General features: G+C 41.6%; 2 protein-coding genes across 4 annotated transcripts; both read right to left on the reverse strand.

The window, feature by feature from the left end:
- Positions 1-1,789: 1,789 nt before the first annotated feature.
- LOC126473145 (collagen alpha-1(XVII) chain-like) lies at positions 1,790-71,633 on the reverse strand. Of its 2 annotated transcripts, none has more exons than XM_050100001.1 (4): positions 71,599-71,633; positions 33,293-33,495; positions 7,944-8,146; positions 1,790-2,157 (listed from the first exon to the last, which is right to left on the reverse strand). In XM_050100001.1, the coding sequence occupies exons 1-4, from the start codon at positions 71,613-71,615 to the stop codon at positions 1,981-1,983; spliced, it is 600 nt and encodes a 199-aa protein (XP_049955958.1). In that variant the 5' UTR covers positions 71,616-71,633; the 3' UTR covers positions 1,790-1,980. The 2 variants fall into 2 exon arrangements, with proteins under 2 accessions (XP_049955958.1, XP_049955959.1); XM_050100002.1 differs by having other exon boundaries at positions 1,797-2,157; positions 7,944-8,128.
- Positions 71,634-100,825: 29,192 nt separating this feature from the next.
- On the reverse strand, positions 100,826-132,789 carry LOC126473869 (collagen alpha-1(XXII) chain-like). Of its 2 annotated transcripts, none has more exons than XM_050101200.1 (3): positions 132,617-132,789; positions 105,958-106,130; positions 100,826-102,190 (listed from the first exon to the last, which is right to left on the reverse strand). In XM_050101200.1, the coding sequence occupies exons 1-3, from the start codon at positions 132,744-132,746 to the stop codon at positions 102,014-102,016; spliced, it is 480 nt and encodes a 159-aa protein (XP_049957157.1). In that variant the 5' UTR covers positions 132,747-132,789; the 3' UTR covers positions 100,826-102,013. The 2 variants fall into 2 exon arrangements, with proteins under 2 accessions (XP_049957157.1, XP_049957156.1); XM_050101199.1 differs by having other exon boundaries at positions 105,943-106,130; positions 132,617-132,782.
- Between the last annotated feature and the right edge of the window lie 11,390 nt (positions 132,790-144,179).

A 144,179-nucleotide genomic window follows, 5' to 3' on the forward strand; every position in this document is an offset into this window, starting at 1 on the left:
TTTTTATTTCTTCTCCTTGGATTTTAATTCCTATTCCGAATTTTTCTTTTGTTACCTTTACTGCTTGCTCAATACACAGATTGAATAACATTGGGGATAGGATACAACCCTATCTCACTCCCTTACCAACCACTGCTTCCCTTTCATGCCCCTCGACTCTTATAACTGCCATCTGGTTTCTGTACAAACACTAAATAGCGTTTCGCACCCTATATTTTACCCCTGCCACCTTCAGAATTTGAAAGAGTATTCCAGTCAACGTTGTCAAAAGCTTCCTCTAAGTCTACACGTGCTATAAATGTAGGTTTACCTTTCCTTAATCTATCTTCTAAGATAATTCGTAGGGGCATTATTGCCTCACGAGTTCCTACATTTCTACAGAATCCCAACTGATCTTTCCCGAGGTCGTCTTCTACCAGTTTTTCCATTTGTCAGTAAAGAATTCGTGTTAGTATTTTGCAGCCATGACTTATTAAACAGATAGTTCGGTAATTTTCCCATCTGTCAACACCTGCTTTCTTTGGGATTGGAATTATTATATTCTTCTTGAAGTCTCAGGGTACTTCGCCTGTCTGATACATCTTGCTCACCAGATGGTAGAGTTTTGTCATGGCTGGCTCTCCCAATCTTATTAATAGTTCTAATGGAATGTTGTCTATTCCCGGGGCCTTGTTTCGACTTAGGTCTTTTAGTGCTCTGTCAAACTCTTCCACGCAGTATCATGTCTCCCATTTCATCTTCATCTACGTCCTCTTCCATTTCCATAATATTGTCCTGAAGTACATCACCCTTATCTAGATCCTCTACATACTCCTTCCACCTTTCTGCTTTCCCTTCTTTGCTTAGAAATGAGTTTCCATCTGAGCTCTTGATATTCATACAAGTGGTTGTCTTTTCTCCAAAGGTCTCTTTAATTTATCCCTATTGATACATGCCTCTACATCCTTACATTTGTCCTCTAGCCATCCCTGCTTAGCCATTTTGCACTTCCTGTCGATCTCATTTTTGAGACGTTTGTATTCCTTTTTGCCTGTTTCGTTTGCTGCGTTTTTATATTTTCTCCCTTCATCAATTAAATTCAATATTTCTTCTGTTACCCAAGGATTTCTACTAGCCCTCGTCTTTTTACCTACTTGATCTTCTGCTACCTTGACTATTTCATCTCTCAAAGTCACCCAATCTTCTTATACTGTATTTCTTTCCCCTGTTCTTTCTCTAATGCTCTATCTGAAACTCTAAATTGTGTTATATCTTCCAAAAAACGGAAGTTTATAAATTATTAATTTGGGTCATGGGTAGTTCTAGAAGCTTCTGTAATAAAGATTAATTGGTGTACCTTGTAGCTTTGGTAGTTTACAATGAACAATTATGTATGATGTTGTGTAACAGTTTTGTGAACTTCAGTGGATGTAGAGAGATCTTGTGACTTTGTGCCTATTGAACAACAAGAAGTGGAAATAAACGGCAGATATGCGAAAATTAAACAAAACTTTAGGCTACGCTAATGAAAACTAAGAACCTTTTTTAACAAGTTTCAGCAGACGCTGCAAGTCCTGAACACTGACACTCAAGTTCAAGGTAAGTAAAACCTTTCAAATTGTCATAGAGCTCTCTCCTTAAAGTTTATGCACAGTTTACTGCATTGACAGTTTTATTCAGTAGTTCGCAATGCATTCTGGAACTGCTATATGTAAAGTTAATACATGAGAATGGAATTCTATACAGTGATGAGGGGGTGGAGCGGGTTGGGGGAGTTTGAGCCAGGATACAAAGATTTTTTGATTGAATTTTCAACATAATCTCTATTTTTCAGAAATACACTATTATATGAAAATATGCTTAACACGAAACTGTAATCAATAAGTAAGTGAGCAACACTGGATAATTAGCTAATACGCTAGATCTAAGCAACAGCAACAGCACAATGCATATCACCTTACTGCATTCAGGATATACAGCCAGCATCTTAAACAACCAGGTTCACTGTGGTGGTAACACATGTCGAAGGGTACTGCACTTGCAGCCAATGAAGGTGCTCCTCAGCTGGTGCAGCAGCTCCTCGAATGTCAGACGAAGCTGGTGAAGTGACTCCTCTTGCTGCACTTGCAGCTCGTACAGATTCTGCTCCAGTTTCTGCAAGTCTTCACTCCACTCGCACTGTGAATATATACATAGAGGCTTTATAATGAGGAAATACCATAGTCACCATGTTGATTAAGACGCCATCAGACACAGACACAAACACACTCATCTACACCCACACATAAGACAAACTGCAAGAGACACATCACAGTTTCGATGTCTTATATAATTGAGGGATACATTAAACTGAGCTGTGCTTTACTGAGAGTTAGTAAGCAGAGTTCAGAGTTACATTAGCACAGGTGAACTGACAATCTTGCATGAGCAATCTCCATCGTTTCTACAGGCCATCTGTCCCTCTCAGACGCGAAAAGAAGGTGCATCTGGGGACATATCACAGGGATAGCCCAATACTTAACCATAAAATCAGTCAGATGGAAGGATTTATAAGAACACGATGATGGCAAATGATGACGCCCAACAGAAACACCAAAATCATATTTGCTGTTACATCATATTAAAAATGCGCTGAACTTGTTTATTTATGAAGCATTAGATGTAGTTCTTTAGAGTGAGTTCAAAATGGACAAAAATGTACAAGGGGGCACTTGCATCGCTGTAGCTCACGAGAACTTTGCCTACCTGACTCAGTGTTCAGACTGACAGAAAAACTGCAGTTATACGTCATTTCCTGAACAACTGGAAAGACTATGTGTTAACAGCCAAACCCGATTTTAGGATGAACTAGTTTCGCCTAGGTCGAACTCGTTCATCCTGTTACCGATAGGATAAGACAGTTTAGCCTAGGCCGAATCGTTTTATCATAGTAAGAATTTACGTGCCTCAGGGTAAACTTGTACGTCCTAGTCTAAACTAATTTCACCTAGTTTATATCTTCTACAAGATTTTCAAAGTAAACTGAATAAAGGAATAGAAATAAAATAGTTAATTAGTTATTTTTTAACTAATCAGCAATTTCACATCTATCACTAGATTGACTTACATATATCCATCCACAGAAATCATCTTATCTGCAATTTGGTTATTTACTTATTTTTCCAAGGTTTACTTTGGAGGCACTTAGAATTGCAGAGTACTTTTTTTTCTTACAATTGCATTTGTTGTACAGTTTTTCATGCAACTACACTTCACGAAGCCTTCCCTGATCCAACAGAACGTTTTGTGGCTGCAGTCCTTAAAGATATTTCAATATCCTGGTTAACATCTCTCACATCTAAAAACTTCTGAATGCAGACGTCGAAATCAGTTCTATAAAAATAAAAAATAAGTTAAAACAAATATTTTTAATATTTTACTACAAAAATTATGGAAAATTTTAATAAAATTGTACATGCAATGATGTTTTTGAAGTATGCCATGTTTGGTGACAACTTTGTACAGGCTCTCATCAGTCTTTTGAAGTATTACCACACTTACGTTTAGAAGGTCACCTCTGCCTCTATCTACATCTGGAATAGGTATGGTTACATTGTCTTCACTGTCAGTTGGTGGATGGGATTTGTCAGAGGAAGCTTTCATTCTTTTAACTTGTTTTTTTAAATTTTCTGTCGCAATTTTTCTAGCATTTTGAATGTCGTTTGTGTCAATTTCCATGATGTTACCATCATCACCGTCTTCGTACTGTTCAGTATTGCTGTCATCTTCGATTGCCTTCTTTAGGTCATCTTCATCCTGAATATCATTTATGATTTCTTGAGGCAACGAGGAAGTGGAAAGTCTTACTCTAGGTTCGATTCCGATTAATGCTTTGTAAGGTGATTGTTTTATGCCAGAGTGGTAAGCTCGATTTTTCATGAATTGGACATACCTTAATCCTTCCTACCACTTCGTCGAATTGTTATCATATTTTCAATGTCTTGGATGGCACGTTCATCAGATCCCTGACTCTGGCTGTGCCTTGGTTTTCCACGCACAATTTCCAGTTCTGACCAAAGCTTTGCGAGTTCGCTTATAACATTATTGACAAATTCTCTGCCATTATCAGACTGAAGAATGCACGGCGCCCCTACAGTTAGGAATATATCATTCAAATCATAAGCCTCTTCTTCACCCCTCTTTGATGTTAACGTTAGAAGGAGAACAAATTTTGTGAGATGGTCTTGGTAAACTAGAATGAATTTTAAATTCCCGACTGGTTATGTTTGGAAATCAGTCAGATCTACTTGGCATCTGCTATTAATTTCCGAATGGAGAATTGGCTTTGAAACTAGCCCTCTTTTCTTTTTTGTCTTCTTTTGTTGACAAACATCACACATTGATAAATAGAGGCATACCAATTCCTTTGTGATGTTGGCATGTTTTTTTGGTGTCTCGGCTAACATCCAATCGCGACCACCATGACGCACGGCTATATGAGCAGCGCCAATCACATCATCATAAGGTTCATCAACTGGAACAAGGTATTTTATATTCACTTCATACCATGCAATGAGTTTTTTCACATCTCCAATTTTCAAAAAAAACCAACCGTTTCAGTCTCCTTTTTTGTAATGATGTTCTTTTTTCCAATTTTTCCGCATCTTCTACTTGTTCAACCAAACCCGCATATTCGTCTACTGATAAAACATTTTAATGAGAAGATATTTTGTTTTCACTCTGCAAAATTTCCTCCAGAAGCTTTTCTCTCCACAGCTTTTGATTGGTATGTCTACTACACGAAGGCTCGTCCATGATGAAAGGCCTCACAATAATTATACTAGGGTTATAATAAAATCCTTTAAACGCAACCAGCAACTTAACACGCGTACCTGTCGATTCAAAATACCGTTCAAAACAAAGAACAGTGCGAGAAGAGAGCGGTTGGTAGGCGAGAGGGGCGAGCCAGAGATGATTCGGGGATCCCTCGTTCGTACAGGCAGCGACATGCGTTCCGACTAGGCAAAATTAGTTCAGATTAGGATGTACCATATTTAAATTCTAACCAGGATAAACCGATTCGACTTAGGCTAAACTATTTTATCTTATCGGTAACAGGATGAACGAGTTTGACCTGGGCGAAACTAGTTCATCCTAAAATCGGGTTTGGCCAGTAACATATGCACTATTCTCCTGGTTCGATTAGTCGGCCGCTGTGGCCGAGCGGTTCTAGGAGCTTCAGTCGGGAACCGCTCTACCGCTGCGGTCGCAGGTTCGAATCCTGCCTCGGGCATGGATGTGTGTGATGTCCTTAGGTTAGCTAGGCTTAAGTAGTTCTAAGTTCTAGGCGACTGAAAACCTCAGATATATATATTGTGCATATTGTGCTCAGAGCCATTTGAATCTCTTGAACCAGGTTCGATTTTTATAGGCTTGCAAAGGAAAAATCTGAACGATAAATTCCGATTTTCAAATCTAACTCAAGGGTTTCTTGTGGTAATCTCATTTTATTCTGTACTCTATAATTTCACTCCACTTTATCGTTCATTTTTGTATACTGTCAGCAATATTTAGCCTTCATGTATGTCTAAAACTTAGAGTTTTTTAATTTTAGAATACGATTCACTAACAATTAAGTAATTACTCTTTCCATGACCAAGAAACTAGAAGGTATCAGATAGATTATATGATGGTAAGACAGAGATTTAGGACCCGCTTTTAAATTGTAAGACATTTCCAGGGACAGATGTGGACTCTGACCACAATCTATTGGTTATGAACTGTAGATTAAAACTGAAGAAACTGCAAAAAGGTGGAAATTTAAGGAGATGGGACCTGGATAAACTGACTAAACCAGAGGTTGTACAGAGTTACAGGGAGAGCATAAGGGAACAATTGACACGAATGGGGGAAAGAAGTACAGTAGAAGAAGAATGGGTAGCTCTGAGGGATGAAGTAGTGAAGGCAGCAGAGGATCAAGTAGGTAAAAAGACTAGGGCTAGTAGAAATCCTTGGGTAACAGAAGAAATATTGAATTTAATTGATGAAAGGAGAAAATATAAAAATGCAGTAAATGAAGCAGGCAAAAAGGAATACAAACGTTTCAAAAATGAGATCGACAGGAAGTGCAAAATGGCTAAGCAGGGATGGCTAGAGGACAAATGTAACGATGTAGAGGCTTATCTCACTAGGGGTAAGATTGATACTGCCTACAGGCAAATTAAAGAGACCTTTGGAGAAAAGAGAACCACTTGTATGAATATCAAGAGCTCAGATGGAAACCCAGTTCTAACCAAAGAAGGGAAAGCAGAAAGATGGAAGAGGTATATAGAGGGCCTATACAAGGGCGATGTACTTGAGGACAATATTATAGAAATGGAAGAGGATGTAGATGAAGATGAAATGGGAGATACGATACTGCGTGAAGAGTTCGACAGAGCGCTGAAAGACCTGAGTTGAAACAAGGCCCTGGGAGTAGACAACATTCCATTAGAACTACTGACGGCCTTTGTAGAGCCAGTCCTGACAAAACTCTACCATCTGGTGAGCAAGATGTATGAGACAGGCGAAATTCCCTGAGACTTCAAGAAGAATATAATAATTCCAATTCCAAAGAAAGCAGGCGTTGACAGATGTGAAAATTACCGAACTATCAGTTTAGTAAGTCACAGCTGCAAAATACTAACACGAATTCTTTACAGACGAATGGAAATACTGGTAGAAGCCGACCTCGGGGAAGATCAGTTTGGATTACGTAGCAATATTGGAACACGTGAGGCAATACTGACCTTACGACTTATCTTAAAAGGAAGATTAAGGAAAGGCAAACCTACGTTTGTAGCATTTGCAAACTTAGAGAAAGCTTTCGACGATGTTGACTGGAATACTCTCTTTCAAATTCTGAAGGTGGCAGGTGTCAAATACAGGGAGCGAAAGGCTATTTACAATTTGTACAGAAACCAGATGGCAGTTATAAGAGTCGATGGACATGAAAGGGAAGCAGTGGTTGGGAAGGGAGTGAGACAGTGTTGTAGCCTCTCCCCGATGTTATTCAATCTGTATATTGAGCAAGCAGTAAAGGAAACAAGAGAAAAGTTCGGAGTAGGTATTAAAATCCATGGAGAAGAAATAAAAACTTTGAGGTTCGCCGATGACATTTTAATTCTGTCAGAGACAGCAAAGGACTTCGAAAAGCAGTTGAACGGAATGGACAGGGTCTTGAAACGAGGATATAAGATGAACATCAACAAAACCAAAACGAGGATAATGGAATGTAGTCGAATTAAGTCGGGTGATGCTGAGGGAATTAGATTACGGAATGAGACACTTAAAGTAGTAAAGGAGTTTTGCTATTTGGGGAGCAAAATAACTGATGATGTTCGAAGTAGATAAGGTATAAAATGTAGGCTGGCAATGGCAAGGGAAGCGTTTCTGAAGAAGAGAAACTTATTAACATCGAATATTGATTTAAGTGTCAGGAAGTCGTTTCTGAAAGTATTTGTATGGAGTGTAGCCATGTATGGAAGTGAAACATGGACGATAAATAGTTTGGACAAGAAGAGAATAGAACCATTCGAAATGTGGTGCTACAGAAGAATGCTGAAGATTAGGTGGGTAGATCACATAACTAATGATGAAGAATTGAGCAGAATTGGGGAGAAGAGGAGTTTGTGGCACAACTTGACAAAAAGAAGGGACCGATTAGTAGGACATGTTCTGAGGCGTCAAGGGATCACAAATTTAGCATTGGAGGGCAGCGTGGAGGGTAAAAATCGTAGAGGGAGACCAAGAGATGAATACACTAAGCAGATTCAGAAGGATGTAGGTTGCAGTAAGTACTGGGAGTTGAAGAAGCTTGCACAGGATAGGGTAGCATGGAGAGCTGCATCAAACCAGTCTCAGGACTGAAGACCACAACAACAACAACATGACCAAGGAGCTAAGAAAAGTACAAACCATAAAAAATAAACCATAAAAAATTATACCGCAGCAGATGGGTCTTCCACTATCGGTCCAGCACGTCCAGGAGGTCCGGGAGGTCCAACTGGCCCAGGAATTCCAGGTGGTCCAGGTGTTCCAGGTCGGCCAGGATCGCCCTTCCTCCCAGGTGGCCCGGGGCCACCAGTATATCCACGTCTACCAGGTTCTCCAGGAGGGCCTACTCGTCTGACTGCAACAGAGCTGGCCACTGTCATGCAGTCTTACAATTAGCACTGTCTTTACACAAACTAATGCAGTCGTAACGCTAGAAACTAGTGTGACTACCTTTTGAGGGGAAAGCTCTTTGAGGTACACCGTAGAAGTTTAAAAAAGTAATATAAGTACCAAATTATAAGAAGTTAATATCTATAACTCAGACATTTACCTTGACATATGATATGCTAGAAGCAATACACAAGTAATTATTATTTTGTAGCTTGAGTAGAGTTTTAGACTCTATGAATCATGAGACACAGCAGACCCAACCGCATACTGAAACAGCGTCATACTGTTTGCATAACCAGGACTCGCCTGTAAAGACGCCATGGTGCCACTGCTGTGTTTGTAATTGCTGTTTTTCGCATCTTTGTGGCGCTACTCTCTCTGCTACCACTTCAAAGGAAGCCAGAACAGTGGTCGGCCTACTGACTGCAGTGCTGCAGACGTCAGCACACTGGGGCTGTTGATACTGGTCTTGCTGTAAACAAGCCCATTTCCTCATGGAAGGTATGTGACCTGCCTATACGGTACTACATGAACGAAAACCCACTGTCTCGACTCTCGGGCGCTAGTGGAGTGGAGTCGTTGAGAAAGAGCATGGCGTTGGATACGTCGCTCCTGTATCAATCGCTCTCATATTCGCGTGAGAGTCTTGTTATTCCGACCACCCCAAACAGCAGTATGATGGAATGATGAACAGCAGTCTCAATAGGCGACGATATCGCCGCTGCCACTGTCGAATTCTGAAATGTGCTTCTTACAAACAACATCAAATGCTATTTCTTAATGAGAACTGGCTATGTGTTTTTTCCCTTACGTACAGAATATACTCCTACCTATTTTGTGGGGTCTCACTGAAATGCTAATCATTTGCATATCCCATCATGTAGTAGAGTTATTGCTAATTTGACATTGCTTGCCTGTCACCTTCGTGGTATTCCAATTTTAATGGCCAGTAGTTTATACATGTATAGCAATAGAATCGGACCACTACCAAACTGAAATGAACAGTTATACATGTGCATTTGTTACTGAGTATTACTTTCTAACGTATGAAGTTTATTACTAATGCTGAACCACAAAATAATTTACTGAGCACAACTGAGTAAAACTGAGACACCTACCATGGCTAATGCAAGAGAGTATAGAAGCAGGTCACACCAGAGTCGACTGGATGCTGTTATATCGACAGCCTGCTGATACAAGAACTATCGCTATGACGCCAGGCAATTACCAAATCACAGACAGCTGAGGGACCAGAATTGTAACATCAGCAGAAAGGCAAAGCAACTGCTGTGTTGGTTACCTGTTTCCTTCACATCCAAGCACGATTTTTCTGTGGTTTAAATGATAGAAATTGATGCTGTAGCAAAATAAGGGTGGGTCAGGTTCGTATAAATACTCTTCGTTTTTAGTCAAAGGTATCACATTCTGCCAGCCACCAGTCCTGAGGATTTACCTAAGTCAGTCCACATGTCTATGAGTCTGTGGGTCTATGAGTCACCCTACCTGTTCTCTGTCACTGCCCTGATGCTGACGAAGTCTGATGCTGTGACCTTAGCTTACTTCAGCTTCTATCCTGGTGGCCTATAGCTTGAGCCAGTGGCTATGCGGCCATTCATCCACAATCGCTCGTGGAGGAAAACTCCTTACTGCTTGCCTCTACTTGCGTGGCCAGCCACCTCTGCTGCTGTCAGCCGTGTCACTCACCCTGGATCCAGGACATAGTTCAGAATGCACCTCTGCATGCTATGTCCTGGGCTGCCAGCAGTCTAATCTGCATTACGAGTCGCTGCTCACTGTAGTGGTCAGTGTCGTTGTAGAATCACTGCTGTAATCACCTCTGGCTGTCCAACACTGCACCCTGTCTGGCCCCCAGCTGATGGCTGCAGCTCCCTGCAGGCTACACACGGGTTACGTCGCAAGGGGGTTTGGCTTCTTAAAGTACCATCATGACAGTTGTGGCTGATGAACAAAATAGGAATGTCATAACAATAATGTTTTAATGCCAACACGTCAGACGACTACCAGGCATCCACTCACCACTCCACAACTATCCTGGCCACAGTGGTGAACTATTGGCTACCTCACTTCTGCCAGCCCATTACCACCACCGACCGTAGAGGCTTACCACAGCCACCTCTGTACTAACATGCTCCGTATCCTCACAACGCCTGTCTCAAACCACCAAAGCACTTATTAAAATTTGTACTCATAGCAATGCACTAGGTTTACACTAGAAAGATGTGAAAATTAAAGTCATGTGTCCTGGCTGTGTTATGCTAATAATTTTTAAATTTAATTAACAGGTGTACAGCTCACTTCCCACAGAACCTTTATTTACAAGACATCAGCTATTAACAGTCAAAAGTTTGATGCCTACATTAATCGAATGTACAACAGTTTGATGACTGCTACACGCACAATAGATGGTGCTGAAAGTTCATACATATTTAATACACAAATAAATAAAACAGTAAACATATTCAACATATATGGAACCCTACAAATTATGCTACAAAACCGGCTGAGAGTACCATACAAACTTTCATAAAGGATCATTATACGATGACCACTGCATCAGTTTAAGAATCATTCCATCAGTCATAATGACTACGTAACGACAAGGTATGGAACGAATGAGAGAATACATTAAGGCAAGCACCACTCCACTGTTCCAAATGTCTACCCATAAAAACTTCTATCAACAGAGGTTAACTATCAAATCTACCTCTTACGTAGTCTAAAACACATGGAGTGCTGAGGAGATGTCCTGTACAAGGTAGTTAGTGCACCATAAGTGCATTATCTATCTTAAAAATAACTTTTTTCTCACTGAAATTTCGCTCTATAACCACCAGACAAAGGTAACATCAATTTTACATTGTTATATGTTGATAAAACAGAGGACTGATCAACTGCCTTTATGAAACCTTCTTATATACTCTAAAGATCCGGGATGTAAGCGACAGATGGAAATAATGTTTGAGAAACTGACTCATCCTATTTTAAATAGCAGTTGCACTATTTATTGAATGTGGAGAGTAGGGGCGGGGTGGTTGTGCAAATCGTGAGTACCTCTGAGCCTACAGTAGCGTTCAGACGTGCATTCATCAGTGTTAGGTACAAGGTAATGTTCAAAGTTGTATCCACCTGCATTAGTTGTGGGGCAGTGGCTCCACCTGCACAACGTAGGGTGTATGCAATGCTGTTAACCCTGTGTTATCTGTATTAATTAGGAATGACTTAATTGACCTGAATGCACTGCACTGAAATAGTAACAGTCACATGCATTAGCTTATTCAAAACTTATTCCGTAATATTTTGTTAAAGCCAACGCAATGCATTCAAACTATCACACTTAACTTAATATCGAAAATCCAATGAGCTGTGGAAGAAGTTGCTACCTGCACTATAATTTTCAGCTTAATGATGAGGAGGCTGTGATGGGATGCATACCATAAATGGGATATATTAATTTGAATGACTATTCGTATCGGCATATATTGTGCCACTAAAGACCAGCCGCGGTGGCCGAGCGGTTCTAGGCGCTTCAGTCGGAACCGCGCGACTGCTACGGTCGCAGGTTCGAATCCTGCCTCGGGCATGGATGTGTGTGATGTTCTTAGGTTAGTTAGGTTTAAGCAGTTCTATGTTCTAGGGGACTGGTGACCTCCGATGTTAAGTCCCATAGTACTCTGAGCCATTTTTGAACTAAAGACCAACATATATAAAACATAATATTATACGACAGTTATATAAAAATTCACTTGAAAACAGTTAAGAGTCAACACATGTGACTTAAAAAAATGTTTTCACTGTAATTAGTTTCATCCCAGCGAATGTCCTGTATGTAATTAATTCGACTTGTTACCTGTAATGCTCACAGCTGCAATAACTTTTGTGGCACATCGTATAATTGCCACAGCAATCTGGTTTTGTTAAGATTTAATCAACGGCATGTTTTCTTTTACCTTGTACCGCATTAACGCATATGACTATGAAGTGTAAAACAGCTTTAGAACATTGAATAAAGGAATGATATTCATTCATTGTTTACAAATTGATTCACATAAAAACAAAATAGCTTTTCACATAAGTGACTACTTAAATAATTTCACACATGCGAGAGACAGCTTGATTTTACAAAACTGCAACACTGAACTTTGCATGACGGTGTTCTGGGAACAACTTCATTGTTTCACATAACACTGGATGTAAACTTATCGAATACAGTAGACACTGTATGAGCATTTTGACATCTTTATAGACGATGTTAAATAATTCCACCAGCAGCAGCGAATCAGACATTTCGCTACATCGTGTAGGTAAGATTCCATATCCATAGTCCAGTCGCGTTAATGTGCCCACTGTCCATGTCCGATGCCAACCTCTCACAGACGGCACGTGGCAGCACTACCAGTGGACAGAATATAAAGCGCGTCAGGGATGCGGAAAACAGTGCAGACATTTTTGAAATGTGTGAATGGAGTCAGTAATCTGACGTCCAAAAGGGCATGGCTATTGGCTTTTAGACCAAGGGGGAAGCATTTCCAAAACAGCTAAGTCGAGCATGAAGTTTCTTCAATGTCGTCATATATGCATCAGAATTTATGGTGGTTCCACTTGGCTTGATGTCCACAAGCAAGAGTCCTTCGGAAGTGAAAAACACCGTAGCCATAACTTTTCCAGCAGAAGGTGTGATTTTGAACTTTTTTTTCTAGGGTGAATTTGCATGATGCCACTCCATTGATTGCTTCTTCGTCTCTGGTGAAAACTGATGGAGCCATGTTTCATTACCTGTCACAATTCTTTCAAGAAATTCATCTCCACCATTGTCGTACTGTTCCAAAAGATCGCTGCATACCGTTTTTCTTGTTTCTTTGTGAGCCACTGCCAACATCCTCGGATCCCACCTGACACAAACCTTTTTTAACGCCAGCACTTTCAGTATTCTGCAAACACTTCCTTCCCCTATCCCAACGCAGAATGACAATTCGTTCACTGCGATGCGTCTGTCAGCAGTCACCAATTCGTTAACTCTCTGCACATTGTCTGGAGTGTGTGCAGTACGAGGCCTGCCGCTGCGAGGACAATCCTCAACATTGCCGTGCCCGCTTTCACCACGTAACGTGCTTGCCCACCGACTAACTGTGCTGCGATCGACAGCAGCATCTCCATACACCTTTTTCAGCCTCTTGTGGATACTTCCCACTGTCTCGATTTCACAGCACAGGATTTCTATGAGAGCACGCTGCTTCTGACGAACGTCAAGTGTAGCAGCCATCTTGCCACTCACGGGAACAGGTTGAAAATAAGTTTGAAAACAAGCGGGAAGGATTTATCTACACACTATAAAACTTTCACATGCAGAATGAAAACTGTATTTTTACAAAAATCGTGTGCATTTCTTTTGGAGTGACCCTCGTACCTCCACATCCCTATCAGTACCTTCCAGAAGTTCAGCGACGCTCTTCTTGCACGTCTCGCAGCGATTCGCACGGCAAAATGTGGTTATTAAGGCTCTTGACAGTTCGTCACATTAATGTGATTGGGCAGAGTATAACTGCAAATTAGAAGCTTTATCGATGGACTGAGTCCATGACTGCTCATTACATGATGCCATAGATAACTAAATACAAAATATGGACTAACAAGCCACTTATTGTTCTTCATTATTTACTGTAACTTACACCTCTGGTTTCCCTACAAGCGTTACTCTTTCTCTGAACCTTTTTTATTTTTTCATTTTAACAATAATGTTTGATCGTTTATTTTACACACATCAAAAAAAGTTTTGCATCACCTCGGTTCCCAGAACTCCTGAAGATAGACATTGACTGTCGATATTGTATCACAGACAGTCCCTCTGACTGTTCAGAGATGTCACTAAACCCGCCCAAGGATGTAAACAACCACGCACGAGCAGCGCCTATCAGACAGAGGGGGTCCGACAGCCGATCAGTTCCAGTCATTCCCTCAGGAAGGAGGTACACACCTCATGTTGTCTGTAGTTCTTCTATGCCTAGACTGTCAATACCGAGGTTCGATCGCCTCCGCATTGTTACTTTGTGCCAGGAAGGGCTCTCAAGAAGGGAAGTGTCCAGGCGTCTCAGAGAGAACCACAGCGACGCTGTTCGGACATGGAGGAGATACAGAGAGCCAGGAACGGTTGATAACATGCCTCGCTCAGGCCGTCCAAGGGCTACTACTTCTGCAGTGGATGACCGCTACCTACGGATTATGGCTCGGAGGAACCCGGACAGCAACGCCACCATGTTTAGTAATGCTTTTCGTGCAGCCACGGCACTTCGTGTTACGACTCAAAGTGTGCGCAATAGGCATGATGCGCAGCTTAACTTCCGACGTCCATGTCGAGGTCCATCTCTGCAACCGCGACACCATGCAGCGCAGTACAGATGGGCTCAAAAACATACCGAATGTACCGCTCAGGATTGGTATCACGTTCTCGTCACCAATGAGTGTCACATATGCTTTCAACCAGACAATCGTCAGAGACGTGTTTGGAGGCAACCCGGTCAGGATGATCGCCTTAGACACACTGTCTAGCGAGTGCAGCAAGGTGGAGGTTCCTTGCTGTTTTGGGGTGGCATTATGTGGGGTCGACGTACACCGCTCGTGGTCATGGAAGGCGCCGTAATGGCTGTACAGTACATGAATTCTATCCTCCGACCGATAGTGCAACCATATTGGCAGCAAATTGGCGAGGCAATCGTCTTCATGGACGACAATTCGCGCCCCCATCGCGCACATATTGTGAATTACTGCATTCAGGATAATGACATCGTTCGACTAGAGTGGCCAGCATGTTCCCCAGACATGAACCCTCCTGAACATGCCTGGGATTGATTGAAAAGGGCTGTTATGGACGACGTGACCCACCAACCACTCTGAGGGATCTACGCCGAATCGCCGTTGAAGCGTGGGACAATCTGGACAAACAGTGCCTTGATGAACTTGTAGATAGTATGCCACGACGAATATAGGCATATATCAATGCAAGAGGACGTGCTACTAGGTATTAGAGGTACCGGTGTGTGGAGAATCTGGACCACCACCTCTGAAGGTCTCGCTGTATGATGGTACAACATGCAACATGTGGTTTTCATGAGCAACAAAAAAGGCGGAAATGATGTTTATGTTGATCTCTACTCCAATTTTCTGTACAGGTTCAGAAACTCTCGGAACCACTGGGTGTTGTGTGATGTCCTTAGGTTAATTAGGTTTAAGTAGTTCTAAGTTCTAGGGCACTGATGACCATAGATGTTAAGTCCCATAGTGCTCAGAGCCATTTGGACCATTTGAACTCTCGGAACCAAGGTGATGCAAAATTTTTTTTTGATGTGTGTGTTTAGGTACTAAATACCTTAACCAATAATAAATAAATTTTGAAACATAATAGTCTGTATGAAGCAATATTCATTGCTACAAGTATGTAGAGAATCAAATTAACAGATAACCAATTATAACATTGTCACTTGATGGTATCTGTTTGTAATTTAACTATTATGACTACTGCTAAACGGTGTGAGCATGTACAAATCTAACATCTGCTACGACCTCTTCCAGGAGACTAAATTATCTTGCTGTTCATGAACGTTGAATAATGAAAATTAAATTTTCGGGTAATATATAGTAATAAGTGCATTGTTACAGGTATTGATCGGGGGTGCAGCCAACCACGTTAGATCTGACATAGCTTTCGGTGGCACATCCACCCATCTTCCGTTCAGGTGAGGATCGGGGCGGTTCCGCCCATGTTAGGTTTGGGATAGTACTGGCAGCATTCCACAGGGTTAACAAAATCATTTATTCCCTGCATAGTATAACTGTTAACACATTTAGGCGTGTACTACTTAATTCCTTATCATCTCTTAACAGATACTTCATAATGTAAGACCAGAACACCATTCAGAACTCAATTAATGCACATCGGAAAGAGCTAGCTTGTACACTCTGCTAACCTAATAATAACTCAAGGGTGATGTGGGAGATGTTCATGGAATATATTCGAATCCGTAACCACAAAAACCCTCCTTAATGTAACTATTATAAATTTGTTACCTACATCCATATGTCAAAATGCTTCACAATTTCCCCATTAGTAATATTACAGACACTTAAGAAAAACAGTATACTGAGGAAGTAATCAGAATTTGCAACAGATGCTGTGTGACTTTACGGCAAAACTGTATAAAAAAAGGAAGAGGACACCACATACACTATGTGATCATAAGTATCCGGACACGTGGCTGAAAATGAATTACAAGTTTGTGGCGCCCTCCATAGATAATGCTGGAATTCAATATGGTGCTGACCCACCCTTAGCCTTGATGATAGCTTCCACTCTCGTAGGCATACGTTCAATCATTTCTGCAGAACATACTAATGTACATGATCTGTGAATGTGAAAGTCCTATCTCTAGTCCTTCAAGGTGTTCTGTTCTTTCTGAACATGAGTATCTTTTTTTCTGCCACCAGTAATGGTAGACATTATCCGCCCCACGGGAGGATTGATGGTCCATGGCTTACAAGATGATGGAGGGAAAAAAATGTAGTCCTGACACGCCCTGCCATGTCCGGTGAATGAGATATGAATGAGATAACACAGCCATAAGATGCCTACCCTTGAGGGATGCCTGTCTGACCAATGACCTGTGTGCTCTCAGATGCACAATACACAACTGCTCTAGTGTTCGTCATGCAGTCAGCAATAATTAAACACTGCTCCATGCATTTCTGGGGACGTGGGGCAGTAGTTGTTAAACCTAGAACCAGGAGGCTACCATTGGAAGTTGTGTGAAATATGTTCCTGCACTTCCACAGTGGAATTGATACACAGCAAGAGTGTACTTTGTTTAAAGAAAGTTAACCCCAAAACCACCGCAGTGTAATTATTATGTGGGAGATATGTACTTTGTCTAAGAGAAATGTCTCATTTAAACAGGTGGGCTAGATCCAAGACCTTCCTTTTCCTTGTCCAAAAAAGAAAGTTTGTAATAATAATAAAAATAATAATAATAACAATAATATATAATCCTAGAGACTCCCTAGGTGTGCTAGAAGTTCCTTTCATGTGGTATTATGTGATAATAAACGATGAACTGATAATTAAATACTGCTATAGACAATTCTAGAAGCATCTGACAAATGTTCTAAGTGTTTAAATAAATATACAACTTTTTATGATTTTTGGCCATTTTACACTGCCTTTTTTTTTAAATTTGACGTTGACCATATTGGATTCCCCATATTGGGTCATAAATTATTTTGAGTAATAAATGTCAAACTACAAGGATTCTAAATAAATAACCACCGCCCACCCTAATTGGGTAAGCAATTATAGCTGGAACCTAAATAAACGCCGGTGATCATTCCAAATGGCCTAAAGTGGTGTGGGAGGGCAATGGAAAAGGGGAGTTTACGTTGAAAACAATGGAAGCCATGAGATAGCACCAATTGTAATCATCAAATGCTACAGATCCCAATGATTGGAAAAAAAGTGCAGCCCATGCCTATGCACAACCAGATAACAGAAAAGATCAAAGAAAGTACTGGCAAATCTCATCAACGTCCATCTGTTGTTAAATCCTAGATATGTTATGAGCTCAAACACAGTGAGGCATCTCAAACAGAATTACCTTGAGCATGCTAAGCTTGGATAGCGAAAAAATCGGTCAACTGGAACATAAGAAACTTCCTGACAGATTAAAACTGTGTGCCGGACCGAGACTCGAACTCGGCACCTTTGCCTTTCGCGGGAAAATGCTCTACCATCTGAGCTACCCAAGCACGACACACGACCCGTCTTCACACCTTCAATTCTGTCAGTACCTCGTCTCCTACCTTCCAAACCTTACAGAAGCTCTTCTGCGAACCTAGCAGAACTAGCACTCCTGGAAGAAAGGATATTGCGGAGACATGGCTTAGCCACAGCCTGGGGAATGTTTCCAGAATGAGATTTTCACTCCCGAGTTCGAGTCTCGGTCCGGCACACAGTTTTAATCTGTCAGGAAGTTTCTTATCAGCACAGACTCCGATGTAGAGTGAAAGTCTCATTCTTGAAACTGGAACATACCTTGCACTTTTCTCACATTACATCCTGAAAGACCGGCTGCTGTGGCCGAGCGGTTCTAGGCTCTTCAGTCCGCAACCACGTTGCTGCTACGGTCGCAGGTTCGAATCCTGCCTCGGGCATGGATGTGTGTGATGTCCTTAGATTAGTTAGGTTTAAGTAGTTCTAAGTCTAGGAGACCGATGACCTCAGATGTTAAGTTCCATAGTACTTAGAGCCATTTAGCCATCCTGAAAGCCATGAATCACGAAAATCAGATAGATGCAGAGTTTCCTAATTTCCTAAAAGCACTTAAATCTGCACCACACTAACCTTTCTTAACAAAAATACGATCTTATGGGGTATCAAACAAAACGTGTGACTCGGTTAAGGATGCTTTGGTAGGCTGATAGAGCATCCCATCAATAAAAATAGAAGTAACTTCGGATGTACCCCAGGGAAGTGTATTGGGGCACATTTTGTTCATGCTGTATATTAATCATGTGGCAAGAACATTAATAACAACCTCAGACTTTTCGCAGATGATACAGATATTTATAATTATAATACTGTCTAAAAGACCTTATACATATTCAGTCAGTTGTTAATAAGTTTTCAAAGTTGTGCAAAGACTGGCAACTTTGTTTAAATGTACAGAAATGTAAAATTAAACACCTGACAAAACGAAAAAGCTTAGTAGCCTATGTATCCCGTGGTTACAGTATCAGTGACTCATAACCAGAATCAATTCACTCAAATGCCTGGATGTCACAATTTGCAGGAGTATAAAATGGAACCATCTCATAGGCTCAATAGTACTTGAAGCAGATCGCTGACTTCGATTAATTGTCAGGATATCGAGAAAATACAGTCAGTCTACAATGGAGGCTGCGTACAAGCCATTTGTCGTCGTCGTCGGCTGATACTCGTATCCGAGTTTTCATTTCTCTCCTGAGATTTCCTTTGTCACGGTTCAGGCGTGGAAGTGTCGTTGATGGCTTAGCAATCCAATCCTAGCGTGGAACAGGCGGCCACAGACATTACAGCTGATGGAAGGTGGAGGACGTGGCTGAGCCTGGAGGAGTTTACGTCTCTGGCGTTTGTCATTCTCCATTCTTCGACGTTCCAGCTCAAAGTTTTGAAGAGCATTTGAGGTAACTGAGCGCCAGCGACTTCGGTCTTCTGCTATTGTGGACCAGTTACTCGGATCGATGTTCAAGTTTTTCAGATTTTTCTTGTACTGATCCTTATAACGTTTGAGAGGGGCACCTCGTGGCCTTTTACCTGTGCTCACTTCGCTGTACAGCATTTGGCGTGGAAGTCTGTCATTTTTCATCCGCTGGACATGTCCGACCCATCTGAGTTGATGCCCAATGATAAGAGCTTCCAATGCTATGCATTTTTGATTTCTCTAGAACAGCCGTACGTGTTACCTTAAAATATTGCTCAAATCCATGGAACATATACCAAATAGGAATAACAACAGATATTAAATGTATACAAAGAAAAGTGACACGAATGGTCACAAGTTTGCTTCACTCACTGAAGAATGCCGCAGAAACCTCAAAAACCTAAATTGGCAGACCTATCATTCCACGATAACCTACCAACACCAGGGAACTAGTATTTAGTGAAGAAACTAGAGATAGTCTTCAGCCCCATATGTATCGCTCCCACTGCTCGTAGGAACTTTGAAGAGAAAATTAGACTAATTTCAACATTTAATGAGCCATTCTTCCCGCGCTCCGTAAATAATTGGAACAGAAACAAATCATGACATGTGATACCATGGTCAGTACATTCTGTCATGCGCTTCACAGTGGCTTGCAGACTATGAATGCAGATGCAGATGTAGAGGTTGGTGAATGCTTCCTTCAGGCTTCCAGACCATTATGACAGCTTCTCTGTCTGCACTCACTCATTATTCCCGTCGTTTGCAACAATAAATAGCATTAATAAATATCACGTGAATAATTTGTTGAATACTCTGTTTGCCATCATTGATACACTCTATGAACCTCAACAAAAAATAAAAAATGAAAAGGAAAAAAGAGAATATCGAGGTCATTAGAGATCTTTAATGACGAGACAGGTCTGATTGCAATAGCGCGTTCAGCATGAGAAACAAATTATTTAACTGTGTCAAGTTTAATTTCTTACTCAACGACAGATCTGTCATTTCGAGTACGCTGTTAGTGATGTTTTTTCCTCATTGACCTACGAGTTCTCTTTCTTTTTTTCATTTTTTGAAGTGATTGCGGTTCAGACAGGGGGCAGGAGGGACCAAAATGATATATACGACTAACTTATGGATGCAAATAAAAAGAACGTTATCGCCAAGTGACCCAAATATGTTGCTGATACTCAGTGATGAATCATTCGGCCAAAGTTTACGTTTGTTTATTTAGTCCTCGTAGGCATACGTACCGTATCGCACTCCTTAGGACCTACATGGTTTTTTTGTAAAGGTGCAATGCTTTTCGACTTGTATAAAAACGAGCTATATTCCTATCGTTTATCACGAAATAAAGCTATCACGTTTTGCGTAAATTCACTATCTGTTCTGTTACGAAATCATCTCATGAGGTAATGAAACTAAGGATGAAAAAGTATTTATTGCATATAAACGAGTTATATGCTTATTATATCGTACTGATAATGCATCACGCGGAGGAGTCATCAACTAGCTCGAAATTCTAAGAGTTGACCGCTTTTAAATTTTTCTTTCGCGTTGTTTATAGAAACAATAGAAGTAAGTTACTAATGCATTGTTACATACGTTGCAAATAATTTCCATATAGATTAGTTGCTTCCATGTATGTTAATGTGGTGTACCTTCTGGTGAAAATAATTGTAAGCAGGTGTACGGATACCAGATACAGGAAATTTAAAACTAAATTAAAACTATATAATAGAATCTGTCTTTATGATCTGCAACGTTATCCTTCAATACAGACTCTTGCCCGTTGGACACTATAGACCGGCAGCACACCCGTGGATATTTTGATTATCAAATACGCCGGGAGAAACTCAAGAATCACAGACTCTTGATGTTTGTTATTTGAAAAGCATGTTCAGTTAGCAAGTTGACAAGTTTCACGTTTCTCGGTTGTGTCTAACGGTTAATATATGGAATCTAACTAAATTTAAACACTTCATGCAGTTAACTCGTGTTATTCATCTTCGCTGATGAGTTTTCTACTTTCGTTTGATGTGGACCCACATTCAAAATCTCCCTCACATGACACGTCCTGTGTTTCACCTGATTTTACAACGTGCCAAACTATAATTTAAAACTTTCATTCAGGGTACAAATATTGATACTTGCCTTTCTGATTGATTATTTTATTTACATAATAAGTATAACTGATATTTCATGCATATATTTTTATTCTCTCATTTTCCCTTTCTCTCTCTGTTTTTCGTATGTGTGTGTGTGTGTGTGTGTGTGTGTGTGTGTGTGTGTGTACACTCTGGAGCTACGCAAAAGGACACACACACACACACACACACACACACACACACACACAGGGAAAGAGAGCGACAAAAATTAGGAACGAAATTTTTTTTTCTTTTTTCTCCCCAGGATAGTAGGACCATATTGTAATTTATACAGAGAACTGACTAAAAATTACATAAATAAAATAGACAATTCCGTGTAGAGTTGCTAGTCTCCTATCGACAACTCTCCAGTTGAGGAAAGATTAGGACGGAGATCCAATTGCCTTGGGAAAGTGCATGAAGATTCAAGACAAAACAATTCAAGAAGACAACGAATAAAATTGGCAGCAGATGAGAGGAGAGAAAATGTGAACTTATGAAGGAATAAAGCTGATTGTTGCCTTATTTGGACTACAATGAAAGAAGAAGGCAAAGACAGAGAGCACAGATTGCAAAGAAGTTCTTAGAGAGCGATTATAAGATATATGTACAGTGTTTTCGCGTCGATCCACATGTGAACGGAACGTGAAGTAGCAGATGTGAGGAATATGGTAAAATTACACCGAAATGACTTAGACTCTTTCAGAACTGAAGAAGACCAGTCACAAAATGTTTGTCGCCTAAGACTTGGTTTCTGAAGATGGTCACTTATACCCGAAACCGGTGATAATTAAAAGCCTGATGCATGATTGTATCTAGAAGATATGTAATAAATCTTATAGAATTTAATACTTATTTGTTTGCCTAACAGGAACCATTTTTTTTTCTTTATAATAGCAGAACTGCCGCATTTGGTGCTATATTTGAAACTATTCTGCAACTGCTGGCACAGTTTCATGAGGTTGTCCAGAAATTTGTTTCCTACCAATCTCTTCTTCATATGTAAAAACGATAGAACATTTCAAAAGATCTGTGAATTACTTAGACAGTGGAAATGTTATATAAAACACATATGTAAGCAGCTCGTGGTCGTGCGGTAGCGTTCTCTCTTCCCACGTCCGGGTTCCCGGGTTCGATTCCCGGCGGGGTCAGGGATTTTCTCTGCCTCGTGATGACTGGGTGTTGTGTGATGTCCTTAGGTTAGTTAGGTTTAAGTAGTTCTAAGTTCTAGGGGAGTGATGATCATAGATGTTAAGTCCCATAGTGCTCAGAGCCAACATATGTAAATGAGTACCTCACAAAAAACGTGATCTGAGTAAATAGTTGTCCCTCCCTTTTTTGGTTAAATCCTCAGAACGGCAATACACAAAGATCGTGTATCTCCTCTACTTGAATATCAAGAGTGGCGTAAAAATTATGAAGATACGTCTTCGAGTCGCCGAAAGCACAGCAGATACCCATCTTTACTCAGTAATCTCTTATTAAGTCTATGAAATAGCGCTGTAACTAAATTCATTGCATCAATAACTGCCATTCTGCAGTCGCAACACAGCGATGTTTCTTTCAAAATAAATTTACTGACGTGCATCTTTCATCTTACGCAAAATCCATTCTCCTACTAAGTTGACTGACATAACAACCACTATAATTACTGAAGAGCAGCTTACATCGTTAAAACACAATAACGTCACAGGACTGACACGTTCTGGAAAAAAAAGAGGGTATGTATTAGCTTTACTTCCGACCACGATGTAGCGCAGGAGTAATATTCCTACTGATTGGAAAAGAGTACAACGAAAGAAGAAGGTAAAGACAGACAGCACAGATTGCAAAGCAGTTCTTAGAGAGCGATTAGAAGATGAATGTTCAGTATTAATTTTAATTTTAAAAACCAACAGCCCCAGATGCAAAGTTTACCTAGCTTTACCTAGGTTTCAGTCGGGATAATCCAACCTTCTTCGGAATAAAAGTAACTACCGTTTGCCCATAGTGGACATCGTCAAGCTAAAACTAAAAATCCATGAATTATCGTCATACTGTAAAAACTTAGTTGAAACTGCCTCGGCCCCACTTCGCGACCGCGATGCGGCAGCCAGGAGTGCTGCACTAGAACAGCCGGCCTAGGTGGCCGCGCGGTTCTAGGTGCTACAGTCTGGAACCGCGCGACCGATACGGTCGCAGGTTCGAATCCTCCCTCGGGCATGGATGTGTGTGATGTCCTTAGGTTAGTTAGGTTTAAATAGTTCTAAGATCTAGGGGACTTATGACCTAAGATGTTAAGTCGCATAGTGATCAAAGCCATTTTTTTTTTTTTACTGGAGCTGACCGTAGCGTCATGAGGCCCGCCTAGGCCGACACAGTACGTTGCACCTGTGCATAGACTGTGCGATGGGTACTTGTTGGGACAAGACGCGAAACTAACTCCTGACATTTAATTTACTAGTAAAGTGAAATAAAAGAAAGGTACAGCTGAGGAAAAGGGCGTATATGTTATCCTGTGCAGAACGTACTTAGATCGACTGTCTTAACATTTATGAAGTATTCGTTGGTCATGATATGAGGAAGACATCGTGTGCTTACAACGTATGCCCTGTCTAGGAAAATTTTGGGCTTAAGCACGAAGTTTAATCAAATGGTTCAAATGGCTTTGAGCACTACGGGACTGAACATCTGAGGTCATCAGTCCCCTAGAACTTAGAACTACTTAAACCTAACTAACCTAAGGACATCACACACATCCATGCCCGAGGCAGGATTCGAACCTGCTACCGTAGTGGTCGCGCGGTTCCAGACTGAAGCGCCTAGAACCCCTCGGCTTATCCGGACGGCGAAGTTTAATCATCTAAAAAGAACTTAGGAGTGGGAAGGATAATATAAAGCCAACATCGTTATTATTTGTGACAAGGTCTAAAATTTTTTTTGAGACGTTAATGTTAAGCATTTGCTTAGCTATGGTTACAACGCATGAACATCCTATTGAGTTAGCACACAAATGGTCATGAATGAACTTGTGAACAAGTTTACATCTAATCTCTAACATCCGGCAATACGGGCCATATAAAATAGATGGTCATTATTCAAGATTAGCATATTTGACCTGAAATGGTCTATCAAGTCAAAATAAACTAATGCACGTGCCTGATTGAGCTTCATGACGTAGATATGGTTATGAGTTACAGAAAACCTTAAAGTAGGGGATGATGTGGCCGCAATGGGGTACTCAATTTGTCTTCAAGGAGGCGATCCAAATACATATCGTAAAAACTGTGTGTGAAACACCGCCATCATAATTCGGGCCTGGTGACCACTGTCTTTGGACTTAGGGAATGATAGCGGAATTATTTAAAGCTAAAGTGGGACTAGGCGAACATCGCTCTGGTCAACACACTTAAAACTATTGACCGACAGAGGTCAATTACGCTCAAAGCTAAAATGTGACTTAGCGAACATCGCTCCAGTCAACACACTTAAAATAATTGACGGACAAAGGTCAATATGTACTTAAAGAACTAGTCTAAACAATGGGAGGATGACGGGAAAAATGGTTAAAATATGATGTGATTTGGCGAACAACGCTCCAAAGGACACCTTTAAACGTCATTGAGTAAGATCAGTTCAAACTGATCCAGCCGTCTGAACCAAAACTTCGTATCCAGTAGATTGTGGCAAGGTGACGTTACCCTCCCGTGATACTTATATGGATTTAATTAATTATGTTAATAAAAAGTTGTGTATGACTAGATGATGGCATCACTGTTATCATATACACATAATATTGTCCACAGTCGGTCATATTGAAGGATTATGTGGTAGCACCTATATTCTATAATGGGGTAGTGACTTGGTGATCGTCATTCCGGTTACTCCACGTATATGCTATTGACCGACGAAGTTATTATCCACTAATTAAATCAAGTGTTGAAACCGTTCTTAACTCTAGAACGTGCATACCGAAATCGGTTGACCATCTGTGTGCATGTTCAACGTGTTAAATACGCCAAATATTAACCATTTACGCTCCTACCCTATAATGGTATGATGGAAATCGGGACCTCTCTGGCAAGCCCATGGTTTACCAGTCGTTTAGGCTCAAACCGGTGTGGTCACGAGTCCACGAGAGGCGCGGCAGGCTATATCGTGCTGTTAGCAAAGGCACTCGCGTCGGCCGTCTGCTGCCATAGCCCATCAACGCTAAATTTCGCTGCACTGCCCTAACTGATACGTTCGTCGTGTATCCCACGTTGATTTCTGTGGTTATTTCAGACAGCGCTGCTTTCCTCTTACCACCGACAACCATACGCAAACGCTGCTGCTCTCGGTCGTTAAGTGAAGGCCGTCGACCACAGCTATGTTCATGGCGAAATGTGAAGCCTGAAATGTGGTATTCTCGTCACACTCTTCACACTGTGGATCTCGACGTATTGAATTCCCTAAATATTTTCGAAATGGAAAGTCCCATGCATCTAGTTCCAACTACTATTTCGCGTTCAAAGACTGTGAATTCCCGTCGTGCAGCCACATTCAGGTCGGAAACCTTTTCACATGAATCACCAGAGTACAAGCTGTAACACCATAGCCTAGACACTACATACCTTTAGTTGATTCATTTAGTTTTCTATTTTGTTCAACATCCCATCGTTGAACTTCTGTAATTAGTGTACGATTAATTCTATACTGTAATGAAGTGTAATCTCTGTAATATGCACAACTGGGCAAATGATCTTTGTCTTATTCATATAATCTCTTTGGTTATCTTTAAAATTAAATAATTTTGTTTAGAACTACCTATATGTGCAAATGATATGTTTTGTTTAAAATGATTGTTTGCTGTTATGTAAACTGCTGATTTTCACTTAGGATTCTTAGTTATTTTGTATGTAAAACGTGTTGTGGTTCCCCTCGGGAATGGAACTGTGTAGCGCGCGCAAATGGTGGTTGGCCTAGGTAGAAAAGGTGGAACCAAGAGTCAGTCGGGACGAGCTACCAAACTGTGAACTGCCCATGTAAAAGTTGTATATTGTGCTGGTTCCGAGAGACGCTTTTCCTGACGCTTTCCAATGCCTCCAAGAAATGACAGAATCCAGCAATTCTGCCTGCAAATCCACCTACCAATATGCAACTGCCACCACATTGCGCAGTCAGTGTAATGGAACACTGTAGTAATGTACAGTGAAGGATCAGCTTATTGGATTTGTTAGTGTGCTCAAATATAAGGTAATTTATAACTGAACTCTTGTACCAACCGTGATTTATCCTCAGGCACTTATCCACTTAGGGTCCCTCCCACGCTAGAGTGCTTACCGAGTGTCCTTTATTGAAAAAAAGTTAAAGTTAATGTGGCAAGAGAGTGAGCTAAAGTACATGATGCTTGCTGAAAATAATTTTTCTATTAAAACTGCTTATTAATATGTTGTTGCCAATTTCAAAATTAAAAGTTCTTAAAACTGAGGATGGTAAAGTTTTGCTTAGTAAATGATCACATTGCTGCTTGTTGCAAATCGCAAAAGGTGAGTCAGTTTCTGTCAGATATGTCAAGTTGTGTTTTACTGCAGTAAGAGTTGAGAACTAATATCTTGTTTCTTTAGTGTATTGAAAGTGTGTTTAGGTTGCTCTGCTACAGTGGCTAAGATTAAGGGGCCCCCGTCCATTGAAAGTAGTTCAAATGCACAAAGTTACTTAATTATGGAAAGTTTTAATTACTCTTCCTATTCAAGCCAAATTCTGTACAGTATTGGGTTCCTCTTGTGTTTTGAAAGTGCATGTTAATAATGTAATATGATCCACAGTTTATACTTTATGCTGATGATAAATAACAATTAATAGAAAGACAACTATCTATGAAAACAGTAACTTCTTTATTCAAAAGACAGTGAGGAGTATTTTTTAGTGAAATACATTTAACTTTCATTCTAAATAGAAAAGTATTTAGTTGAGAGAGACTTAACCTATGACCAGTTCATAATTTTGCAGTAAACTACATTTACAATTTTTTTGTCCGGAAAATGTTTCAAAGGTAATACTGAACCTATGTTCAATTTATGATTATACAGTGAATATTAATAGTAATGTTATAAAGACCATTCAGTTTGAATAAGCCCTGAAAGTAATAGTGTGTATTGTCATCAGTTATATTTATGCAAATAGTTCGTTCTGATCTGTCAGCTCCGATCTTACCGTGAACATATGCAAGTGTCAGAGTTCATTGCACTCGCATGTGGCAAAGTATAGGTTGTGTTTGTCCGTTAAAGTTACTCATACTTATTTTCTTTAACAAGAATGTCAATCATTCTCTTGCCTAGCGACCGTTTTCCTTATTCTTTGAACACTGTAGATTGGTAAAATGTTGTTTGTTACTGTTTAAATATTTACGTAATTCTGACTTTCACTTCCGATAAGCCACCTCTGTTGTGTACAACACGGTCAACATAACAAAATTCCTCTCAGAGGGTAACACTGCTCTGTTGCTTTATACCATATTTGCTTTAACAAGGTAGTTTTATTTCATGACCTGTCTCCAACTTTGAGGTTACGGTACAGCAGTAGCGGACGGGGGTGTTATAAAGCGACAGCTTCGCCAAGGCACAGGCCTTTTGTACCTTGTGTACGCGATACTACCGCCATCTGTATACGTGCATACCGCAATCCCATGCCACTCACTGTAAGTACCTGGGAGTCGTAAAGTATTGATTATCACATTGAAAAATAAAATACGTAATTAATATTGTGTTTCAATTGTTTACAGATAAATGTCTACAGCCCATGTACACACAAAAACCCACGCAAGACAGTACCACAGCACGCCGATAGAGAAGTCAGAAGCAAATGGCGCAGATCATCCCCTCTTTATGAATGGGCTGTAGAATTTTGTGTTTGTTTCCTGTAGCGGCGTGCCACGAGGTTGTGACGTGGGGATTTCGTTGTGTACAGACATGTGCCTGTAAACAAGTAATAAAATCGTTAATTTCGGGAATTCATTTCTTTGGAGGTGGTAGCTGAAAGTCTGTGTCCACCCCTCGTAACAATTGTGTAGAGGTATGAAATAGTTTTACGACACGGGCTCAGTCGAAAGGAAAACAAATGGGATTGCGATAGGTCACTGGGGAATTGCACTTCATCTACAAAGGAGATTGCACACAGAACGCTTGTACAGTTCATACTAGATACTGCTCAAGCGTGTGGAATCCACATCATATCGGACTCATGGAGGACGACCTGAGAATACAAAGAAGTTTGGTGCGAATGGTCCAGGGTGGAGACTGATCCAAACTCGTAAGTGGCAGACGCCTGAAGACCGTCGCATTACACCTCCTGAGGACCTACTTAGAAAACATGAACAGCAGCAGCCTTTGATGGCAGAAACTACATCTACATCTACATGGATACTCTGCAACTCACATTTAAGTGCCTGGCAGAGGGTTCATCGAACTACCTTCACAATTCTCTATTATTCCAAACTCGTATAGCGCGCGGAAAGACTGAACACCTATATCTTTCCGCACGAGATCTGATTTCCCTTATTTTATCTTGGTGATCGTTCCTCCCTATGTAAGTCGGTGTCAACAACATATTTTCGCATTCGGAGGAGAAAGTTGGTGATTGGAATTTCGTGGGAAGATTCCGTCGCAACGAAAAACGCCTTTCTTTAAATGATGTCCATACCAAATCCTGTATCATTTCTGTGCCACTCTCTCCCAATTTTCGCGTTAACACAAAACTTGCTGCCTTTCTTTGAACTTTTTCGGTGTATTCCGTCAGTCCTATCTGGTAAGGATCCCACAGCGCAAAGCAGTATTCTAAAAGACGTCGGACAAGCGTAGTGTCTCCTTAGTAGGTCTGTTCTAAGTGTCCTGCCAATAAAACGCAGTCTTTGGTTAGCCTTCCCCACAACATTTTCTATGTGTTCCTTCCAATTTAAGTTGTTTGGAATTGTAATACCTAGGTATTTAGTTGAATTTACGGCTTTTAGATTACATTGATTTATCGCGTAACCGAAGTTTAACGAGTTTCTTTTAGTACTCATGTGGATGACCTCACACTTTTCGTTATTTAAGTTCAACTGCCACTTTTCGCACCACTCCGATGTTTCTTCTAAATCGTTTTGAAGTTTGTTTTGATCTTCTGATGACTTTATTAGTCGATAAACGACAGCGTAATCTGCAAACAACCGAAGACGGCTGCTCAGATTGTCTCCCAAATCGTTTATATAGATAAGGAACAGCAAAGGGCCTATAACACTACCTTGGAGAACACCAGAAATAACTTCTTTTTACTCGATGACTTTCCGTCAGTTACTACGAACTGTGACCTCTCTGACAGGAAATCACATGAAACTTCCTGCCAGATTAAAACTGTGTGCCCGACCGAGACTCGAACTCGGGACCTTCGCCTTTCCCTGAAAGAAAGAATATTGCGGAGACATGGCTTAGCCACAGCCTGGGGGATGTTTCCAGAATGAGATTTTCACTCTGCAGCGGAGTGTGCGCTGATATGAAACTTCCTGGCAGATTAAAACTGTGTGCCCGACCGAGACTCGAACTCGGGACCTTTGCCTTTCGCGGGCAAGTGCTCTACCAACTGAGCTACCCAAGCACGACTCACGCCCGGTACTCACAGGTACTCGCAGGAGAGCTTCTGTAAAGTTTGGAAGGTAGGAGACGAGGTACTGGCAGAAGTAAAGCTGTGAGTACCGGGCGTGAGTCGTGCTTCGGTGGCTCAGTTGGTAGAGCACTTGCCCGCGAAAGGCAAAGGTCCCGAGTTCGAGCTCGGTCGGGCACACAGTTTTAATCTGCCAGGAAGTTTCATATCAGCGCACACTCCGCTGCAGAGTGAAAATCTCATTCAGAAAATCACATATCCAGTCAAATAATTGAGACGATATGCAATAAGCACGCAATTTCACTACGAGCCGCTCGTGTGGAACAGTGTCAAAAGCCTTCCGGAAATCCAGAAATACGGAATCGATTTGAAATCGTTTGTCAATAGCACTCAGCACTTGATGTGAATAAAGAGCTAGTTGTGCCTCACAAGAACGATGCTTTCTGAACCCATGTTGACTGTGTGTCAATAGACCGTTTTCTTCTGGGTAATTCATTATGTTCGAACACAATACATGTTCTAAAATCCTGCTGCACATCGACTTTAACGATATGGCCTGTAATTTAGTGGATTACTCCTACTACCTTTCTTGAATATTGGTGTGACCTGTGCAACTTTCCAGTCTTTGGGTACGGATCTTTCGTCAAGTGAACGGTTTATATGATTGTTAAGTGTGGAGCTAATGCATGAGCATACTCTGAAATGAACCTAAAACTAAAATTATTCCTCTGACTACGTGCTTGTCCCGACATGTGTAACTAGTGAAGATAAAACTAGGCAAGTAACAGCTCCCACGGAAGGGTACGACGCGTGTTTCAAAAAAAATGTTCAAATGTCTGTGAAATCTTAAGGGACTTAACTGCTAAGGTCATCAGTCCCTAAGCTTACACACCACTTAACCTAAATTATCCTAAGGACAAACACGCACACACCCATGCCAGAGGGAGGACTCTAACCTCCGCCGGGACCAGCCGCACAGTCCGTGACTGCAGCGCCCTAGACCGCTTTTTAAAAAAAAAAAAAAAAAAAAAAAAAAATCCTTAAGGGCCGATAATTTCAAACCAGTCGTAATTTTATTTACGTTTATAGTGGTGACAGAATAAGATTGCGTCATTGTGCTGTCACTATGTAGTTGTTTCGATGAACTAATTTAGTTTCCTGTGGTTCAGGGTTCAGCTGTAACAGTTTTCTCGGAAGGCTGAACATGGAATAACACTTCAATCAGTTTATTAGTTACTGTCCCGTTTTTTTTCTACTTCTGATGTTTTCTCTTGTACCGCAAGCAGACTGATTTCCTGGTGAACTTCCTGGTTTTTCCTCCAGTGATTCGTATAAGACCGTTTCGGACCGAATATTCTTTGGGCTTGGGTCGCCCCTACCGGATTTTCCCTTCCCTTGGTTACGAGCTACATTCTCATTTGGTTGCGCCGGTATTTTACTTCGCGGCTTATCTGGAGCAGCAGCAGACGCTTTCGCAATTTCGGTTACCGGCGCCTGCCCTGAGGTGTTGACCGTGATTTCAGTTTGGCCACTATTTGCTCGTTCTTTATTAATTTCACTCACTTTCTAATCGAGGGAAACAAATGGAGACTGCAGTTTTGTAACCTCTCCCTGAATTTGTTTATTAACAGATAGCTGCTGATCTTTGGAATCGCCTACTGCACCTGTTGTTTCTTGCAAATTAATGATGATTACACCCCCTTCATTTTCTGGTACCGTATGTGTATTATCTTTCTGTTCATCAGTTTCTATTCGCATTTTGCCTTCAGGTTCCTCTGCCTCCTCATCGCACTGTTTTTGCTTGCGAAGTGAGGGAGTGGGACAAGACAGCTCATCCTCTGAACAACTATCAGTTATTTCCAGAGGTCGTTTTTTCGGTTGCGTTTCAGTTTCATGGGTAGTGGTAACAGGGTTTCCCTTTGTTGTTAACAGGGGAAATTGACTGTTATCGTGAACGGAGACATGAGCTTGGCCCGCTCCGTTAACGTCCTCAACCAGTTGATCCGGACTATTCTTTGGTAACAGATCATTTAAGGTAAGCTTCTGAAGCTGTATCAAATTACTTTTAAGAACAACAGTTCGCAGCGGACATTCCTGTCTGAAGTGGCCGGTTTCGTTACATATATGACATGTAGCTTCCTGACCTGTATAAACAATTTGTGCCTTATACCAACAAACAGTTATGTGAGACGGAACATTCGTCTTAACGTCCATCTCTACACAGCGGACCCCTTTGAAACACTGCAGTTTAAAGCGAGGCGACCATCTTTCATTTGCAATTGATTTAACGTCTCCGTCGTTTGAAAGAGCTTCCTTAATCTTATCATTTTCAATTTCAATGGGAAGATTCAATACACGAACGGTTTTGTAATGAATGTCCGCTCTATAGATGGAAACCTTACTTTTATAACCATTTCTATGCACAAAATCTACTTCATAGCCCCACTTCCGTAACACTTTATCAACAGTCGAAGCACTGATTAACTTGACAAAAACACAGTATTTTTCCTGATCCAGTTGCCAGGTATGGACGGTTTCAGAATTGAGACCAATTACCTGTGTAATCCAGTCATCTATTTCCAGGGATGTCGGCTGAACAGGACGGGATTCCTTGTCAAAATCAAATACCAGAGTATTCTTCCTGAGGTTTGTAGCCATGGTTAATCCAGCGACGCAATTGCGGTTAAACAACCGGAATTCCCGTTAGCAGCAGCAAGACCATAAAGAGCGATCAGATCACAAGGAATAGGAACGAACACGGAGATTAACGGACGGACAGCACTCGGTGAAGCAGAAGTACAGCGATGTAAACACTGAAGTGCAGGGCAGCAGTCAACAGCGGCCACTCGCGAGCGCGGCTGAAACGGAACTGCTCGGCTAATCGCGCGTGGCGACGCGTCTTTCTTCGTATGCTGCATAAGCGAATGGAACATTGCGAAACCTTAACATGTGGCACAGTCAAAAATGCCCTCTTCCACGAAGTTCACAGCAGTTTATAGAATGTGGATGTAGAGTACATTCTTTCCAGCAACTTTCATCTGTGACATTTTTCTCTCTCACTGGCAGTGACTACGTTAATGAGGTCTGTGATGGGACTAATTTAGCACACTGGCTCAGACAAGAATAGAGACGCAGCTACTGTACCTTCGTTGTCCTCCGGAGGTTGCGGAGGAGGAGCTCCGCCCACCACCATCGACACCGACAGTAAAATCAGCACCGCCAGGGTGCGGAACGGTGTGCTCTCGGCAGACATGGCGGCTTGTCTGGCTGTCCCCGCGCTCGGCCAACTACGGCTCTGTCCGTGACTCAGCAGCGCAGCCAGCGCGACCCGTGACGCCAACAACTGGCTGCAGATAACACGACGGTCAACACGGCGCCGTCAGATCGGTTCGGGTCTCCCTAAAAGTTCACGTTGTACCGGGTGATCAAAAAGTCAGTACAAATTTGAAAACTTAATAAACCACGGAATAATGTAGATAGAGAGGTAAAAATTGACACACATGCTTGGAATGACGTGGGGTTTTATTAGAACCACCCCATATTGCTAGATGCGTGAAAGATCTCTTGCACGCGTCGTTTGGTGATGATCGTGTGCTCAGCCGCCACTTTCGTCATGCTTGGCCTCCCAGGTCCCCAGACCTCAGTCCGTGCGATTATTGGCTTTGGGGTTACCTGAAGTCGCAAGTGTATCGTGATCGACCGACATCTCTAGGGATCCTGAAAGACAACATCCGACGCCAATGCCTCACCATAACTCCGGACATGCTTTACAGTGATGCTCACAACGTTATTCCTCGACTACAGCTATTGTTGAAGAATGATGGTGGATATATTGAGCATTTCCTATAAAGAACGTCATCTTTGCTTTGTCATACTTTGTTATGCTAATTGTTGCTGTTCTGATCAGATGAAGCGCCATCTGTCGGACATTTTTTGCACTTTTGTATTTTTTTGGTTCCAATGAACCCCCATGTCTTTCCAAGTATGTGTGTCAATTTGTACCTCTCTATCTACATTATTCCGTGATTAATTCAGTTTACAAATTTATACTGACTTTTTGATCACCCGGTAGATGCTGGACATTATTCGTCTGTATCTGTATCTAAGCCCTAGTAGTATTCTTCTTTGTGTCGTACAATACAAAAACCAACACAAATACCCAGTCAAATCCTGATAACAGTTCGAAATCGTGTAAAGACTGACAATTCGTTTTAAATATTCAGAAATTCAAAACTGCGCACTTCACAAAACGCGAAAGAATGCTATGACTACATTATCAATGAGCCATTACCGGAATCAGTAAATTTACACAAGTTCTTGGATGTAACAATTTGTATGCATATGAACTGGAACGATCACGAAGGGTCAGGTATAGGTGAAGCAGGTGGCAGACTTCAGTTCATTGAGAAAACTCTCTCACGGTAAACTGTCACAGCCGGCCGCTGTGGCCGAGCGGTTCTAGGCGCTTCAGTCTGAAACCGCGTGACCGCCACGGTCGCAGGTTCGAATCCTGCCTCGGGCATGGATGTGTGTGATGTCCTTAGTTTAGTTAGGTTTCAGTAGTTCTAAGTTCTAGGGGACTGATGACCACAGATGTTAAGTCCCATATTGCTCAGAGCCAAACTGTCACGGTCATTTTGAAAAATCTGAATCGATATACGTTTCAAGATAGACGCCAATAGATGCTAAAGCCTATTTACAAACTTAACAATAAACAGGATAAGTGATGAGTCTAGAAAAACAGGGTGAGTCACTAACTACATCCTCCAAGAATAACACCGAAAGTTTGAAAGGTGGCTACACTGAGTCACAGTGCCAGAGATTGCGCCAAAGATTATTATTCCGCCGCCTCCACTGGCAGTAGTAGTTCAGAGGATATCGAGGGCAGTCGTTCTGTTGGGCGAGAGAGTAGACGATCTGAGTGTTGACTGAAATGTTGTACTGTTCGCTTGGTGTAATGTATAGATGGAAGAAGATGCAATTGTCAGAATATATTTGAGAAAGGAGATGGGCTTTTGATTTATGATGCTGGTGTAATGGAATATTTTCGTCAATGTGAAATGAGGTAAAAAGGTATTACAGTTTTCTTTAATAACAATCCCTCTTGCTCACAGGTACAGTCAACAAAGCATCTGGCTCGTGTTCATTTACTAGACTTGTAATTATGGTTTCTATTTGCAATTATAGTATTTGTGGTTTTTCAATTAGTTCATTGTAAATGGTGTTTAAAATATTTTGTCGTATTGAGAAAGAACCGAGCCCGATACATGTACGTTGAGTCACTACCACACACAGAGCAGTTACACTTGTGCTTTGTTGTTTCGTAGCTTTTATAGTTGCAGGGGACTTAATTAATCAATTGTGTTAGTGGAAATTCCTTGTCATTCTTTATTTTTATTTTATGCAGTCAGATTTCGTGCTAATACTAGTCAGGCCAACCAGTTACGAGACATCGTAACTGGTCACACAGCTAGTAAAATTATTGCATTTATTCATTAATATTAGTCTTTTCTTTTTAATTAAGCCCCCTTGCAAGTTTGATAGGAGCTGAAAAGTTTGTGGGACAAAAGTTGCGTGGGACAAGAGGGGCCATAATGTGACGTTGGTTCTTTGTTGCTGGGTGGGGTCGCTTCAGAGATATGAAGGTCAACTTTGTTTCTTTAAATGGGATGCTATAGTTTGGTGCTTATTTTCTGATAGCGACTATCGAGACGAATCCAATTATGTGTAACAGTAAGGTCTTTGAAGGTCAGTGAAGGTCACAAAGGTGGCATCAACATCCATTTACAGAAGATGTTTGAAGTGAGCACCATTGGTATCAATGTAGTATTGCAATCTTCTTATAATAGCTTGAGTGGTATTCCTTATCACATTGGCACTTACCGAAGCACATGCTGTGACAATTCTCTCGCGCATATCTTCAGCTGTAGTTGGAACGTATTTATAAACAATGTCTTTTATGAATCCCTACAAGAAAAAATCCAGAAGCGTCAAGTGTGGCGAACGAGCCGCCCACGGCACGTCTCCTCCGCGTCCAATCCAACAATTTGGGAATTGTCTCTGCAACTCATTTCTAGCCATTAGCGAAAAATGTGCCGAACACCCATCGTGTTGATACCACATTCTGTGCCTTGTTCCTAAAGATATTTCATCCAATAACAGGCCTAATTTCTCTTGCAGGAATGTGGTATACTTCCTAACATTAAGATTTCCTTCGATGAAGTAGGGGCCTATAATTCTGCCTTCCAGAATCCCACACCATATATTCAGCGACCACGGCTTTTGGTGTGCAACTTGCCGCAGCCAACATGGATTTTCAAATGGTTCAAATGGCTCTGAGGACTATGGATTTTCAGTTGCCTAATAATGTATGTTATGCAAATTAACATTTCGATGGTTCATGAATGTAGCCTCGTCTGTAAATAAAATCAAATTAGTAAATGTCTCATCCCTCTGAATCTGAAGTTGAGCCCATCGCCAGTATTCAATGCGACGCATATAAACCGACCAGTTAATTCTTGGAGGAGACTGTTATGGTAAGGATGATATTTATGGCGATGCAGAACAAGAACAACACTACTCTGGCTCATGCCAGATTCCCTTGCGATTTGACGCGAACTAACACAAGGATCTCGAACCACAGTAGCAAGAGTACCAATTTCCGTTTCCTTGTTAGTAAATTTCCTTTGGCGGATATGTTTCGATGCGTTAAAGATCCAGTTGTTCTCAATTTACCATACACATATAATATTTACGACGTGTAGGATGAATCGTTGAGGATATCTTTCAGCGTATAAGTCTCTTTGTAGCTCTCACTGAATTTCGTTGGAATTCTCTGTAAATGAGAAGCATATCGACTTGTTCTTCGAAAGAATACATGATTCACATTCGCTTGATTCGACGATACTAGTCTTACCGTTCCTATTTGTGTCGTATTACGAAACCGTCGAATGGTATTTACATGTCAATGGCAAGTTAGATGGATACGCCGCATTTGGCGAATATTTACTATTTGCCCGATATACGGGAGAGAATTGTCAGAGAATGTGCTTCTGTAAGTGCCGAAGTGTTAAGGAAGACCACTCAATTTATGATAAGAAGATTGCAGCACTGAATTGATACCGATGGTCATCACTTCGAACACCTTCTGTGAATGGACGTTCATGCCATCTTTGTGATCTTCAAAGACTTACTGTTGCACATCGTTGGATTCGCCTCGACAGCCGCTATCAGAAAGTAATTACCAAACTGTAGCATCCCATTAAAAAAAAAAAAACAACGTTGACCTTCATATTTCTGACGTGACGCCACCTGGCAACAAAAAACCAACGTCATATTACGGCCCCCGCTGTCCCATGCAACATTCGTCCCACAAACTTTTCTGCTACTACCATACTTTCGGAGTTATTCTAGGTGGCAATAGTTAGTGACTCACCCTGTATTCTACAGCCACCTCCGTATCGATCCCACACGAACAGCGAAGACATGATTAGACTCATTGACTCAGCTTGCATTCATCGCGAACCTCTCTCCCAAAGCAAAGTCCCAAGCGACTGGAAATAAGCGCTGGTGGCTCCCGTATATTAGAAGGGTAAAAGAACGGACCTACAAAATTACAGACCAATATCTTGAACATCGGTTAGCTGCAGAATCCTTGAACATATTCTCAGTTCGAATATAATAAATTTACTTGAGAAGTAAAAGCTTCTGTCCACAAATGAGTACAGTTTTAGAAAGCATCGCTAGTGCGAAACTCAGATTCCCCTTTTCTCACATGAGATCCTGTGAACCACGGATGAAGGGCAACAAGCGGATTCGTTATTCCTAGATTTCCGTCAAGCATTTGATATGGTGTTACAGTGCCGACTATTAACGAAGGCACATGCATACGGAATAAGTTCCCAGGTATGCGACTGGCTCGAGGACTTGATGCATAACAGAATTAGTATGTTCTCGACGGTGAATGTTCATCAGAGACAAGGGTATCGTAGGAGTGCCACGGGAAAGTGTGATAGGACCGCTGTTATTTTCTGTATACAAAAATAATCTGGCGTACATGTTAAGCAGCAGTATGCAGCTGTTTGCTGATGGTACTGTGGTATGTGGGAAGTTGCCGTTTAGTGACTGTAGGAGGATATAAGATGACTTGGACAAATTTTATAGTAGGTGTGATAATTGTGATTTAGCTCTTGTGAGCGTGGGGTTGATCTGCTGTTATTCTGCTCAACGGATTAATCTGAGATGTACCCTTTACCCTGTGGCTCCTGCAAGATGAAATTTCCACCCCCACACTACTACAGAAGACAGACATACACTCCTAACGTTCTAAACAGAAATGCCTGAAAAACTTTCAGCAATAAATATTTTCAGGAGTCGTCCACTTAAGGAAACGACACAAAAATTCACAAAATGTCTTACGTAACTAGTGGGATACTTGGGTATTGGAGTAGTGCTAGTTAGTGTAAGAATAACATGAAACTAACGAAAATTATTATTTATTTTGCAAAAATCCTGAGAAATCACAATGGCACTTTTAGCTATGAATTGAACAAGTTATATCCTGGTTCTTTGCGGAATGTGAAGTTACCTCTCAAGGATAGGATTTGCTAATGAAATTTCTATACAAAGTTTAAGATTGTTATTGACTTGGCAGAATGGCTGAGAGGCGCGCCTACTCAACTTGAATAATTATCCTTTAGAATATTGCTAGGTACGGTCGAGGCTGTCGCGTGTGAAATGCAGTGAACTGTACTGTTGTGGAGGAAATAGGGGGCTCGCAATAGTTGTAGCGCACAATACCGTAAGCTACGATGACTGCTGTCTGCGCCGCTCGCTGCTGACAAATAAGATAACTCTCGTTCTATCTGGATTGACCTTCGCTAATCAAACTTTCCCTATGCCTTGATGAAGTCAAGGATTCCTATTCGCCGGCAGCAGTGGCCGTGTGGTTCTGGCGCTACAGTCCGGGACCGCGGGACTGCTACGGTCGCAGTTTCGAATCCCGCCTCGGGCATGGGTATGTGTGTTGTCCTTAGGTTAGTTAGGTTTAAGTAGTTCTAAGTTCTAGGGGACTTATGATCTAAGATGTTGAGTCCCATAGTGCTCAGAGCCATTTGAACCATTTTTTGATTCCTATTCGCCCCTAGTCTAACTATTGGCATGGTACACCGGTCAGATAACCAGTCCACCGCGAGGCCACTCAAAAATTCGCTCGCAGGCGTTTAACTATAACTATAACTCTTATCTGTTCACACCGCACAGTAAGTGTGTCAGACAACACAGGGAACAACCCTTAATCGCAAAGACTCAATATAGAGTCGCACTTCGATTCGCTCTCGACAGAGGTGCTCTCCCAGTGAAGCACTGAAGAGAGACCTGCTCCCCGCTCCAAGAGCGACAACGGAACGGCGCCTCTCCACGCCAGACGTGAAGGGGTATATCCTTCGGTCTCTTCCATTACACACAACAGACAACACAGGGAACAACCCTTAATCGCAAAGACTCAATATAGAGTCGCACCTCGATTCGCTCTCGACAGAGGTGCTCTCCCAGTGAAGCTCTGAAGAGAGACTTGTTCCCCGCTCCAAGAGCGACAACGGAACGGCGCCTCTCCACGCCAGACGTGAAGGGGTATATCTTTCGGTCTCCTCCATTACTCCTTCAGCTCAAGGCGTCAGAAATATCGTCTGCCAATCAGCATTGCTCCTCTAAAATGGGAGAATGACATTTCGTTTAAGGCGACCAATCCGGAAATCTGTAGTATCGTCGTTTGGCGTTTGCTGTCTCCCTGTGAAAATCTCTGAAACTGCGTGCTATGTGTAAAGAATGCGTGGGTTGGACTCTCCCACACAATGTAGTGGAATTTGCTTTTAAGCTGAACACGGGATCGTTCCCCCCTTCACTTGGGCACACACTGTCTGCTGCACGGGCGGCCGAGGTTGACTCGTCCTCTGAAGGGACCGGCCTCCCGGTGTGTGGTCTGCCTCTCTCGAACTAAAAGCCCCTGTGACCGTCGTGTCTGGAATGTATGTTTGTACCCCAGCCTCAAGTATTTCAACCCCGGTGGGCACTTGTCATTTGTATATTGTTTACATGAATTCATACAACATTGGCTTTATCTTATTGAGTTCAGGTTCGAATGAAGCGTCTTGATGTGCGGAATATGATATTGAGGGCGGAATATGTAAGCAATAAAGGTCAGGAGACCACGACATCTTACACTCTAAATGTAGAAATCTGTACGTTAATGCGTATGAGTAGGAAAAACATACCCATAATGTTCGAATACAGTATTGGTAGAGTGCAACTTGGCAGTCATATCGATTAAATATTTAGGCATAACGTTGAAAGCAATGTGAAATGCAATGGGCGCATAACAACTGTAGTAGGTAAGGCGAATGATCGACTTCAGTCTTCTGGGAGAATTTTAGGAAAGTGTGGGTCGTCTGCAAGGGAGACAGCACATAGGACACTAGTGCGACCCAGTGTTGAGTACTGTTTTAGTGTTTGGGATCCGCACCATACCGGATTAATGCTGGGCCAGCAACAGCGCGCCAGACTTCAAGCATGCAGTGTATGCGGGCCCGTCCTCCGAAGTACATGGGGCAGCGCGACATTTCATTTAGCATTATGGTGCGGCATTTTGATGTCAGCACAACTCCCTGACTTCGGCAGGGTGGTAACGTCAGCACTGTTTACCCTTCGCTATTTGGTCGTGGTATGAAGGACGTTCACAGGTCCAGTGGCTGTTTGTACAAAACAGACAGTCTAGCAATCTGTCATCACAATCCTTTAAAATGAATGCGAATGCCGGAAGAGAGGGATGAGAATTACCAATTCGCACGCACGATGGGTGCTGCTTATTTGCTAGGAAGCGACATTGTAGTACCACGCAGAAAGAATTTAAACTTCTTGATGGCAATGAAAGAGCAAAACATTACAACGCTCGACAGAGAGGATTTGTTGTTCTTAGTGCTAAATTACGGAATGGACAGTGTCTTGAAAGGAGGGTATAAGATGAACATCAACAAAAGCAAAACGAGGATAATGGAATGTAGTCGAATTAAATCGGGTGATGTTGAGGGAATTAGATTAGGAAATGAGACACTTAAAGTAGTAAAGGAGTTTTGCTATTTGGGCAGCAAAATAACTGATGATGGTCGAAGTAGAGAGGATATAAAATGTAGGCTGGCAATGGCAAGGAAAGCGTTTCTGAAGAAGAGAAATATGTTAGCATCGAGTATTGATTTAAGTGTCAGGAAGTCGTTTCTGAAAGTATTTGTATGGAGTGTAGCCATGTATGGAAGTGAAACATGGACGATAAATAGTTTGGACAAGAAGAGAATAGAAGCTTTCGAAATGTGGTGCTACAGAAGAATGCTGAAGATTAGATGGGTAGATCACATAACTGATGAGGAGGTATTGAACAGAATTGGGTAGAAGAGGAGTTTGTGGCACAACTTGACTAGAAGGGAGCGGTTGGTAGGACATGTTTTGAGGCATCAAGGGATCACCAATTTGGTACTGGGGGGCAGCGTGGAGGGTAAAAATCGTAGAGGGAGACTAAGAGATGAATACACTAAGCAGATTCAGAAGGATGTAGGCTGCAGTAGGTACTGGGAGATGAAGAAGCTTGCACAGGATAGAGTAGCATGGAGAGCTGCATCAAACCAGTCTCAGGACTGAAGACCACAACAACAACAATAACAGTGCTAAATTTGCAGGCACGAAGCACTTGATGAAATTGGTGGAACGAACAGCAAAATTTCTGAAGTCGCACTCATTATTCCATTTTCAGTTGCAACAGTTTTCAATGGAAATTAACGAAGAGTATGGAAACTTCATATATTACTGCAAGTACGTTGGTTAAGTCAAGAGGCATGCCCTGAATCATTTTTCTGTTTAAATGTCGCTGTTGTTGAATTTATGAAGGAAAAAGGAGTGCAGGAACGAAAATTAGAGCATCCGGAAATCGATTGCATACTTTACATTTTAAGTGGACTTGACTGCACGCTGCAGGTAACTTCTTCTGGTTTGATGGGGGTGCATTTAAAAAGAAAATCGCGCTGTAAAAGGGACAGATTCTGACACAATCCAGTTCCCTAAACTGATAGGCGTTAGAGAAAGTGCGAGGTTTGAAGAATTCATTGTGGTCTTGCAAGAATTAAAACGATATTTTTATAACGGTTTTGAGAACACTGTCAGTCTTACATCTGTTTTCGAACTGTTTTTGGAGACCGTTTGCCGTTCCAGTTGAAAGCGCCCTGTGATGAGAAGATGTAGCTGATTGACCTGCAAGGTAATTACAGTTTTAATTACAAATCTTTTTACGTTAAAACTGTCTGGGTCGTCTACATTGCTTTTCTCAGGTAGATTTTCGAAGGCTCCATAATGATGTTCCAAAAGTATTACAATATTTTGATCGACATATTTGTGTGAAAGACCCTTTTTCGATTATGAAACTAGGTAAGTCACAGTACGACGCAACTTGAGTGCGAAACTCTGTGAAATTGTCTGCGTCTGTCCGTATGGCGACAATTTGCACCAAATAAAAATTATGTCTTCAGCACTCCAAAAATAATTAATACTGAAAATTTACTTTTCTTCAGATCTATGTTGTTGAGAAACATAATGTGGTGTCACCGCCAGACACCACACTTGCTAGGTGGTAGCCTTTAAATCGGCCGCGGTCCTTTAGTATACGTCGGACCCGCGTGTCGCCACTATCAGTGATTGCAGACCTAGAGAGACTCCCTAGCACTCGCCCCAATTGTACACCCGACTTTGCTAGCGATGGTTCACTGCATACATACGCTCTCATTTGCAGAGACGACACTTTAGCATAGCCTTCAGCTACGTCATTTGCTACGACCTAGCAAGGCGCCATATTCAGTTACTATAAGTCATATCTTCAAGAATGTCTTCTGAACAGACAATATTGTGACTCATGTACCGTCAAGAGCGACGTTCATCATTAATGGATTAAAGTTAAGTATCAAACCAATTACGTCCGCTTTCTAAATTCTCATTCCTTGTCATGTTCCAGACCTCCCGTCAGTATAGTTCTTCCCTCCACACGAAAGCCTGCGTGAGCTAAAACGCGTTCATTTCGGCCTCCACTCGCAACATGGTGTTGGCTCTTCTGCCAACACAAAACATAAAATATAAAACCATGTCATTTGTTGTATGACTGTACTGCCATTTAAATGCGGCACGTTCGCTGTTTTCGTTTCTTCTCCTTCCAGGCGCTCAGACAGCCCACCGTGGGAGTGGGAGAAAAGATAAGCGAGGCTGAGCGCTTTGGCCCTCGGGTGCGGGCATGGTCCGCGAGCCGAAATCTTGGCCACCCCTGGATTAAAGGACATCGAAGCATTTCAAAGGCGGGCTGCTAGATTTGTTACCGGTAGGTTCGAACAAATTGCAAGTATTATAGAAATGTATCTGGAATCAAATGGAAATCTCTGAAGGGAGGGCGACATTCTTTTTTAGGAGCACTGTTGAGAAAATTTAGACAACTGGCGTTTGAGGCTGACTGCAGAACGATTCTACTGTCGCCAACGCACATTTAATGTTAGGAACATAAAGATAAGATCAGAGAGAGTACGGTTCATAATCAGGCATACGGACAGTACTTTTTAGTTCGCTTTCTTTGCGAATGGTACAGCAAAGGAATTGATTAATGGAGGTACAGGATACCATCCAACACGCACCACGCGGTGGCTTGAGTAGTATGTACTGTCATACGAAAAAGTATCCAAACGAACTGAATTGCTTTTAGCCTGATTTGCATGGAGCCCAAATAATGTAGCTGTCTTGCAGGTCCTCTGCTCTCTTTACAGTGCAGTCGTTTGACGACACAAAATGGATATCGCAAGAGATCACTAGACGACACTGTTCTTTAAGGTAATCAGGCCCAATGTAAATCAGTTCCACTGTGTTATAGATACTAGGAAACGCGTCATTAGAGATGCGATAGTCCTTAAACTCAGTTTCATTACAGTAAGTGACATTTCAAAATCACTACCACCTTCATTAGAATTTGAGTTAACTAATGCCGTCACGTAAGTCATTCCAGCAATCTTTAGGCAAAATTAAACATTTTCATTAAAAAGATGTTTTGGGACAATATCTGGACTCATAAAGTTCTGATAATTCGAAGTATTTTTGCTCTTAAAAAGGTTTCCCCACTCCTGTGAAACGTCGTTTCTGATACGAGTGTTTTGTCATAAACTGGATGTTGAACTAATCCGTTGAAAGTAACGCGATTAACAGCGGCAAGCGGATTAACGTCGCGTCACCAGTAATTTCTCTGTACTCATGATTGAGCAATTATTTGTGCACATGTCAGAACTTTAAACGACATGACGAACTTTTTTGTCCTGATTCTGGATTGAAACCAAGCACCTAGCCACTGTAACTAAGCAAAGCTTTCGTGCCTGCGGATCTCAGCAACGTTCGTCATTGGTGAGTAGGCATAAAGAGTCGTGAAATATCGAAGTTTTCGCGATTATAAGTTAGCAAACCCGAACTTGAAAAATGTTGTGCTCTCCCTAGAATTCGGTCAAGGCCTTTATCTTCCTGTTGACTAACCACAAAGAACATTTAAATTAATTTCAAGTATCAAACTGTGCACATGTTTAAAACGAAGTGCCACGGTGCAAAGTTTTGTGATGTGGACTTGAACCCAGCACGTAGTCAGATTGATAACTAAGTAAAATCAGATGTTAGGTATCGACTTTTTTTTACCAGAATCTGATGAGGATGTAATTTTTGTGCCCCACCGAGAATCAAACTCGGCACCTACCGCCGTTGTTTTGTGTCCACCGATTGTTTACTCACGAGCACTGAGACGTGTGCATCTTTGACTAGATATAACAGTACCTATCGTTATAGTTGACGACACATGAAGAACATTAAAAATGATAATTACTTATCACTAGTAGTTCGGTGTGCATATAATATGGCTTGAAATGAAACCATGAATATTTTTGTGCTGGACCATTCGAACCCACATACATGCCTTTCGTGGAGACCTAGAGGATTTTGCATTCTTACGGAAAACAACGAAATGAACGAACTATACGACGTTGCGTACGGGTCAGATACCACGAAAGAGAAGATAGGAATTCGTATCTCAGTCCAGTACCTAATTTTTCAACGTCTCGAGTTCAAATAAAATAGGAAACCTGTGACCTTAAGTGACCACTGGCTCATTAAATCAAATAAAGTTTGCAGTGTAAGGCAGCTCACTGGCGACAGAGTTTCCGATTGCCGGGACTTCGGCATCTTAACATGACTCAACCTCAACATGCTCTGCCCCAGTAGGTAGCGTTATGACAACAACGCGGATTCTAAACTATGATGGAACCCGACGTTCTTCACTTTGAATTATTAGACGTGGAGGAGATATGTTCATGTTTGTTTAAAATGCATAACAGAAGGGGGAATCGAACCGATACCCAGGAACTAAGATATTAGAATTAATTCACGAGACCACTGAAGCCCACATTTTCTACCTTCATGATTGTGTTGTAACGTATGATGCGCTGCTTACAAATTACAGACGGAGAAAAATATTCAGTTCTCTGTTAACCGATTAATTACTAGCACGGTCTGACACGGAGATTATGCTGATATCATTTCAGTGGGATGTAAAGACAGTTTTAGCCACCATAGCCTCGATTCGATACGAATTGCAGAATTTGATAGTGCCGTGGCTTCCAGTTCCTAATATTCGTGACGTAAGGTGGCTGTGTATCATTTCAGGCCCCAGGTACTGCAACGCCATACTGACACTAACAGTGTGCTCGTACTGCCAACTTCGTTGTTCGTTTCATTCGATTTTGTAATCACTGAAATAAAAGTCACATGACCTCCAGACATGAGAGGTTTCATTTCGTTCCTCCTTTCCTTCTGGGAGGTTAGTTTTCTGGCCAGTAAGCCTTTTCTCTTCTAACCAGCGAAGTACGGCTTCACAAGCCGTTATTTACTGCTGCTAGTTTAATCATAAACATCTTAGGCAGCAACGTTTATATTGTTGTTGTTGTTGTTGTTGTCTTCAGTCCTGAGACTGGTTTGATACAGCTCTCCATACTACTCTATCGCAACGTTTATAAAATTACAGAATAAAAAAAGTTTATTGATCAGCTAGGATAAGGTCTAAAAAAAGGTATGCACAATCTGGGTCATGTCGATCTTTTCTTCTGACAGCACTGCATTAGAGTTTGACGAAGAGGCATCACACTTTGTGTTTCTGTAGCCGTGGAAATCATTTGTTGAAATCGAGTTTCAAATCCAAGGGTACTGCTAAAAATACACAATTAACAATCGAAGGCTGAGTTTATCCTCAAGGTGTCGTGTATTTATAATAACGAAACCGTTTGTCCTCCTCTTCCTTCAATGAGCATTCGAAGCCACATACACAAATGTTTACAACACTACTATATAGTTCAAATGGCTCTGAGAACTATGGCACTTAACATCTGAGGTCATCAGTCCCCTAGAACTTAGAACTACTTAAACCTAACTAACCTAAGGACGTCACACACATCCATACCCGAGGCAGGATTCGAATCAGCGAGCGTAGCAGTCGCGCGGTTCCGCACCGAAGCGCCTAGAACCGCTCGGCCACAATACTACTATTTTGAACGTTACAACTGACGTTGTCCTCCTAAAAACAATTCTTTGTTTACAATGAATAAAAAATTTGTGGAAGCGGCAGAATTCGAATCCTATAACAAGAGATTACAATCTCACCGTTTTACCTACTCCACTGTACTCCCACTGAAGCGCTGTTCCAGATTTCTGTGGTGTAATGTGTGAGATAACACAGTTGACTAAAATACGATGGCCGGAGGAACATTACCTGCATCACAACGTGAATCCAAATTTTACGTTTAATATCTGAAAATAGTGTCATTATTCTTACTACGTATGACGTTTAGAGACAAAATACATTAACATGATTCTCTAAAAAGTAGTCACAACGAACTAAATTATTAAATCTTTTTATCAGAGCATGTAATCGGGAATTCATTTTACTTCTGAGGCGAAAGAAGTATTCTCCACCTTATATCGCACTTCGTTTCCTCCTGTCTTGTCAGTAGGTTCTTACTTGAGAAATATCACAGTTCAAGGAATTTGATAAAGGTCGCATGCCCGCCCGGTTGGCCGTGCGGTCTAACGCACGGCTTTCCGGGCGGGAAGGAGCGCCTGGTCCCCGACACGAATCCGCCCGGCGGATTTGTGTCGAGGTCCGGTGAACCGGCCAGTCTGTGGATGGTTTTTAGGCGGTTTTCCATCTGCCTCGGCGAATGCGGGCTGGTTCCCCTTATTCCGCCTCAGTTACACTATGTCGGCGATTGCTGCGCAAACAAGTTCTTCACGTACGTGTACACCACCATTACTCTACCACGCAAACGTAGGGGTTACACTCGTCTGGTGTGAGACGTTCCCTGGGGGTCCCACCGGGGGCCGAAGCGCACAATAACCCTGGGTTCGGTGAGCGGCGATGGAGGGGTGAAGTGGACTGCGGTAGTCGTCGTGGGGTTGTGGACCACTGCGGCTGAGGCGGGGACGGAGCCTCTCCGTCGTTTCTAGGTCCCTGGTTAACATACAATACAATACAAGTTCTCATTCTTGCGCTTTATAAATATGTGTATTGTATAAGCGCCCTGTCCCGTGCCCTAGGATACAGAAAATCTACATCACTAGATGAGGAAGATGGCGCAGGAAGACCACATCAACCATCGTCTTCGTGCAGGACGTCGACGGATTACTATGGAGGATCAAGACAATGGTATACGACACCGCAGTGATGGGGACCCTTTCAGGACTAGCTCAGAAATTAGGAAGATCCTCCAGATAAGCGTGAGCAGGTCAACCATTTGTTGTCGTCTCAACGAGAAAGGAAGGTAGGGACGAAAATCCGAATACTGAAGGAACAACATAAGGCTGCCAGATTAAACAAGGCACTAGCGTACTGAAGGAAATTGCTTTCGTACTGGGAGCAAGTCATATGTACGGTGGAGAAGGTATTTTTTACTACACCAAATACTTTAACGAATTTATATCGGCCAAGTGGAGCGAGACTCGACTGCAAATACGTTCATCAGAGGTAAATTTGTGGCCGAACTGCTGTCTCAGTTTGAGGATGGATATCAGCAAGGGGATGTGGCGTTTTGTTGCAAATGGACCGTCCGTGTTCTAGTCATTACTACTGCAAAACACTGGAGAACGTAATGCTTCCCTCTGTTCGTCTGAGATTTTCGGGAGGCAGAGTAATCTTCCAAAATGAACATTCTCCTGTCCACACGGTGAACTGTGTAGAACACTGGTTTCAAGTGAACGGAGACGTTGAGCTGTTGGACTGGCCTCCCACTGGTGCTGACTTCTGTCCCATAGAGCACGTGTGGGCAGAGGCGGAGAAAATTATTAGGTGTAGAAGACCAGCACCGACAACCAAGCCAGCGCTGTTCGAAGCATTTCATGACGCATGGGAAGAGACGTCACAGAATAAGAGATTCATCCGCAAATCTGTTGCTTATATTCCCCAGCGGCGGGGTGCTGGGATGCAATCGTAGAGCAGGACGGAAACTGGACACGTTACTGAACTATTGTGGCATTAAGAAAAAATTTTATTTGTGACAAACGAACCTCTTGTTATTCCTCGAAAAAGAGGAAAATTCGTTTAGCTTATCGCTTCTTTTTTTAAAAAAGAACAAAAGGGGATCAGGTTACATATAAAAACCTAGGCTCTCTATTTCGTCTTTACAGTCATTAAATAGATTCTTGATTTTAAATTATTTTAAGACTATTGATCAAAAAGACTGTGACAAAAATAAAACCATTTTTTTTTGTCGCACGGCGCTTGATGTCAATGTCGATAAAAACTTCAAATAGAAAGTACTTATTTTTCTTACGTTGAGAAAAAGCATTATGTTAATTTGTAATCTCTTTATTTACATGCAAGCAGAACGCCAATACCGACGAAAGAACAAAGGCGATGCCATTTTCTTTTAATGGAAAGCAGAAACCACAATACATTACATGTGCAAATAACATCTACTAATGTGGAATTATGATAAATTTAAAAAAACGGCTGTTCGTAAACTATTAATTTGAGTCATGGATTGTTCTAGAAGCTTCGGGAGCAAAGCGCAACTCATATACCTTGTAGCTTTGGTGCCAAAATTGTCACTTCATTCACTTCATCACTTGTATTCCGACAGAGCTGATGAGCAGGGCATGAAGCTCTTTGCTAGTTATTACTGAACAAATATGCATTATGTCGTATAACAGGTTAGTGAACTTCAGTGGATGTAAAGAGATCTTGTGACGTCGTGCCTATTTAGCAACAAGAAGAGGAAATAAATGGCTGGTATGTGAAAATTAAAAAAAAACTTCAGCCTATTCTAATGAAACTCAAGGATCTATGCTATTTAACAAGATTAAGCAGACATTGGAACTCCTGAACACTAACGCCAACTACAAGTCGAGTAAAACCTTCCAATTGATCATAGAGTTCCATCCTTAAAAATCTATGCATAATTATTGCACCGGTAGTGGTGTTCGGTAATACGCAATATATTCTGGAAGTATTATTTGTAAAGTTAATAGATAAGAGCGAAAATTTACACAGGGGTGATGGGTGGACGTTCGTACCAGGGTACAAAGATTTTTTGAATGAAGTTTTAACATAAGCTATTTTTCAGAAATGTATTATGATAAGGAAATATGCTTAACATGAGAGTGACATCAATAAGCAAGCGAGCAACACTGGATAATCAATCATCTAATACGTGAGATGTAAGTAACAGTTACAGGACAATTCACGTCACATTACTTCATTCAGGATGTGCAGGCAGCAACTCAAACCACCAGCTTCAGTGAGGTGGGAACACATGTCGGAGGACACCGTACTTGCAGCCAATGAAGACGCCCCTAGCCAGCGGAGCACCTCCTCATACACCAGAGGAGCTGGTGAAGTGATCTCTCTTGCTCCACTCGCAACTCGTACAGAACCTGCTCCAGGCTCTGCAAGTCTTCATTCCAGTCGCACTGTGAATGCACACAGAGGCTTCACAATAATGAAATAGCATAGTCACAATGTTGGTTAAGACGCCGTCAGGTACAGACACCAGACACACACAGAAGCACTAACAACTCACGCACACACACACGCAAACACACACACATACACACGACAAACTGAATGAGACACATCATGCTTTTGATTTTTGTATGCTGGGGGCATAAATTAAACTGTGCTAGCCAGTCAGGGGCTGGCTGGATGTCTCCGTTACACAAATCAATGAGCGGGATGGATAATAGCAGCTTGTTGTCCTGCTCCAACATGTTGGTCAGGTGCACTATAGAATCCCATGATGCTGCTGCCGATCCCACAGACCAGAGGCCGCTGCAGGTTTCAATGATCTGGCAGTGGCTGCTGCTGGCCTCGACACGCCAGAGGTCGCTTCAGGTCTGGATGGAGATTGCTTCTGGTCTGGACATGCGGGAGGAACAATAATCATCCGCAGACAAAGACATGGTGCTGAATAAAGGCATAAAACTAAACCACATGTACTTATTTTTAGACTTCTTCAGCACGCCTCAGCGATACAGATGGCCGTACCATAGGTGGAACCACAACGGAGGGGTATCTGTTGAGAGGACAGACAAACGCGTGGTTCCTGAAGAGGGGCAGCACCCTTTTCAGTAGTTGCAAGGGCAACAGTCTGGATGATTGACTGATCTGGCCTTGTAACACTAACCAAAGCGGCCTTGCTGTGCTGGAACTGCTGAAAGCAAGGGAAACTACAGCCGTAATTTTTCCCGAGGACATGCAGCTTTACTGTATGGTTAAATGATAATGGTGTCCTCTTGGTTAAAATATTCCAGAGGTAAAATAATCCCCCATTCGGATCTCTGGGCGGGGTCTACTCAAGAGGACGTCGTTATCAGGAGAAAGAAAACCGGCGTTCTACGGATCGGAGTGTGGAATATCAGATCCCTTAATCAGACAGGTAGATCAGAAAATTTAAAAAGGGAAATGGATAGGTTAAAGTTAGATGTAGTGGGAATTAGTGAAGTTCGGTGGCAGGAGGAACAAGACTTTTGGTCAGGCGAATACAGGGTTATAAATACAAAATCAAATAGGGGTAATGCAGGAGTAGGTTTAATAATGAATAAAAAAATAGGAGTGCGGGTAAGCTACTACAAACAGCATAGTAAACGCATTATTGTGGCCAAGATAGACACGAAGCCCATGCCTGCTACAGTAGTACAAGTTTATATGCCAACTAGCTCTGCAGATGATGAAGAAATTGATGAAATGTATGATGAGATAAAAGAAATTATTCAGGTAGTGAAGGGAGACGAAAATTTAATAGTCCTGGGGAATTTAAGTGTTTGGGACCTGGATAAACGGACTAAACCAAAGGTTGTACAGAGTTTCAGGGAGAGCATAAGGGAACAATTGTTAGGAATGGGGGAAAGAAATACAGTAGAAAGCGAACGGGTAGCTCTGAGGGATGAAGTAGTGAAAGCAGCAGAGGATCAAGTAGGTAAAAAGACGAGAGCTAGTATAAATCCTTGGGTAACAGAATAAATATTGAATTTAACTGACGAAAGGAGAAAATACAAAAACGCAGTAAATGAGGCTGGCAAAAAGAAATACAAATGTCTCAGAAATGAGATCGACAGGAAGTGAAAAATGGCTAAGCAGGGATGGCTGGAGGACAAATGTAAGGATGTAGAGGCTTATCTCAAAGGAAAATTAAAGAGACCTTTGAAGAAAAGAGAACCACTTGTATGAATATCAAGAGCTCAGATGGAAACCCAGATCTAAGCAAAGAAGGGAAATCAGAAAGGTGGAAGGAGTATATAGAGGGTCTATACAAGGTCTGTGGTGGCGGGTGGTTGCTATTCTGTCGTTCTGTGCAACGGATTAATCTGAGATGTACCCTTTACCCTGTGGCTCCTGCAAGATGCAATTTCCATCCCCACACTACTACAGAAGTCAGTCAGACGCTCTTGACGTTCTAAAGACAAATGCCTGAAAAACTTTCAGCAATAAATATCTTCTGGGGTCGTCTGCTGTAAGGAAATGACACAAAAATTCACAAAATTTCTTACGTAACTAGTGGGATACTTGGGTACTGGAGTAGTGCTAGTTAGTGTAAGAAAAACATGAAACTAATGAAAATTATTATTTATTTTGCTAAAATTCTGAGAAATCACAATGGCACCTTTAGTTATGAACTGAACAAGTTATTTCCGGGTTCTTTTCAGAATTTGAAGTTACCTCTCAAGGATAGGATTTGCTAATGAAATTTCTATACAAAGCTTAAGATTGTTGTTGACTTGGCAGAATGGCTGAAGGCCGCACCTACTCAACTTGAATAATTATCCATTAGAATGTTGCTAGGTACGGTCAAGGCTGTCGCGGTTGAAATGCAGTGAACTGTACTGTTGTGGAGGAAACATGGGGCTCGCAGTAGTTGTAGCGTACAATACCATAAGCTGTGATGACTGCTGTCTGCGCCACTCGCTGCTGACAAATAAGATAGCTCTCGTTCTATCTGGATTGACCTTCGCCAATCAAACTCTCCCTACGCCTTGATGAAGTCAAGGACTCCTGTTCGCCCCTTGTCTAACTATTGGCGTGGTACACCAGTCAGATAACCAGTCCACCGCGATGCCACTCAAAAATTCGCTCGCAGGCGTTTAACTATAACTCTGTCCATTCACACTGCACAATAAGTCTGGCAGCCAACACAGTGAACAATGCTTAATCGCAAGGACTCAATATAGAGTCACACTTCGATTCGCTCTCGACAGAGGTGCTCTCCCAGTGAAGTACTGAGGAGAGACTTGCTCCTCACTCTTTGAGTACACGTACGAGCGCGCACGCTCTCATTACGTGTTCTCGCTCCAAGAGCGGCAATGGAATGGCCCCTCTCCAAACCAGACATGAAGGTGTATATCTTTCGATCTCTTACATTACTCCTTCAGCTCAAGGCATCAGGAATCTCTTCTGCCAATCAGCATTGCTCTTCTAAAATGGGAGAATGATGTTTCGTTTAAGGCGACCAATCCAGATATCTGTAGCATCGGCGTTTGGCGTTTGGTGTCTCCCTGTGAAAATCTCTGAAACTGCGTGCTATGTTGTAAAGAATGCGTAGGCTGGGCGCTGCCACACAATGTAGCGGAATTTGCTTTTAAGCCAAACACGGGGTCGTTGTTCCTTTCACTCGGGCAAACGCTGTCCGCTCCACGGGCGGTGAGGTTGACTCGTCCTCTGAAGGAACCAGCGTCCCGTTGTGTGGTTTGCGTCTCCCGAACTAAAAGCTACTGTGATCGTCGTGTCTGGAATGTATGTGTGTACGCCAACATAGAGTATTTCAACCACGGTGCGCTTACTTGTTATTTGCATATCGTTTACATTAATTCATACAACACTGACTTTATCTTATCGAGTTTTGGTTCGAATGAAGCGACTTGATGTGCGGAATATGATTGTGAGGGCGGAATATGTAAGCAATGAAGGTCAGGAGACCACGACGTTTTACATACCTCCCTCCTTCTGACAAAAGTTTTCTCTGGGGTTTGTCAATGCCGAGGAAAATATTGACAAAGTCAGGCAAAAATTGTTCTTTTAGATTTTCCAATAAACTTTTCTCAGCCATCCTTAACAATTTTTTCTAATGATTTCTTTATAGCTATTGTTTCTATTTTTTTAATTCTACAATTAATGGTTTGTTGTTAGGCAAATATAGACATTACAAAGGTTGCTATTCTTTGTCGTTGCCAGTACATGTCTCTGTTTTTCTTTTTCATTTCCAAAAATTGTTTTCACAATATTAATTTTTCTAAACTTGTTAGTGTACAGTGTATCATGTTTTAGTGTGGTTATATCTTTCCTTTAGTTAAACTTCCCGTGAATGTTGCTAAAGCTCTGTTGTGTGACTTTGTGTTATTTATTTAGGCATTATTTGTGTCACTGTTTTAAGTGTCAAGAAGTGTTTTTTCTTTATTCTATCCTCTTTGAACCTATTATTAATCAAAACCCAAAACCTTTTTTATATAAAAAACTAACTAGGCTTTACAGGGAATTTTGAGATTATCTACTTATACTAATAAATTTTCTTTACATAATATTTTAAGGTCTCTATCACATAATGGGCTTTACATATATGATAAAATTGTAAGACGTGTATATTTCTATTTTTTATTGTCAAATCACAATTTATGAAAGACGTTTATATTTTATGAATGGGATTAAGTAGGAATAGTTAATATTTGTCATGTTCGAAATAATTGTGGTAGCAGGGAATGTCTCCACCAAAGTATTGTTGACAAGAGAAACCGAAAATTGATATAATTTTACAAAACGGCAGGAGAGACCGCGTATAGATACAATTTAAGAAAAGAGCTGGAAAGACGGCGCATTGATACATTTTATAATTGTGGTAGCAGGGAATGTCTGCACCAAAGTATTGTTGACAAGAGAGACCGCAAATTGATATAATTTTACAAAACGGCGGAAGAGACCGCGTATGGATACATTTTAAAAAAAGAGCGGGAAAGACCGCGCAGATACATTTTGTAATGGTAGCAGGGATTGTCTGCACCAGAAAGCATTGTTGGCAGGAGAAACGGCACTTAAGCGTTCGTAGGAAGTCAATAGTAAGCGAGATGTGAAACGAGTTGGTAGCAGGTCTGAAGCGAGAGGTAGAGAGGAGCGGTGTGCCTGCCAGCCACTAGCTATGATTTACAAGAGATTATAAACGGATGTTCAGAGACATCAGCTAACTATTATAATAAGAGGAACTAATATTATTGAATTAATTTTTTTGAGAAACTCAAGACAACTGAAGTTATGTTTGCGCATTCCTAGTTGTAAGATTTTTGTAAAAAGTAAGGCCCATTTGAACGTTTGTAAAATCATTTCATTCAGAATATAATTAACTTTTGCCAGCAATATTGCATTTCTAATTATAATCCATCCCAAAAACCATCAACGTAAAACTTTGCAAAATTTTATTGTTGTCAAGAAAAAGTTTAACTATGAATTACGTAATTTCAGTCAAATTAATTGTAGAATAACGTCAGGTTTGGTAATAAATACAGCCACTTATTATGAAAGTCCACCAGCAGCTAATAGAGTATAGTAAAACAGAGTACGTATATTCATGTCGCAGTTCGATGTAGCAGTCAGATGGCGATAGTAACAGTAAAAAAGGTAAGGAACAATTTTAGGTATTGCAGATAACGACTGAGGGCCACGACGACGACACATTCTATGTTTCGTCGAAATAATCAGAAAATCATTTTTAATAAGCAGCAATTAAATTTGTATGCGAAGATAGAGAAAGAGAATAAATTACAAAGGGAAGATTTCATTTGTTATTATAAAGCAAGAGATAGAAATCCTAAGAAACGGTTTTATAGTTTATTGTAACAGGGAAGGTTATCATTAACAAAAGAGGTATAGAGGAGATGGGAAGGTTTCACTTGGCGACATCCAATCGGTAAGACTCTTTAGTGAATCTACTGTGAAAATGAATATACTGACTCTGACAGTTGTATGAATAAGCTAGTGTTAAGTGGCGCAACGCTTATACTAAACTGTATACCTTTAATTCATAGCCCATCGGCAATTCTGTTTGCTCTACTGATTCTGCGTTGATAAGTATTTGTTCAGTGTTAAATCCGCTTTGAACAGTGATATATTTTGTTGCGTGTGTTAATTATAGACAATGTCCCGCAGAATAATTGCTCGTTCTCAAAGCGATAAAAGTGTAGAAAATAGTGACAAGAAATTCTTTTCAGGAATAGACAGAAATAATACGTGTGAGAAACTCGGTAGTGAAGCATTAGGTGAACAGACATTCGAGAGCAAAATGGAATCTTTTGACGAACAATCAGCTTCAGAGATGCCAACTGATAATGAGACATTGGTGCAAAATAATTTGTTTTTAAAGGCAACAGACGCTCCACAGCCACAAATTACGCGTAGCAGACATAATAGTTTCAGTAACGAATCCACTATAATGCAGTCAAACAGTGTGACCCCATTACGTGCCGAAACAGATTCAAACGGTACACAGATACACAATCTGCGTAGCAGATATCACAGTTTTATTGACAAAAATTCCGAATCCACGGAAGAGGTGACACGATTACAATCGTCTGAGGATGTTCAAATAAACACAGATGTACAACACTTAACAACGAATACAAATACACACAGAAGTCAATCCGAAACGGATCCAATAATGGCATTTTTGCTACAAATGAACACGAAATCAAAGTAGAAATTCAAGCAGTCGCTGAAAAATAAAACCAAGAATTACACGCCAAGATTCAAGAAATAACTGATTAACAAGAAGCATTCGCGGTTAACATACGAGAAACAATGACAGAGAACTTTTGTAAACAAAACGCTCACATTGATGAACGTTTTAACAATCATACTGAAAACTGTTTGATACGTCACCGCAAACTGGTGCGATCACAGGATAAAGAACGAAAAGAACTATTAGAAACAATTAATAAACAGCGACACGACGACAAAAAGAAAGTGTTTGCTCAGGGAAAAACTTACATACACTCGATTTCGGAAGAAATCGAAACGGTTAAGGAGACAAATATTCAAATACAAGAGAGGCTCACGGAAATCCAATCACACACAATTGAGGCGAAAATTTCTACAGACACTGAAATCCAGAATATTTGGAACAAATTAACAGAAGAAGTTCTGACACTAACTGACAGAATGGAACACACAGAAATCAATCAAAACTCAGAAAATTTGGAAGCAGATTTTAAGAAAGTAACCAAAAGTAATCGTAAATTACGAAATGAATTGACAGAAAAGGTCAACGAACTCACTACAAGAACAGACCTGTTAGATACTACCAATGACAGTAAATCAGATGACACTACACCAGTCTCAGTTCAACAGATTTCTAATAGTAAAGATACGCAAATTACAAATGTGCAACAAACAATCGCAGGCCTAGAATCACGTAATAATTTGTTACATCTAAAAATCAATTCTTTACAGCAAAGGATAGCTGACACACAAGAAACAACTGCAAACAATCAATTCCAACAGAACACACACCATTACGACATGCCTCAGATGCACCATACATATAATGTCGGTAGACTTCAGAGAGTAAGAGATCTTAACCAGGCAGGAAGACATACAAATTCATATTCACAACATTACGAAAATAATTACACACAAAGACATGATGGTTTCGACCACAAGCATTTCCTTTCAGTGAGAAAGTTTAAGACATTTAAAAACGACAGGACGCAAATACATCCATTGGAATGGATCCAACAATTCAATGCGGCACTCCCACCATCATTGCCAGCTCAACATTAAGCTAGAATTTATTATTAGTCTTCTTGAAGGGGAACCAGCGAGAAGAATGCGACGAATTACTAGACAGTGTTTTTCAGTAGAAGCATTCCAGGAAGCATTTCTAGCAGCATATTGGTTAGATACCACACAGAGTAGCATTAAAGATCTGCTAATTAGTCTACCAAATTTCGAGAATTCTACTTTCCCAACAATCACACAATTTTTCGAGTATATGGTTGAACAAAACCAATACCTCAACGAGCCATACAGTCAATCCGCATTAATACAGTTGTGTATTTCAAAACACCCCAGAGCATTGAAAGTGTCATTATTAACAGGCCAGCAAAAGGACAGCGTGTACGCATTTAGAGACATCCTCCAATTGCTAGAGGTACGCCAGGCAGATTATGCCTTTGTTAATAAGAACTTTTCACGACATAACGCAAACCAGACAAACAATAATAATTTTGAGCAAACACGATTTGGCAATAACAATCATAATAAACGCTTTCGCAGTGAAAATGAAAACTTTAGTCGAGAATACACACAGGGATTCAATGAATAGCAGTATAATAACAATGTACGTAACAATTCAAGACAACAACAAAGCCATCCGAATAACACGACACATATACGACAGGAAATGCCGAACCGGTCAAACTTTCACATGACTCATCGCCAAGAAAAGGCGACAGGCGCAAACAATTACATGGGTCAGCCGCGAAATACACAAAACGAACAAAGACAGCCTTTTCAGAGAAACACGCGTGCCTCGCCGCATATCCACAGTTATGACGACAGAAGGAGAGAAAACGAACACCGACATTCTACAATGATAATTTTCATAGAAATTCAAACAGTGCACAACAACCAAGTTATCGTATGAATGTACCAGACACAAGATTTCATCCGCCACCTACCGCTAATAATCAAAACGGTAGAACAGTGCAGCTCATAGAAAACACACAGCACTCCCCAACAGAAAATTAAATGTCAGAACATTTATGACTAGAGATAGCCTGTGACGAGTCTCTAAATGACGACACTATGGATAAGAACAGAGAAAAGATAACGATAGAGAATGCCATTACATTCGGCGACGTGCGAGACACATTGTTACAAGAAAAACCGATCATGCAAAAAACTATATGCCACCCAATAATCCAGATAAATTTAAAGTCACAAAATATTTTAGCAATAATTGATTCAGGCTCACCAATGTGCGTAATTAACGAAGACACACTTAACAGATGCAATAGCGATAATGATTATCCAGTATTCCCGTTACACAAAACTAAAGTTAAGGGAGCATTTCCAGGAAAAATAATTGAAGTCAAAAGACAGACACAATTAACGTTTGTTTTTTCAGGGCAAACTTTCCACAGCAATTGTTGGATAGTTCCACATTTAACAACTGATATAATATTAGGAATGAATTTTCTCGTACAGTACGACGTACAGAAGGAAGACAGTGAAGTGGTAGTGAGATTTCAAAACACAGTATCCTCAGAAGAACAAAATATGCACAGGATCGAGATTATTGCAGATTCTAAAGATAACGATTGTTATCTCACACTATACACGAATACACATAATAACGACATGGCAGAGGAACAGGAGTATAATGTATTAGAGACAATTACACGCAAGGCTGGAGACAGTATAGCAGAAGTCGACACAGAATGCACAGAATTAGGAAATATTCTTGTGCAACGTAAAACAGTTTTTAGCAATGTTCCAGGAACGATGACAGGATTTATGTACAATTTTAGGTGAAACCACACGAGACTTTCAAAGCAAAACACTATCGAATCCCGCATATATACACAGAAGCAGTTACGAGCAATGATTGATCAGGGTATAATTGAACCAGCAGCAAGCCAATATACACTCCTGGAAATGGAAAAAAGAACACATTGACACCGGTGTGTCAGACCCACCATACTTGCTCCGGACACTGCGAGAGGGCTGTACAAGCAATGATCACACGCACGGCACAGCGGACACACCAGGAACCGCGGTGTTGGCCGTCGAATGGCGCTAGCTGCGCAGCATTTGTGCGCCGCCGCCGTCAGTGTCAGCCAGTTTGCCGTGGCATACGGAGCTCCATCGCAGTCTTTAACACTGGTAGCATGCCGCGACAGCGTGGACGTGAACCGTATGTGCAGTTGACGGACTTTGAGCGAGGGCGTATAGTGGGCATGCGGGAGGCCGGGTGGACGTACCGCCGAATTGCTCAACACGTGGGGCGTGAGGTCTCCACAGTACATCGATGTTGTCGCCAGTGGTCGGCGGAAGGTGCACGTGCCCGTCGACCTGGGACCGGACCGCAGCGACGCACGGATGCACGCCAAGACCGTAGGATCCTACGCAGTGCCGTAGGGGACCGCACCGCCACTTCCCAGCAAATTAGGGACACTGTTGCTCCTGGGGTATCGGCGAGGACCATTCGCAACCGTCTCCATGAAGCTGGGCTACGGTCCCGCACACCGTTAGGCCGTCTTCCGCTCACGCCCCAACATCGTGCAGCCCGCCTCCAGTGGTGTCGCGACAGGCGTGAATGGAGGGACGAATGGAGACGTGTCGTCTTCAGCGATGAGAGTCGCTTCTGCCTTGGTGCCAATGATGGTCGTATGCGTGTTTGGCGCCGTGCAGGTGAGCGCCACAATCAGGACTGCATACGACCGAGGCACACAGGGGCAACACCCGGCATCATGGTGTGGGGAGCGATCTCCTACACTGGCCGTACACCAATGGTGATCATCGAGGGGACACTGAATAGTGCACGGTACATCCAAACCGTCATCGAACCCATCGTTCTACCATTTCTAGACCGGCAAGGGAACGTGCTGTTCCAACAGGACAATGCACGTCCGCATGTATCCCGTGCCACCCAACGTGCTCTAGAAGGTGTAAGTCAACTACCCTGGCCAGCAAGATCTCCGGATCTGTCCCCCATTGAGCATGTTTGGGACTGGATGAAGCGTCGTCTCACGCGGTCTGCACGTCCAGCACGAACGCTGGTCCAACTGAGGCGCCAGGTAGAAATGGCATGGCAAGCCGTTCCACAGGACTACATCCAGCATCTCTACGATCGTCTCCATGGGAGAATAGCAGCCTGCATTGCTGCGAAAGGTGGATATACACTGTACTAGTGCCGACATTGTGCATGCTCTGTTGCCTGTGTCTATGTGCCTGTGGTTCTGTCAGTGTGATCATGTGATGTATCTGACCCCAGGAATGTGTCAATAAAGTTTCCCCTTCCTGGGACAATGAATTCACGGTGTTCTTATTTCAATTTCCAGGAGTGTATAAATCCATTATACATCGTTGAAAAGAAGGATGGATCACTCCGTTTAGTTTTAGAAGAGTTACTGCAAAAGTTTCATGGCACCTCTATATATACCACCCTCGATCTCAAATCAGGATTTTGGCAAATCCAGTTGCATCCAAATTGCCGAAAGTGTACGGCATTCCTTTGCTTTGGTGAATGTTACCAATTTTGTAAACTTCCGTTTGGACTAACGATTTCGTCTGCAACCTTTATACGAGGCATGAATACAATTCTCCCACAGGATCTTAAAAACAAAATTACTACATATGTAGATGACATTCTAATCGCAGCAGAAAACTGGGAACAGCACAACCACACCCTTCAACAATTACTGAATACATTCGAGCAAAATGGTATAACTATAAACCTCCGTAAATCTGAATTTGGAAAAGCCTCAATAAAATTTCTAGGTCATGTCATTTCACAAACAGGTATTGCACCAGACTCCGACAAATTGCAAGCATTGAAAAATATCGACGTGCCAACAAATAAGAAGGAGCTTTTTAGGCCTTATTAATTATTTTAGAAAATTCATTCATTATAAAGCATTAGACACACCCTTGCTATACCAGCTCACAAGTAAAAACACAATTTGGTCATTGAATGAAGACGCTGAAACTGAATTCGAGAATTTGAGAGAAGCTCTACTAAGGGCACCTTTGTTATAGCATCCTGACCCAACACAAAACTTTTCCATTGCAACAGATAGTTCAACTACAGCACTAGGAGTACATATTTTTCAGGAAGTAGAGGAGGATGGTAAGACAATCGTTAAACATATTGCGTTTGCAAGCAGGATACTTTCTCCATCAGAGCGCAATTACTCTGTAACAGAATTAGAGACGCTATGTGTAGCATGGGCATTTAAGAGATTCCGTCATTATCTATATGGAAGACACACCACAGTATATACCAATCACCGAGCAATCCAGTTTTTATTATCAGCAAAACTTAAGCATGATAGATTAAGCCGTTGGAAATTATATACACAAGAGTTCGACTTTACTATTGTACACATTCCAGGCACGCAGAATATTGTTGCCGACGCACTATCGAGATCTATTCAGCATAAACGACTATAGAAAGAAAATACCTTCTGCTACAACAACCATAGTATTATGCATATCAAACAAGTAGCTTTCGAAAACTTTATATCATCAGCATTACAGGACATAGAGAGAGAACAGCAGAAAGATGAAACACTAAAAGAAATTGTAACGCTTTGGCGAGACAAGAGCAACGCAAAAATCAGACATAATTACACTGTACGTCAAAATATTCTGTTTATTCGCTCGTACCCAGACGGCAACAATTGGTTTATATGCATTCTAGAAGGGATCAGAAACAAATTGATATGGTATACGCACCTAAGCTATGCACATTACGGAGCTAGGAAATGCTTTCTAATTCTTCGACAAAATTGTCACTTCAACAATATGGAAAAACACATTCGCAAAGTTATAGCATCCTGCAAGATATGTCAGAAAGCTAAATCATCTAAAGTATCACATATTCCACCACTGTATCCCATCATACCGGGTAAGTTAAGACACATGGCAGCAGTAGATCTTTTCGGTCAAATCCGCAGAACAAGTAAAGGTTATAGTTATATTCTAGCAGCCGTAGAATTGACATCCAAATTTGTAACATTTTCTCCACTAAGGAAAGCAACAGCTAGATCAGTATCAAGAGCATTTGTAAGAGATTTTCTATCAATAGTAGGACATGTACAGAAGGTTATTTCAGATAACGGACCGCAGTTTAGGTCAGACATATGGAAACAAATGTTAGAGAGTAAGAACATAACACCAATTTACATATGAAGATATCACAGTTCTTCTAACCCGGCAGAAAGAATAATGAAAGAGATCGGGAAACTTTGTAGAATTTATTGCCACAGAAAGCATACAATATGGGACGAATACATTTCACAGTTTCAGGAAGTAATAAATGCAATACCTAATGAGTCAACGATGCTCTCACCAACTGTAATACTGACGAATAAAGACCCACCGAATAAACTTACTGAAATGATTACTTTTCCAGAGAAGCGTAGACTTCGTCATTGTGAGATAATGGACATGGCATTAGCGAACATTAAACGAGCTGCAGATCGTCGGAAGAGACAGCAGAAGCAGGTAAGTAGATTACGCAAGTACGAGATTGGCGATAAGGTACTAATTCGTACCCATTATCTGTCACACAAAGGGAAGAAACGATGCAAAAAACTTGAACTTCTATACGAAGGACCGTACAGAATTCGAAATATTCCGCACGCTAATGTAGTACACATTGAGACACTCAGAACAAAAAAATCGAGAAGAAACCATCCTATGTCAAACATAAAGAAATTCTTAAAATAGAAAAACCTTCTTACAGGGAAACATGTAGACAGAGTATAACAATGAGCTTTTTTGACACATTCCAGCAAGCCCGAATACAGTGAGCTACTAATGGTTTATGTACGTGCACAACAGGTCACCTCGATTCGACCGCAGATAAATACACTGAACATTGTCTTAGAAGCGTTCTCGCAGGACATTTATTTCACATTATGTAAGGTAAGTGAAGCAATTAACAGGACTACTTTAAAAGTAAATGTATAACACGTACAAAAAATTTTCATACAGTAGTAGCAATTAGATGTATTCTTTAATCCGTGCATGCAGCATTGTTGTCATAGTTCACCAAAATAAATGTAGATTTAATTATAATATAAGTATTGAGTATGGAGAAATGTGGATAAATGCTTTACAGGTCATGCCGAGAGCTGACGCGATTTTCCAGCTGCAGAGAGATGTTGAAGTCATGCCGTGCGCTGACGATTATTAACCATGAATATTTTGCAGAGAGATATTGAAGTCATGCCGTGCGCTGATGATTATTAACAATGAATGTTTTATTATTGGCTATGCAGAGAGATGACACGAGGTACAAAGGAGAGAGGAGAATGAAGATGTTAGTATGTAAGGAATATAACAGGTGACAGCGCAGCACTACGGATGGAGAAACCACATTAAATTGCTTACTATATGTACTTTGCTATTCGAAAAATTTTTTCTGCATTGAACATGATATCTTTTACATCAGATACATACATAGGAAAAACAGATCACACTAAATGTCACCATACCGATTCGCACTCTACGTAAAATACAAATGTTTTCTCTTAAATAACAATGACAATGTGTACTACACAACTCAAACATAATATACAGTTGACTGACAATATGACTCGTAACTGACGAACACATTACCGAACATACTGAAGTCACAGAAAGTGACATAGTTTGTCAACATGTACTTTCATATTTCAAAAACTGTGAATTCACATCCTGTGAAGTAATATAACAGTGTCTTTATGTAATTATGAATTTGAACACCAGATTATGATTTATTTAGAGTCACAGAAAGTGACATAGTTTGTAGAAAAGGTACTTGTCTATTTTATTTAAAATGTTGATGCCTAAATGTACTACTAAATTCCACTTACAGAAATATTTTTTTTTGTTATTGACTGTCACGTAATGTAATATGTATTGTAGGCTAAATTCACTACAGATGGAAAATGCGTTTTTTATGTAATTGTTTAAAACTATAAACTTTTTCTACACTCACACAAGGTGACATATTTTGTCCTTTTAACCGTAAAATAAGAATACGGTAAAGATAATTTTTATGAGCACAGAGGAAAGAGATGATGTAAAATTTGGTAATAACGGTATCAACCATATCCGTGAACCTTTTGACAAAATGATTATATCTGTACCTTAATTCCTGTACATCCCCATGGTTATGGAGCACAAACAAAGTGAACAGTGACCCACGTTACTTCAATCTACGACGTTTTCTATGAGGTGTCGGCATACCAAGATGCACACCACAGTCATGATGTACGTCAACAGGTGCTTGCATACCAAGATGCACACCATCGCTACTAATGGACAATTGGAGTTGGAACTTGTACCTGATGTAGCTGCAGCAACTCGGGCAATTCGATGGTTAACTTAGTGTTTGGGTACACTAAAACTATGGATCAAAGAGACGACGGAATCACATGGTGAATCCTTGGTTTGTGCTATGTGAGGGAAAGAAACGGACTTTTGAGTGCATTCACAGACAGTTGCCATTGCTTTGACCATGCTATCCAAATCCTTTTTTTCCCCTTCCTTGAATATGGTACTAATAGATGTCAATTTATAATGAAACATAAACTATGTTCTCATTTTTGCCATCCATTACTATTAGAAATGTAAATAACTTTTACTACCTGATGTACACTTCCAACTGACTGACTCATATTATTTGTATATTTTGATGTATACTCTTTTGAATATTCTCTTTGTTAGACTTAGGAAAACAAATTCTTATGACAGTATATGTATGAGCTTTGTTGAAAGAAATATTCTATCATTAACTTACTTATTACTACACATATTTCTATAATCAAATTTCCTCCTTACGTCAAGTCCAAATGACTTAACGACGTAGGAAAATTTCAAGGAAACCCAGTGGAGGGTTATGTAAGACGTGTATATTTCTATTGTTTACTGTCAAATCACAATTTATGAAAGACGTTTATATTTTATTAATAGGATGAAGTAGGAATAATTAATATTTGTCATGTTGGAAATAATTGTGGTAGCAGGGAATGTCTGCACCAAAGTATTGTTGACAAGAGAGACCGCAAATTGATATAATTTTATTACAAAACGGCGGAAGAGACCGCGTATGGATACATTTTAAAAAAAGAGCGGGAAACACCGCGCATTGATACATTTTGTAATGGTAGCAGGGATTGTCTGCACCAGAAAGCACTGTTGGCAGGAGAAACGGCACTTTAGCGTTCGTAGGAAGTCAGTAGTAAGCGAGATGTGAAGCGAGTTGGTAGCAGGTCTGAAGCGAGAGGTTGAGAGGAACGGTGTGCCTGCCAGCCACTAGCTATGATTTACAAGAGATTATAAACGGATGTACAGAGACATCAGCTAACTATTATAATAAGAGGAACTAATATTATTGAATTAATTTTATTGTGAAACTCAAGACTACTGAAGGTATGTTTGCGCATTCCTAGTTGTAAGATTATTGTAAAAAGTATGTCCCATTTGAACGTTTGTAAAATCATTTCATTCAGAATATAATTAACTTTTGCCAGCAATATTGCATTTCTAATTATAATCCATCCCAAAAACCATCAACGTAAAACTTTGCAAAATTTTATTGTTGTCAAGAAAAAGTTTAACTATGAATTACGTAATTTCAGTCAAATTAATTATAGAATAACGTCAGCTTTGCTATTAAAGAATAACGTCAGCTTTGGTAATAAATACAGCCACATATTATGAAAGCCCACCAGCAGCTAATAGAGTATAGTAAAACAGAGTAAGTATATTCATGTCGCAGTTCGATATAGCAGTCAGATGGGGATCCAGTAACAGTAAAAAAGGTAAGGAACAGTTTTGGGTATTGCAGATAACGACTGAGGGCCACGGCGACGACACATTCTATGTTTCGTCGAAATAATCAGAAAATCACTTTTAATAAGCAGCAATTAAATTTGTAAGTGAAGATAGAGAAAGAGAATAAATTTCAAAGGGAAGATTTCATTTGTTATTATAAAGCAAGAGATAGAAATCCTAAGGAACGGTTTCATAGTTTATTGTAACAGGGAAGGTTATCATTAACAAAAGAGGTATAGAAGAGACGGGAAGGTTTCAAAATAATTACTTTTACAAAAAAGGAAAAAAAATATTTTTACAAATATATCATTTTCTTAACCCTACATTCGTGTTTTATCAGTCTTTTCGTTTTGTGCTGCGTCAATATTTGTACTCGACGATCCCCACTGAAATACTGGAAGGCTTCGATTCATTTGTATGGGTGTCACAAATCATGAGAGAAGCACTCTAGGATGCGATACCGGGTCTTACTTGTTGACATTGTCATCACTGAGTGGTACTTTTAACCGGTGATGATGACTGTGGCTTACTGCATAAACAGTGATGTCTTGGTACTCCTTTGCTGTCACATCTGGGACGGTATGGCAGTTTGATGATTATAGTTGACTACCGACGATCATCACCCAGTATTGTGCTGTGACGTCTTGGTTCTTCACACCTGGTTCGGTATGGCAATTTGATGATGTGGTAGGGAGAATACTGTTCATTTTGCTGAATTTATTTCTAGATAATATTGGTTGGTACTACTTAATATTCCGTTTGCCATTCGCTTGTATTCGTTTGACGATTCAAGGTTTATTTTTTTGGAGAGGTGGTTGTAATAGTTGCCATGCCTCAAAGTTCATGGAAAGACGTTTGTAGTAATTTGCTTTGTAGGATAGGAGAGAAAGGTATCTTGCTGTCTTCTGCCCTTCTTCATCTTGCATCTTCTGTTCTTCTCTTCTTTCTTGCATTCTTCTGTTCTTCTTGGGCTAGGAATTCGTGAATTTTAGTGTAGGAGTGATATAGGATTTGTAGGATCTGACTGTCTTTCCAACTGTTACTTTGTTTGTAGATCTTAGTAATTTTTTGTACCTTCATTGTCATCTCATCGTATTAAGATTCTCCCCACGCTCTTCTGTTGTGTAGCAGTGTCGTGACATATGAAATTTCCGTGCTGTGTGTTGTCCTCCTGAAGTCCAACCTGGTTGAAACCTGCATTTTCAGTGTGGCGTTGGTTTTCATGTTGTTGTTATTGCCCTAAGTGCTTCCTCAACATGTCAGTACCCTCTCCGTCGCTGTCTTGAAGCATCTGGTGTTAAGGGAGCTGGTGATTGGTGTTGGTGGCAATGTCCCTCTGACATATAGAAGTATTTACAATTTTTGTTTTACCTATATTTGTTATTTACAAAAGAATTCTGATTTTATATAATGTAAAAATTTTCTGATAGTAGCAAAAATTATTGTATATATATGATTTCTTTTCTTTATTCTAATTATATCCTACCACTACTTCATTCTTTTAATTGTTGTTGTGTACCATTTATTGTTTGTGTGCATGCTGTAGTGTACTTGATACTACAAGAGATTGTTAGTGTGTATTGTGTCTCTTTTTTTAAATTAATGTGTTATTTTGTTGATGTATTAATTTAAGTTTTATTTTGTGGTTAGTATAAGATAGGGTGGACGTTAGTTTGTCTAACCTCTTTCGCATTTTTCAATTCAATCTTTACGTTTTGCAGTATTCGGTGGCCTAACTTCTACATCTGGTTTCTCTTTGTTGTGTTGTTCTTGTCTCTGTGGACCATAATTTTCTCTGTAATTATTCGTACCCTGGTCTCGCCAGTTGCTGTTTCTAACATCGTGACCTCTTTCAAAGTACCCTTGACCGTTGGCATTTTGATTCCTGAACCCATATCCGCCACTGTATGAGTGTTCATTACCGTTCCTATTTCGGTACCAATTATTCTGGTTATCGTTTCTATGCCAATTGTCTCCATTGTGCCACTGTCCTTGTCTGTTAAATTGCCTGAAATTATTGGTGTTAGGATTGCGATTATTATTATTGGAATATTCGTTCCTAGTCCTCTCCTTTTGCTGTTCCCTTTCCTTTCTTTTTTCTTTCACCTCGTCTGCTTTAAACATAAATTCAAGTTCCCTTAAAACCCCTTTGAATTCTTCGGTATTTTCATTTTTTCCTACTGTCACCTGTTGATACTTTACCGGTAATTTCATTCTACATAGACGTATCAGCTCTCCGTTACTGTATGGTTTGTCTAGGCATTGATTCTTTTTGTCCATTTATCAAAGAATTTTACCACGCTTTTCTCTCCTGAGTTTTCATATGGTGTCATCTAAAGTAACTCGTATTTAATTTTGTTTTGCGCCACCTTAGACCAATATCTTTTGAGAAATGCTGTTCTGAACTGTAGGTAAGATGTACAGGTAGCCGCAATCTTTTGCATCACCCCTGTTACTGTCCCTGACATGTGTGCACAAAGGAAATCAAGTTTGTGAGCTACACTCCAGTGGTTTGGTAAGCCTACTTGAAACTGATCGATGAATGTGCGTGCATGCAAACTACCGCCTTCGTCCTTGAAATGTTGAAATTTTCTAACTGTAATGAAGCGGTCTGTATCATATCTACTCATAAATCCGGTTTGTGGCTGATTCATGGACTCAAATAATGTGCCACTGCTTGTGTCGTCGTGTTTATTCTCTGGTAATTTACTGCCTGTCTTCCTATTCTCAATTTCCTGACTCATATACGCGTCATATCCTATCATTAGTGAACAAAAGTGTTGTTCATGTGTTTCTACTCTCGTAGTTCGCGCTATAGTACCTGTGCTGCTATTATGTTGTGTCATTGGATTTACTGGTTCAGTTGCCTGTCTTTCGATTGGTATCGGCTGAATGTATGTGTTCCGTGTTTCTAGATACTGTGCCTGGTCCTGTGGCATGTCATGTATTACTTTAATCGGGGTTTTCTGTTTCGATTTCTGCACGAGTGTTACGTCTAGCCTTGGTTATACTTGAACTTTTTTAGATAGCTCGTGATCGTGTACTGCATTAACGCTTGACGTGTCAGTTGTTTCGCTACAGGTGTAATCGGTCTCAATCTTTCCTTCAATAGTTTGCATCAACTCTGTTCGAAGCTTTTCAAATGACGTTTCGTTTAAGGCGACCAATCCGGAAATTTGTAGCATCGATGTTTGGCGTTTGCTGTCTCCCTGTGAAAATCTCTGAAACTGCGTGCTATGTTGTAAAGAATGCGTAGGCTGGGCGCTCCCACACAATGTAGCGGAATTTGCTTTTAAGCCGAACACGGGGCCGTTGTTCCTTTCACTCAGGCAAATGCTGTCCACTCCACGGGCGGTCGAGGTTGACTCATCCTCTGAACGGACCAGCGTCCCGTTGTGCGGTTTGCGTCTCCCAAATTAAAAGCTACTGTGACCGTCGTGTCTAGAATGTATGTGTGTACGCCAGCCTCGAGTATTTCAACCACGGTGCAATTACTTGTTATTTGCATATCGTTTACATGAATTCATACAACATTGACTTTATCTTATCGAGTTTGGGTTCGAATGAAGCGTCTTGTTATGCGGAATATGATTGTGAGGGCGGAATATGTAAGCAATGAAGGTCAGGAGTCCACGACGTTTTACAAAGGGCGATGTACTTGAGGACAATATTATGGAAATGGAAGAGGATGCAGATGAAGATGAAACGGGAGATACGATACTATGTGAAGAGTTCGACAGAGCATGGAAAGGCCCAAGTCATAACAAGGCCCCGGGAGTAGACAACATTCCATTGGAACTACTGACGGCCTTGGGAGAGCCAGTCATGACAAAACTCTACCATTTGATGAGCAAAATGTATGAGACAGGCGAAATACCTTCAGACTTCAAGAAGAATATAATAATTCCTATTCCAAAGAAAGCAGGTGTTGACAGATGTGAAAATTACCGAACTATCAGTTTAATAAGTCACAGCTGCAAAATACTAACGTCAGTTCTTTACAGACGAATGGAAAAACTGGTAGAAGCCGACCTCGGAGAAGATCAGTTTGGATTCCATAGAAATGTTGGAACACGTGACTTATGTTAAAAAATAGATTAAGGAAAGGTAAACCTACGTTTATAGCATTTGTAGACTTAGAGAAAGCTTTTGACGATGTTAACTGGAACACTCTCTTTCTAATTCTAAAGGTGGCAGGGGTAAAATACAGGGAGCGAAAGGCTATTTACAATTTGTACAGAAACCAGATGGCAGTTATAAGCATCAAGGGGCATGAAAGGGAAGCAGCGGTTGGGAAGGGAGTGAGACAGGGTTGTAGCCTGTCGCCGATGTTATTCAATCTGTGTATTGAGCAGGCAGTAAAGGAAACAAAAGAAAAATTCGGAGTAGGTATTAAAATCCATGGAGAAGGAATAAAAACTTTGAGGTTCGCCGATGACATTGTAATTCTGCCAGTGACAGCAAAGGACTTGGAAGAGCAGTTGAACGGAATGGAGAGTGTCTTGAAAGGAGGATATAAGATGAACATCAACAAAAGCAAAACGAGGATAATGGAATGTAGTCGAATTAAGTCGGGTGATGCCGAGGGAACTAGATTAGGAAATGAGACACTTAAAGTAGTAAAGGAGTTTGGCTATTTGGGCAGCAAAATAACTGATGATGTCGAAGTAGAGAGGATATAAAATGTAGACTGGCAATGAGAAGGAAAGCGTTTCTAAAGAAGAGAAATTTGTTAGAAAATCGAGTATTGATTTAAGTGTCAGGAAGTCGTTTCTGAAAGTATTTGTATGGGGTGTAGCCATGTATGGAAGTGAAACATGGACAATAAATAGTTTGGACAAGAAGAGAATAGAAGATTTCGAAATGTGGTGCTACAGAAGAATGCTGAAGATTAGATGGGTAGTTCACATAACTAATGAGGAGGTATGGAAGAGAATTGGGGAGAAGAGGAGCTTGTGGCACAACTTGACTAGAAGAAGGAAAGGGTTGGTAGGACATGTTCTAAGGCATCAAGGGATCTGTAATTAAGCATTGGAGGGCAGCGTGGAGGGTAAAAATTGTAGAGGGAGACCAAGAGATGAATACACTAAGCAGATTTAGAAGGATGTAGGTTGCAGTAAGTACTGGGAGATGAAGAAGCTTGCACAGGATAGAGTAGCAGGGAGAGCTGCATCAAACCAGTCTCAGGACTGAAGACCATAACAACACAAACAGCACAGCAGTGATGGATGAGGATCTCGATTGCTGTTGACGCTTCATGGTTTTTCCACTGACTTACTACAACTGTGACTGCATCTGCCTTATATCCCCTGACGTGACGATCAGATGTAGTATTCCTGCATTTCTATTAGCCCCCACCAGTCTTCAGGTGTTCCTCCCAATTTTTCTCCCATGACCTCACACTTTTGAGCATGCTCTGGTGATGGAGTTGTCAACTAGGCCAGTCGGTCTTGCGCTGCTGAAGAGGACAGCTCGCTGCAGATCTATCTGTTTGGCTGCAATGAGAACCATTACTAGTTCAGCATATACCTGTTATCAGCGTGCGGCCCACCGCAAAAATGTAGCACATGGGAATAACATTACTTACCTGCTGGACTGGTGGCAATCGCCTCTTGTGTGGTTGAAGAGGCAGGCTGACTAGCGATCTCATAGGAGGAAGTCGACAGTTCAATCCAGCAACCGGCTGTATAGTTGTAAAATGCGGTTTCACCCCATCTTGCTGCATCATCATTATTTGACGACAAGTATTCTTTTTTTGCTCCTCCATTATCTTATCTTTCAACCATCAAGAAGGACACTATGGGATGCAGTCCTCGACTGTAAGTTTACAGATAATATGGTTATTAAACTCCGCTCTGCTCAACGCCCTACACCTCATCAATTGTATGCATTGAACGCACAAACACAGTACCTTTCTCGCCGGAAGCTCAACGCAGAAGTTTTCCCAGCAATTCACAAGTGTGGAAGGGGAGGCAGCTCTAGGACCATCCACATATGAATAAATAAAAGCAGTACTTTATGCCCTCCCTCTGTAGCAGCTCACCACAGACTATTTCTTTTTCCGACCAGTTTCGAATGAGGGAATGGAGGGGAGTGGGGGAGGGGGGTGGAATGGTGGAGGAGAGACGAAGTAGGGGGAGGAATGAGAGTGGTGAAGTCATGTGATATTGCCACATCTATCCTCTAGGGAGAGGAGTTAGGGGAACCCCCTGGGAGATGTGATGATCTGGAAGAGCAACTACGCTAGCAGTAATGGTTATGTACCATCGTAAGTCCATTGTCTTGAGTAAATTGTAATAGTGAAAATACTGTGTTATATGACAATAGGGGTGGATCCTCAACTCTGAAATTTCAGCTAATGAACTAAGTGGCTAAAATTTTTAAAATGAATTAAAATAAATTAAAAAGGAAGACCAGGACGTTACGTCTAAATAAAATCACTTAACCATCAAAGGTCATCCTTCTTCCAGTGTTGTTGTGGAACCAAAGGTTCCGTGTCAAAAAGATGAAAGTGACCTAGGAAAATCCGAAAAAAACGAAAGTCACGTCCGGAAACCAAAGGTCAGCAGAATCTAGAAACTTAACTGTCTTACACATTGCACAAAAAGGTCGGATACTCAGTGTCCTGGAAGAAATCGAAATCTTAAGAAGTCTTCAATCCCATCTTCTCGGTACAATTAATGAATGCACTGACCTGTACCACAGAAAGGTTTAGTTAACTATATTATCAAATGTACGGTCTTCTTCCCTCGTAAGGTTTTGATGTTTCCGACTCATTTCTGTTGTTCCCGCTTTTTTCAGTGTAAACAGTTCACTAATTATACATGTTTCATACTGGGCCTATGCTATTGATCGTGTGCAGCTTTAGTACTCATGACTAGTATTTACTATCAAATAGTTTACTTGTTTGTGTTCCCAATCACACAGAACAGGCGAACGGTTTTTATGGAATTTATGTAAATAATCCCACGAAATATGCGATTTCTTTCCCCCTCCTTTATACTACATTTTACATGTTTCTAGAGTCTGGTGCTCAGGAAGTGATTTCAGTTTTTTTAGGATTTTTCTAGATCGCTTTATCTTTTTGGCACCGAACCTTTGGTTACATGACAACATTCGGGTGCGGATGACCTCAGATACTTAAGTGATATTGTTTGTAAGTAACGTCCTATTCTATCTTTTAATTTATTTCACTTAATTTTAGAAATTTTCCCACAGTTCCTTATCTGACATTTCAGATTTGAGGATCCCCTCCCACTGTCGTGTATCGCAATTTTTTCGCTATTAGAGCTTTCACCAAAAGATGGAACTTAAAGTGTTCCGAAACGGGTCGTGTACACAATGAAAGATTGTGAATTAAGCAACTGTTGTGCAATTTGTTCATTTTACAAAATATTCTTGCGCTCATTTAAATATCGTGCATAGTATGCAGATCTGAAACATCGGAGTGTGACCAGCATCAAAAGACACGTCTCTTGAGGTATATTACTTGTTTGATCTGTCTGTTAAATTTAATTGTTGTCCTAAAATTATGTATTTGTGAAAAACCAGGAACTTCGTGCGTTTATAAGGCACAGGAAATTGGTGCAGGAGGTCATTCTTTCTTGGTCGGTCAATATCAGTAGGTCAGTCCCTGGGTCACTCTGTGCAGCTGTGCAGGAGCGGCCAGCAGTGGTCAGTCTGTGAGACACCTAAGAGGCGCGCTACGAACCCGCCCAGTTTGAAGTGACAGAAATATTCTCAAGTTTTTCAAACTTTGTTTAATTTACTGCTAGATTCAGTGACAGAAATCCTCGCGTGTCAGGCTCTAGCTCTGGATGACTTTTTTTGTGTCATCAGTCTTCCGACTGGTTTGATGCGGCCCTCCACGAACTTCCGCGCCAATCTCTTCTACATCTACACCTACATCTACATCCATGCTCCGCAAGCCACCTGACGGTGTGTGGCAGAGGCTACCTTGAGCACCTCTATCGGTTCTCCCTTCTATTCCAGTCTCGTATTGTTCGTGGAAAGAAAGATTCTCGGTATGCCTCTGAGTGGGCTCTAATCTCTCTGATTTTATCCTCATGGTCTCTTCGCGAGATATACGTAGGAGGGAGCAATATACTGCTTGACTCCTCGGTGAAGGTATGTTCTCGAAACTTCAACAAAAGCCCGTACCGAGCTACTCACCGTCTCTCTTGCAGAGTCTTCCACTGGAGTTTATCCATCGTCTCCGTGACGCTTTCACGATTACTAAATGATCCTGAAACGAAGCGCGCTGCTCTCCGTTGGATCTTCTATCTCTTCTATCAACCCTATCTGGTAAGGATCCCACACTGGTGAGCAGTATTCAACCGGTGGGCGAACAAGTGTACTGTAACCTACTTCCTTTGTTTTGGGACTGCATTTCCTTAGGATTCTTCCAATGAATCACAGTCTAGCATCTGCTTTACCGACTGTTAATTTTATATGGTCATTCCATTTTAAATCACTCCTAATGCCTACTCCCAGATAATTTATGGAATTAACTGCTTCCAGTTGATGACCTGCTATATTGTAGCTAAATGATATAGAATCTTTCTTTTTATGTATTCGCAGCACGTTACACTTGTCTACATAGAGATTCTATTGCCATTCCCTGCATCATGCGTCAATTCGTTGCAGATCATCCTGCATTTCAGTACAATTTTCCATTGTTGCAACCTCTCGATATACTACAGCATCATCCGCAAAAAGCCTCAGTGAACTTCCGATGTTATCCACAAGGTCATTTATGTATATTGTGAATAGCAACGGTCCTACGACACTCCCCTGCGGCACACCTGAAATCACTCTTGCTTCGGAAGACTTTTCTCCATTGATAATGACATGCTGTGTCCTGTTATCTAGGAAGTCTTCAATCCAATCACACAATTTGTCTGATAGTCCATATGCTCTTACTTTGTTCATTAAACGGCTGTGGGGAACTGTATCAAATGCCTTGCGGAAGTCAAGAAACACGACATCTACCTGGAAACCCGTGTCTATGGCCCTCTGAATCTCGTGGACGAATAGCGCGAGCTGTGTTTCACACGATCGTCTTTTTCGAAACCCATGCTGATTCCTACAGAGTAGACTTCTAGCCTCCAGAAAAGTCATTATACTCGAACATAATACGTGTTTCAAAATTCTACAACCGATTGACGTTAGAGACATAGGTCTATAGTTCTGCACATCTGTTCGACGTCCCTTCTTGAAAACGGCGATGACCCGTGTCCTTTTCAAATCTTTTGGAACCATACGCTCTTCTAGAGACCTACGGTACACCGCTGCAAGAATGGGGGCAAGTGCCTTCGAGTACTCTGTGTAAAATCGAACTGGTATCCCATCAGGTCCAGTGGCCTTTCCTCTTTTGAGTGATTTTAATTGTTTTTCATCTCAGAGTAGCACTTGCAACTTACGTCCTCAGTTATCTGCTAGATGTTTTCCAATCTCTGTCTTCCTCTATAGTTTTTGCCCTCTACAGCTCCCTCTAGTACCATGGAAGTCACTCCCTCATGTCTTAGCAGATGTCCTATCATTCTGTCCCGTCTCCTTGTCAGTGTTTTCAACATATTCCTTTCCTCTCCGATTCTACGCAGAACCTCCTCATTCCTTACCCTATCAGTCCACTTAATTTTCAACATTCGTCTGTAGCATTACATCTCAAACGTTTCGAATCTCTTCTGTTCCGGTTTCCTCACAGTTCATGTTTCACTACCATACAATGCTGTGCTTCAAATGGATATTCTCAGAAATTTCTTCATCAAATTAAGGCCTATGTTCGACACTTGAAGACTTCCCTTGGCCAGGAATGCCGATTTTGCCATTGCTAGTGTGCTTTTGATGTCCGCCTTGCTCCGTCCGTCATTGGTTATTTTGCTGCCTAGGTAGCAGAACTCCTTAACTTCATCTACTTCATGACCATCAATCCTGATGTTAAGTTTCTCCTTGTTCTCATTTCGACTACTTGTCATTACTTTCGTCTTTTTTCGATTTTCTCTCAGTCCGTATTCTGTACTCATTAGACTGTCCACATCATTCAGCAGATCACGTAATTCTTCTTCACTTTCACCTAGAATAGCAATGTCATCAGAAAATCGCGCCATTGATATCCTTTCGCCTTGAATTTTAATTCCACTCGAGAACCTTTCTTTTATTTCCATAATTGCTTCTTTGATTTTCCATACTCATACATTCTACACACCAACGTGAATAATCCTTTTATTGCCATTTCCTCTAATTTTAGAAATTCTGATGGAATGTTATCGATCCCTTCTGCCTTATTTGATCTCCTTCAAAGCTTGCTTAAATTCAGCTCTTATACTAGATTTCCAGTCTCTTCTAAATGGACTCCTGTTTCTTCTTCTATCACATCAGGCAAATCTTCCCCATCATAGAGGCCTTCAATGTACTCTTTCCACATATCCGCTCTCTCCTCTGCATTTAACAAGGAAATTCCGATGGAACTCTTAATGTTACGAACCTTGCTTTTAATTTCATCGAAGGCTCTTTTGACTTTCCTTTATGCTGAGTGAGTCCCTCCGACTATCATCTCTTCTTCGAATTCTTCACAGTTTTATGCAGCCATTTCGTCTTAGCTTCCTTGCATTTCCTATTTATTTCATTTCTCGGCGTCTTGTATTTCTGTATTCCTGAATTTCCCTGAACATTTTTGTACTTCCTCCGTTCATTGATCAGCTGAAGTGTTTTTTCTGTTACCCATGGTTTCTTTGCAGTTACCTTCTCCGTACCTATGTTTTTCCAGCTTCTGTGATTGCTCTTTATATAGATGTCAATTCCTGTTCAACTGTACTGCCTACTGAGCTATTCCTTATTGCTGTATCTGCAGCGTTAGAGAACTTCAAGTGCATCTCGTCATTACTTAGTACTTCCGTATCCCACTTCTTTGTGTATAGATTCCTCCTGACTAATCTTTTAAACTTCAGCCTACTCCTCGTCTCTACTACATTCTGATCTGAGTATATCTGCTCCTGGGTACGCCTTACAATCCAGCATCTGATTTCTGAACCTCTGTCTGATTAAGATGTAATATAACTGAAATCTTCCGATATCACCGAGCCTTTTCCAAGTATGACTCCTCCTCTTGTGTTTCTTGAACAGAGTATTCACTATTACTAGCTGAAAATTGTCACAGAGCTCAATTATCTTTCTCCTCTCTCATTCCTTGTCCCGAGCCCATATTCTTCCGTAACCATTCCTTCTACTCCTTCCTCTACAACTGCATTCCAGTCCCTCATGACTACTAGATTTTCATCTCCTTTTGCGTGTTGTGTTACCGTTTCAATATCCTCATATACTTTCTCTGTCTCTTCATCTTCAGCTTGCGACGTCGAAATGTACACCTCAACTATCGTTGTCGGTGTTGGTTTGCTGCCGATTCTGATGAGAGTAACCCTATCACTGAACACTGAACTGTTCACAGTAACACGCTGCCCTACCTTCCTATTCATAACGAATCCTACTCCCGTTATATCATTTTCTGTTGCTGTTGTTATTAAGATATACTCATCTGATTAGAAATCCCTGTTGTCTTTCCATTTCACTTCACTGACCCCTACTATATCTAGATTGAGCCTTTGCACTGCTTCTGACATTCCACCCCCCCCCCCCCCCCCGATTAGCAGAATGTTATCCTTTCGTTGACTTCTGTTTCTCATGGTCACCGCCCCCTTGGCAGTTCCCTCCCGCCTCCCGGAGATCCGAATCGCGGACTTTCCGGAATCTTTTGCCAATTGAGAGAAGATCATGACACTTTTCAATTATAGGCCACATGTCCTGTGGTTACACGTTATGTGTCTTTAATGAAATGATTTCCTTTGACTTTTGCATCCTTATACAGTTGATCATTGCTGATTCTTCCGCCTTTAGGGGCCGTCTCCCACCACAAGGGTAAGAGAGTGCCCTGAATCTCTGTCCGCACCTCCGCTCTCTTTGATAAGGCCGTTGGCAGAATGAGGGTGACTTCTTATATCGGAAGTCTTCGGCCGGCACTGCTGATTATTAATCAAAATGTAAGCGGTGGCAGGTTTCGAACCCGGGATTGAGGTCGTTTTGATTATAAATCGAAAGGACTACCGATAGACCACGGACGGCCGTTTTAAAGTCTCCTGATTATTGAATAATTCCCGAAACTTTGAAACTTGAACTTAAGGGATGCAGAGGAAAACCTGCAGTGGTAGACTGTACACGTAAAGGACAGGCGAGCTCGTCAGCTATTCATGCCCAGACCCGGTCCAGACTGGCACCCTGAAGTTTTCGGAAATCGGCCAACAGCTGCCCCCCTCCTCCCGGCCTCCCCCTCCCCCCCCCCCCCCCCCCCACGCTGGGATACACCTGTTCGTCTCCTGGCGGCATCAGGCCTGGACGCAGCCAGTAGTTCTGTAGCTAGAAACGGTGCCGCCTACTAACAGCAGCTACATCACACATTTCAGATCAGCGACTAGCGAGGAGTAACTCTCGCGGCTGGCTGCAGCTGGTGACACACACTGCATAGCTGAAAAAGCAAATCGCTGTTCTGATAAACAATCACACCTCGTCATGTTGACCAAGGAACTGACACAGAATTGGGCACGGATATGTGGTAATCCGTCTTGTCGTCGTTACTACAATCTACTTGCATACTTCTGTGTTGTCAGTGAGCCGTGGTGCGCCTTTTCTGGCACACCAGCTCTTTGGCACGACTATCGATTACCCAGCTGTACTACAATCTTTGCCCCTGTTGTGATCTGGCGGCGGGTATTTGCGGTCGGGGAGTTGGTCGTCGGACTGGGGGGCGCTAGGACGTGATTGAGGGGACGAAGGAGCAAAACACGCGGCCTCGGCCAGCAGCGGCGCGGCCGGTCTACCTTGCAGGACGGTCGCGAGTTTGTGGTGCACCTGCCTGATGTCAACTGCGGGCGCTGCTCGTCGCATTGCTTTGGCGCCTGTTTTCTCGGACAGACCATTTCCTCGAGACCATCTCGAATAACGCTCTCCATCGGAGGTGTAAGTCGTTTTGGCGCCATCGTTTTGTGGAACCATCTGCGTTGTAGCGACTGTCACTCGTTGGTTGATTGGTTGCCCTAATGTATGTGTTGTTGAAGTAAGAGCAGCCGGCAAGAGGTGTGATCGCATGGAGACCAGCAGTCACTGCTTCCTTTAAGGAAATCAGCGTCCCCAAAAGATGTAGTAACTGTAAGGTATAGAAGATATTAGGTCATAGTCGAGTTGTATGTAATTTTCTGCATACCAAGCTTACACAATTGGCGGTTACACTGCAGACCTATGCAAGGAAATTAAAGTGCACAAAACCTAGTTTGTGGTGGTGATGTGCATTTGAATTACGCAACATTATCTTGAAATTATTTCCATTTCATCTTTGTACACATTGTCGGCCTTATAGTCTGATACTATTCTATAAAATTGCATTTGTGTACAAGTCTTAGTTTAAATGTTTTACAGCATTGATATTGCTGCAAAATTAAAGGCGTTTTATTGAAAGCACTTATCGATTTCTTTAAATTATATTATTATTTATTGGTTCTCACTTATATTAATTGTTGTTTGCTTGTTGTTTGCCATGTTTTCTGCGGTCTGTCTCTGTTCCAGTTTTCTGCGAGTTGGGGTGTGTGGGAGCGGCGCCACGTTCTGCTTCGGTGCACAGAAGCTGTGACGTGCCGTCTAATGGGAAGTGACTCCCAGTTGGGCCCCGGGGTTTAGGTGTTGTTTTGGACGGCTGGTCTGCTGCTTCCAGCATTTTAAGTCAAGTCACCTTTTTCTCAGGGCAGCCTGGCGTCACTGCCCGTTTGGTAGTTATTGAACCTATTTTTTATATATGTAAGAAAAGGGGTTTTTAATTGTTTGGGAATCAATTGCATTAATTAACTTCTTGTGCTCCTTGTGTTATTTGGGTTCGTAACGAACTGGTGTGCCTTGTAAATCACTTTCATATTATTGATTATTGCCTTTAAAAGAGGAGAACATTATATGTGACACCTTTTAAAATCACCTTCAGATTGTAAGTTATTTATTAACTATTGAAATCTCCAGTAAGCTGTTTTAATTATACATTTTGATATTGTCTTAAGAAGTGCCTCGTGTTGATTGCCTCTGATTTGTTTATAAAAGCTTGTTTTGAATAAATTGTTAATAATTGATTTGCTAGTTGTTGTGTTGAGGAGTGACATAGTAGGGGCCTTGTCCTTCCATGCTGAGTGCACCCCTCACCCCGACTTCCCAAGTTACAGTCAGTGATGGTACAGCCTCGACAGCAGTCATTGAAGCTGGATGTGTGGTAACTGGTCCCCCATCCTGGAAGCGACTCCAGATGCGGCAGCAGATTTTGCTTGAAGCTACCTGGGAAATTACGCTCAGCTGGCTACTGGGTACTCCGTCTCTCTAAGGCTTCTTGCGTCAGCCAGTGGTTACATTTCCCTTGAGTTCAATGACCAAGTAAGAGAAGCTATGGATCAACAACCCACTGGAATTCCTCATACACTCTGTCGCCACCTAGTTTGGAACCAATTCTGTCTTTCTTTCTGATATGAAATTTTTCACCCGAATTACATCCACACTACCCTTTCCAACCATTAATCGAATAAAATTTCCATCCCCATAGGTTTATCACCTAAATAAGAATTTCGATGGTCAGCCCATTCTCTCTCCTACTGTGTCATTTCCTTGCTCCCCAGAATATCTGTGCAGTCTCTCCTGCATGATCGTACACAATTATATCACCCACACAATGTATTATTTTTGTCGTTTTATTACCCCATATTTGTAGCTGAAAAGGGGCACATCTTAATTTTCCGGATAATTATTATGATTCTGTGGACCAACTGCTATGTTGAAAACTGTCATTGCTATTACCCTGTTGAAAATTATTATTTTTATTATTTCGCTGTAAATCATTATTATTCTGGTTACGATTTTGACGCATATTCTAGTTTCCATTTCTGTGCTTATCATGAAAATATGATGTTTTGTTTCTTAGCACCTACTATAGTTTCTTAATAAGTTCTAAAGATCAGTTCAATGAGTTTTTTGGACTATGCACAACATCACACTGTAAATTATTTGGCAATCTTCTTTTGAACATTGTAATTACATCAACACACCAAACAGCTTCTTTATATGCATCAATTTTCCCAGTTTTCACGAACAAACTTCCCTTATTCATAAACTGCTTTTCCTGTAACTTGTTATGTTTAAAAATTCACCTTGAAGCCATGTTTACTTCATCCCCTCCCGAAATTTGTTCATAAAATATCTCTCAAATTCCTCATAACTGGGATAACCAATTAATTGGTGATTAGATGTGCATGGTATTGTGCATCTCCTACCAAATGCTCCTTTGTGAACTTAATTTTTGGTATGACATCACTGGCACAAATCTCTACAAGCAACGAGAAAATTAACTTGGTAGTACTTCCTGTGATTCGTGAAACATTTTACATTTGAAGACCCCGAACCAAAGTATAAGATGTGACAATAAAGTAATGAGACTGATTTTCTTTGCAAGATGTGGCAACACTGCTGGCTTGCGTAGGCACAATATCTTCGACCTTGGTCTATAATCTGCTTCTAGTCCAAGCAGCACATCGATGCAACCCCTCAGTCGTGAGTTGTGCTGTAATACGTTAACACATGTTTGTGTCTCTCGTCACGGAAATGGAACCGCGTAATATTGCACAACGGTATGCCATTTCTTTTTGCGTTAAATTGGGTGGAAACGCGATGACAACTTAGAGTAAGCTTCAGAAGGCTTTTGGAGAGGAGGTTATGTCAAGAGCTAAAGTTTTTCGTTAGCATAAAATGTTTAGTGATGGCAGAACGAATGTTGAAGATGAAGACCGCAGTGGACGACCATCAGCCTCACGGACGGATGTCATCTTGGCCAGAGTGCGTGAACTCGTACGATCTGATCGAAGATTATCTGTGAAAATGATTGCAGACGAACTGAACATCAATTGAGAAACAGGTCATCTAATAAGTACTGAACATCTTGGTATGAGAAAGATTTGTGCAAGAATGGTCCCCAAAAACCTCACACCACAACAGCGAGAAACACGGAAAAATGTGGCAGCCGATCTGTTAGAGCAAACAGAAATCAATCCAGAATTGTTGAGCCGTGTTATCACTGGTGATGAAAGTTGGTTTTTTCAGTACGATCCAGAGACAAAACGCCAATGTTCGCAATGGTGCTCAAAGGGATCACCCAGACCAAAAAAAAAATGCCAAAGTCAAAAGTGAAATGCATGCTTGTGTGCTTCTTATATTCCAAGGGAATTGTTCATAAAGAGTGGGTGCCTCCTGGACAAACAGTTAACCAATATTACTACAAAGAAATTTTAGAAAGACTTCGTAAAAGAGTTCTCTTGTCCGTGCCAGCATTGCTGATAATTGGATTCTGCATCACGATAATGCGCCATCCCATACTGCTCTGTCAGTACAGCAATTTTTAACCTCAAAACAAATTTCAGCTCCACCACAGCCACCTTATTCACCAGATATCGCTCCGTGCGACTTTTTTCTATTTCCAAGAGTCAAAACGGCGGTCCAGGGACACCATTTTCAAACAACACAAGATGTCCAAAATGCTGTGACGATGGTCTTGGAGGATATTACAGAAGATGAGTTCCAGAAATATTACCATCAATGGCAGAAGCGCTGGATAAAAAGTGTGTGCAGTCCTACTTTGAAGGAGACAACAGTAAACTTCACTAAAACAGTAAGCACCATTTTTTTTCACATCAGTCTCACTACTTTATTGTCGCACCTCGTATACCTACTACAGTAGTGACCTGATCTGCTGCTACAGAATTCACCTTGTAACTCTCATCATTAATTTGTTGTTCATACTTTTTGGTTTTCTATTGCTTCCCACTTCTAAACACTTCCTGCTATTTACAATTTCATCCTGGAGTTCTACAATTTTCCCGGCAACCTGCTGATCACCTTTTTCATTTTCTCTTCATGTGTAGTTTGCTCACATCCATGCTGTTACTTAAATTGTTTTGTACCACATCGATTTTATCCCCAAGTTACTTATCTAGCAGACTGACTCTTTTACTAATATGGCCAGAAACTACCAAAAGTATTCCCATTTGTGCTTTTAAACTTTTCAGTTCTTTCTCTAACATTACCTAAGTATCAGATTTAATTTTCCCGGTGTTAGATTTTTGCTTTCATTATTTTTATTAACCTGAGATTTTGTCCTTTCAGTATTTGAATTAAGTGCAGATCTTACACTCTGCATATTAGCTGCTAAATTAGAAATAGCATGCAATACCAGTGCATTCCGATCTAATGTAATAATGTCACCTAACTACCATGCTATTTTCTGCCGCTGTCCTCTTCCCGTTCTGTAAATTAGACTATGAGTTCCATCTGACGTACCCACAGCTAACTTTCGCTACCGCACTTGTTCACAGGCAGCTGCTGCAAAATCTTTAGCTCAGGAGCCCCAACGGAAAACTGCCTAATTAGTTGCAGGATCTGTTTCACGTTATGAGATACTAGCAGTGCTATTTGTGAGTTTCAGGGTGAATTAGCTAACTTGTGAATTCAATTCCGTAGAACCCTCATTGCAACGGGATGTTTTTAAGCACAGTCGTCTATCCCAGAAGAGAAAACCAATTGAGTCCCACCGTCAGGCAAACGTACAATCCAATTTTAAAGAGTTTGTTGCTAATGTTATAGGATTGTGTCATACGCTGTCTACTTTAGGCCCAGCAGCTAAATTCACTCCAAAATATTGGTTTCGTAAGTGATTCTCTAGTCAGAATGACGTTTTGCGAATGAAATCAAAATAAAAGTTCGAAATTAATAAGCAAACAAATATGATAAATGATTGTATTCCGTTGGATAAATAATAGTAGGCTACAATGAAAGGGTGATTTATTCATTTAATCAGTTACACGATAAACTGAAATGGTGGCCCTACAGAAGTAGGCAAATAAAGCATAAAATAATTAACAACAATAGAACGAATGCGGATAAGAATGTTTAAGTTCGAAAGAAAGTGCTAACAAATTCCCACAATGCAACAAATCATCATGGAAGCACATAGCAGAAAGTCTCATGCCGCTTAACTGTTCATAAATCAATTTCTAACTCACTGTTATTCAGAGTCTGGTAGCGCAATTAACAAATATAAATTTCTGCTAATCTACAACTGTTTTTACCAAATTTGCCGTTCATCATAATCAAAGTCCATTAAGTTGATAAACCCAGCTAATCTAAATTAACGTCTGTCGAGAAATGAAAGTACGAATATTAATCAAGTTAACGTCAGTGACAGTCATAACGAACCATTAAACATTCCATGAATTTCTTCTTCTGGAGGATTGCTTGAATGAGTAGTTGAGAGTCCTGCTGAATGCGTGTTGAGCGAAGCCTTGCAGATCAGTGGCGAAAAGGGCAATACCAAGCACAAGTGAGACCTATACATAACGACATTGACATCGCCAGAATAATACGGAATGCCGATGACTGGCATACAGTAAATAGAGTAACCGATATTGTAGCGAACACACTGTATCAAGAGCACAAGCTTCAAAACCCGTATGGAAAGAGGCGTAAACAAACACAAACAATACAACAAACCACATGGGAGGATACAAGCACGACCACAGATTCCGAAACGGCACCAGCACACTAAGTGAATATGACTCAGAAGGGATCAGCACATAAGGGACCCAAACCAATAACACATGACACTGCATGCCATAACACTGCACAACAAGCAGTAACAATCATAAAACAAACAACCGGTACCATGTACTAACACTCTAGTAATAAGGTAACATCTCTTGAGAGGAGAAAGCGTGAAGAACTTTTACCCTAGGCTGCTCCTCCCCAATGACACATTGCATAGTGTTTAAGGTACTCTGCACACAACCAGTAATGTATTATTCGTCTTATTATGTGTAGACAGAAGTGTATTCTCTTTTTCATGTAAAGCAACAATCAATGAATTTTATACAGGGTGTTACAAAAAGGTACGGCCAAACTTTCAGGAAACATTCCTCACACACAAAGAAAGAAAATATGTTATGTGGACATGTGTCCGGAAACGCTTACTTTCCTTGTTAGAGCTCATTTTATTACTTCTCTTCAAATCACATTAATCATAGAATGGAAACACACAGCAACAGAACGTACTAGCGTGACTTCAAACACTTTGTTACAGGGAAAGTTCAAAATGTCCTCCGTTAGCGGGGATAAATGCATCCACCCTCCGTCGCATGGAATCCCTGATTCGCTGATGCAGCCCTGGAGAATGGCGTATTGTATCACAGCGGTCCACAATGTGAGCACGAAGAGTCTCTACATTTGGTACCGGGGTTGCGTAGACAAGAGCTTTCAAATGCTCCCATAAATGAAAGTCAACAGGGTTGAGGTCAGGAGAGCGTGGAGGCCATGGAATTGGTCCGCCTCTACCAATCCATCGGTCACCGAATCTCTTGTTGAGAAGCGCACGAACACTTCAACTGAAATGTGCAGGAGCTCCATCGTGCATGAACCACATGTTGTGCCGTACTTGTAAAGGCACATGTTCTAACAGCACAGGTAGAGTATCCGGTATGAAATCATGATAACGTGCTCCATTGAGCGTAGGTGGAAGAACATGGGGCCCAATCAAGGCATCACCAACAATTTCTGCCCAAACGTTCACAGAAAATCTGTGTTGATGACGTGATTGCACAATTGCGTGCGGATTCTCGTCAGCCCACACATGCTGATTGTGAAAATTTGCAATTTGATCACGTTGGCATGAAGCCTCATCCGTAAAGAGAACATTTGCACTGAAATGAGGATTGATACATTGTTGGATGAACCATTCGCAGAAGTGTACCCGTGGAGGCCAATCAGCTGCTGATAGCGCCTGCACACGCTTTACATAGTACGGAAACAACTGGTTCTCCCGTAGCACTCTCCATACAGTGACGTGGTCAACATTACCTTGTACAGCAGCAACTTCTCTGACGCTGACATTAGGGTTATCGTCAACTGCACGAAGAATTGCCTCGTCCATTGCAGGTGTCCTCGTCGTTCTAGGTCTTCCCCAGTCGCGAGTCATAGGCTGGAATGTTCCGTGCTCCCTAAGACGCCGATCAATTGCTTCTTCCGGTCGGGACACCTTCGTTCTGGAAATCTGTCTCGATACAAACGTACCGCGCCATGGCCATTGCCCCGTGCTAATCCATAAATCAAATGGGCATCTGCCAACTCCGCATTTGTAAACATTGCACTGACTGCAAATCCTCGTTCGTGATGAACACTAACCTGTTGATGCTACGTACTGATGTGCTTGACGCTAGTACTGTAGAGCAATGAGTCGCATGTCAACACAAGTACCGAAGTCAACATTACCTTCCTTCAATTGGGCCAACTGGCGGTGAATCGAAGACGTACAGTACATACTGACGAAACTAAAATGAGCTCTAACATGGAAATTATGCGTTTCCGGACACATGTCCACACATAACATCTTTTCTTTATTTGTGTGTGAGGAATGTTTCCTGAAAGTTTGGCCGTACCTTTTTGTAACACCCTGTATATCAAATGATATTTTGTATAAAGTGTGTATAAAACTAAAAATGTAATGCATTAAGTTATTCAAGGAATACTGCACTCAGGTAGCAACGAACTCCATTCTATTTCTGCTGAAAAATTTACGAGTAAATGTGTTCTTCATGTGAAGTTAAAATTCATGTATTCCACGTATCAAATTCTCAGTTAGTATGTAATCTACATAATACCAGGTGTATGTATCTAAGGTATTACACGGAATATACCGCAACTACTAACGACAAGACAAACTGACAACTACTGAATATCATGTAGTGTCCTGACATGCAACACTCCAAGTACTGTATCAATACACACAAATACAATAAACATTCATAAACACAAATCATTTCGTATAAGAGTAACTTTCTCACCTGAAACAAGTAGAAATAGGCTATAATCAACCATACTTAGACTATATCACAAATCCAAATACAGTATACCACTTCCTTCTGCATACTGCAACTTATTTTCACCACACATATTCTATTACATTTCTTTTATTTTTCTTTAACATTTGCATTACATAGATTATATTCTCATCAACTGGGCAGAAAAAACTGCATAGAACCACTTTAACAATTGTTAGGCATTTACTTCTCAGTACACTTGAGAAATTTTTATATATTATGTTCTTTATATTATTTAAAAAAGCATTAACAACTGTATACCAATAAGATAGTAATAATAATAAGTCTTTACAGTTAGATTTAGAAGCATCCGACCCAACTTACATTTCGACGTGGTGGGTTACTCTATTCTGTCAATGAAATAAATAAATAAATAAATCTCCCCGAATCAAGAGAGACCTGAAAGGAAAGCGATTCGGAGACCAATCGTGAAAGTTTGTGAATGCACGATATACACTCCTGGAAATGGAAAAAAGAACACATTGACACCGGTGTGTCAGACCCACCATACTTGCTCCGGACACTGCGAGAGGGCTGTACAAACAATGATCACACGCACGGCACAGCGGACACACCAGGAACCGCGGTGTTGGCCGTCGAATGGCGCTAGCTGCGCAGCATTTGTGCACCGCCGCCGTCAGTGTCAGCCAGTTTGCCGTGGCATACAGAGCTCCATCGCAGTCTTTAACACTGGTAGCATGCCGCGACAGCGTGGACGTGAACCGTATGTGCAGTTGACGGACTTTGAGCGAGGGCGTATAGTGGGCATGCGGGAGGCCGGGTGGCCGTACCGCCGAATTGCTCAACACGTGGGGCGTGAGGTCTCCACAGTAAATCGATGTTGTCGCCAGTGGTCGGCGGAAGGTGCACGTGCCCGTCGACCTGGGACCGGACCGCAGCGACGCACGGATGCACGCCAAGACCGTAGGATCCTACGCAGTGCCGTAGGGGACCGCACCGCCACTTCCCAGCAAATTAGGGACACTGTTGCTCCTGGGGTATCGGCGAGGACCATTCGCAACCGTCTCCATGAAGCTGGGCTACGGTCTCGCACACCGTTACGCCGTCTTCCGCTCACGCCCCAACATCGTGCAGCCCGCCTCCAGTGGTGTCGCGACAGGCGTGAATGGAGGGACGAATGGAGACGTGTCGTCTTCAGCGATGGGAGTCGCTTCTGCCTTGGTGCCAATGATGGTCGTATGCGTGTTTGGCGCCGTGCAGGTGAGCGCCACAATCAGGACTGCATACGACCGAGGCACACAGGGCCAACACCCGGCATCATGGTGTGGGGAGCGATCTCCTACACTGGCCGTACACCACTGGTGATCGTCGAGGGGACACTGAATAGTGCACGGTACATCCAAACCGTCATCGAACCCATCGTTCTACCATTCCTAGACCGGCAAGGGAACTTGCTGTTCCAACAGGACAATGCACGTCCGCATGTATCCCGTGCCACCCAACGTGCTCTAGAAGGTGTAAGTCAACTACCCTGGCCAGCAAGATCTCCGGATCTGTCCCCCATTGAGCATGTTTGGGACTGGATGAAGCGTCGTCTCACGCGGTCTGCACGTCCAGCACGAACGCTGGTCCAACTGAGGCGCCAGGTGGAAATGGCATGGCAAGCCGTTCCACAGGACTACATCCAGCATCTCTACGATCGTCTCCATGGGAGAATAGCAGCCTGCATTGCTGCGAAAGGTGGATATACACTGTACTAGTGCCGACATTGTGCATGCTCTGTTGCCTGTGTCTATGTGCCTGTGGTTCTGTCAGTGTGATCATGTGATGTATCTGACCCCAGGAATGTGTCAATAAAGTTTCCCCTTCCTGGGACAATGAATTCACGGTGTTCTTATTTCAATTTCCAGGAGTGTATTTACTGTAGGTATATCACGAAATTCTGTCAAGACATATCGATATTACTATTATATCTGTGATATCTGTTGTTTCGGACATGTCTGAAAGAACAGACAGAACACATGTTACAGTAATATCTATAAGCTTTGTTGGCATTTCATGATATATCTTCGGTTGTGGATGCAGCCTAGGTCCGCAATGTTGCGGGAATCCTACTAAATGCTACGAGATGGTAGACAGAAGGGCGCTTTGGGAGTAGTGTACGAACTGATATTTTTTGTTGGACATGAAGCGTGTTCAGACAGCCGGATTCCAGTCCCGATCCAGCACAGATTTTCATTTGTCGCCTCTGAACTACTCTGACGCAAAAAAATCGACATAAGCGATAGTTGGCAGGCGTATTTCTACATCTAAAACACGACATCTTTTCAGATTTAGTGCCAGTCGAGTAACAGTTGCGCTAGGAGCGCCACTACAAGGATACAAATCATGTTTGCTTTAAATACACGCTGTGACGGTCGTGACCATTAGTTACCTTTGAGATTGGACGTGGTGAGTTGATGTTAGTCAAGAATGTTTTTAAGGCGACAAAAACTCTATCAAAAAATGGTTCAAATGGCTCTGAGCACTATGGGACTTAACATCTGAGGACATCAGTCCCCTAGAACTTGGAACTACTTAAACCTAACTAACCTAAGGACATCACACACATCCATGCCCGAGGCAGGATTCGAACCTGCGACCGTAGCGGTCGCGCGGTTCCAGACTGAAGTGCCTAGAACCGCTCGGCCACACCCGCTGGCACTCCATTATCTACACCTCATTAAGTTTTAATGAGATCGTGTAACAGGGTTACGACAAGCAGGATGTTACTTGTGGGATACTGCAGAAAGATTCGGCAGGAATGTAGCCAGCGTACATGACTGCTAGCAGCCGTGGTCACGGGAATATACGTTCGCAAGAAGACCAGGCTCCAGAGAGGGAAGACCATAGCGTTTGGCCAATGTCTCTGGCACACCGTACTGCATCTGCAGAAGTAATCTGAGCAGCAGTCGGCACCACAGCGACGCAACGAACTGTTACAAAACGATTACTTCAAGGACAGCTCCAAGCCACACGCCCTATATGCATTCCATCGACAACCGGCCACCGCTGTTTGCGACTTCAATGGTGTCAAGTGACAGATCATTGGAGGGCAGGGTGGAGATCTGTTAGGTTTTCCGATGAAAGCTGGTTCTGCCAGTGATGGTCATTTGTTGGTCAGAAAGAGGCCAGATGAATGCCTGCAACCAATTCGTCTGCGTGCTAGACGCAGTGGACCTACACCTGGAATTCTGGTCTGGGCTGCAATTTCGTGTGACAGCAGGAAGTTATCGCGTGCACTCTGACTGCAAAATTGTACTCATTCTAGTGATCCGACCTGTTGTGCCGCCATTCATCAGCAACTTTCCAATGGGTGTTTTCCAACAGGACAACGTCACCCGCATGATGCTGTTGTAACCCAGCATGCTCTACAGAGTGTAGACATATTGTCTTGGCTTGCTCGATCACCAGATCTGTCTACAATCGAGCTCTTACGGGATATCACTCGACGACAACTCCAGCGTCATCCACAAACAGCATTAACCATCCCTCTGTTGATTGACCAAGTGTAACAGGCCTGGAACTCCATCCCATAAACTGACATCTGGCGCCTGTACAACACAATAGATGGAAGTCTGCATGCTCGCAATCGACATCCTGGCAGTTGCTCCGGTTACTAATGTACCAGAATTTAACTTTTGCGATAGCTTATCTCTCACTTACATTAACCTGTGTTCTTGGAATGTTAAACACTGTAATACACTACTGGTCATTAAAGTTGCTACACCACGAAGATGACGTGCTACAGACACGAAATTTAACCAACAGGACGAAGATGCTGTCAAATGCAAATGATTAGCTTTTCAGAGCGTTCACACAAGGTTGGCGCCGGTGGCGACACCTACAACGTGCTGACATGAGGAAAGTTTCCAACCGATTTCTCATACATAAACAGCAGTTGACAGGCGTTGCCTGGTGAAACGTTGTTGTGATGCCTCGTGTAAGGAGGAGAAATGCGTACCATAACGTTTCCGACTATGATAAAGGTCGGATTGTAGCCTATCGCGATTGCGGTTTATCATATCGCGACATTGCTGATCGCGTTGGTCGAGATCCAATGATTGTTATCAGAATATGGAATCGGTGGGTTCAGGATGGTAATACGGAACGCCGTGCTGGATCCCAATGGCCTCGTATCACTAGCAGTCGAGATGCCAGGCATCTTATCCGCATGGCTGTAACGGATCGTGCAACCACGTCTCGATCCCTGAGTCAACAGATGGAAACGTTTGCATGACAACAGCCATCTGAACGAACAGTTCGACGACGTTTGCAGCAGCACGGACTATCAGCTTGGAGACCTAGGTTGCGGTTACCCTTGACGCTGCATCACAGACAGGAGCGCCTGCGATGGTGTACTCAACGACGAACCTGGGTGCACGAATGGCAAAACGTCATTTTTTCGGATGAATCCAGGTTCTGTTTACAGCATCATGATGGTCGCATCCGTGTTTGGCGACTTCGCGGTGAACGCACATTGCAAGCGTGTATTCGTCATCGCCATACTGGCGTATCACCCGACGTGATGGTATGGGGTGCCATTGGTTACACGTCTCGGTCACCTCTTGTTCGCATTGACGGCACTTTGAACAGTGGACGTTACATTTCAGAAGTGTTACGACCCGTGGCTCTACCCTTCATTCGATCCTTCTGAAACCCTACATCTCAGCAGGATAATGTACGACCGCATGTTGCAGGTCCTGTACGGGCGTTTCTGGATACAGAAAATGTTCGACTGCTGCCCTGGCCAGCACATTCTCCAGATCTCTCACCAATTGAAAACGTCTGCTCAATGGTGGCCGAGCAACTGGCTCGTCACAATACGCCAGTCACTACTTTTGATGAACTGAGGTATCGTGTTGAAGCTGCATGGGCAGCTGTTCCTGTACACGCTATCCGAGCTCTGTTTGACTCAATGCCCAGGCGTATCAAGGTCGCTATTACGGCCAGAGGTAGTTGTTCTGGGTACTGATTTTTCAGGATCTATGCACCCAAATTGCGTGAAAATGTAATTACATGTCAGTTCTAGTATAATATATTTGTCCAATCAATACCCGTTTATCATCTGCATTTCGTCTTGGTGTAGCAATTTTAATGGCCAGTAGTGTAGTACCCTCATGCGCCTGAAGCCGGTATTTCTCGTTCATCACAATAAAATATTGTGTCTAACGTGACGTGCCTGCCGGCGCCAGTTTTCTCACAGGCCGACAGCGACTGGGTATGCAGAACTCCAAAGAACTGAACCCTGCAGGAATCCCATATACCGGGGAAAGCTTGCAATAAAATCTAAGAGGAGGAATGAGAAGAGGCCATCCAGCACCTTTGTGTTTGGGAGCGTGGCCCTAGCATTCATCAGGCTGGCGCCTAGCTAACTGGGGACGTTGATTTTTGCTGAGAAACTGTAAGATCAGCTACCATTGGTTAACTTATATGAATTCTGGAATGGGAGAAAGCAGCTCACCTCTGTATACGTAGTGAAGGATGTGTTGTTTGGAACACGAAACAGGACAGATAGTGGGAGTCAGATACTGTATGGTTCTGAGCGCCAAAGCTATAGCTCCTCACTATTGGTTAATCATATTAAAACTATGGACAGTAGACTGCTACATTTTTCTTTTTTTTTCATCAGTCCTCTGACTGGTTTGATGTGGCTTACCACGAATTACTCTCCTGTGCATATCTTTCCATCTCAGAGTAACATTTGCAACCTACGTCGTCAATTATTTGCTGGATGTATTCCAGTTTCTGTCTGTCTCTGCTCATTTTACTCTGTACAGCTCCTCCTGAGTGCCAGGGAAGTTATTCCACGATGCCTTAACAGATGTCCTATCATCCAATTCCTTCTTCTTGTCAGTGTTTTCCATATATTCCTTCTCTCGCCGATTCTACAGAGAACCTCCTCATTCCTTACCGTATCAGTCCACCTAATTTTCAATATTATTCTGTAGCACCATATCTAAAATGCTTCTATTCTCCTTTGCTCTGATTTCCCACTGTCCATGTCTCATACAGTGCTCTGCTCGAAACGCATATTCTCAGAAATTTCTATCGAAAAGTAAGGGCTGTGTTTGATGCTAGTAGTCTTCTCTTGGCCAGGAATGCCCTTTTAGCCAGTAGTAGTCTGCTTTTAATGTCCTCCTTTCTCGGTCCGTCTCGGGTTATTTTGTTGCCTGGGTAGCAGAATTCCTTAACTTCGTCTACGTGGTGATAACCAAATCGGATCTTAAGTTTCTCGCTGTTCTCATTTCTGCTGCTTCTCATTGCTTTTGTCTTTCTTAGATTCACTCTCAATCCATATTCTATACTCATTAGACTGTTCATTCCATTCAACAGATCTTGTAAATCCTCTACACTTAATGAGGGTAGCAATGTCATCAGCGTATCTTGTCACTGATATCCTTTCACCTTGAATTTTAAACCCACTCTTGAACCTTTCTGCTTGGAAAAACCCCTGACATTGGGGATCAGAATCATGCACAATTCACACTCAAAATGTAAAACTTCACTTCTTGCTTGGAGCACGGGGGAAACTTCAACCGAGAGAGGGACATGGACTGCAGGGTCTGAGGGAGAGCAGTTTTCGACGCAGGACAGATGACTTACCACAGCAGTCAGTCACGGACACAGGTTACTAAGTATGGTGAGCAATATCTTTGCTCGCAAACCAAGTTGTAGGAGGCAAACGAAGACTTTAAACTAACGTTAGAATTTTCACACTTCTATTTCAAGCATACCGATTAGCAATCGCAAGCTCAACATGAGGTCAATCAAGGCAGTATATACATGCGTAAATCTTTCTGTTGGTCTTTTCTTGATTAACAATGGGCAATCGCAATGCAGCTTCTGCACACTTGGTTGCTACCCAAAGTGCTTGCTGATTCTAAAATGTTCACTCCACATCCATCATTCTACTATTGCCAAGGTGTTGATGTTAATTCAATTGTAATCTGTGTTGAACCTCATGAACGTAACTGTCCTCTATTATCTGTGTGGTTTTTTGTTAACTTGAAGTCTATAGCGACTTCTAATAAATAGGGTTTTATAGGGACCATAGTTTCATTCAGCAGTTAGATGAATTCCCTACCTTTATCATCTTTGTAAGTGGCTGCACCTATGCTTCATATGTCTCAGGACCATCCCTGTTTAATTATTTCAGTACACTAAGTTATCCGTTAAGTGGTACCTGCAATTACATTCATACGATCCTACGGACAGGATCACCTACATCTACATATATACTCCGCTAGCCACCAAGCGGTGTGTGGCGGAGGGCACAATTCGCGCCAAAGTCATATTCCCTCCCCCGCCCCCCCCCCCCCCCTACATCCTCGGTGAAGGTCGGATTTCGGAATTTAGTGAGCAGCCCCTTCTGTTTAGCGCGCCGTCTATCTGCAAGTGTGTCCCACTTGAAACTTTCTATGAGATTTGTAACGCTCTCACGATGGCTAAATGTACCCGTCTCGAATCTTGCTACCCTGCTTTGGGCCTTCTCAGTCTCTTGAATCAGACCGATCTGGTAAGGGTCCCATACAGACGAACAATACTCCAAGACTGGACGAACTAACGTATTGTAAGCTATTTCCTTTGTTGAAGGACTGCATCGCTTCAGGGTTCTACCAATAAACCGCAATCTAGAGTTCGCTTTACCCGTTACTGGTGTAATCTGATCATTCCATTTGAGATCATTTCGAATAGTTACACCCAGATACAGATCGTTCTGACATACATGGTGGTATGTCAATTGCTCAGTCCTCAGCCATAACCTCACACTGCAAGCTTTCATATTGTCTATCCCGCTGATCTGCAGCAAATCTCGAAGCAGCTGAAGTAAACAAAATGGACCATCATTGAAAATATAAGCAATTTGCATCTGCTATATACATGCTGAAAAGAGCTCCTCTATCTCTCGGACGTCCTCAGACCACAATGTTCTAGGTCTAACACTTTAGTCATAAATAATTTAAACACAAATTTTGCACACACATACATAAATTAACAACAAGGAAAACGTCATAACTAACAGGCAACAATAAAGATGGGCAGCTCAATAGAAGAGTCTGCTTGAGCTGTATCCAATGGTAACAAATACAGGGTGACCCAAAATTCAGTCAACATTTGAAAATCCACTAATTTATGGAATAATGTAGGTAGAGAAGCAAAAATGGATACATATGCCTAAAATGACGTGGGGGTTTCATTGAAACTTAAAATGAATGCAAAAATTGGCCAAAAGGTTGTGCTATACAGCAACATGTCAGTAACGCCTCATGAGAATCTTTATAAAATGAGCTGCAGTGAGAGGTGGAGTCAGCAACCGTAGCATGTCGACTTTACCTGAAAAGGCACTGTCAGTGAAGCTTTACTATCACAATGGAGGAAAACCTGTTGCACTTTATCCTATCGCCATAAGAAAGATATTCGAATGGGGAAAGGTCCTGTGACAAGCGTCGCTGTGAGGAAAATAAGCACGAAGTTCAAAGCTATGGGTTGTTTAGACGATCGGCCCAGTGGTGGGCGACCAGAAACAAGTGGACAGTTCATGAAGAAATGGAGACTTTAGCGGTTTCATCTCCGCATGGTGAAGTCAGCGCTCGTCAAGCGGTACGTCACACTGGCATTCCACTCAGTACTGTTTGGAGAGCACTTGCAAACTTCCACCACCTTATGTAATCTGGACTTTAATAAAAATGGCAAGGTAATGTTAATCAAAAAACAAGGAGGAGTTTTGATCTAAATAACAATAGATTTATTCATTCCTAACAACACAAGACAAAAAATGGCTAAAGAAACGTTACACAAACATTTTTATTTGACAAACGCTTTCACTAATATGGGGTCTATGGTGGACAAAGTGATCAGTTGGGGATCGACACACGACACTAACCAGAACACTAATCGCTTTATCTGACTTCATACACGTGAATCTGGGGTATGGCACTAAAACTACGCCACAATCAAGCATCCATACTCCACTATTCCATAAAGGAAAATATGGTTTCAAAGAACAGGGTGTAGAGAAGCATATATTGAAGGCCTACCCCGTAGCAGCAAATACTTTACCCTCCTGCTAGTCTGGGCGGCACACCATGATGCGTTCGGCGACTGAAGTCATGGATGGCAGCAACCTGTTATTAATGGCGCACGCCCAAAAAATGCAAGTACGCGGTCTCGCGTTCGGCTAATTTGGAACACAGGCACTTCCCTATGAGCCTCTGAAACACCGGTGGATTCCAGTGTGCAGGTGAACCCGTTTGCTGGTCTACCAAACCAATCTGACTCTGTCCCACGACTATGTGTGACGGAATATGTCGAATGTTACGACATCCGACTCAAAAAAAAAAAAAAATAAGTACACCCAAGCATCAATTTTTGTGTGCGTGATGCTAGAAGCAGTACCTCTGACGGTTCAGAAAGTGACTGGCACAGGCTCTAAGTGGCACACTAGCAAAGGACACAAGTCTCACCGTTTAGCAAAACACCTGAACTTCTTTACTAGCGAACGACAGTACAAGTGTGTCCTTGCTATGAGCTACCTTGCAGAAGTGTCTCTGGAAGGTTCCAGATACTGCTATCAAGACTGTACGCCTGTGTAAGTGGAACTGTGCCCTTTCCCGGCATCAATGGTTTTTACTCATGATGATTATAGGAGAAAGTCATTGTAAGCTCGATGTTTTATTCAAAGTAAGGCAGGTTGTAAACTGGTATGCTACCGAAAATTACTCCAAAGTCACATTTGAGTAAGTTGCTAATCCTAGTTCACAGCGTTAACTTATACTTATTAATGGCAACCCTTCACTCACAGAAATAAGTGATGGGTACTTTCACACTGACATTCTTATATTGATTCGTTGATTTTGTACATTTCTCATCTTTCTCAAGAATTTGATTTAAGAATTTCGTAGGTTTCACCCTCAAGTTGTTGTATCCACTGTTTTCAAAAAAAAAAAAAAAAAACGATGTTATTTTACTATTTCTTTTTCATTAAAGCTTGTAACTTTATACGCTTATGATCGTAACAAATGATGTGAAATGCTTACATATTATTGTCACTAACTGTAAATACTCTCTTTACTATTTGGCAGAGGGTTAACAAGTAGGACTTGTTACTTAAATTTGTGATGGTAGTAGTAATGGCCTTGGTATAGTGATTGTTACCGATGATGTTGGTGATAGTCTTAGCATTGTTTCTTGTATTTTATGCAAAAATTGTGTTATGCTAAACTTTAAATGTGTTATACGGTCGCAAATGGTGAATGCCTCCAGCTTTTACCCAAGGTGCCCTGTCTGGGGTTAAGTTTATATTGTATGGGAGTAGGTTGCCTTTAGCTTCTCACACACATGGAATCCATCTCGTCACTTACACTACCTTCTGATATGTCATATGCTTTGCCCACGCAGAGGCATATATCGCCTTCAGGGGATTGAAAAAGACCTTGCCATTATTTGTTGTACTGTTTCCTTAATTCTTGTAACTTCGTATATTTATAGCTATAACAAGAGATGTGTTATGCCTACTTTTTCTTGTTATTGTTCGTTATATCTTGTACTTGATATCTGACTTAGGGATAGTTGTGAAAATTATATCACCTACTTTTTGTGTAAAATGCTGTGAGATTGTGCTTATACTTGAGATATTAATTGTCATATACTATGTATATTGTATAGTGATTATTGCTGGTGGAGCATACTACGGCCTCAGCATGCAGTCTTAGGTCTAACGAAGAACTTGAATGTGCCATAATATACTTTTTTGTCATGTGATTGCCTTTGTTAAAACCTCCAGTCTCTGTGAAGGATTTTGACAGATGAATGGTATTTTCTGTATCAGTAGGTCACAAATTTTAGCTCTTTATTTTTACTTACTCATCTTTAAGAAATTTTTGATATGGTCCTTTGCAATTATTTCTTTTTTCCAGAATTATTTCTTTGTTTATTATCTTTTTCATTGATCTTACATAGTTTTTATCCCATCAATAGATTTGTAAGAAAATTTTAAAAGTTTTGTCTATGTATACATGGTTTTCATGGCTTTTAAATAACCCATTACGTTATTTTAGAGTTTTGTTTCCTTAGTTTCATATAACTTTGTATGGCTAAGATCATAATATATGATGCTACATGATTACTTATTCTTGTACTATATAGTTGCAGTAAAGGTCTATCTATTTGACCTAGAACTACCTGTTGTAGCCACATTTTGTAGTTACATAATATATCTAACCTTCCATAAGATAAAGTTTATTTTTTAGAAGTAACTTCTATATTTGAGCATTGTGTTATTGGTTTTATGGTGTCATATTGTGCTTCTTCTGTGTTACATAAACATTTCTTGTTCTATGATGACAATTTTTGTAATGGCAATTAATTTGATATCAATATTTATAATACGATATTGAGATAAGCAGTGCTTGTACATACAATGAACTTGTACACAGCTATAGCCTGACTTAGTATCTCTGCTTTATTAATTTCTTGTATTACCCATCTTTGGTACTTCCTTTATAATGTGTATACTACATGATGACCAGTTATCTGCTGTTCTCATGGGTCACGCTCTGTTCTGTGTTAAAGTTATTATTGCCTTTCTGTATGTAAGTAATTGAAGATGATTTTTCATGTCAGTATTTGACATGACGTCTTAAGAATATTAATCTTTTGGTACTTGTTATTTCTTGTAGAACCTGTATGCAAAAGATTTTCGCCTTTTATATAGTTTTTTGGGCTTAGTTTTGGTTTTTAGAGGAACGGAGATGGTTGTACTTGACCAAAATTGGTTCTAATAAAATTATTAATACAGCTCTCTGTCATATAATACAAAAAAATACGTTACACAGTTGGAAATCGCCTACAAGAATGTTAGATTTCAAGAACATTATCTCCACAGAAAAGTTATTTTTCAATTCACAAACAAGATTCTACGATATTTAAATGAAAAAAAATTGCCAACCAGTATTTTGTGTGACTTAGCAAAAGTATTCCATAGTTCATTTCGTAGTGTTCTTCTACAGAAGCTCACATATAATGATATCAGAGATCTCATTAGCATTTGGTTTTGGTCATATCTAACTAAATTGCGAGTGCTTGCTAAAGAAAGCCATGGAATGTGTTAAATGGATCAGGATCTTCAGAAAGGGGAATAATTATTAGGTGTAACACAGAGATCGATATTTGATCTGCTCTTGGTATTGTTATCTATAAATGGCCTTCCATCATACGTGCTAAAAACCGAAATAAATCTCTTTGCTGATGATGCAAGTATTATAATCAAATCTAATGGGGTAACGTTAACACTTGAAAAAGTAAATATTTTCTTGAAAATAAGTTATTGGTTCTCTGCAAACCGAGTGTCACCGAATTTAGAGAAAACACTATACATGCAGTTTAATATTACACAAGGCCTGACCACGGCATTATCAATAATGCTGGATGGTAAATCAATAAATTAAATGGAATATATTAAATTATTATGTTTTATATTGGCAAGAACTAATCTCGAAGTCACATGTTGAAAATCTTCATAAATGTCTAAGATCTAGAACTATTGCATTACGCAAAATATCAGATTCTGGGAATGAGAACGTCAAAAAGTTGACTTCCTTTTAAATGAAATGATCGTATGGCATTGAGAGCCGGCAGTCCCCACCTGAGGAAGTTCAGCCATCGTGTTGTAAGTCTTTTTATTTTTAGTTGACGCCACGTTGGGAGAGTTGCGCGTCAAGGATGATGACAGGATGGTGAACGGAGAAAATCTTCGGCCCGGCCAGGAATCGAACCTGGGACCTCTGTATGGTAGTTAGATGAGCTGGTCACTCGGCTAAGGAGGAGTATACTTCGTTTTCCTGCTTCCTTTCGGTAATGTCTTACGGCATCATATCCAAGTGTAAGGAGGAGGGAGCGAAATTGGTCAATTTATGGGCTAGGGAGTTTGTTATTAAGTTTCAAAACAGCAAAGAGATAGGGCAGTTGAAAGCACAGCACTGAGAAGGCAGAAATTCAGTAAGTAGTAGAGATGATGAATAAGACCAAAGGAATGAATCAAAGTCTGATTTGTTAGACGAAATAGTACAATCAGAGGAGAAACTGTCTAATATCCGATTTTCATACAATGGGATTGATTAGATACAAGGAGTAACAGAGCAAAAGAAAATAGATCTCTTTAGAATGTTAGCACGAAGTAAAAGATATTTTCAGAGAAAACTAATACAGTAAAAAATTATGAAGTAACAGACTATGAACCTTTGAATGTGACATCAAATTCAATGCCTATGTAACAGTAAGCGGCAGTAAAAAACGAAACCCAAACAATTTTAGAGCAAGGGGAAGAGAGGTGGGGGAGGAGGGGGGGGGGCAGTTGATTGAAATCCGTCAGAATCCGTTACAAATGGTTGGTAAGCCACATAACAAGACAAACTGTTTGCTGTTGGTTTTGATCTTCTGCATGAAGACCGGTTTGACGCGGCATTCCATGCTAGTCGATACTGTACAAAACTCTTCATTTAATAATAACAACATGGGTGTTATCAAACAGAAATAAAATTGTTTATTAGCTTGTGACAAAATGATTTATACCACTATTAAATATCAAATTACAAATAAAACCCACAGGAAGCAAAGTTATTGTCAGAACAGGCAAAAATTAACTTAAGTATGATTTAGTTTTACGACAAATAGGATGTGAAATTTTATTAAATCAATAATTACATTATTACAGAGCATCCATTGAAATCTTCAGTTTAAAAGTCGGAACACATCTGGGAAATTAAACACCAATTCTACCGCAAGAAAAGGAGTTTTATTTATATAACAAATGTGACTTTACATTATGAACTGATTTTACTCCTCTTCTTTTTAATACAAGACTGGGGTCAATAAGTAAGCGAAAAAAATTGGGTATTTAGCTAGTGTTATAGATACAAACGAAAGGCGCAAGTAAAGGGTAGTAAAATACGCAAATAGTCAAAGTAAACATAGGTCTGGAAATCAACCAGTTCCCTATAAGACGTATTACAACTGAGTACTTGAACCAGAGCCAAACTACAAATTTGCAAATAATAACCTCCACTTTACAACAAATTCTCCTCGTGGCCACCGTCCTTTTGAAGGCAGGCCTCAACAAGTCTCCCCATCACAGCCTGTACGCATCCAAAGATCCCAGTCGTTTTCCGAATGCACTGACAACCAACCACAAGACGCTCCGGCAATACATCACCACCGTCTACAGGGCTGCAAAAAACCGAAGCTTATAAATATTCCCCCAGAAAAATATTCAACCGATTCAAGTCAGGGGACCATGAAGGTCAAATATGTTGGCAAACCACTACCGATACATTTGTCGTTGAAACGCTATTTACCAGTTCTTCGGTATCTGGACTGATGATAAAATCAAACGAGGGCAGATAATAACTTTGTAATTTACGCCGCATTTGCGGTGTTTCGTAATAAACGTAGCCTTGAATGTTAACAGTGCTGTAACATTAGCATGACAGCCTGTACATACATTGTACTGAGAAACCCATTGGTATCTCGATCTTTATTTATTATGATTATTTCCTTGTTCCATTGTTGTCTACTCGTCCCTTTCTATTGTACCTATAATAGTCAAATACTCTATATATATAATGGACATGCAAAGAAAGGCTACAGGACAGTGCACATCGAGTTGCTGCATCCAGGATGTGCAGGCAGCAATCCAAACTACCAAGTTCACTGTGGTGGGAGCACATGCCGTTGGGAACTGCACCTGCAGCCTATGAAGGCGCCCCTCACCTGGTGCAGTACCTTCTCATATGCTAGACGAAGCTGGTGGAGTGACTTCTCTTGTTGCACTCGCAGCTCGTAAAGAATCTGTTCCAGATTCTGCAAGTCTTCACTCTGGTTGCACTGCCAACAAACATAAACAGGCTTTACAATGACGAAACACCACAGTCAAGATTGGTTAATGGTTAAGACAACTTCAGGTACAAACAACGCTCCTCCATCCCCCCCTCCCCCCCCCCCCCCCACACACACACACACAAGGGATAATGGGTGTAGGAGAGAAAAACTTGGTGATTGGGAAGATATCAGCAAGGGAATTCTACAGGGTCTTATATAAACTGCCCAACAAAAGTTTTGCACCACCTTCTGCATATCTGCGAATGCATGTGTGCTAGGATTCAAAGAGTGCGGTGGAACAAACAATAGACCTTATATAACAGGAAAAATGTAACTTTATTGGTACATCAAAACAAACTAATAGCTAAAATAAAGGCAGTGTATTCAAAAGTGAACAGCTCAGCACACCTGTGCACTCAAAATCTATTGATGGGTGACGTTTGATATCGCGTAGCTCCACTCCAAGAATTGTCATATGCTAGACCCACCTTGATGGGTCGTTCACCATGTGACAGAGATGTAATTAAATGTTTCCTTGGGACATTTTAGTCTCTTCTTTATCTACGATAGTGATCGAAGTAGAAGATATGAATTAAAATTTGTGCTGTAGCCCTACCAGGGCAGCAGTGTTAATGTAAGGGAAAATAAGCTGAAGAAATGAATTGAAGTTTGTGTTGGGAAGGGCATTCAGCTTGGGTAGTTCGTGTAGCAATGTTGACCATCGTGCAGTGGTGGTGTAATAGAAGACCCGGGTTCGAGTCCTGGCCGCAGCACAAATTTTAATTCATTTCTTCTGTTTCGATGATTATGTGATAGAGATGTTACTGCTTAAACCTGTCCATCTCATCGATGGCGGGCATCCTGAAGTTATCTGCTATCAGAGGAAGGTTTCAGCTGGTCTCAGACAAATACAGCACGTCATTTCGTTCGGTTGATTAATGCCTCCTGAAGAAAGGCGTTCACGAGATTGGCGAAGTGGGCTCGTACATTATTGTCTGAAAGACAAACCCATAACAGAACATTTGTCTGTAGTTGTGGAGGGTTCTGTTCCGGTGCTGCACTAGCCTCAAATCAGTCTTTATAGCAGAAAGCACGTCTCACATCCATACATGATGGACTGCTTGCCTTAGATGCTTATTGTTAGCTCGTCAGCTAAAAGCCCTTTTATGACGCTCGTTAGGCGTCAGTTACTTCCTTCACTCATTGGAGAATGGAATCTTGGTTCGTTTCCAGACGTTCGCTTGCTAGTCTTCTTCACGTACCATGATGCTGAGAATTTTTTATTGTTGCTCGCACTGGCTGCCTAGAGAGTACCTTGATCTTGTCGAAATGATCATAGGTTGTACGGATCGGCGCAATCTTTCAAGTTGCCTCCGAAAAAGGTAGCACACAGCCTATGGCATTCTGTTCCGAATAGCTAAGAGCCATAGTTTGTAGGCACCCGTCACGAGCAGCGATTTTGGCCGCAGACGATCCTTACGAGGCAGATCTTTGGTGTTTTGTGTCTCACGAGAGAGGCTGAGTGTTTCCAAGCGACTTCCAGTGCTGAAGACTAAGCTTGTGCTCAAAGTCTAAGGTTGAAATGATCCTTCGAGGCATCTTCGTAGACTCAACAGTACACACAAGCCACGTTGTCCCGCTCATAACTGGAAACACGTAGGGCTACAGTCATCTGCACTGAAAATGCAGGTTAAATTTTACCGTCTTTACACAAGAATCTGTATAAAGCTATTTCCCGTGATCAAAAGAACGTCTAGATAGAGGCTTGCTATCAAAAATCATAAACTATGCAATGCATGAGGATGGTGCAAACCCTTTTTTGAGCAATTTTGTGAATGCAGAATTGTACTTTTGCAGGCAACAATAGCATTAGAATTAAACATGTTTTGGGGAAATTAAAGGGGGGGACGTTTCTCACAATATTTTTGAAATAATCATTAAGTGTCTCTCTGAAAATTGACACAATCTTAGTTTTGAAAAGAAAGTACGCAGCAGTCCAGCAAATAGAACACAATCAACAACAATTATTGTAGCATATAAGCAGGAGTTGTAACAATGGGAAAATGTTACAGTTCGTTTAGTGTAAATCTTGGTGAAAAAAAAAAACATGTTACTCATTTGCTCAAACGACGAAATTCAGCAAAATTTGCGCATCCTATAACAACTTGTTTTGGAAACAAGCAAATCAACGTCTTAAAATATTTACACATTTCTTCTCATTGATGTCTCTTAGCTTAGTTATTGGGTGACACATCACTTAGAAATAACTATTGATTCCACATAAGCAGACGATGAGTATTAAATGTAGAGTTCAACAAAAAACAGCTTGTAGACACGTCTTCCCAAGAGTTATTCATTTTAAGTGCTCCTTCACAAGATGTATGTGCGCTAAGTAAATTCGTCGTAAATAGTCCCTTGCAATTTTAGAAGAATAGTAATGTTCAGGGTTAGAACACTAGATGAAAAAAATTGCTTTATTACTCATCCCAAAAGTTGTGAGTAGCTCAGAAAGGAGTACTACATTCAGCCTCAAAAATTTTCGCTCATATGCCTAGCAGCATAAAATGTCTGTTCAATGGCAAAGAAATTTTGATTTAATTCTAAAGTCATTACTTCTGCACAATTTCTTCTATTTCGTAGACGAATACGTAATTAAAACCTGATGGAATATCTAGCATAGGAAAGGAAAAGTAACTACCTTTAAATGTATCAGTACCAAAACAAATAGTATCAAAGATTAAAACGTACATTTTCATTAAACTGAAGCTAGTGCACTATTTAGTAACTTGTTAATGGATAGAATATAGCCATATTCACAAAAAAATTATATGTATGGACTCCTTCAACACCAAGCCGATGCAAATCGTGTAAATTATCTGTGGAATGTACAACTAATTTACTAAACCACACACACACACACATGTAGAACTGAATGAAACACATCGGGGTTGGTGCGCAAAATGTTTTATATGCTTGAGGAATAAGTTAAACTGTGTGAGAGTTAGTAAGCACAGTCACATTAGCGCAGCCGATAAGGCACCGTTATACCAGCAAGCTCCGTCATCTGGGCAAACCATTTATTCCAGAAGGTAGGATGGATGGCTCTGAGGCATGCCTACATCTGAGGACGTACCACAGGTACGACCCAATGCTTAACCATGAAATCCGCAAGATATAATAAGGATTTATATACAAATGATGATGACAAATGACAAGGACCGAGGAGAACAACTAACTCATGATTAATTTCGTTACATCTTCTTACTAATGTAGTGCACTTGCTAATTTATGAAGCAACTGATGTTGCTGTTCAGTTCTGAAAATCTAAGAGGATGCAGTTGCCTCGCAGCAGTTTGCCAGAACATTCATCACTAGTTCATTATTCACCCAGCAAAACATTCGCCAAAAAATTCCTTGAAAGACCGGAAAGAACGTATGCTCTGTTCTTCAGTTTAAATTTTCTGTAAGTTTATAAATGAAAAATTTGGCCTATAGACCTTGATTTTCAAGTCGATATTAAAAGGCTTTCCCGTGGCAAGCAAATGTTATTCTGTACTGGAGTTCTCACAGAATTTTAGATCCTTCCACTCTACTTTATTACTCATATTTACATACTGTGCCAACCTTTAACTTCTTGTTTCTCTAATTCTTTGTAGAGGTTTTTAATTTTGAAATATTTTGTAACTGTTCTGTGAATTGTCTAAGACTCTTTCGATGACCAACTAGCTGGGACAAGTATAGACAATAAGAAAACCAACCGCCGCAGATTTCACCGCTGAAGCAGCATCCAGTGCCGGTCCAGGACTGCCGCGTGGTCCGGGAGGTCCAATTGGGCCAGGAATTCCAGGTCGGCCAGGCAGCCCAGGATCCCCCTTCCTCCCCGGCAGCCCGAAATACCCAGGACCTCCAGGTGGACCAGGTTTACCGGGCGGGCCGGGAGCGCAGTCTATTTTAGTAATAACAATAGAAACAAGTGAAACTGTCATAGAGAAGAAACAACCTTCAGGTACAGCACAGAAGTTGGAAAATATGAATGCCTAAGTATTAAAACACGTTATCTGTAACTTATATATTTACCTTGACAAGTGATATGCTGGAAGGAATAAATTAGTGATTATTATCATTGGGAATATTTTGCGACTTGGGTAAAACTTTTGGATGAAACATCACTTCCTCATGCAGACAATGCATGTTCAACAGCACATGGATACGTCAGGACTCGCCTGTGAAGACGACATGGTACCACTCCTGTGTTTGGTGCTTTCACTGAGCGCATCACTTTTGGGCGTGATTCTCCCTGCTACCGCTTCAAGGAAAGCCGTTATACTGATAGCTCTGCTGACAGTGGTGCTGTAGGCGTCGTCAAACGGTGCGTGTAGATATTATTCTTGCAGTAAACTAGCCTATTTCTTGACTAAAGGTATGTTACATGACAATACGATCCTTCACGACTAAGAGAACACTGTCTCTCCTCTCAGGCGCTAGTCTCGTGGGGTTGTTGAGTCAGTGCATGACGTTGAATATACCCCTCCTGAACCCATACTCCCATATATGCTTGCGAGTCGGGGTATCTCGACCCTGTGAGCAGCAGTATCATGGAATGATTGAGTCAGATGCTGGTAGACATTTCCCTTCTTACAAGGGGTACAACACCAACTTCTCACAAACAAACAACATCCAATGCGATCTCTGAATGAGAACTAGCTGTATAATTTTTCGTTACATACAGAATATACTCCTACCTATTTTGTGGGGGTCTCACTGAAAAGCTAATAGTTTGTCTAGCCAAGCAGGTAGTACATATCTCGCCAGTTTGACTTTGGCTGTATGTCACCTTCATGCTATTGCGGTTTTAATAGCCTATAGCGCATACAGAGCTAAAAAAAGGCAGCAATTGGAGGTCGGCATGCGATTCCACATCCAGATTCAAGTCAAAAGCTTCTCTAGTAAAATCAGTTCAGGTGCTTTGTGAAAACGAGGAGCTGGCAACACTGTCACATCGTGCAGCGCATCGTAATGTTCAGAGAACCATGAGATCTCCCCATACTACCATACCAGCAGTTGCAGCTAGTGAAGTATACTACTGGGACATCAGACCAACATCCAGCATGGAAAATTGTTGAGGCTTTCGTGGCCACTTGTTGACAAACTTCCTACTGGCTTCTGTCTCGGGTTCTTCGGCCGACGTTCATCTAATGATTTTTCTGACGTTTCGCCAGCACGAGTGGCTGACATTGTCAAAGCTTCAGCCTCCATTGCCGGTGGTGAACTGGAGCCGAGCTCGCGGGCGCAGACTATATGTACCTGGCGCGCCAACGTCCGAGGGCTTCTCCGCGGTCATTTCCGGTGCGGTTCTCCTCTTGCTACCTGCGACGGTCGTTCGCTGCAGTACGGGAAGCCAGGATCCGTTTACCTTAAGGCTTTCTTGTTCAAACTATTCGCGTGTTTTTGTATTTCCACAGCTTCTCTGAACAAGCGCGTGATACTGCTTCTCTACAGCCAGAACTTCCGTGTCGGCGAATTTTATTACGTGGTCGGTCTCATTCAGTGCGTGCTCTGCCACCGCCGATTTCTCCACCTGCCCCAACCTGCAATGTCGTTTATGCTCAGGATCAAAGAGCGAACAGCGCCCGAAGAACCCGAGACAGAAGCCAGTAGGCAGTTTGTCATCCACCATGGAGCTATAATTCGAATCCTCGTCAGGTTCTATAACGTTTCCTTATAAAACAAGCTTTATAGCTATGCAATTACAATTTTATTTATATATACATAGGCACTGATTACGTCTGTGGACTCTGAATAATAATAGATTATAGACAATTAGGTTATATTTTGTATTTTAAAGGATTAAGTACTCGATTTGTGAAATAATATCTGTGTCGGCGAGTTCTGAAACCGCCACAGAAAAGAATTAGTGAAGAAAAACTCAAGAGATTTCATGACAATCAGCCATTGTATATAAGTAGTGTAAGAATAATAATGTCGTGGTCGTCTTCTTGGAGTCACGTAGAGAGGAGGAACCTGTGACGCTATGTTTAACACATAGGTAGCTTTCTTTTGTCAAGATTGTAAGCAAGACGCCATTAGTCGCTGATTATAAAGAGAGGTGTGTGAACTTGTTATTATTCTAGTTTAAAATATAATTATTTAATGAGAACTCGTATGGTATTATTAGAAAGCTTGCCTGGTATTTTAGCCATTTATCTAAGACATTTTCAGCTTTTTAAGTAGTGTTCGTGGTGAAAAGCTGCGACATGGCGGAACGAGCCGCCGCCGCGGCAGATTCAACTCTGATAATAAAGGCAATCATACGGCAATAAGCGGTCAGGCAAAAAGTGCATTTAAAATTATTTCTTACAGCAGTTCGAGATCGAAGTACAAAGCAGCAGATTTGACGTTGCGTTTCACAGGCGGACGTGGGCTGCTAATATTGTAAACTTTAACAGTGCCAAAGTTAAAATACTTTCATGTTTCAAAAGGAAACCTTGCTAAGCAAAAATTATGGACTCGTAAAAGTTATAGAAAAATCATTTTCTGGTTAATAATGATAGTCTCATGCTCTAGTGGTAGCCGTGGCACTGATTAATAATTAATGTTGACGAAAAATCCACTGCAAGGTTTGAGGTTCTTTAAGCATTGCGTATGGTAACTTCATTATTTTTTGTAACAGAAATAATTTCAGAAAGTTCTTATGATAGTTGTAGCAGAGATGGATATTGTGGTGTGCGTACTGTAAGACCTTCGGTACACAAACCGTCAGATTATTTGACTTGTCGCTCTAACGAAGTAGGCGAGTGTCAGCAATATGTCTCATGGTCTTATCGTGGCGTATTTATCTTCTGCCGCTAGGTCAGACAATAGAAATGCCACTTGCACGCTTAGAGTAGCAGATTGACGGTGACCAACTTTAAACAGAACTTGATTAATTTTCACACACATTTATTAAAATAATAAAAAGCATAGAAATTACTTAACTTGATTCTGGATGCTGTTTACAATTGACAATCTGAAGTTCCTTTGGTCTTGGTACGTTAATCTTATTCTCACATATCTCTGATACTTGACAAAGTGTCTATACATTGCTCTTCATGGCTATGTACAGGAATATGATAATCTTATTAGGCGCAGACTGAAACTTGACTGCAGACAAATGCAGACTAATGCAGACTAATGCAGACTGATGCAGACTAATGCAGGTTGATGCAGACTAATGCAGACTGACTAATCGGAGGTCTGTACACTCGTTACAATACCTCGAGCGTTCAGGTATCACTGCGCGAGTGTGATCTGCGAGGAGAAAAGGTTCTACGTTAGCAGCAATCTCATTGGCTGCCTTACATATTAATACGCGGATCGGCGGAAGCAGAATTTGGTCCATCTCTAAGGCAGCGCCATCTCGTAGTGCAGAGACGGACGAGCGCTGTGCCTGCGCTGTTGTGCTTAGCGGGGGCGCGCTCTAGTGGGAAAGTTGTGTACGCGCTGACTACGCGGAACTATGTACACAACAGATATGTTGTGCATTCTATTGAGTTTCAGTAACAAAACTGTTCATTTAATAAGAAGCCAGTTCCAGTATAATAATAATTAATCTCACTTGTTCACAACATACAAGTAACCAAAGTAAAACAGTGTACAGAAAAAATATTGGAGCGTGAAAGTTCCCTTTTCTTATTTTTTTGACGTCCATTCGCTACTTGTCGTCGTTTGTAAGCAGGACATCATTTTGTCACATGACAGGAGCCTATCACGTAACTGTGGGATCCATTAAACTGCATGCATCTGTCTACTAACCGCGCAGTACACAACTATAACTGATCATATTCATGTAGGGTGGAGTACACAAACTATGAATACGTGGTTTCGGTGCTGGGTGCATCCGATAACCAAGCTGTTGCTCCTGCTGCTCGGCGTATGCTGCTCGGCACCCTCAAAGGCGCCATCCCGATAGGAATGTTTCTCGTCGCTTGGTGCAACGCCCTCGGGAGACCGATAATCTTCGTCTGCAAGTAATGTACAGAGGCCGTCCAAGAACTAGACGTACTCCACAAAGTGAGCACGTGATTCTTGAAACACTTCACCAGTCACCTCGGCCAGGTACCAGTGATATTCTAAGACAGTTCCAGATATCACAAAGACTGGTCGTTGAAGTGTTGCACGATGAAGAACTACATCCATATCATTACACGTTAACTCAACACTAGTAGCCTTTCGACGTATACACTTTTATGGATGGCTTTTACACTAAGTGGAAGATAAAGAACATTTTATAAATAACATGATATGGATTGACGAATCTAGGTTCACTCGTGAAGGTATTTTCAACCTCCACGACAGCTATTATTGGTCGAAATACAACACACGTGTCATCCGTGAACGCAGCTTTCGGCATGATTTGGCATAAACCTGTGAGCTGGAATAGTGAGAGGAGTGGTTTGAGGCCTTGCTTATAGCCGGACAAGTTGAATGCGCCAATATATCGTGCGTTTCTTTGCAATACTTTGTTTGACCCTATAGGAAACGATCTGCTTGTTGTTTGGCAGCAGCTATGGCTTCAGCATAATTGTGCACAGCCACACTTCGGAATAAATGTACATAACTATTTGAATGAGGCGTTTCCAGGGAAATAGATTGGTCACGGAGGTCCAATGTGCTGACCTCCACATTTCGCGGACATTAATCCATTAGAATTTTATTTGTGGGGACACGTAAAGGAATAAGTTCATAGGGCCCCACCCATAGATGTATACGACCTAATAGCTCGCGTACATGCCGCTTCGCCATTGTTGGATGCAGCTCAAAAATGTTCAAATGTGTGTGAAATCTTATGGAACTTAACTGCTAAGGTCAGCAGTCCCTAAGCTTACACACTACTTAACCTAAATTATCCTAAGAACAAACACACAACCCATGCCCGAGGGAGGACTCGAACCACCGCCGGGACCAGCCGCACAGTCCATGACTGCAGCGCCTTAGACCGCTCGGCTAATCACCCGCGGCTGGATGCAGCTGTCTTGCGCAGACTTCAGCAAAGTTTGATCCAGCGCGTGACGAAGTGTTTGCGAATGCAGGGTGATCGCTTTGAGCATCTTTTCTACAGTGAACGTTACTCGTACGTGTACGTACTGGCACTGTGGTGTTAAGCCTGGACGTCAAACGTACAGAACGGAATTATTGTGCCTAGCGTAATGAGCAACCTAGTTTAGCCTACCTATTGTGTGTTTTGTACTTCACTGGATGCAGACGATGTTACTGTACTCTCTATTATTTTATACTGCCTTTATTTGTGTTACGGACGAAACAAGGCGTCCACTTACACCTGCAAAAAACTCATGTTAAATCTTGACGTTTCAATAAAGTAGCAGAAATAGAAATAAATACGCAAAATACCGCATTGCGAGGTGAAAACTGGATACAATTTGATTCACTCACTGAAAAATAGTTTTGGCGCGAACGCCGTTCGAACATAGGCGAGTCTTCCTATGTGTTTCTCACGGCATGGCCTCCTCTCACTGGGCTAGTTGGACAGCTCCGGCACAACGCAGAGATCTCGCATTTATAGCGTTGCCAAAGCCTCATTTTTTAAATGGCATTTCTGTTAATCCTATTGGCGGGACTATGTTTTGCTATACACACTTTTGTCTTGGATCGGGATGCCGACCGCCAAGTGTTCATAACTCTTAGATCTCTACCAGGTAGGACTGATAGAAGAGATAGAGAAGATCCAACAAAGCCTGGCACGTTTCTTCACGGGATCGTTTAGCCGGCGCTAGAGCGTTACGGAAATGGCAGGCGTTACAAGAGAGGCGTTGTGCAATACGGAGAGGTTTACTTTGAAATTTCGAGAGAGCACTTTCCGGGAAGAGTGGGACAACATATTACTCCCCTTCCCCACACACAGGTCTCGCGTAATGACCGAGAAGAGGACATTGGAGTAATTAGAGCCAATAAATAGGCTTTCCGACAATAATTCCTCCCACGCGCTATTCGCGAGTGAAACAGGGTTGGAGGGCACAGTCACTGGTACAAAATTAAGCCTCCGCCACACACCATTACGTGGCTTGCGCAGTATGATGTAGATGTAGATGAAGTCCGGCGTATTTTCTTCAAATGGTTCAAATGGCTCTGAGCAGTATGGGACTTAACATCTGAGGTCATCGGTCACCTAGAACTTAGAACTATCTAAACCTAACTAACCTAAGGTCGTCACACACATCCATGCCCGAGGCAGGACTCGAACCTGTGACAGTAGCAACAGCGCGGTTCCTGACCGAAGCGCCTAAAACCGCTCGGGCACAGCGGCCGGCTATTTTCTTCACCCCATAGATATATCGCAGTACAGTCAGTTGCGTAAGTCAGACTGTTACTAGGCTGACTGTGAGATTGACAGTTACACATGTGTATATGTTAAATAAATAAGTGTTTGTGACAAATGAATTTAATTACCTACAGGGTCTGTGCCCATAAAAAAAGTGTCTCCAACAACCAAAGCAAAAAGTTCCTAGATCTAACTCAAAAGTAACTGTGCACCTATTTTCCTTATTAAAATTTGTATTCATACGTAATAATGGCAATCATATGCGTAACTGATACAGTAGAAGCCTGATTGTTTTTCTCCTCACTTCCTGCAGATTCACCATGCTATAGCGTGCTTGACCACAAAGGAAATCTGAGTGGTTGGGCATCGGGAAAGCCCGAGGATTGTCAAAATGAAAGTCTTGGGCCCTGACCTTCATTTGTTTACATATTTTAAATTTAACTAACATCTTTTCAACCCGCTTCGCACATAAACTTGATTTACAAGGCGTCTGGTACCAGCAGCCGACAGTTTAAGGCTGATGTCAATCGAATGAACAGTTTGTTTGCTTGTTTTCGGGATCTCCTACTTGTATATCGCCACCCACCTGCAACGTCGCACCGTTTCAGTTCCGCAGGAGCACCGGGCGAAGTCAGCTGGCAGGAAGAAAGCAGGCTAGTTCCGAGGGCGCACACGGGAGCAATAGATGCCGCTACATATATGGAACTTTTGGTGCATCCGCTACGTCATTTTTCCTCAGCCAATCCGAGCCCACATCGCTAGACCAATAGTTGTCTAGCAGTCATCCGCCATGTTGGTATAACTGCTCTCGCCCGGCAAGCAGCAGGCACTTCCATCTCTGTCAGCAGAAGCAGAAGTTCGCCAGCACCACGCCGCCGCCCACACTCGATGTCGCCTCGCCCCTGCCATCCACACCACCGGCGACCCGCTACTCCGACTATGGGCTCTGAGGGTGGAACTCCTTGTATTGCTCGTGAGATGGGACTTTAATTTTCTGCCTCGCGCGCATATCTAAGAAGATAGTCGTTCTCGTTTGCAATAGAACTTTTCAGAGGATAGTCTCACACAAAGATTTGTTTGTCTTGTTTTCTAAGAACTTTTAGTTGCCAAAGAAGTTATTAATTTATTTTCAAAAAGGATTTTTTATTCAATATTTTAAACATAGCTGCACAACAGCAACGGTTTCACGTAATAAAATTATAAACAGCCGACCAGTTGCAATGGATAAAGAAATTCTTTACCTAAGTTTCGACAAATATAAATTTGTCTTCTTCAGAAGGTAACCTAAGGGCAATGAACATCATAGCTTACATTAGAAAAGTATGAAACTTATATTTGTCGAAACCTAGGTAAAGAATTTCTTTATCCATTGCAACTGGTCGGCTGTTTATAATTTTATTACGTGAAACCGTTGCTGTTGTGCAGCTATGTTTAAAACATTGAAGTTCCTGCCTGCCGAGGTATCAAAAGCTGCATCCAGGTACATGGACATCAAATTAAAAATTGTGAAACCAGGTACGGCTATTGATTTTAATCAACAGTGCCTAGATACAGACATCACCCCTGATTATGTGAAGGCGTACTTAAATTTGAAACAGTGTAATAAAGTGCCTTCTGTTAAAAAGAAATTGGTACATTTAGTCATTTCTGACAGCACAGTAAATTTGTACAAGAAAAAAGATGATCTTAACAGTGAAGCTTACTATATACACCTATTTTTAACAAAAGCCTTTAAAGATCTTTTTAATTTCCAAATTGACCGCCTGTGGAATAGTATTAATGAATGGCTTTATAATCGCAAAGAAGAAATTAGGGCCAGACATGAAAGAAAGTTGTTGAAGTTCCGTAATAGGGCCACAAGCAAAAATGTTAATATAGCAGACAATAGTGTCAAACATCAGTTTTACGAAAGAATATTGAATAAAACTAACATTACTTTTACGCAGGTTGAAAATGACTTGTTATGTAAAGGCCTTAAATATAATTTGCCTACTCAACTCGATAAAGATCCAATTATCTGTAATCTTATTGTAGATCTTAAAATCGGTTTAGAATCCCTTACATTAGAGGAAACCAAGCAAGTCAAATGTGTCTACGCATGTAATAACGTAATAGACAAAGAAATTAAACTATATTCTAATGTTCAGTCGGGTGAATATAGAATAGTAAAAAACATTTATCGTAAACTGAGAGAACAAGACGCCTTAGTCACTAAGAGTGACAAAGGGAACACTGCTGTCGTGGCTTATAAAAATGAATATATTGAAAAGACGGTAAATTTTTTTGAGGACAATGACATCGCTGGGTTACCGTAGATCCAACCGCGTAATTGCAAAAAGAAATCCGGCGTACTTTAGCTAGTTCTGTCAGCTTGTTCAATAACTTCCAAAAGAAATGGCTTATAAATATGAACCCGAAACCAGAAGTCAGTTTAAAACTGCACAAACAAAATCACCCGATTCGCCCTTTAGTGAATGGAATAGGTAGCCCACATCACACACTCGCTAAGCGCCTCCATTTCAAAATTAAAGATGCTTTCATATTTGAAAATAATTTGTCGGTGAAAAACAGCAAGGAATTGATCAACAATATTCAAACTGTAAGATGTACACCTGACACTAGACTGGTTTCCTTTGACATCGTCAGTCTTTATACAAATGTCCCTATCGATGTAACCATAGCCCTTGTAAAAAAGAATTTACTAAAACATAAAAAACTAAATGAAATTCAGATTGCAGAACTGATTAGTTCAGTTACAGTCGTTTTGAAATACAATTACTTCACGTTCAATGGGAAAATGTATATACAACCAGATGGTTTAGCAATGGGTAGTCCCCTCGCTGGTATTTTGGCAGATGTTTTCATCAAGGTTTGGAAATAACGTTCTTCAATTCAAGTTCAGAATTACGCCACAAAATCCGTTATTATGCACGTTATGTTGACGACATTATCATTGCTTTTGACGGTACTGATCATGAGTTAGAGCTTCTCTTCAATACTTTCAATGATTTACATGAAAAAATTTCCTTCACAAAAGAACTTCAGAACCAAAACGGTGAACTTAACGTTCTTGATTTAACAATTTCTATACAGAATAGTTCCTTCAATTTCAACATTTTCCGTAAGGAAACGTATTCAGATAATGTCATCCCTGCTGACTCAACTCATCCAAAAGCTCATAAACTGGCGTTTTTTCATTCTGCCATTCACAGTATAGTAACTACTCCTTTATCACCTGCCGATCAACAAAAATAATTGAATGTCATCAAAGCGATTGCGGTTAACAATGGGTACAATCAGAATATGATCGATTACATGTTCAGTAAGAAAACTTCCCAAAAAAAACTGTTCGACTTTGAGCAACACCCCCTCTCACACCCCCGCCCCCCCTCCGCCCCCCCCCCCCCCCCCACTGATAGCAAAGAAGCTAAAAAATTTCTTTCTATTCCTTTCTTAGGCAATATATAGGATAAAACGTCTTCTAATGAAAAAATATAACTGTAACGTCTCCTTCTCTACAGATAACAGTTTAAGGAGAAATCTTGCGCATTCAGTACAGATCGCTGGCGATTGGTTTTCCAATTCAGGGATTTACAAACTAACCTGTAACAACTGTCCTTGATATTATATTGGTGAAACAGGCAGAGCTGTGAAAACAAGATATAAAGAACACCTATTAGGTAAAAAAGGAGCGAATATACACAATTCTACTTTTGCTGAACATCTCCTGATAGCCAGTCATACGCCAAAACATTTAGAAGACACTGTTGTCCTACACAGAAAAGACAAAGGGCGTAGATTAGATCTCTGAGAACAGTTACAAATTTTCAAACATCTTGAGCTCAAGTACGGTAATATACTGAACGACCAGTTGAACCTAGCTTGTAGACAATTTTTCGAAGGCTTTAAACCTGTACTGTTCATGGTATAACATTAATGCTGGTAACCTTAGTGGTTTATTTCATCAGGAAGCTATGATGCACCTACAGTGCTTTAAGATCACTACCCCTTATGTAATGGTGGTTTTGTCACGATGTATGTTTGCTACTACATCGGCCCTTATGAGATTTTGCCTGGTTCTAAATTTTTGTTTTTCCTGTGAATGTATATTAACAGGATCGTGTACCAGTGTTCGTAATTATTTCTTGACAAGAGCCATTATTGTCAATTTTAAAGTTCTGACATGTATACCGTTTGTGGGCTTCACTAATATAGTAATGTAATTTTTTATATTTTAGCTGTATATGCCACTGGGCGAAAGTTTCTCGCGTAAGCGCCACCTGCCTTTTTTGATGTATAACTACATTATTTGTACCAATGTTCCCATACTGTTGTAACGGGAGTGTTAATTTCCTTCCTTTTTTATTGTTACTCTACCCAAGGACGTTATTAATACTGATAATTTACACGTTGCCTTTGTACGCCAACTGGCACATATTTCTCGGCACGAGCGCCACCTACCCTGTTTTCAGAGTAACTATGCTCGCCGATTACACTCAGTCGGTTGTGAGCTCTGTAAGATCAAAAAAAAAATGGTTCAAATGGCTCTGAGCACTATGAGACTTAACATCTATGGTCATCAGTCCCCTAGAACTTAGAACTACTTAAACCTAACTAACCTAAGGACATCACACAACAGCCAGTCATCACAAGGCAGAGGAAATCTGCAAGATCCATGAGCTATTTTATATTAACGTGACAAACCCTAATTCTAGGGCTATATTTTAGTTTTGACACATGGATCTATGCCGACAATTGTAAAAACGGCAATGGTACATTAGTCCATACTAATGTAAAATTGTAGGTACCAGTCGTCGCTATCATACTTCTGTAATGCAAGAGTTCTCTAATTTTTTTAAAATTTATTTTCGGCTTACAAGTTTCATACGTTTCTAATGTAAGCTATGATGTTCATTGCCCTTAGGTTACCTTCTGAAGAAGACAAATTTATATTTGTCGAAACCTAGGTAAAGAATTTCTTTAGGATTTTTTTTTTTGTTTTTAACTGCCAACAGAGCACAGATTGTGAACATAAACTGATTGTGTCAGTAAACTGATTTGCAAGTGTAGTCACAGACTTACTGTAAAAGAGCCCCACGCTGGAACGCTTCAGTTCGCGAAGAGATGTTTCAAGAATTTTACGTGACTGTTCCAGATAGGGCGCCTGTGTTTGAGTCACCATGGCTTCGGCAGACGTGCTTATGGACCTTACTCATCTGATCCTCCTTCTTCTACAACAGACACAGTGGGCAACGAGGCTCTTCTGGCGAAACTCGCGGATCTAGCGCACCAGACCCCTGAGGTTTCGGAGCACGGGGACACAATCCCCACCCCCAGATGGGGCTTCCAGCAGCCACCGGCTCCCTCCCGTGCGTTCGACCAGAAAGTTGAGACGTGGTCGTGCTACATAGCGCAGATGAACATTTCCTGGTGCACAAGTTGACAGGTGACACCCAGTGGCTCACTTATCTTTTGGCCAATGCCGGCCCCATTGTGTAGCATCTCATCCAACACCTGCATCCTGAGGCTGATCAAGACTGTTTCCTGTGAACTTCTGAAGCCTGGCCTCTCTGACTACTTTGATTCCAGCGATCATGTCGCCGTAGACCGCCTCTGTTTCTTCATTTGTCACAAACTTTCTCATAAATCTTATGACTCTCTCAGGACGGTTGTTTCCAGTATGCTAAGGACCAGTGCAAACGCCCATATGCCTCCTTCCTGGTGTGGGTGACATGGTTCAAGTGCATCCCCAGATGAGGCCCTCCATCACGATTTGCTCATGCTTAAGGATCCCTCCCTTGAGTCTTGCCTTCCCATTATTTGGGTGTACGATCAATCTCAGCGCTCTTCGGTGTCCCTGCAGAATCTGACGTTGGTCTTTGCCTCTAAGCCGCCTCGGAAGCCTTCTGCCTCTTCCAAACCTCCCCAAGACACAGGCCAGCAGGGTGAACATTGGCTGCATCCTCTTCCCCAGTGCAGTCAATATTTTATTAGCCATCATGGGCAGCAATGTCATTTTTGCCATGCCAAATGTTCAGCATGTGGAACGCCCAGCTACCATTCCGAAGTTTGGTATTCCTTGGTGATGTCTGTCGATTGACTGTCTCCTTCCCCTCCCGACACTGACGACTCCAGGGACAGCGATGCTCTGCCGTACGTTCTTTTGATCACAAGGTGCTCCCTTCCTCCCACGAATCAATGTCTCTCCCTGTCCTGCATAAGATTGTCCCAGTTTCTCTCGAAATTGATACCGGGTCCTCTACCGCTGTCATCGACCAGCCAACTTATAAGGCCCTGGGATCCCCCACCCTGCAGCCCATCCACACCCAGCTACACAATTTTAGCGACAACCTCATTTCTGTCAAGTGTGCCCTCTCAGTCTGCATACAATACGAGAACACACCTCTCATGGGACGCATTCTGGTGGTTGAAGTTCCTCTCGCCTCTAACCTTCTCGGCTTGGAACTTTTCACCACTCTGGGGCTGCAGATTCTTGATGCCAGTCCTCATGTCAGTTGGGTGGAGGCCGGTTCCTACGCCTCCTAAGCACCTTCTTCTGGCCTCAAGGACTTTGAGGCCCATGTCACACTTCTTCCATCAATGGTTCCTAAGTTTTACAAAGCCCAGACAATTCCCTTTGCACTCTAAGACTGACCCTGACAGGAACTCTGTCGTTTACAGGACGCTAGTATCCTCACTCCCTTCTCCAACAGTAGCTCGGATATCCCAGTTCTTGTCAACAAGGCTAATGATGTCTTATGCATCTGCAGCGATTTCAGTGTTACAGTCAACTCCCAGTCAGTGGTGAACTCTTACCTTATTCCCAAAGTTGAAGAGATTTCCTCTAAATGGGTGCCAGCAAGACTTTTGCAAAAATTGATCTTCGTGACATCTAGCTCCAACTTCCTTTGGACGCAGTATCCAGGGACATTTTGGTTATCAGTACCCCATTTGGCCTTTTTCAATTCAATTTGCTCCCTTTCAGGTATCGCCAGTGCACCAGCGATTTTCCAGCGTTATGTTGAACAATTTTTGCGGGGTGTTCCCCACGCTGCCAGCTACTTGGACGATATCTCGGTCCCCAGTGACCTCGCCCACAATCTGGACGTTTGGTTTGCAGTGTTTGATCGTGTGGGTCTCTGTTGTAACATGGACAAGTGTGACTTGTTTGTGAAACAAGTGGAATATTTTGGCCACGACCTTAGTGCTTCTAACATCCGCCCAGTCCCATAGTTCGTTGAGGCCATCCAAAAGCTCCTTGTGCCTTGCAATAAGGCTAAACTTAAATCTGTCTTAGATCAGTTGAACTGCTATCACCATTTCACTCCCCGTGCACCTGCCGTTGCGTTGCCCCTCCATATTTCGTCTCCCCGAAGTGAAGGGTGTTCCACCTATTAAAACAGGCGCTCCTCAAGCCTACCTACTTGATGACCTATGATCCCTCCCAGCCGCTCACACTCGTCGCAGAAGCCTCCGATTATGGTATGAGAGCTGTTCTTGAAAGCTGTTCTGTCCCACATGCAGTGGAGCAGCCAATTGCATTTGTCTCTAAAGCTCTTAATTCCGCTCAGGTTAAATACAGCCAAGTCGGAAAGAAGCATTTGGCATTATTTTTGGGCTCCAAAAGTTCCATGAATATCTCTATGGGCATCCATCTGCCCTCTATACATACCGCAAGCTCCTGCTGCCCCTGCTCTGGGCTTTCGCATCTATCCCCACCTACACAGCCTGCCACCTCCAGCACTAGGCCCTCCCTTGATGAGGCTCTTCACCTTTTTTCTTACGTCATACAGAGCCACTCCAATGGAGGGCTTCTCTCTAGCAGAACAGCTCCATGGTCGGCCTCTCCTTCCCTCTCTGTCCATTCTCCATCCACCAAACTGTTCCACTTTTCCCCCCTTCTTCCCTCCAGCATCGTTTTTATCCTGGGCTATGAATTTTGTCAGTGGCCCATCTCCTGGGCCGAGCTGTGCTTCTCATCACACTCCTCATTGGCTCCAAATCCTGCAAGCATAACTACCATCTCCAGCCCCATCGTGGTTCCCCATCTGAGGTGGACTCCGCAACTCAGCTCCAGACACACAGGACTGCAAATGTCTCGCTGCATGCCCAACCGATGCGTTGCTTCTGCTTGTCGACCCCTCCACCCACCAATTCAATGGACATCGACCCACCAGCATCCCCTGCCTGGCCCTGAGGCGATGCTTCCGGCAGCGACGCCGCCCTTGACTCCTACTCCTGCCTCCACCTCTCTTCGGTCTTTCTCGGGGAAGGGAGGTAAGATATGGCGTGTTTCCGTGTTCTCCAGCAACGCCACCAACCAGCAACATTGCACCGCTATGCGGGTTATCATTCCAGATCCGCAGGCGCACTGGTTGAATTCTTTTTATGCAGCCAATCCGAGGCCACATCACTAGACCAATAACTGTCCAGTAGTCATCTGACACCCCTCACCCAGCGAGCTGCAGGCAGTTCCATCTCCACCAGCAGAAGCAGAAGTTCGCCAGCACTACACCGACACCCAGACTCGATGTCGCCCTTGCCACCTGGGATCGCCGCACATGGCAACCTATTGTTTCGGCTGTGGACTCTGAGACTGGAACTCCTTGTATTGCTCCTGAGATGAGACTTTAGCTTTCTACCTATTGTGCTTGTCTGAGAAGATAGTCATTTTCGTTTGCAAGAGAACTTTTCAGAGAATAGCCTCACACAAAGAATTATTTACTTTCTAAGATCTTTTAGTTGTCAAAGAAGTCATTTCTTTATTTTTCCAAGAAGGATTTTTCTTATTTGTTTTGAACTGCTAACAGAGCACAGAATTTAGGTTTGTGAACATAGACTGATTGTGTCAATAAATTAATTTGTAAGTGTAAGCAATGACTTACTGTAAAAGTTCCCCAAGCCGGGACACTTCAACTGTCATAAGGATAACAGAGGAAGCTAAATGCTCACACATATTTAATACGCAAGTTAAAAAAAAAAAAAAACAGGAAACATTATATACAAAGGGTGCTCCATAACCAATACTAGGGAACATACTAAAAACATTGCATGGACTTCAACATCAAATTGGGCTACTCGCGTAATTTCGGGACGATGCTGCTTTCTACATTTTTTTGTAATAGCAAAACTTGAATATTATATGCATTCACCTTGTTTTGTATAGGTTTCTGTGAGGTTTACTAACAGCTATTGTGCGGTACTCTTGCTATGGACGTAAAGATCAGTGTGTGAAAGGAGGACCAGTTATGTTTCATAGGTACGTACAACAAATGGATAATTGTAAATGTCACATTGATATGAGGCACTTTATATGTTAAAAAATATCGAGACACGTTATTATAAAGTAGAATTTCTGCGATTTTATGGCCATTTGTTTACGAGACAAGTACTAGATAAATTCGCAAATTTATTTAAGTAAACTCTTAGTCAATGTATGCACACTGGTGCTGTGTTCTATGCAGATTAAATTTTACTTGACAATCATATTAATTTCCCTCAATTTATGGAGGTTATCAAACAGTTGTGTGTATCTTACTGTTTCCAAATGAGGCAGTTTCCTATAGTGTCTTTAGAGCTTAATTAATTAGAATAGATTCGACAATATGAATCAGCGCCATAGGAAACCTAATAAAATATTGTTGGCTGTCATTTACTTTATTACTCCAAAATTCGAGCATCGATGTGTGCCAGTGTACGGTTTTACTTTTCTGATGAAATGGCAAAAAAATGTTGTAGATATTTTGCTTGTCTCTCAAAAGCAGAAGGGCAAATACAGAAAAATTGAAAATAATAATGGATAAGAAGGTGGTGCAAATCGCTTACCATATTCAACTGCAACAGTTTCATAGTGTCAAATGTGTTGCTTCTCGTGACACTTTGGTACCGTCTACAGTGTCACTGTAACGTAAATAATTAGAACAGAGATCCGACAATACGAATAAGAGCAATACAAAACGTAAAATATTGTTGGCTGTCACTCCTTATCCCGTTACGAAATAAACGTAAGTAAAGTGGAATCTAAACTATGATTCTGTGGCAAAGAAGTACAATACCATTGCTCTTCACATCTTAAGGCCTACTTAAGTTCCTCGTCTCAAACTGTTAAGATGTCTGTAAAACGATTATACATAGTTTCACGGTACATCTAAAGGTGACCTATTTGTAGCAGTAAAGCAATAACGCTCAAAATGTTCTGAGGGCTACACGAGCTAAAATGCACCGTCACAATATCACGTGACTTAAGCTGCAGGCGATGTTGCGGACAGAATTCCCGTTCTGCGCATCTGAATCTCACTCCATACACAATTATACTCTATGAGTGGACAAAGGTTCATTATACACTGCCCACGACATCCATTTCAGGATCATTCCATCACTCAAAAAACCTGTGTAATGACAAGAAACGAAACAAGCGAGAGAACACGGCGAGGCAGGCACACTGCATTGATATTCGGAACAGCGTTGACGCTGCAGATAGGGCCAAAACGAATCACAACTGATATTACAGTGGCATGCCACACATGAACTGATGAACGCTAGAGTTAAGTTTAAGCATATCTCTCGTCTGGGTTTGAAATATAAAATATTCCCAGCGACACCATGCAATGATGTTGCACTTAATCGTCATTCATATCGCTCATAATACATGGCAACAGATTTAACTGCGGTAACTGTTCAACTGTGTGTGAAATTTTATGGGACTTAACTGCTAAGGTCATCAGTCCCTAAGCTTACACACTACTTAACCTAAATTATCCTAAGGACAAACACACACACCCAAGCCCGAGGGAGGACTCGAACCTCCGCCGGGACCAGCCGCACAGCCCATGACTGCAGCGCCTTAGACCGCTCGGCCAATCCCTCGCGGCTAACTGCGGTAACATCGCTTGTATAGTGTGACTTAAGTTTAACACACCGTTAACTGCTTTATTTGATTGCAGCTAAACTTGGAAATGGATTACCAAAGCTCCAGTTCCATGCCACCGTCCCCAGTCGATGCTAGCTGAGTCGGACACGTTCAAGCATTCAAAGACACATGTTATTCTTTCCACTGCATCGAAATGTGGGTAAAGCGAGGCAGAAGTGCTCATGACGTCATGCCGTATGACTCTAATGAGTTTAAATTTCTTAGGGTGGCTGTACGGCCGCCATGTCTGAAGCAAATTTAATACCCGTCCGCCATTTCTTCTGTATTAAAGAGCGTCTTCTGCTTTATTAAGCCCCCTTGAAATTACGGCAGCATCAAGTAAAGTTATAATCGACATATGGATAAACTTTTCGATTCATCTAAGACTGCAACATGACTCAAAACACACTCGTCTATCCACGATAACTTCTTGTTGCTCGCAAACTGAATATAACTCAATGTAATTTCAGTAGGTACTCTGAATATTATGCAGTAAGCTTCGAAACGAATTGTAGTGAGCTGGCGCAGAAATTTTGTATTTTCAGCACAGTCAAAGCCTCAAAAATCAGAATACTATGGACGAGAATATTTTTAAAAAAAATTGTAGTTAACACAAGTATTCAATAACAATAATAATGACTTACAATATAATAAAATGATTTACTGCCGCTACATGTTTATAGTGTTCTATCGTCATTTCATTTCTACAATGTTTTCATTAGCATTTCATTGTTGCAGTGCCTTCACTCACATGCTGTTTCTGTAATGTTGTCATTGAGCTTTAAATAAAATAAGCTTAGTATCCAGTTGTCCTGCAACTTTACCTGTCAGCTCACAAGACTTATGTCAGTGATTTATTCTGAAGATAAAATAATGCTTGAGGGGAAGTTTTTTTTACACATAATGCGCTTTCCTCCCAAATTAAATTGTTGTAAAAATATGGTCGAAGTTTATAAATAAGTACCTTCTCGTCAGTTGCAGCGAAGTGTTCTTGGGTCTTCACAAACTGTATGACTTAGCAGAATAAAAATGTATGGTCAAAGTCTATTTCCTTATTTTCTGAGAATGTTGTAATACATTATAACTAGCTTGAAGTTCCAAAAGCTCCTTCAACAGGTCCGTTACGTTATCATTAATTAACGTATAAGAAACTGAAATACATAGACTTTTTTCAAACTGGCAAGTCAAGATACTAACTGCAATATTGTTCTTTTGTGTCGTACACTAAGTTGCTTTATATGTTTCTTTAGTAACACATTATCTGCTTGTAGTCTGTCACATTGCGTTTTCAGCTTTCTTATGACTTGGAAGACCCGTAACTGTCATTGTCATAAACAGGTGTACTAGGAACCATAAACAATGAAATTCCATCATTTGTGTGTGTGTGTGTGTGTGTGTGTGTGTGTGTGTGTGTGTGTGTGCGTGTGTGAAGAGATCCGACAGAATATAAATTAAATGCGTAAATAAAACTGATAAACACATATGGTGTCTCTCCACGTGGGAAATAAGAAAACGTTAATTCTTTCAAAGAAGTTACTGTTTATAATGAACTTTATTTACGTAAATAACGCTATTAACGTAAGTGATGCTATTTACGTAAATAAATACCATTAGCAATAGTGACTGTTGCTGTTTCCTTCCTTGACAGAATCAACCTATATGTTGTGCACAGCCACGCTCTCAAAATGGAGTTTTCGATAAAATAGCGTAGTACGAGAAATCGGCATAAACAATCAAGAAACTGAAGACAAAACAAAACACAGAAATAAAGTTAAAAGGTGATATGGTTCCCAAGACAAAATAGTTGAAGAAGGGAGCGAAAGAAGCGGGGCAGCAGAAGGGAGGAGAAAAAAAGTGAACAGATGACAGTGTATCGGCGAAAGCGTAAACCTAGCTAAATTTTTGTCCTTACCTGGCCTCTAACGAAGCAAGAAGAAGGAGAAGGGAGAGAGCGCAGGTTACATATCATTTATTGAGAGAGATTGGTAAATATACATGCAGTATTTTTTCATCACTGTACATGCGAATGGGACATGATGTAGCATATTGTGGGGTAAGCGGTATAGGAAAAAGAAAGGAATACTGATGTTTAACGTCCCGTCGACAGGGAATTCATTGGAGGCAGAGCACAAGCCCGAATTGTTACAAGATTAGGAAATGAAATCGGCAGTGTCCTTGCAAAGGATTCGTCTCAGCAACTGCCTGGAGGGATTTAGCGGTATGACGGAAAACGTAAATCAGGATGGGGTCGGACGCTGACTGGAACCGGTGTCCGCCCGAATTTGAGTCCAATGTGCTAACTATTGTATCACCTCGCTCGCTTTATACAATAAAAGTGACTAGCATGCTTTCAGAACTGAACAAGACAAAGCACACAACCAATGTCTTGACACTTATTTACAATATGTTGCCTAAGACTTACGTTTCTGAAGTCGGTCAATTACGGCCGAAACCTGTCATGGTTAAAAACCAGTTCTATGATTGTATCTAGAAGCAATATAACTGACAGAATAAAGGTTAATATTCATTTGTTCGACTGACACAAACCTCTTTTCACTCTTACAGCAAGAACTACTAAATTTGGTGCAACGTTTGAAACAATTCTACCGCCCCTAGTGCAGTTTCTTGATTTTGTCTACATATTTATTTCCTGTCACTCAGTTCTTCATTTGTAAAAACACTAGTAAATTATAAAAGACTCGTGATTTAATTCGATAGCGGAAATCATCTGCAAAAAACGCACTATAAATGTATACCTTCCAACAAACGTTATCTGGTATTTTTGTTCGGTCATCTCTTACTAGACGTATGAAACAGTGCTATCACGAAATTCATTGCATCAATAACCGCCACTGTGGAGCCTAAACAAATCAAAGTTCACTTGCAAATAAATTTACTGGTTTGTATCTTCCGTCGGTACAATTACGCAACAACCCTACCGTTACTGAGATGAGTGAGCAGCTTACATCGCTGAAAACTCAGTAAGATGCTCTCTGCCAAAGCTTTCAAGTGTGTTAGCCCTACTCCTCACCACGATGTACCATAGATATTTTGACAGGAGAAATATTCCCACTGATTGGAGAAGAATACAGGTCGCAGGCATCTACAAAAACATAAAATGAACTCATGGAAGTACATTCTGTCTTTGCAACTAAATGAAAGGCAGTTTGTTTTTTGCCATATGTATTTCTGTTCTTTATTTATGAAGCATTTTCAGTGTCTGTGTTACATGTTTGTTTCTACATATATAATATACGCATTATGTAGCAGCTACAAGTACTTTTTACCCGTAGTTTCACTCGGTCATCTCTTATTAGACCTATGAAACAGTGCTATCATTAAATTAGTTCCATCAATTACTGCAAGAACTTGTAACTGCTACATACAGCACTTATTATAGGTATAAAAACAAATATGTAATACAGGCCACTGAAAATGCTTCATAAATAAAAGAAACCCGTCTGGCAAAAACAAACTGTCTTTCATTTAACCGCTAAGAATGGGCATACCTCAGTGAATTTTGAAGCAGCTAAGGAACAACGCAAAACGGAAATAATGATGCGAGAAAGAATTTATCCACAGAACTACTGCTGTGTTTAGTAACATTCGTATCTAGCAAAAACATTGTGTTCTCACTTCAAACATTATGACGTACCACGCCCAAAATAGCCTGCTCCACTGAAATCAGTACAAGAACCGTAAACATTGACAATGAGAGCCGGCCGCTGTGGCCGAGAGGTTCTAGGCGCTTCAGTCTGGAACCGCGCGACCGCTACGGTCGCAGGTTCGAATCCTGCCTCGGGCATGGATGTGTGTGATGTCCTTAGGTTAAGAAACTTCCTGGCAGATTAAAACGTGTGCCCGACCTAGACTCGAACTCGGGACCTTTGGCTTTCGCGGGCAAGTGCTCTACCATCTGAGCTACCGAAGCACGACTCACGCCCGGTACTCACAGCTTTACTTCTGCCAGTACCTCGTCTCCTACCTTCCAAACTTTACAGAAGATCTCCTGTAAAGTTTGGAAGGTAGGAGACGAGGTACTGGCAGAAGTAAAGCTGTGAGTACCGGGCGTGAGTCGTGCTTCGGTAGCTCAGATGGTAGAGTACTTGCCCGCGAAAGCCAAAGGTCCCGAGTTCGAGTCTCGGTCGGGCACACAGTTTTAAGCTGCCAGGAAGTTTCATATCAGCGCACACTCCGATGCAGAGTGAAAATCTCATTCTGGGTCCTTAGGTTAGTTCGGTTTAAGTAGTTCTAAGTTCTAGGGGACTGATGACCTCAGATGTTAAGACCCATACTGCTCAGAGCCATTTGAACCGTTTTGACAATGAGCAACTCGAATTATCTACATCTGATCTACGTTCCTACGGGATATTTAAGTGGGCATTGCAACCGGACAGAAATTTTCCTCCTGTGATGGTCGCTGCATGCTGTCCTGGATGGAGAGTCATCCACACACATTGAAGAAATACCTGATTTGAACCACGGGAGTGCAGTAGAACTATTGCTGTTTATGTTTTACATTAATGACTTAGCAGATAGTATAAGTTAAAATGTCAGACATTTTACAGTTGGAGCAATTGTCTATGAGGAAATTTTATCCCGTAAAAAAGCAGCAATATGCAGTTAGACATCGACAAAATATCAACCTTTCACAAATACTGGCAACTTGCTCTTAATGCAGGGAAATGAAAAGTACACTTCACACGAAACGCGAGAGCCTCATAGCCTTTGATCGCACGATTAATGGGTCTCCATTGGGGCAAGCCATGTCAGGTAAGTATAAGAGAGTGCGAGATGGTAGTCATTAAGTTTAAATTATCACATCGAAAAATGTAGTACATAACTAATGTTTTGTTTCAGTTGGTGGCAGATAGATGTCTGCAGTCCTTGTAAACACTGAAACCCAAGCAACCCAGTAGCACAGCAGGCCTTTAGAGGAGTCAAGCAAAATGGCGCAGACCATCTCCTCCACTTTATCAGTGGGTTGCAGAAATTTGTTTTAACTCCTCCATCAGCGTGCCATGATATTGTGACATGTACCTGCAAAGAAGTAAACAAAACATTAACCTCGCATTGTTTTTCAGGTGATAATTGAAACTCTATGATTACCTGTAGTAAAAACGTGGAATGTTCGGAAAGTAAAGATCGATTAGGTGCGAAGTGGAAACCACAGTGAAAATACTATGAAGCTTTGCACAGATGTGTTGGGTAGTGTCTCTAGTAAGCCCCTCGATCACGTCACATCGTTCTTTTCAGTTCTGAGCGCACAGTAAGCCCTTAAAGGCGCCTAGAAAATAGTCTCAAGCCAGGTGTGAGGGCTTGGTGAGAGATTTCGCCTGCTGTCACGCAGGCCACATAACACAACTGTCACGCGTTTCCTTCTTCATAACATTTCTCGACCGCAATCTGCAGGGGCGTTTTCGATGGGAAGTGCATGATCACCCACAACACTCCCCGAAATTAAAGTGCGTGTCATTTATGTTGGCGGCAGAGTTTAGGTTCGTTCTGCGCATGTGACGTCACAAAACACAGTCAGCCAATGAACAGAGAACGACGTTGCCAGATCTCGACTGCAGTGCAGAGCATGGACGAGTGTCTTCAGTTTTAGAAACGTTCAGTCATAAATAAAGTAATAGAACAAAAGCTATGTCTTGATAGCAGACTTTCTTTTATACTGCTATTTCGCAATAAAGAACAGCGGTACTTGTTTATTTCCTATTGTACTTTGACGAAGCGTGAGTAATTCATAGTTATACCAGCAGTGTTTGTCAGTATTTTGCGTGACGTGTTAAAGAGTCCTCATGGATGTTATAGGGGGATGAGCTGTGATAGTGTAACGGTTAAGGTGTTAGGCTTCTATGTGAGAGGTTCTGAGTTCAAACCTTGTGTGGTGCTTAATATTTTCATTACTTAAAAACAATATCGAAGTGTCTTACTTCACGAATTACATTCGTTTGAATGCAGTTTTTTGAAATTTCTAGTGCTTTGTCTCTTCATTAACCCTTTCGCTGCTGCAGACACGTGCTCCCCATATTCCGCGCTGTGGGCGATTTTGTCATCACTGCACTGCTCGCCTGTGCAGACACATGGTGTTCCCACTGCCTTGACACGCTTATCATTCGATTTCACAAAAACTATTTGGCCCGAAAATTTGATTTTTACACGTCTTCTTGACTGATACCTTCCCCCCATAAATGACTTAATTTTGTTTTGGTGTTCAACACAGTTATTATGCAGCATTAAATGTAGTAAACCATTGCACGAAATTTTGAATAGTTTGTAGAGGTAGAAGTCCATAGCGTATACTTCCCGTGTGGTCGATTTTAGTTGCCACAATGTTGAGAATGAAATGTGGACAAGATACCTAAATTTCATATAAAATTTACTGTATAACAATATCTCATTTAATTTAAGTACCACATAGGTGTCGTAGGTAATATTGAGAAATATTCCGTCTTTCGCGACTGTAATAAAAGTTTTATTTACACCGGACGCGTTTGGCTTTATTTTAAAGCACTTCAATCAATGAAAGGTATGGCACATACACAATGGTACTCATGTTCTCCTTCTTGTTTTTGTTCCACAGTCGCAGTTATACCAATGGTACTGAAATATATTCCTCTTCTGCAACTGTAATAAGCGACTTATTTAGACCAGACGCGTTTTTCTCTTTTGAAGCATCTTCAGTGAACAGTATTTTGTCTCCTCCATTGCCAAGTCACCTTTCGTAGTTTTGTGCTGCGGTAATACAATATACAACGTTTGTGTTGGCTGATCAGTGTTTTAGCAAATAAATGATGTTTGTGTGTGCCACACACAAAAATTATATTTGACATAGCTCAGAGCACTTCACTGATAGACGGTATATTCAAGTCCTAATGTTTTTGTAAGTCCACAGTTTTGTTTAACGTATTTTGTCTGCTTCCTTTTGATTGATTGAAGTGCTTTAAAATAAAGCCAAACGTGCTCAGTGTAAATAAAACTTTTGTTACAGTCGCGAAAGACAGAATATTTCTCAATATTACATACGAAACCTATGTGGTACTTAAATTAAATGAGATAATGTTATACAGTAAATTTTATATGAAATTTAGGTATCTTGTCTACATTTCATTCTCAACATTGTGGCAACTAAAATCGACCATACGGAAAGTATACTCTATGGATTTTTACCTATGCAAACTCTTCAAAATTTCGTGCAATGGTTTACTATATTTAATGCTGCATAATAACTGCGTTGAACATCGAAACAAAATTAAGTCATTTATGGGGGGAAGGTATTAGTCAAGAAGATGTGTAAAAGTCTAATTTTTGGGCCAAATAATTTTTGTGGAATCGAATGATAAGAGTGTCAAAGCAGTCGGAACACGATGTGTCTGCACAGGCGAGCAGTGCAGTGACAAAATCGCGCACAGCGCGGAATGCAGGGAGCACGTCTTTGTAGCAGCGAAAGGGTTAATGCGGCCGTGGTGGCTTTACTTCATGAACTGCGCGCTTCCCCCTAAACGTAAGCTTGCGAACTATGCTATACTATGGCGCTGCTTCTATTGGCGCGTGTGTCGTGTGCAACTGGCAACCCAGCAATCTCCCGCGTCTGGGCGGGCATGCGCGAGCCGCCAAGATAAAAGAATTGAACTATAGTTCCCCCGTGAGCTCCATCTTTGCTCACATGAACCGCTTGCTGTGAAGAGCACATTTTCGCACAGACAACAAGCTGTAGACAAGTGTAGAGAAATCGCGGAAAGCAGAGGCGGGTGCCTTCTATGACGAGTATATTGGTATGTTGGAACAACGCTACGACAAATGGGAAATTGTAGTAGATACCTATGGGACAAAACTGCTAAGGTCATCTGACCCTACGCTTACACGCTACTTAATCTAACTTAAGCTAACTTACGCTAAGGGCAACATGCACACCCAAGCCAGAGGGAGGACACGAACCTCCGACGGGGGGAGCCGCGGAAACGGTGGCAAGGCTCTATAGACCTCGCGGATACCTCTTGCGGCTGACGACTGTGGAGAGAAGTAGCTGAAAGTTGCAGCTAACTGTTGCCTATCCCATATCTAACTCATAGATAAAATTAGCCAAGTAAGAGGTCCCACAGAAGGGTACGATTTCTGTTTCTTCATTAGCCGAGTAAGTGGGAAACCTGAATATATGAGGCGTGTGAGAAAAGTAATGAGACTGGTTCTTTAACTACCAAACTTTTTATTTTCTTTCCAAACTACAACATTGTCCCCTTCAAAGTAGTTCCCTTCAGCAGCTATACATTGGTGGACTCGTTATCCCCAGTGTTGGTAGCAGCGCAGAATGCCTTCACCTGGTAGGGCCTTTAACATGTCGGTCACATTCTTTTCCACGTTCTCCAGAGTCCCAAAATGAGGTCCTTTTAAGACATTTTTCAATTTCTGGAAAAGAAATGCCTCAGATCAGGTGAATAGAGGGGCCGCGGAAAAAAAACAGATATGCCTTTTGAGGTAAAAAATTCCGTGATGAAAGTGGCCGTGTGGTAACGTTTTTCGGCACCTTTTAGGCATAAACCTTCCGCATGTGCAAAATTCCAGTCATAATTTTACGTACCGTGAAAGTGTTTAACAAGTCACCCATCACCCTTGTTGTTAAACGCCAGTCTGGTCTCACCTGATTTTGAAGTTGAATGTCTCTCTGCGCGAGGTTCATCTTCAATGTTTTGGCCTCCCAAAAGGATTTGTGTCAGCAAAAAACTCGTGCTCTGGATAAGCAATGTACCCCATAGACCTGTTTCAACTTTTGAGAGGTCACACTCGCGGATTCTCCAAGTTTAACAAAAAAACTTGAAGGAATAACGTTGCTCTAAACTCCACTATCTCATTTTCGTAACACGCAACAAAATCACAACTTTTCAGATGGCGCTCTCAAATATCACTTGATGGCCGTACGGAGATGAAACTCGGACTGAACATCTGGAAGGGATAAGCTCACCAGTCTACACGAGTAGAACAACACAGCTTCACCAGACCGCTCGCAACGTTGTCAGTCCCATTGCTGTTTTCACACACCTGCTACGGTACCGTCAAAAGTGCTTTCTTCCACGTACAGTGTAGATGTAGAGTCTATTCAAACAATGTTATTTAAGACTTTCACTTCCAGCTCCTTACCTCTGTGATGTTCTTATGTCTCACTATTAGTGACTACGTGCGATTCGTGGTGGGAACAATGAGATCATACCTTCGTTGTAGATGTCCAGTCCCTCGGTGGTCGTTCCTGGTTGCGGAGTAGAAGTTGCACCCTCCAGCACAGACACCGAGATCAACATCAGCACCGCTAGGGTGCAGAACGGTCTGGTCGCCGAATGCATGGCGCCTCATCTGGCTCTCTTCGTGCCTGGCCAGCAGAGCGCAGAGCTCTGCCGGTGACTCACCAGTGAAGACAGCGCGATCCGTGACGTCACAGCTGGCCGCAGATAACACCCTGATAGACACTGCTCCGTCTGATCTATTCGTCTCTACTTAAAAGTTTGGCGTTGCAGTTGTACACATTATTCGTATCTCCTTTAAGGATTGCCAATATCTTATTTCTCCATGCATCGTCGAAAGTAAAATAGCAATGCAAATATCAGGTGTCAGAGTTTCCTTAATTGAAAGGATACTGTCACGGAAGAAGGTCATGGATATGATTTTAAAAAATTTGCATCAATATACACTAAGGTGACAAAATTCATGGAATACATCTTAATATCAATAAATGATAATTAATTGAAACCCTCATCTGCCGACATGTGTTGTTGTGTACCACGATGGGGACAGCTGAACATGTGTGCACTGACCAGGACTCGAACCCGTGATCTCCTGCTTACATGGCAGACGCTCTACCCATCTTCGATATAGTTCGTTGCGTTTGGCCAGGGAGGACGTCACATAACATCCGTTAAAATTGATCGTTGATTCCTTGACTCAGTTTTTTTTATTACAGAGAGCACGCAGCCCTCTGACCGAACACGCTGAGCTACCGTGCCGGCATCCAACTGAGCCACCGAGGACACAGATGAATAGCGCGACTACAGGGACTTATCCCTTGCACGCTTCCCGTGAGACCCACATTCCCAACTGTCCACAATCTACATACGTAATGTTCCTAATGGATATAGGTATATCAACAACACCTGTCGGCAGCTGAGGGTTTCAATTAATTATTATTTATTCTAGAGAAGCTGCACCGTCATCAATGGTATCTGTTCTTTCGAGAACAGTTACTATCTTCATATATACTATCTTCATACATCTTAAAATCGTGTGGGAACTCCTTTTGTCCGGCGTAGCGCAGCAACTCGAAGGCATGGACTCAACATGTCGTTAGATACCTCTTGCAGGAATATTGAGCCATGCTGCCTCCATAGCCGTCAATTGCGAAAGTGTTGCCGGTGCAGGATTTTGTGCACGAACTGACCTCTCGATTATGTCCCATAAATGTTCGATGGGATTCACGTCGGGCTATGTGGTTAGGCAAATCATTCGCTCGAATTGTCCAGAACGTTCTTCAAACAAATTTCGAACAACTGTGGTCTGATGACAAGCCGAATAATCATCTATAAAAACTTCACTCTTGTTTGGGAACATCAAGTCCGTGAATGGCTGCAAATGGCCTCCAAATAACCAACATAAGTTTCCAATCAATGAGCGGTTCAGTCGGACCAGACGACTCAGTCCATTCCACGTAAACACAGCCGACACCATTATGAGGCCACCACTGCCTTGCAGAGGACCCAGTCCATTCCATGTAAAGACAGCCCACAGCGTTATGAAGCCACTACCAGCTTGCACAGTGCCTTGTTGACAACTTGGGTCCATGGTTTCGCTGTGTCTGTGCCACTTACGAGCCCTACCAGCAGCTCTTACCAACTTAAACCGGGATTTATTTGACCAGGCCACGTTTTCCAGTCGTCTAGTGTCCAACCGACATGATCACGAGCCCAGGAGGAACGCTGCTGGCGATGTCGTGCTGTTAGCAAACGCACTAGCATCGGTCGCCTGCTGCCATAGCTCTTTAACGCCAAATTTCGCCGTATTGTCCTAACGGATTGTCCTACGTACCACATTGATTTCTGCGGTTATTTCACGCAGTGTTGCTTGTCTATTAGCACTGTCAACTCTACGCAAACGCCGTTGCTCTCGGTCGTTAAGTGAAGGCTGACGGCCACTGCGTTATCTGTGCTGGTGAGAGGTAATGCCTGAAATTTGGTATTCTCAGCACTCTCTTGACACTGTGGATCTCGGAATATTAAATCCCCTAATGATTTCCAAAATGGAACGTCCCATGTGTCTAGCTCCAAGTCTGTTAATTCACGTTAATTCGCGTAGCCTGAGTACAAATGATAGCCCCGCCAACGCACTGCCCTTTCGTACTTTGTGTACGCGATATTATCGCTATGTATATGTGCATATCGCTATCCCCTGACTTCTGTCACCTCAGTATATATTAGATTAGATCGGGAATAAACCTTAACATGTGGTACGATGTTAGGTGACTTCTTCCGTGCACTTCACAGTGGTTTCCAGAGTGTGTATGTATGCGTAGTTATAAATGAAGATCCGTAATTCTTTATTTGGGTCCACAAATGCTAGCAAGATATCGTTATTTTACTTTAGCACCCTTCCATTTCTAAGAGCGATGTCGGAACTTCTTCACTTGTACGATTCCCCTTCGCTAAACCATGCTGAACTTCATACAGAAAGTCTTTGATTTATTTTTCTTCTCTTCCGAACATCATTACAATCAGCAATGTATAAACATGCCTTCAACACCTACAAAACCCAAGCGGGAGAGACAAGAAATTAATGCAAAAAATGAGATTAATGATAAAGGTAGGTACACTACTTGTCACCATTGTTGTACAATTTTAACGCTGAAGAACCAAGGAAGTGGAAGGAAATTTCAGAAGAGAAACAATAATTCCAATGCTGGTGATCGCAGGTGACGCATCTTTCTAAGCGAATGTAAAGAAGAAGTAGAAGATCTGTGGAAAGGAATGAACACCATACTTGGCATACGACATGACTTTAGGATAAACGAAGCGAAGACGACGGTGATCAGTGACAGAAAGAAGAATAACGGCTTGCATAACTTTAGTACTGACAACTGATTTACACTGCTGTGGGAGAAGTGAGAGAATTCTCCTACCTAGCATATACGAATGCTGTTACACAACTGGCTGAAGCCAGAGAAACATCACACGAGGATTGATTCAGGGGCATGGAAATGAGGGAGGAGTACCTAAAAGTGTTCGCCTTGAGCACAGCATAGAATGGAAGTGGACGTGGACCATTGGTAATATGGAGAAGAAGAAACTTGAAGCTTATGAGATGTGGTGCTATCAAAGAACGTTAAAAATTAAGCAGGCAGATAAAATGCAGAATCAAGCACTACTAAAAAAATTGGTGATGACAGGGCTTACGGAAGAAGGAGTAGTTAGTGGGGCATCTGCTGCGGCATCCATAATAGCTAAGCTGGCGCTAGCCGGCCGTTGTGGCCGGGCGGTTCTAGGCGCTTCAGTCTGGAACCGCGTGACCGCTACGGTCGCAGGTTCGAATCCTGCCTCGGGCATGGATGTGTGTGATGTCCTTAGGTTAGTTAGGTTTAAGTAGTTCTAAGTTCTAGGGGACTGATGACCACAGATGTTAAGTCCCATAGTGCTCAGAGCCATTTTTTTAAGCTGGCGCTAAGTGGAACAGTAGAGGGGGAAAATAAAACGGTACACGAAGATTAGAATATACGAAACAAACTGTAGGCAGTTTTGTGTGCAAAATTTCCACAGAGATGAAAAGATTAGCACGAGATAGAAAACGATATAAAAAGTTACCAAACCACTCCAAAAATGCAAGTTTGAATAAACAAATGCATTCACATTTCAATAAGTGATTTAGGAACTATGCCATAATAATTACAACAAAATACTGAAAATTTTCCCAGGTCATCTTGAACGAATATCAAAATGGTTTCCATAAATGTCGTTCCTGTGTCAGTGCAGCACTCAGCATGCAACAGATAATCGAGAAGCATTGAGAATACGAATTGAAACACACACACATTGTTGACTGGGATTACAAACTAGAACTAGAACTAGACCGTTACAGCTCCAAGAAAAAAGATGTGGGAAATCCTTACTGACAAAGACTTTCCAAGCCTTATCTTTTTCTTAACGTCAATCTTCCAACTGGTTTGATGCGTCCCATCATGATTTGATTTCTATACCAATTTCTTCATGTCAGAGTAGCACTTACAGTCACGTCCTTCACTGTTTTGTTCTTCATATTTCAGTGTCCGTGTTCCGCTACAGGAGCAATTTTCGCTTTCTACGACTCCCTGCAGTAGCATGGGAGCTATTTTTGGACTGTAACCACATGTCCTCAATCCTCTCCCTGTTGACCTTTTGTGGTAAGCTCCTATGGGACCAAACTGCTGAGGTCATCGGTCCCTAGGCATACGTACTACTTAAAATAACTTAAACTAACCCACGCTCAGTATCTTTTTGTGAAATCACACCTGAAAGGCTTCTGTTCTCTTCCTGTAACGTTACGCCCATTTGGCCGGTTGTCAGTCGCTGCTTCATGTTGCCCGTTAAGCTGTCCACGGAGCCAGCTGGAGTGAGACGAAGGCTGTGGAAACTTGTAAAGACGTGTCAAGTTTTTTGCAGGTGTACTCTAAAAGTAGAGCTGGTTCCATGGGCTTGGGATTAGCTGCCAACTGTCTCGCTGGGACCTCCCACCAACTGTGTGCAGGGTGCAAACGCTTCATACTTGCGAAATGAATTCATTGCTTCAAATTCGATAGCACGACCAATATTGTGAAACGTAGACTATGATTCTTGAAACTATGCAACGAAAACTGAAGCATTGCTGTGCACATATATCTACAGCTACGAACAAGACCTAAACAGCGTTTGGTAGCAGACAGTTGCAGCAGTGGCTGGAAAAAATCGCATCCTTGTATCATGTCTGTTTTCGACGTGAAACCCATTTCAATTAACACAGGATCAATGATACAGCTAGAAAACACTTGTAGAGTGATTAACACGTATTATGAAGCAAAGTTGTAATGACCTATGCCTAATCTTCATCCTCACATATCGATACACACTGAGGTGACAGAAGTCATGGGATAGCTTCTAATACCGAGTCGGACCTCCTTTTGGCAGGCGTAGTACAGGAGTTCGACGTGGCATGGACTCAAGTCGTTGCAAGTCCCTTGTACCAATATTGAGCTATGCTGCCTCTATAGCGAAGCATAAATGCGAAAATGTTGCCGGTGCAGAGTTTTGTGCACGAACTGACTTCATGTTATCTCCCATAAATGTTCGACGGGATTCATGTCGATATGGGTGGCCAAATCATTTGCTCGAATTGTCCAGAATGTTCTTCAAATCAACTGCAAACAGTTCCATCGTTCTTTGGGAACAGAAGTCCATGAATGGTTGCAAATGGTCTACAAGTAGACCAACATAACCATTTCGAGTCAATGTTCAATCCAGTTGGACTAGAGGACCCAGTGCATTCCATGGAAGCACAGCTTACACCACAATGGTGCTAACACCAGTTTGCACAGTGTCTTGTTGACAACCTGGGACCTTAGCTTTGTGCGGTCTGCACTAAACTCGAACCCTACCATCAGCTCTTACCAACTGAAACCGGGACTCATCTCACCAGGCCAGGTTCTTCAGTCGACTAGCGTCCAACCGATGTGGTCACGAGCCCAGGAAAGGCACCGCAGGCGATGTCGTGCTGCTAGCAAAGGCACTCATGTCGTTCGTGTGCCGCTGTAGACCATTAACGCTAAATTGCGCCGCACTGTCCTAATGGATACGTTCGTCGTTCATTCCACACTGATTTCTGCAGTTATTGCATGCAGTGTTGCTCGTCTGTTGGCAGTGGCAACTCTACGCAAATGCCACTGCTCTAGGTTGTTAAGTGAAGGCCGTCGGCCACTGCGTTGTCCGTGGTGAGAGGTGATGCCTGAAACTTGGTATTCTCAGCTCTCTCTTGACACTGTGGGTCTCGGAATACTGAATCACCTAAACATTTCCGAAATGGAATGTCCCATGCGTCTAGCTCCAACTAACATTCCGCGTTCAGAGAATGTTAATTCCTATGGTGCGGCCATAATCACGTCTGAAAGCTTTTCGCATGAAACACCTGACGACAAATGAGAGTTCCGCCAATGCACTGACCTTTTATATCTTCTGTACGCGATACTACCGCCATCTGTATATGTGCATACCGCTATCCCATGACTTTCGTTATCTCAGTGTAGTACCTCTGTAGGTTAATAAGCTTTATGAAATGAACGCTCAAGTAATTGGCCAATAATAAAATGGCCTAGTGTTAAAATTTGATGCCACTTACAAAATAACTGATAACAAGAATTGGTGCGGCTTAGAGAGACATACAAGCTGAGGTGGCTATACACATTGCCTGACAAAAAAAGTGAAGCACCCAGCAGGAGAGGAGAAAATGAAACTTCGCGGATTGAGAGAGTAGTAAAATTGAAACTTCCTGGCAGATTAAAACTGTGTGCCCGACCGAGACTCGAACTCGGGACCTTTGCCTTTCGCGGGCAAGTGCTCTACCAACTGAGCTACCGAAGCACGACTCACGCCCGGTACTCACAGCTTTACTTCTGCCAGTACCTCGTCTCCTACCTTCCAAACTTTACAGAAGCTCTCCTGCGAAACTTGCAGAACTCAGAGCTCAGTTGGTAGAGCACTTGCCTGCGAAAGGCAAAGGTCCCGAGTTCGAGTCTCGGTCGGGCACACAGTTTTAATCTGCCAGGAAGTTTCATATCAGCGCACACTCCGCTGCAGAGTGAAAATCTCATTCTGGAGTAGTAAAATTATTTCAGTGGTTACAAAATCGAGCTAAATTTACTAATAACTTGGCAGTTAACTTACCATTATGATGTCCCTCCCCGTCTGGCCTGAATGTATACACCGATTCGGTTGGGAAGGGTGTCCTGAAACCGTCGTTACCTCTGCTGCGGCAAGCTGGTCCACAACTATGGTAAACGGTGTTTGATATCTGGGATACTGATACTGGACGCAGTTGACGTCAAGGTGGTCCCACACACGTTCACACATGCTGGGGTCGTGGGAGTACCTCAATATCAAGCAGACAAGTTCACCGTATACACACACGCGTTATGTGTGGACGAGCATTGTGCTGTTAAAAAATGGCACCAGGATGCTGTCGTAAGAGAGGTAGCACATGAGAACTCGGGATGCTCGTAACTTAATGTCTTGCTGTCAGAATTCCCTCGACCACTACTAGCCGTGACACAGAGTCGTACCCAATGGCTCCGCACACCATGACGCCAGGACAATCACTGCTACGCGTCTCCAAAACTTTGTAAGAATGGCACTTCTCCCCAGGTCGCCGCCATATTCACCAACGATAGTCATCCAGAATAGTCCAGAACTGCGATTAATCGCAGTACAGAATGCGACGCTTTTCATCAGCAGTCAATGCTTTCCGGTCTCGTCTCCATTCCAGACTCAGCTTTTGTGAGGTTTTAAGTGCAGCCCACACATGGGACGGAAACACTCTAGTCTGACCGCTACTAGTCTCCGATCAATGGAGTGCGATGGGTATTACGTGTGTAACCTCCCCCTCACTTACCGACCTTAATGACAGTGAAAAATGAAACCGCGTGTACCTAATGGGAGTTTTGGAAAAGCAATCGTCACCGAAGTTAACCAGTCGGTAAAGAGGGAGGAAAGGGTTACATCTAAATGAAAGGAAATGTGCTAATGAAACTGGTGGAAATTAATTTTGAAAAAGGGTAAAGTTAATAAAGAAAGTAAATGTGCGGCCGTTACGTTAACAATTAACTAGCGGTAATTAGATATTTGAGATTTGGGGGAAATCACGGTCGCCAGTCCTAAGGACAATTACTATAGCAACTGAAAAAGAAAGGTTATTACACATATAATTAACACTAGAAGCGTGGCAACTGAAGGTTGACACGTGTAGTGTGAAAACTGAAAGTTTGTCAGAAGTAATAAATTTCGCTACACTCTGACTTAATTTAGCAAAAGAATTAATAAAACCGGAAAATCGAAAGTTAATTTAGTGACTGAAGTTAATAGTGAGCTTTCTTTCTGAAGCACATCGAAATCCAGTAAAATACGGTTAGTCTTGGACTACCTCAACAATCATTTCAACAGCAACTTGACTCTACGCAATTTAGAAACAAGAGATTTAACTTTGAACTGGAATTAAATGATTCTGAACTATTAACAATAGTAAAATTTAGTACGTACCAAGCTGAGCTGCAGTCACAGGTAAGCTAAAATATGCTAACAAAACTCGCACTCTAAATTTGTGCTCGTGTAACCTAAATATTGTAGCCAGCTACTGAACTTTGAAATTAAAGCAGTGAAATCTAATTATATTATTTTAATGCAGGCGTTTGAATTTCAACGACACTCGGGTTCATTTCGGAAAAGGAAGGGACCCTGCTTGGCAATGTAATTGGGACAATGAGCAACAAAGGTTCATGCTAAGTTGCTGTACTTTTGCGAGGCAAATGGAACAATTTGAAAAGCTGTGGTCTGCCATACAGTTCTGAAACTTTACGTGCTTTTAGTCTTCCTTGTTGGTTGATTGAAGGTTTGAAGCCGTCGATCGAGGAGGTGGCGACAGTCACTCATTGTCGGCCGTCGCTGTTGCAGAAGCTGGATGTTGGCGCGCCTTCTTCTCGACACGGTCACCAGGCGAAACGGGCTCTTGATGTGCGCCAGCTAATGCTTCCCGTCCGCGACACCATGTCAGAAACTATCATCGCGAGTCGAGCGCAATTACATGCTGCCAAACCCCGAAAGCGCGGCAACTCGCGGGAGCGTCACACAACACCTGCTCCACTCGCTACTCCCGCCAGACTCTCACTGTTCTGCCCGCGCTTCACGCGGCAGAGTTAACACTACCAAAGATCCTACAAACTTTGATTCTTCACACGACCTATCGACGTAATCGTTCGATAGCAGTTTTCCCTAGGCAAGACCCAGCGTAAAAATACAAATAATATTTACGAAACAAACCAATTATACATCGACATAAGTGCATAAATATATATATATCCAAACAGTAAAGCAATTACAATATATAAAGAGACAAATGTCATATCTTGCGGTAACAAAACAAGGAAAAAATAATAGTACAATAGATGGAAATAGGAGGATATGCATTTCCGGCGTTACACGTGCCCCACATTGTCTGAGGATGTTCGTGTAACGTAAACAGACTCAGAAAATGTCCCAAAAAAGAAACAGCGGAAATGCATATGCTCAAAACATCAACAAAATTTAGCATTCGTCTAATTAAGCATAAATCAATTTTTAGACCATAATAATTGAGTGGAGACACTCCTAATCTTATTCCACTCTGTCATCTTGCACAAAATAAAACAGGTTGACAACATATTAAAATTCATAGAAAACATAGAAAATGGTTTAGCCATTCTAAAATTGTCAAAATTCCCAACAGTATCAAGAAATGGAATACTATTTACAAAATTAATCAGAGTACATGGTCATAAAAACAGGTAGATCAAAATACGCAAATTAATAATTAATTACATAGAATACACATTTTTACATAACCCCTTCATAATTAATATTCTCGTCATGGGAGTCCATTAAACGCTAAACAAGAAAATAACACACATCAGATCGAAAAAAAACATAAATATTGACAGTAGAATTCTTTCAGCTGTCCAGGAAGAAAAACAATTCCGCCTTCCGTACTCGCAAGTACAAAGAATGCCGACAGCGGCCCAAGAGCCAACAGCGGCACAAGAGCCGACAGCGGCTCGCCTCGCCAGTATTGTTGCGCCCGCGTGTGCGGCACGCTTGATCTCACTCGCCCTTGTGACGGCGTTTCCAGAACGTCCGTTCCACTGAATTCTTTCGGAAAAACTCACTCCCGAGTAATCTCAAGGAGTCCATAAACACTATCACAGTGGATAACTCAACACTGTCCATCATCACACATGTACAAGCCTGAAACTTAAAACAGCGTCTAAGTACATCGGCAATGACTAGTAAAACACATATTCATGAAATCTTACAGCTAGTTACAAAATCATATTTACATTCCTTAATCTACTGTGACTCAGCTGAAAACTTAAACTAGCAGCTTGGATTTTTCAGTTGATTAGATCATGATTAAATTGATTGAAATTAAATTGATTAATCAAAATTAATTACTTATTAACTACAACTTCTTTAATGACCTTGGTCAGTCAAAAGCATGGCAGTCTAGCAAATCGTTAAATCTTACACTCTATTTTACATACTTTATAAATTACCCATTGTGTGGTATTAATCGATCCTAGGTTGGTACAATTTCAGGTCTAATAGCTTTCCAGAGCTTGGATACTCTAAGCAATAAGCATTTGTGTGAGGTATACCAATGACTTTATATGGTCCATTATAAACAAACTTAAATTTAGAGATTTCATTGTCGATTTCTCATGAGCTTTTACAAGTACTAAGTCTCCGATCGCAAACTTAGCAAAACGCGCTTTAGCGTCATGACGACGTATGCGAGCATCGGCTTTTAACTTCATTACTTCTCGCAAACGATCTTTTTTTCACACCAATACTAATGTTAATCCGTGGAGGGAATTTGATTATCTCTTCCACTAAACTTTCTACACTTTTGTCAATGCCGAGATTCCTCACTTTACGGCAGTTCAAATTCATACCTACATCAATACCATCCGGCCAGTTAACAATGTGTATAGGCTGGTATTGCCTATGCACACCGTCTCATGCCTCGTCAAAACTAACTACTATTGTTTTATCTTGGGACGTACATGTCAAAGTTTTGCTTTCGCAATTAATCACTGCACGGTACTTTAATAGCCAATCTAACCCGATAATTACTTCCGCAGTTAAGTCTGGCACGATGACAAACTCTTGTTCAAATCGTGCCCCACACATCTCGAAGTTGACAAAAATCTGTTTTGTGACCGGTTTACTGGCCTTCCCAGTAGCACCGATAATTTTCACTCCTGTTACTGGCATAACTACGATGCCAGGTCTGTCCTTCAGTAACTCAAATATTTTCCCAGATACAGCACTCAATTCTGCACCGGTGTCAATCAACACGTTTAGTTGTAGGTCGTGCATATTAACAGACACTACTATCTGTCTACACTTGTCCTCGACTGTTTCTTTATTTTCCCACAGTAAATCCTCGTCTATATCCAGGTCATTCCAGAAAAAACCATCCGGCTTTGATCCCAAATCCGGTTTATCTGGCGGCTTTTTCAGCCTCTGTTCACATACAGTTTTAATTTCAACACGTCTGTCCTGAGGCTTAGTCTGTAGCTTCGCCTCCAATACCGAAACCTTTTCCTGTAACTCGTCAACTAGTGAGTGTTGCTTTGCTATCGATTCACTAATTGTCACCTTCGTTGATTCCTCTTTGGTCAGATTGATCTCATCTGCCAATCTACCTGGAGGAATGTGCCCAGTCGCATCTGAAATTACTTCCTCTGGATCTGCGCAACCCACACTGCTACCGTCTGACCGTATAACGTCAGCTCTAACCTCGTACACGCTGTAATCTATGTGCTTTTCTACCAATCGTGTCCGGCTATCACTAAAATTTTCGTAATCTTTCTCCTTAATACTCTCGCAATATTTAAACTGGAGGTTTGCGTCGGATGGGTCGGCTACTTCTACCACTACAACTTTCGGTAAAGTCTGCCGGTTAGGGCCAGAACTTTCCGTTACTAC

Source organism: Schistocerca serialis, chromosome 4 (assembly GCF_023864345.2).
Source record: "Schistocerca serialis cubense isolate TAMUIC-IGC-003099 chromosome 4, iqSchSeri2.2, whole genome shotgun sequence".
In the NCBI taxonomy this organism is placed as follows: domain Eukaryota; kingdom Metazoa; phylum Arthropoda; class Insecta; order Orthoptera; family Acrididae; genus Schistocerca; species Schistocerca serialis.

Excerpts from the sequence above, each read along its gene's own strand:
- LOC126473145 (XM_050100001.1), bottom strand. Across the intron at positions 8,147-33,292 it reads ACCTCCGGAGGACAACGAAG|TGGCCAGCTCTGTTGCAGTC; the intron begins GTACAGTAGCTG and ends ACTGCATGACAG. Across the intron at positions 2,158-7,943 it reads TGGAAGACCCATCTGCTGCG|TGCGAGTGGAGTGAAGACTT; the intron begins GTATAATTTTTT and ends ATATATTCACAG.
- LOC126473869 (XM_050101199.1), bottom strand. The coding sequence starts at position 132,746 with ATGCATTCGGCGACCAGACCGTTCTGCACCCTAGCGGTGCTGATGTTG. Across the intron at positions 106,131-132,616 it reads ACTGGACATCTACAACGAAG|ACTGCGCTCCCGGCCCGCCC; the intron begins GTATGATCTCAT and ends TTACTAAAATAG. Across the intron at positions 102,191-105,942 it reads CAGCGGTGAAATCTGCGGCG|TGCAACCAGAGTGAAGACTT; the intron begins GTTGGTTTTCTT and ends GTTTGTTGGCAG.